Here is a 144,179-nt window from a genome sequence, read left to right on the forward strand (position 1 = left end):
CTCTCTGACACTCTTTATCACTCTCTGACACTCTCTGACACTCTCTATCACTCTCTGACACTCTCTGACACTCTCTTTCGCTCTCTGACACATTCTGACACTCTCAGACACTCTCTACCACTCTCTATCACTCTCTGAAACTCTCTGACACTCTCTGACACTCTCTATCACTCTCTGACACTCTCTATCACTCTCTATCACTCTCTGACACACTCTATCACTCTCTGACACTCTCTATCACTCTCTGACACTCACTGACACTCTCAGTGGCTCTCTGTCACTCTCAGACACTCTCTATCACTCTCTATCACTCTCTGACACTCTCTGACACTCTCAGACACTCTGTGACAGACTCTGACACTCTCTATCATTCTATGACCCTCTCTTACGCTCTCTATCACTCTCTATCTCTCTCTGACACTCTCTGACACACTGTGACACTCTCTATCACTCTCTATCACTCTCTGACACTCTCTGACAATCTCTGACACTCTCTATCACTCTATGACACTTTCTGACTCGCTCTTACACTCTCCATCACTCTCTATCACGCTCTGACACTCTCTGACACACTCTGACACTCTCAGAGGATCTCTATCACTCTCCATCACTCACTGACACTCTCAGACACTCTCTCACACTCTGACACTCACTGACACTCTCAGACACTCTCTTTCACTCTCTGTCACTCTCAGACACTCTCTATCACTCTCTGACACTCTCTATCACTCTCTGACACTCTCTATCGCTCTCTGACACTCTCTGACACACTCAATCACTCTCTATCACTCTCTGACACACTCTGACACTATCTATCACTCTATGACACTCTCTGACACTCTCTATCACGCTCTATCACTCTCTGACGCACTCGGACAATCTCTGACACTCTCTGACACTCTCTGACACTCTCTATCACACTCTGACACTTTCTGACACTCTCTGTCACTCATTGACGCACTCTGAAACCCTCTATCACTCTCCATCACTCTCTATCACTCTCTGACACTCACTGACACTCTCAGACACTCGCTGTCAATCTCTATCACTCTCTGACACTCTCTATCAATCTCTGACACTCTCTATCACTCTCTGACACTCTCTATCACTCTCTATCACTCTCTTACACTCTCTATCACTCTCTGACACTCTCTATCACACTCTGACACTTTCTGACACTCTCTGTCACTCAATGACACACTCTGAAACCCTCTATCACTCTCCATCACTCTCTATCACTCTCTGACACTCACTGACACTCTCAGACACTCGCTGTCAATCTCAGACACTCTCTGTCAGTCTCAGACACTCTCTGTCACTCTCAGACACTCTCAGACACTCTCTATCACTCTCTGACACTCTCTATCACTCTCTTACACTCTCTGACATTCTCTGACACACTATATCACATTCTGACACTGTCTGACACTCTCTATCACTCAATGACACACTCTGAAACCCTCTATCACTCTCTATCACTCTCTAACACTCTCTGACACTCATAGACACTCTCAGACACTCACTGACACTCTCAGACACTCGCTGTCAATCTCTATCACTCTCTGACACTCTCTATCAATCTCTGACACTCTCTATCACTCTCTGACACACTCTATCACTCTCTATCACTCTCTTACACTCTCTATCACTCTCTGACACTCTCTATCACACTCTGACACTTTCTGACACTCTCTGTCACTCAATGACACACTCTGAAACCCTCTATCACTCTCCATCACTCTCTATCACTCTCTGACACTCACTGACACTCTCAGACACTCGCTGTCAATCTCAGACACTCTCTGTCAGTCTCAGACACTCTCTGTCACTCTCAGACACTCTCAGACACTCTCTATCACTCTCTGACACTCTCTATCACTCTCTTACACTCTCTGACATTCTCTGACACACTATATCACATTCTGACACTGTCTGACACTCTCTATCACTCAATGACACACTCTGAAACCCTCTATCACTCTCTATCACTCTCTATCACTCTCTGACACTCATAGACACTCTCAGACACTCGCTGACACTCTCAGACACTCTCTGTCACTCTCTATCCCTCCCTGACACTCTCTATCACTCTCTGACACTCCCTATCACTCTCTATCAATCTCTGACACACTCTGACACTCTCTGACACACTCAGAAACTCTCTGTCACTCTCGATCACTCTCTGACACTCTATCACTCTCTGACACCCTCTATCACTCCCTATCACTCTCTTACACTCTCTATCACTCTCTGACACTCTCTATCACACTCTGACTCTGTCTGACACTCTCTATCACTCAATGACACACTCTGAAACTCTCTATCACTCTCTATCACTCTCTGTCACTCACTGACACTCTCAGACATTCGCTGTCACTCTCAGATACTCTCTGTCACTCTCAGACACTCTCAGACACTCTCTATCACTCTCTGACACTCTCCATCACTCTCTGAAACTCTCTTTCGCTCTCTGACACTCTCTGACACTCTCAGACAATCTCTACCACTCTCTGTCACTCTCTGACACTCTCTGACACTCTCAGAGTCTCTCTCTCCCTCTCTGAAACTCTCAGACACTCTCTATCACTCTCTGTCACTCTCTATCACCCTCTGACATTCTCAGACACTCTCTATCACTCTCTGACACTCTCTATCACTCTCTGACACTCTCTGTCACTCTTTGACACTCTCTGACACTCTCTGACACTCTCTGACACTCTCAGACACTCTCTATCACTCTCTGACACTCTCTGAAACTCTCTGAAACTCTCAGATCTCTCTCTCACTCTCTGTCACTCTCAGACACTCTCGATCACTCTCTGACACTCTCTATCACTCTCTGACATTCTCAGACACTCTCTATCACTCTCTGACACACTCTATCACTCTCTGACACTCTCTATCACTCTCTGACACTCACTGACACTCTCAGACGCTCTCTGTCACTCTCAGACACTCTCTATCACTCTCTGACACTCTCTGACACACTCAGACACTCTGTGACAGACTCTGACACTCTCTATCATTCTATGACCCTCTCTTACGCTCTCTATCACTCTCTATCTCTCTCTGACACTCTCTGACACACTGTGACACTCTCTATCACTCTCTATCCCTCTCTGACACTCTCTGACAATCTCTGACACTCTCTATCACTCTATGACACTTTCTGACTCGCTCTTACACTCTCCATCACTCTCTATCACGCTCTGACACTCTCTGACACACTCTGACACTCTCAGAGGCTCTCTATCACTCTCCATCACTCACTGACACTCTCAGACACTCTCTCACACTCTGACACTCACTGACACTCTCAGACACTCTCTTTCACTCTCTGTCACTCTCAGACACTCTCTATCACTCTCTGACACTCTCTATCACTCTCTGACACTCTCTATCGCTCTCTGACACTCTCTGACACACTCAATCACTCTCTATCACTCTCTGACGCACTCGGACAATCTCTGACACTCTCTGACACTCTCAGACACTCTCTATCACACTCTGACACTTTCTGACACTCTCTGTCACTCAATGACGCACTCTGAAACCCTCTATCACTCTCCATCACTCTCTATCACTCTCTGACACTCACTGACACTCTCAGACACTCGCTGTCAATCTCTATCACTCTCTGACACTCTCTATCAATCTCTGACACTCTCTATCACTCTCTGACACTCTCTATCACTCTCTATCACTCTCTTACACTCTCTATCACTCTCTGACACTCTCTATCACACTCTGACACTTTCTGACACTCTCTGTCACTCAATGACACACTCTGAAACCCTCTATCACTCTCCATCACTCTCTATCACTCTCTGACACTCACTGACACTCTCAGGCACTCGCTGTCAATCTCAGACACTCTCTGTCAGTCTCAGACACTCTCTGTCACTCTCAGACACTCTCAGACACTCTCTATCACTCTCTGACACTCTCTATCACTCTCTTACACTCTCTGACATTCTCTGACACACTATATCACATTCTGACACTGTCTGACACTCTCTATCACTCAATGACACACTCTGAAACCCTCTATCACTCTCTATCACTCTCTATCACTCTCTGACACTCATAGACACTCTCAGACACTCGCTGACACTCTCAGACACTCTCTGTCACTCTCTATCCCTCCCTGACACTCTCTATCACTCTCTGACACTCCCTATCACTCTCTATCACTCTCTGACACACTCTGACACTCTCTGACACACTCAGAAACTCTCTGTCACTCTCGATCACTCTCTGACACTCTATCACTCTCTGACACCCTCTATCAATCCATATCACTCTCTTACACTCTCTATCACTCTCTGACACTCTCTATCACACTCTGACTCTGTCTGACACTCTCTATCACTCAATGACACACTCTGAAACTCTCTATCACTCTCTATCACTCTCTGTCACTCACTGACACTCTCAGACATTCGCTGTCACTCTCAGATACTCTCTGTCACTCTCAGACACTCTCAGACACTCTCTATCACTCTCTGACACTCTCCATCACTCTCTGAAACTCTCTTTCGCTCTCTGACACTCTCTGACACTCTCAGACACTCTCTACCAGTCTCTGTCACTCTCTGACACTCTCTGACACTCTCAGAGTCTCTCTCTCCCTCTCTGAAACTCTCAGACACTCTCTATCACTCTCTGTCACTCTCTATCACCCTCTGACAATCTCAGACACTCTCTATCACTCTCTGACACTCTCTATCACTCTCTGACACTCTCTGTCACTCTTTGACACTCTCTGACACTCTCTGACACTCTCTGACACTCTCAGACACTCTCTATCACTCTCTGACACTCTCTGAAACTCTCTGAAACTCTCAGATCTCTCTCTCACTCTCTGTCACTCTCAGACACTCTCGATCACTCTCTGACACTCTCTATCACTCTCTGACATTCTCAGACACTCTCTATCACTCTCTGACACACTCTATCACTCTCTGACACTCTCTATCACTCTCTATCACTCTCTGACACACTCAGACACTCTGTGACAGACTCTGACACTCTCTATCATTCTATGACCCTCTCTTACGCTCTCTATCACTCTCTATCTCTCTCTGACACTCTCTGACACACTGTGACACTCTCTATCACTCTCTATCACTCTCTGACACTCTCTGACAATCTCTGACACTCTCTATCACTCTATGACACTTTCTGACTCGCTCTTACACTCTCCATCACTCTCTATCACGCTCTGACACTCTCTGACACACTCTGACACTCTCAGAGGCTCTCTATCACTCTCCATCACTCACTGACACTCTCAGACACTCTCTCACACTCTGACACTCACTGACACTCTCAGACACTCTCTTTCACTCTCTGTCACTCTCAGACACTCTCTATCACTCTCTGACACTCTCTATCACTCTCTGACACTCTCTATCGCTCTCTGACACTCTCTGACACACTCAATCACTCTCTATCACTCTATGACACTCTCTGACACTCTCTATCACGCTCTATCACTCTCTGACGCACTCGGACAATCTCTGACACTCTCTGACACTCTCTGACACTCTCTATCACACTCAGAAACTCTCTGTCACTCTCGATCACTCTCTGACACTCTATCACTCTCTGACACCCTCTATCACTCCCTATCACTCTCTTACACTCTCTATCACTCTCTGACACTCTCTATCACACTCTGACTCTGTCTGACACTCTCTATCACTCAATGACACACTCTGAAACTCTCTATCACTCTCTATCACTCTCTGTCACTCACTGACACTCTCAGACATTCGCTGTCACTCTCAGATACTCTCTGTCACTCTCAGACACTCTCAGACACTCTCTATCACTCTCTGACACTCTCCATCACTCTCTGAAACTCTCTTTCGCTCTCTGACACTCTCTGACACTCTCAGACACTCTCTACCACTCTCTGTCACTCTCTGACACTCTCTGACACTCTCAGAGTCTCTCTCTCCCTCTCTGAAACTCTCAGACACTCTCTATCACTCTCTGTCACTCTCTATCACCCTCTGACATTCTCAGACACTCTCTATCACTCTCTGACACACTCTATCACTCTCTGACACTCTCTGTCAGTCTTTGACACTCTCTGACACTCTCTGACACTCTCTGACACTCTCAGACACTCTCTATCACTCTCTGACACTCTCTGAAACTCTCTGAAACTCTCAGATCTCTCTCTCACTCTCTGTCACTCTCAGACACTCTCGATCACTCTCTGAAACTCTCTATCACTCTCTGACATTCTCAGACACTCTCTATCACTCTCTGACACACTCTATCACTCTCTGACACTCTCTATCACTCTCTGACACTCACTGACACTCTCAGACGCTCTCTGTCACTCTCAGACACTCTCTATCACTCTCTATCACTCTCTGACACTCTCTGACACACTCAGACACTCTGTGACAGACTCTGACACTCTCTATCATTCTATGACCCTCTCTTACGCTCTCTATCACTCTCTATCTCTCTCTGACACTCTCTGACACACTGTGACACTCTCTATCACTCTCTGACACTCTCTGACAATCTCTGACACTCTCTATCACTCTATGACACTTTCTGACTCGCTCTTACACTCTCCATCACTCTCTATCACGCTCTGACACTCTCTGACACACTCTGACACTCTCAGAGGCTCTCTATCACTCTCCATCACTCACTGACACTCTCAGACACTCTCTCACACTCTGACACTCACTGACACTCTCAGACACTCTCTTTCACTCTCTATCACTCTCTGACACTCTCTATCACTCTCTGACACTCTCTGTCACTCTTTGACACTCTCTGACACTCTCTGACACTCTCTGACACTCTCAGACACTCTCTATCACTCTCTGACACTCTCTGAAACTCTCTGAAACTCTCAGATCTCTCTCTCACTCTCTGTCACTCTCAGACACTCTCGATCACTCTCTGACACTCTCTATCACTCTCTGACATTCTCAGACACTCTCTATCACTCTCTGACACACTCTATCACTCTCTGACACTCTCTATCACTCTCTGACACTCACTGACACTCTCAGACGCTCTCTGTCACTCTCAGACACTCTCTATCACTCTCTGACACTCTCTGACACACTCAGACACTCTGTGACAGACTCTGACACTCTCTATCATTCTATGACCCTCTCTTACGCTCTCTATCACTCTCTATCTCTCTCTGACACTCTCTGACACACTGTGACACTCTCTATCACTCTCTATCCCTCTCTGACACTCTCTGACAATCTCTGACACTCTCTATCACTCTATGACACTTTCTGACTCGCTCTTACACTCTCCATCACTCTCTATCACGCTCTGACACTCTCTGACACACTCTGACACTCTCAGAGGCTCTCTATCACTCTCCATCACTCACTGACACTCTCAGACACTCTCTCACACTCTGACACTCACTGACACTCTCAGACACTCTCTTTCACTCTCTGTCACTCTCAGACACTCTCTATCACTCTCTGACACTCTCTATCACTCTCTGACACTCTCTATCGCTCTCTGACACTCTCTGACACACTCAATCACTCTCTATCACTCTCTGACGCACTCGGACAATCTCTGACACTCTCTGACACTCTCAGACACTCTCTATCACACTCTGACACTTTCTGACACTCTCTGTCACTCAATGACGCACTCTGAAACCCTCTATCACTCTCCATCACTCTCTATCACTCTCTGACACTCACTGACACTCTCAGACACTCGCTGTCAATCTCTATCACTCTCTGACACTCTCTATCAATCTCTGACACTCTCTATCACTCTCTGACACTCTCTATCACTCTCTATCACTCTCTTACACTCTCTATCACTCTCTGACACTCTCTATCACACTCTGACACTTTCTGACACTCTCTGTCACTCAATGACACACTCTGAAACCCTCTATCACTCTCCATCACTCTCTATCACTCTCTGACACTCACTGACACTCTCAGGCACTCGCTGTCAATCTCAGACACTCTCTGTCAGTCTCAGACACTCTCTGTCACTCTCAGACACTCTCAGACACTCTCTATCACTCTCTGACACTCTCTATCACTCTCTTACACTCTCTGACATTCTCTGACACACTATATCACATTCTGACACTGTCTGACACTCTCTATCACTCAATGACACACTCTGAAACCCTCTATCACTCTCTATCACTCTCTATCACTCTCTGACACTCATAGACACTCTCAGACACTCGCTGACACTCTCAGACACTCTCTGTCACTCTCTATCCCTCCCTGACACTCTCTATCACTCTCTGACACTCCCTATCACTCTCTATCACTCTCTGACACACTCTGACACTCTCTGACACACTCAGAAACTCTCTGTCACTCTCGATCACTCTCTGACACTCTATCACTCTCTGACACCCTCTATCAATCCATATCACTCTCTTACACTCTCTATCACTCTCTGACACTCTCTATCACACTCTGACTCTGTCTGACACTCTCTATCACTCAATGACACACTCTGAAACTCTCTATCACTCTCTATCACTCTCTGTCACTCACTGACACTCTCAGACATTCGCTGTCACTCTCAGATACTCTCTGTCACTCTCAGACACTCTCAGACACTCTCTATCACTCTCTGACACTCTCCATCACTCTCTGAAACTCTCTTTCGCTCTCTGACACTCTCTGACACTCTCAGACACTCTCTACCAGTCTCTGTCACTCTCTGACACTCTCTGACACTCTCAGAGTCTCTCTCTCCCTCTCTGAAACTCTCAGACACTCTCTATCACTCTCTGTCACTCTCTATCACCCTCTGACAATCTCAGACACTCTCTATCACTCTCTGACACTCTCTATCACTCTCTGACACTCTCTGTCACTCTTTGACACTCTCTGACACTCTCTGACACTCTCTGACACTCTCAGACACTCTCTATCACTCTCTGACACTCTCTGAAACTCTCTGAAACTCTCAGATCTCTCTCTCACTCTCTGTCACTCTCAGACACTCTCGATCACTCTCTGACACTCTCTATCACTCTCTGACATTCTCAGACACTCTCTATCACTCTCTGACACACTCTATCACTCTCTGACACTCTCTATCACTCTCTATCACTCTCTGACACACTCAGACACTCTGTGACAGACTCTGACACTCTCTATCATTCTATGACCCTCTCTTACGCTCTCTATCACTCTCTATCTCTCTCTGACACTCTCTGACACACTGTGACACTCTCTATCACTCTCTATCACTCTCTGACACTCTCTGACAATCTCTGACACTCTCTATCACTCTATGACACTTTCTGACTCGCTCTTACACTCTCCATCACTCTCTATCACGCTCTGACACTCTCTGACACACTCTGACACTCTCAGAGGCTCTCTATCACTCTCCATCACTCACTGACACTCTCAGACACTCTCTCACACTCTGACACTCACTGACACTCTCAGACACTCTCTTTCACTCTCTGTCACTCTCAGACACTCTCTATCACTCTCTGACACTCTCTATCACTCTCTGACACTCTCTATCGCTCTCTGACACTCTCTGACACACTCAATCACTCTCTATCACTCTATGACACTCTCTGACACTCTCTATCACGCTCTATCACTCTCTGACGCACTCGGACAATCTCTGACACTCTCTGACACTCTCTGACACTCTCTATCACACTCAGAAACTCTCTGTCACTCTCGATCACTCTCTGACACTCTATCACTCTCTGACACCCTCTATCACTCCCTATCACTCTCTTACACTCTCTATCACTCTCTGACACTCTCTATCACACTCTGACTCTGTCTGACACTCTCTATCACTCAATGACACACTCTGAAACTCTCTATCACTCTCTATCACTCTCTGTCACTCACTGACACTCTCAGACATTCGCTGTCACTCTCAGATACTCTCTGTCACTCTCAGACACTCTCAGACACTCTCTATCACTCTCTGACACTCTCCATCACTCTCTGAAACTCTCTTTCGCTCTCTGACACTCTCTGACACTCTCAGACACTCTCTACCACTCTCTGTCACTCTCTGACACTCTCTGACACTCTCAGAGTCTCTCTCTCCCTCTCTGAAACTCTCAGACACTCTCTATCACTCTCTGTCACTCTCTATCACCCTCTGACATTCTCAGACACTCTCTATCACTCTCTGACACACTCTATCACTCTCTGACACTCTCTGTCAGTCTTTGACACTCTCTGACACTCTCTGACACTCTCTGACACTCTCAGACACTCTCTATCACTCTCTGACACTCTCTGAAACTCTCTGAAACTCTCAGATCTCTCTCTCACTCTCTGTCACTCTCAGACACTCTCGATCACTCTCTGAAACTCTCTATCACTCTCTGACATTCTCAGACACTCTCTATCACTCTCTGACACACTCTATCACTCTCTGACACTCTCTATCACTCTCTGACACTCACTGACACTCTCAGACGCTCTCTGTCACTCTCAGACACTCTCTATCACTCTCTATCACTCTCTGACACTCTCTGACACACTCAGACACTCTGTGACAGACTCTGACACTCTCTATCATTCTATGACCCTCTCTTACGCTCTCTATCACTCTCTATCTCTCTCTGACACTCTCTGACACACTGTGACACTCTCTATCACTCTCTGACACTCTCTGACAATCTCTGACACTCTCTATCACTCTATGACACTTTCTGACTCGCTCTTACACTCTCCATCACTCTCTATCACGCTCTGACACTCTCTGACACACTCTGACACTCTCAGAGGCTCTCTATCACTCTCCATCACTCACTGACACTCTCAGACACTCTCTCACACTCTGACACTCACTGACACTCTCAGACACTCTCTTTCACTCTCTGTCACTCTCAGACACTCTCTATCACTCTCTGACACTCTCTATCACTCTCTGACACTCTCTATCGCTCTCTGACACTCTCTGACACACTCAATCACTCTCTATCACTCTCTGACGCACTCGGACAATCTCTGACACTCTCTGACACTCTCTGACACTCTCTATCACACTCTGACACTTTCTGACACTCTCTGTCACTCAATGACGCACTCTGAAACCCTCTATCACTCTCCATCACTCTCTATCACTCTCTGACACTCACTGACACTCTCAGACACTCGCTGTCAATCTCTATCACTCTCTGACACTCTCTATCAATCTCTGACACTCTCTATCACTCTCTGACACTCTCTATCACTCTCTATCACTCTCTTACACTCTCTATCACTCTCTGACACTCTCTATCACACTCTGACACTTTCTGACACTCTCTGTCACTCAATGACACACTCTGAAACCCTCTATCACTCTCCATCACTCTCTATCACTCTCTGACACTCACTGACACTCTCAGACACTCGCTGTCAATCTCAGACACTCTCTGTCAGTCTCAGACACTCTCTGTCACTCTCAGACACTCTCAGACACTCTCTATCACTCTCTTACACTCTCTGACATTCTCTGACACACTATATCACATTCTGACACTGTCTGACACTCTCTATCACTCAATGACACACTCTGAAACCCTCTATCACTCTCTATCACTCTCTATCACTCTCTGACACTCATAGACACTCTCAGACACTCGCTGACACTCTCAGACACTCTCTGTCACTCTCTATCCCTCCCTGACACTCTCTATCACTCTCTGACACTCCCTATCACTCTCTATCAGTCTCTGACACACTCTGACACTCTCTGACACACTCAGAAACTCTCTGTCACTCTCGATCACTCTCTGACACTCTATCACTCTCTGACACCCTCTATCACTCCCTATCACTCTCTTACACTCTCTATCACTCTCTGACACTCTCTATCACACTCTGACTCTGTCTGACACTCTCTATCACTCAATGACACACTCTGAAACTCTCTATCACTCTCTATCACTCTCTGTCACTCACTGACACTCTCAGACATTCGCTGTCACTCTCAGATACTCTCTGTCACTCTCAGACACTCTCAGACACTCTCTATCACTCTCTGACACTCTCCATCACTCTCTGAAACTCTCTTTCGCTCTCTGACACTCTCTGACACTCTCAGACACTCTCTACCAGTCTCTGTCACTCTCTGACACTCTCTGACACTCTCAGAGTCTCTCTCTCCCTCTCTGAAACTCTCAGACACTCTCTATCACTCTCTGTCACTCTCTATCACCCTCTGACATTCTCAGACACTCTCTATCACTCTCTGACACTCTCTATCACTCTCTGACACTCTCTGTCACTCTTTGACACTCTCTGACACTCTCTGACACTCTCAGACACTCTCTATCACTCTCTGACACTCTCTGAAACTCTCTGAAACTCTCAGATCTCTCTCTCACTCTCTGTCACTCTCAGACACTCTCGATCACTCTCTGACACTCTCTATCACTCTCTGACATTCTCAGACACTCTCTATCACTCTCTGACACACTCTATCACTCTCTGACACTCTCTATCACTCTCTATCACTCTCTGACACACTCAGACACTCTGTGACAGACTCTGACACTCTCTATCATTCTATGACCCTCTCTTACGCTCTCTATCACTCTCTATCTCTCTCTGACACTCTCTGACACACTGTGACACTCTCTATCACTCTCTATCACTCTCTGACACTCTCTGACAATCTCTGACACTCTCTATCACTCTATGACACTTTCTGACTCGCTCTTACACTCTCCATCACTCTCTATCACGCTCTGACACTCTCTGACACACTCTGACACTCTCAGAGGCTCTCTATCACTCTCCATCACTCACTGACACTCTCAGACACTCTCTCACACTCTGACACTCACTGACACTCTCAGACACTCTCTTTCACTCTCTGTCACTCTCAGACACTCTCTATCACTCTCTGACACTCTCTATCACTCTCTGACACTCTCTATCGCTCTCTGACACTCTCTGACACACTCAATCACTCTCTATCACTCTATGACACTCTCTGACACTCTCTATCACGCTCTATCACTCTCTGACGCACTCGGACAATCTCTGACACTCTCTGACACTCTCTGACACTCTCTATCACACTCAGAAACTCTCTGTCACTCTCGATCACTCTCTGACACTCTATCACTCTCTGACACCCTCTATCACTCCCTATCACTCTCTTACACTCTCTATCACTCTCTGACACTCTCTATCACACTCTGACTCTGTCTGACACTCTCTATCACTCAATGACACACTCTGAAACTCTCTATCACTCTCTATCACTCTCTGTCACTCACTGACACTCTCAGACATTCGCTGTCACTCTCAGATACTCTCTGTCACTCTCAGACACTCTCAGACACTCTCTATCACTCTCTGACACTCTCCATCACTCTCTGAAACTCTCTTTCGCTCTCTGACACTCTCTGACACTCTCAGACACTCTCTACCACTCTCTGTCACTCTCTGACACTCTCTGACACTCTCAGAGTCTCTCTCTCCCTCTCTGAAACTCTCAGACACTCTCTATCACTCTCTGTCACTCTCTATCACCCTCTGACATTCTCAGACACTCGCTATCACTCTCTGACACTCTCTATCACTCTCTGACACTCTCTGTCAGTCTTTGACACTCTCTGACACTCTCTGACACTCTCTGACACTCTCAGACACTCTCTATCACTCTCTGACACTCTCTGAAACTCTCTGAAACTCTCAGATCTCTCTCTCACTCTCTGTCACTCTCAGACACTCTCGATCACTCTCTGACACTCTCTATCACTCTCTGACATTCTCAGACACTCTCTATCACTCTCTGACACACTCTATCACTCTCTGACACTCTCTATCACTCTCTGACACTCACTGACACTCTCAGACGCTCTCTGTCACTCTCAGACACTCTCTATCACTCTCTATCACTCTCTGACACTCTCTGACACACTCAGACACTCTGTGACAGACTCTGACACTCTCTATCATTCTATGACCCTCTCTTACGCTCTCTATCACTCTCTATCTCTCTCTGACACTCTCTGACACACTGTGACACTCTCTATCACTCTCTGACACTCTCTGACAATCTCTGACACTCTCTATCACTCTATGACACTTTCTGACTCGCTCTTACACTCTCCATCACTCTCTATCACGCTCTGACACTCTCTGACACACTCTGACACTCTCAGAGGCTCTCTATCACTCTCCATCACTCACTGACACTCTCAGACACTCTCTCACACTCTGACACTCACTGACACTCTCAGACACTCTCTTTCACTCTCTGTCACTCTCAGACACTCTCTATCACTCTCTGACACTCTCTGAAACTCTCTGAAACTCTCAGATCTCTCTCTCACTCTCTGTCACTCTCAGACACTCTCGATCACTCTCTGACACTCTCTATCACTCTCTGACATTCTCAGACACTCTCTATCACTCTCTGACACACTCTATCACTCTCTGACACTCTCTATCACTCTCTGACACTCACTGACACTCTCAGACGCTCTCTGTCACTCTCAGACACTCTCTATCACTCTCTATCACTCTCTGACACTCTCTGACACACTCAGACACTCTGTGACAGACTCTGACACTCTCTATCATTCTATGACCCTCTCTTACGCTCTCTATCACTCTCTATCTCTCTCTGACACTCTCTGACACACTGTGACACTCTCTATCACTCTCTATCACTCTCTGACACTCTCTGACAATCTCTGACACTCTCTATCACTCTATGACACTTTCTGACTCGCTCTTACACTCTCCATCACTCTCTATCACGCTCTGACACTCTCTGACACACTCTGACACTCTCAGAGGCTCTCTATCACTCTCCATCACTCACTGACACTCTCAGACACTCTCTCACACTCTGACACTCACTGACACTCTCAGACACTCTCTTTCACTCTCTGTCACTCTCAGACACTCTCTATCACTCTCTGACACTCTCTATCACTCTCTGACACTCTCTATCGCTCTCTGACACTCTCTGACACACTCAATCACTCTCTATCACTCTCTGACGCACTCGGACAATCTCTGACACTCTCTGACACTCTCTGACACTCTCTATCACACTCTGACACTTTCTGACACTCTCTGTCACTCAATGACGCACTCTGAAACCCTCTATCACTCTCCATCACTCTCTATCACTCTCTGACACTCACTGACACTCTCAGACACTCGCTGTCAATCTCTATCACTCTCTGACACTCTCTATCAATCTCTGACACTCTCTATCACTCTCTGACACTCTCTATCACTCTCTATCACTCTCTTACACTCTCTATCACTCTCTGACACTCTCTATCACACTCTGACACTTTCTGACACTCTCTGTCACTCAATGACACACTCTGAAACCCTCTATCACTCTCCATCACTCTCTATCACTCTCTGACACTCACTGACACTCTCAGACACTCGCTGTCAATCTCAGACACTCTCTGTCAGTCTCAGACACTCTCTGTCACTCTCAGACACTCTCAGACACTCTCTATCACTCTCTTACACTCTCTGACATTCTCTGACACACTATATCACATTCTGACACTGTCTGACACTCTCTATCACTCAATGACACACTCTGAAACCCTCTATCACTCTCTATCACTCTCTATCACTCTCTGACACTCATAGACACTCTCAGACACTCGCTGACACTCTCAGACACTCTCTGTCACTCTCTATCCCTCCCTGACACTCTCTATCACTCTCTGACACTCCCTATCACTCTCTATCACTCTCTGACACACTCTGACACTCTCTGACACACTCAGAAACTCTCTGTCACTCTCGATCACTCTCTGACACTCTATCACTCTCTGACACCCTCTATCACTCCCTATCACTCTCTTACACTCTCTGACACTCTCTATCACACTCTGACTCTGTCTGACACTCTCTATCACTCAATGACACACTCTGAAACTCTCTATCACTCTCTATCACTCTCTGTCACTCACTGACACTCTCAGACATTCGCTGTCACTCTCAGATACTCTCTGTCACTCTCAGACACTCTCAGACACTCTCTATCACTCTCTGACACTCTCCATCACTCTCTGAAACTCTCTTTCGCTCTCTGACACTCTCTGACACTCTCAGACACTCTCTACCAGTCTCTGTCACTCTCTGACACTCTCTGACACTCTCAGAGTCTCTCTCTCCCTCTCTGAAACTCTCAGACACTCTCTATCACTCTCTGTCACTCTCTATCACCCTCTGACATTCTCAGACACTCTCTATCACTCTCTGACACTCTCTATCACTCTCTGACACTCTCTGTCACTCTTTGACACTCTCTGACACTCTCTGACACTCTCAGACACTCTCTATCACTCTCTGACACTCTCTGAAACTCTCTGAAACTCTCAGATCTCTCTCTCACTCTCTGTCACTCTCAGACACTCTCGATCACTCTCTGACAATCTCAGAGGCTCTCTATCACTCTCTATCACTCTCTGACACTCTCAGACCCTCTCTATCGCTCTCTGACACTCCCAGACACTCTCTATCACTCTCTATCACTCTCTGATACTCTCTGACACTCTCTGACACTCTCTGACACGCTCAGACACTCTCTATCACTCTCTGACACTCACTGACACTCTCAGACATTCTCTGTCACTCTCAGACACTCTCAGACACTCTCTATCACTCTCTGATACTCTCTGACACTCTCTGACACTCTCTGACACGCTCAGACACTCTCTATCACTCTCTGACACTCTCTGACACGCTCAGACACTCTCTCTCACTCTCTATCACTCTCTGACACTCTCTGACAATCTCAGAGGCTCTCTATCACTCTCTATCACTCTCTGACACTCTCAGACCCTCTCTATCGCTCTCTGACACTCTCTGACACACTCAATTACTCTCTATCACTCTCTGACACTCTATATCACTCTATGACACTCTCTGACACTCTTTATCACTCTCTATCACTCTCTGACACTCTCTGACACTCCCAGACACTCTCTATCACTCTCTATCACTCTCTGATACTCTCTGACACTCTCTGACACTCTCTGACACGCTCAGACACTCTCTATCACTCTCTGACACTCACTGACACTCTCAGACATTCTCTGTCACTCTCAGACACTCTCAGACACTCTCTATCACTCTCTGGCACTCTCTGACACTCTCTGACACTCTCTGACACGCTCAGACACTCTCTATCACTCTCTGACACTCTCTGACACGCTCAGACACTCTCTCTCACTCTCTATCACTCTCTGACACTCTCTGACAATCTCAGAGGCTCTCTATCACTCTCTATCACTCTCTGACACTCTCAGACCCTCTCTATCGCTCTCTGACACTCTCTGACACACTCAATTACTCTCTATCACTCTCTGACACTCTATATCACTCTATGACACTCTCTGACACTCTTTATCACTCTCTATCACTCTCTGACACTCTCTGACACTCCCAGACACTCTCTATCACTCTCTATCACTCTCTGATACTCTCTGACACTCTCTGACACTCTCTGACACGCTCAGACACTCTCTATCACTCTCTGACACTCACTGACACTCTCAGACATTCTCTGTCACTCTCAGACACTCTCAGACACTCTCTATCACTCTCTGGCACTCTCTGACACTCTCTGACACTCTCAGAAACACTCAATCACTCTCTATCACTCTCTGACACACTCTATCACTCTCTATCACTCTCTGACACAATCTGACACTCTCTGACATTCTCAGAGACTCTCTATCACTCTCTGTCACTCTCTATCACTCTCTGAAACTCTCTATCACTTTCTGACACTCTCAATCACTCTCTGACTCTCTCTGACACTGTCTGACACTCTCTGACACTCTCAAACACTCTCTATCATTCTCTGACACACTCTGACACTCTCAGACACTCTCTATCACTCTCGATCACTCTCTGACACTCTCTGGCACACACTGACACTCTCAGACACACTCTATCACACTCCGTATCACTCTCTGACACTCTCTGACACTCTCTTTCACTCTCTGACACTCTCTATCACTCTCTATCACTCTCTGACACTCTCTGAAACTCTCTATCACTCTCTATCACTCTCTGACACTCACTGACACTCTCTATCACTCTCTAACACTCTCTGACACGCTCTATCTCTCTCTGACACTCTCTATCACTCTGTATCACTCTCTGACACTCTCTGACACACTCTGACACACTCTGACACTCTCTGACACTCTCTGACACTCTCTATCACACTCTGACACTCTCTGACACTCTCAGAGGCTCTCTATCACTCTCTGTTACTCTCTGACACTCTCAGACACTCTCTATCACTCTCTGACACTCACTAACACTGTCAGACATTCTCTGACACTCTCTGACACTCTCTGACACTCTCTATCACTCTCTATCGCTCTCTGACACTCTCTGACACACTCAATCACTCTCTATCTCTCTCTGACACTCTCTGACACTCACTATCACTCTATAACACTCTATGACACTCTCTGACACTATCTATCACTCTCTATCACGCTCTGACACAATCTGACACCCTCTGACACACTCTGGCAAACTCTGACACTCTCTATCACTTTATGACACTCTCTGACGCTCTCTCTCACTCTCTATCACTGTCTGACACTCTCTGACACCCTCTGACACACTCTGGCACACTCTGACACTCTCTGACACACTGTGACACTCTCTATCACTCTCGATCACTCTCTGACACTCTCTGACACTCTCAGACACTCTCTATCACTCTCTGACACTCACTGACACTCTCAGACACTCTCTGTCACTCTCTGTCACTCTCTGTCACTCTCAGACGCTCTCAGACACTCGCTATCACTCTCTATCACTCTCTGACACTCTCAGAGGCTCTCTATCACTCTCTATCACTCACTGACACTCTCAGACACTCTCTTTCACTCCCTGTCTCTCTCAGACACTCTCAGACACTCTCTATCACTCTATGACACTCTATCACTCTCTGACACTCTGTATCACTCTCTGACACTCTCTTTCGCTCTCTGATACACTCTGACACTCTGTATCACTCTCTATCACTCTCTGACACTCTTTATCACTCTATGACACTCTATGGCACTCTCTGACACTCTCTATCACTCTCTACCACGCTCTGACACTCTCTGACACCCTCTGACACACTCTGGCACACTCTGACACTCTCTGACACTCTCTGACACTCTCTCTCAATCTCTATCACTCTCTGACATCTCTGACAATCTCAGAGGCTCTCTATCACTCTCTATCACTCTCTGACACTCTCAGACACTCTCTATCGCTCTCTGACACTCTCTGACACACTCAATCACTCTCTATCACTCTCTGACACTCTCTATCATTCTATGACACTCTCTGACATTCTTTATCACTCTCTATCACACTCTGACACACTCTGACAGTCTCAGACACTCTCTATCACTCTCTATCACTCTCTATCACTCTCTGACACTCTCTGACACACTCTGACACTCTCTGACACGCTCAGACACTCTCTATCAATCTCTGACACTCACTGACACTCTCAGACATTCTCTATCACTCTCAGACACTCTCAGACACTCGCTATCACTCTCTGGCACTCTCTGACACTCTCTGACACTCTCAGACGCACTCAATCACTCTCAATCACTCTCTGACACTCTCTATCACTCTTTGACACTCTCTGACACACTCTATCACTCTCTATCACTCTCTGACACAATCTGACACTCTCTGACATTCTCAGAAACTCTCTGTCACTCTCTATCACTCTCTATCACTCTCTGACACTCTCTATCACTCTCTGACACTCTCAATCACTCTCTGACTCTCTCTGACACTGTCTGACACTCTCTGACACTCTCAGACACTCTCTATCATTCTCTGACACTCTCTGACACTCTCTGACACTCTCTGACACTCTCAGACACACTCTGACACTCTCAGACACACTCTATCACACTCCGTATCACTCTCTGACACTCTCTGACACTCTCTATCACTCTCTGACACTCTCTATCACTCTCTAAATCTCTCTGACACTCTCTATCACTCTCTGACACTCTCTATCACTCTGTATCACTCTCTGACACTCTCTGACAATCTCAGAGGCTCTCTGTCACTCTCTATCACTCTCTGACACTCTCAGACACTCTCTATCACTCTCTGACACTCACTGACACTCTCAGACACTCTCTGTCACTCTCTGTCACTCTCAGACGCTCTCAGACACTCGCTATCACTCTCTATCACTCTCTGACACTCTCAGAGGCTCTCTATCACTCTCTATCACTCACTGACACTCTCAGACACTCTATTTCACTCCCTGTCTCTCTCAGACACTCTCAGACACTCTCTATCACTCTCTGACACTCTATCACTCTCTGACACTCTGTATCACTCTCTGACACTCTCTTTCACTCTCTGACACACTCTGACACTCTGTATCACTCTCTATCACTCTCTGACACTCTTTAACACTCTCTGACACTCTTTATCACTCTATGACACTCTATGGCACTCTCTGACACTCTCTATCACTCTCTATCACGCTCTGACACTCTCTGACACCCTCTGACACACTCTGGCACACTCTGACACTCTCTGACACTCTCTGACACTCTCTCTCAATCTCTATCACTCTCTGACATCTCTGACAATCTCAGAGGCTCTCTATCACTCTCTATCACTCTCTGACACTCTCTGACACTCTCAGACACTCTCAGACACTCTCTATCGCTCTCTGACACTCTCTGACACACTCAATCACTCTCTATCACTCTCTGACACTCTCTATCATTCTATGACACTCTCTGACATTCTTTATCGCTCTCTATCACACTCTGACACACTCTGACAGTCTCAGACACTCTCTATCACTCTCTATCACTCTCTATCACTCTCTGACACACTCTGACACTTTCTGACACGCTCAGACACTCTCTATCAATCTCTGACACTCACTGACACTCTCAGACATTCTCTATCACTCTCAGACACTCTCAGACACTCGCTATCACTCTCTGGCACTCTCTGACACTCTCTGACACTCTCAGACACACTCTGGCACTCTCTGACACTCTCTGACACTCTCTATCACTCTTTGACACTCTCTGACACACTCTATCACTCTCTATCACTCTCTGACACAATCTGACACTCTCTGACATTCTCAGACACTCTCTGTCAATCTCTATCACTCTCTATCACTCTCTATCACTCTCTGAAACTCTCTATCAATTTCTGACACTCTCAATCACTCTCTGACTCTCTCTGACACTGTCTGACACTCTCTGACACTCTCAGACACTCTCTATCATTCTCTGACACTCTCTGACACTCTCTGACACTCTCTGACACTCTCAGACACACTCTGACACTCTCAGACACACTCTATCACACTCCGTATCACTCTCTGACACTCTCTGACACTCTCTATCACTCTCTGACACTCTCTATCACTCTCTAACTCTCTCTGACACGCTCTATCACTCTCTGACACTCTCTATCACTCTGTATCACTCTCTGACACTCTCTGACACACTCTGACACACTCTGACACTCTCTGACACTCTCTATCACTCTCTGACACTCTCAGAGGCTCTCTATCACTCTCTATCACTCACTGATACTCTCAGACACTCTCTTTCAATCTCTGTCTCTCTCAGACACTCTCAGACACTCTCTATCACTCTCTGACACTCTATCAGTCTCTGACACTCTGTATCACTCTCTGACACTCGCTATCGCTCTCTGACACTCTCTGACACTCTCTATCACTCTCTATCACTCTCTGACACTCTTTAGCACTCTCTGACACTCTCTATCACTCTATGACACTCTCTGACACCCTCTGACACACTCTGGCACCCTCTGACACTCTCTGACACTCTCTGACAATCTCTCTCACTCTCTATCACTCTCTGACACTCTCTGACAATCTCAGAGGCTCTCTATCACTCTCTATCACTCTCTGACACTCTCAGACCCTCTCTTTCGCTCTCTGACACTCTCTGACACACTCAATTACTCTCTATCACTCTCTGACACTCTATATCACTCTATGACACTATCTGACACTCTTTATCACTCTCTATCACTCTCTGACACTCTCTGACACTCCCAGACGCTCTCTATCACTCTCTATCACTCTCTGATACTCTCTGACACTCTCTGACACTCTCTGACACGCTCAGACACTCTCTATCACTCTCTGACACTCACTGACACTCTCAGACATTCTCTGTCACTCTCAGACACTCTCAGACACTCTCTATCACTCTCTGGCACTCTCTGACACTCTCTGACACTCTCAGAAACACTCAATCACTCTCTACCACTCTCTGACACTCTCTGACACTCTCTATCACTCTTTGACACTCTCTGACACACTCTATCACTCTCTATCACTCTCTGACACAATCTGACACTCTCTGACATTCTCAGAGACTCTCTATCACTCTCTGTCACTCTCTATCACTCTCTGAAACTCTCTATCACTTTCTGACACTCTCAATCACTCTCTGACTCTCTCTGACACTGTCTGACACTCTCTGACACTCTCAAACACTCTCTATCATTGTCTGACACTCTCTGACACACTCAATCACTCTCTATCTCTCTCTGACACTCTCTGACACTCTCTGACACTCTCTATCACTCTCTATCGCTCTCTGACACTCTCTGACACACTCAATCATTCTCTATCACTCTCTGACACTCTCTGACACTCTCTGACACTCACTATCACTCTATAACACTCTATGACACTCTCTGACACTATCTATCACTCTCTATCACGCTCTGACACAATCTGACACCCTCTGACACACTCTGGCAAACTCTGACACTCTCTGACACTCTCTATCACTCTCTATCACTCTCTATCACTCTCTGACACTCTCTGACAATCTCAGAGGCTCTCTATCACTCTCTATCACTCTCTGACACACTCAGACACTCTCTATCACTCTCTGACACTCACTGACACTCTCAGACACTCTCTGTCACTCTCTGTCACTCTCTGACGCTCTCTGGCGCTCTCAGACACTCTCTATCACTCTCTGTCACTCTCTGACACTCTCCGACACTCTCTGGCACTCTCTGACACTCTCTGACACTCACTGACACTCTCGGACACTCTCTATCACTCTCTGACTCTCTCTATAACTCTCTGACATTCTCAGACTCTCTCTATCACTCTCTGACACTCTCTATCACGCTCTGGCACTCTCTGACTATCTCTGTCACTCTTTGACACTCTCTGACACTCTCCATCACTCTCTGACACTCTCTGATACCCTCCGACGCTCTCAGACACTCTCTATCAATCTGTATCACTCTCTGACGCTCTCTGACACTCTCGGACACTCTCAGACACACTCTATAACTCTCCATCACACTCTGACGCTCTCTGACGCTCTCAGACACTCTCTAACACTCTCTAACACTCTCAATCACTCTCTGACACGCTCTGGCACACTCAGACACTCTCTATCACTCTCTTACACTCACTGACACTCTCAGACACTCTCTTTCACTCTCTATCACTCTCTGGTACTCTCTATCACTCTCTGACACTCTCCAGCGATCTCTGACACTCTCTGACACACTCAATCACTCTCTATCACTCTTTGAAACTCTCTGACACTCTCTATCACTCTCTGTCACTCTCTGACACACTCTGACACTCTCTATCACTCTCTGACACTCTCTGTCACTCTCTATCACTCTCTGACACTCACTGACACTCTCAGACACTCTCTATCACTCTCTGACACTCACTGACACTCCCAGACTCTCTCTGTCACTTTCAGACACTCACTGACACTCTCAGACGCTCTCTGTCACTCTCAGACACACTCTATCACTCTCTGACACTCTCTATCAATCTCTGACACTCTCTGACACACTCAGACACTCTGTGACACACTCTGACACTCTCCATCACTCTCTGACACTCTCTGATACCCTCCGACGCTCTCAGACACTCTCTATCAATCTGTATCACTCTCTGACGCTCTCTGACACTCTCGGACACTCTCAGACACACTCTATAACTCTCCATCACACTCTGACGCTCTCTGACGCTCTCAGACACTCTCTAACACTCTCTAACACTCTCAATCACTCTCTGACACGCTCTGGCACACTCAGACACTCTCTATCACTCTCTTACACTCACTGACACTCTCAGACACTCTCTTTCACTCTCTATCACTCTCTGGTACTCTCTATCACTCTCTGACACTCTCCAGCGATCTCTGACACTCTCTGACACACTCAATCACTCTCTATCACTCTTTGAAACTCTCTGACACTCTCTATCACTCTCTGTCACTCTCTGACACACTCTGACACTCTCTATCACTCTCTGACACTCTCTGTCACTCTCTATCACTCTCTGACACTCACTGACACTCTCAGACACTCTCTATCACTCTCTGACACTCACTGACACTCCCAGACTCTCTCTGTCACTTTCAGACACTCACTGACACTCTCAGACGCTCTCTGTCACTCTCAGACACACTCTATCACTCTCTGACACTCTCTATCAATCTCTGACACTCTCTGACACACTCTGACACTCTCTATCACTCTATGACACTCTCTGACGCTCTCCATCACTCTCTATCAAAATCTGACACTCTCTATCACTCTCTTACACTCTCTGACACTCTCTATCACTCTCTGAATCTCTCTGACACTCTCAGAGGCTCTCTATCACACTCTATCACTCACTGACACTCTCAGACACTACCACTCTCTGACACTCACTGACACTCTCAGACACTCTATTTCACTCTCTGTCACTCTCAGACACTCACATACAGTCTCGAACACTCTCTGACACTCTCTATCACTCTCTGACACTCTCTGACACACTCAATCACTCTCTATCACTCTCTGACACACTCTGACTGTCTCTATCACTCTATGACACTCTCTGACACTCTCTATTACTCTCTGTCACTCTCTGACACACTCTGACACTCTCTGACACTCTCTGACACTCTCAGACACTCTCAGACACTCTCTGTCACTCTCTATCACTCTCTGACACTCTCTGTCACTCTCTATCACTCTCTGACACTCTCTATCACTCTCTGACACTCTCTGACACTCTCACAGGCTCTCTATCACTCTCGATCACTCTCTGACACTCTCTGTCACTCTCTATCACTCTCTGACACACACTGACACTCTCAGACACTCCCTTTCACTCTCTGTCACTCTCAGACACTCTCAGACACTCTCTATCACTCTCTGACACTCTCTATCACTCTATGTCACTCTCTGACACACTCTGACACTCTCTGACACTCTCTGACACTCTCTGACACTCTCAGACACTCACTGTCACTCTCTATCACTCTCTGACACTCTCTGTCAATCTCTATCACTCTCTGACACTCTCTATCACTCTCTGACACTCTCTGACACTCTCAGAGGCTCTCTATCACTCTCGATCACTCACTGACACTCTCAGACACTCTCTATCACTCTCTGACACACACTGACACTCTCAGACACTCTCTTTCACTCTCTGTCACTCTCAGACACTCTCAGACACTCTCTATCACTCTCTGACACTCTCTATCTCTCTCTGACTCTCTCTATCGCTCTCTGACACTCTCTGACACACTCAATCACTCTCTATTACTCCCTGACACACTCTGACACTCTCTATCACTCTATGACATTCTCTGACACTCTCGATCACTCTCTATCACTCTCTGACAGACTCTGACACTCTCTGACACACTCAATCACTCTCTGTCACTCTCTGACACACTCTGACACTCTCTATCACTCCATGACATTCTCTGACACTCTCTATCACTCTCTATCACGCTCTGACACAATCTGACACCCTCTGACACACTCTGGCAATCTCTGACACTCTCTGACACTCACTGACACTCTCTATCACTCTCTCTCACTCACTGACACTCTCTGAAAATCTCAGAGGCTCTCTATCACTCTCTATCACTCTCTGACACACTCAGACACTCTCTATCACTCTCTGACACTCACTGACAATCTCAGACACTCTCTGTCACTCTCAGGCTCTCTCAGACATACTCTATCACTCTCTATCACACTCTGACGCTCTCTGACGCTCTCAGACACTCTCTATCACTCTCTATCACTCTCTGACACTCTCTGACACTCTCTGACACTCTCTGGCACTCTCTGACACTCTCTGACACTCACTGACACTCTCAGACACACTCAATCACTCTCTATCACTCATTGACACTCTCTGACACTCTCTGTCACTCTCTGTCACTCTCTGACACACTCTGACACTCTCTATCACACTCTGACACTCTCTGTCACTCTCTATCACTCTCTGACACTCTCTATCACTCTCTGACACTCTCTGACACTCTCAGAGGCTCTCTATCACTCTCTATCACTCACTGACACTCTCAGACACTCTCTATCACTCTCTGACACTCACTGACACTCTCAGACTCTCTCTGTCACTTTCAGACACTCAGTGACACTCTCAGACGCTCTCTGTCACTCTCAGACACACTCTGACACTCTCGATCACTCTATGACACTCTCTGACGCTATCCATCACTCTCTATCACTCTCTGACACTCTCTATCACTCTCTGAATCTCTCTGATACTCTCATAGGCTCTCTATCACACTCTATTACTCACTGACACTCTCAGACACTATCACTCTCTGACACTCACTGACACACTCAGACACTCTATTTCACTCTCTGTCACTCTCAGACACTCTCATACAGTCTCTATCACTCTCTGACACTCTCTGACACTCTCTATCACTCTCTGACACTCACTGACACTCTCAGACATTCTCTGTCACTCTCAGACACTGTCTATCACTCTCATACAGTCTCTATCACTCTCTGACACTCTCTGACACTCTCTATCACTCTCTGACACTCACTGACACTCTCAGACATTCTCTGTCACTCTCAGACACTCTCTATCACTCTCTGGCACTCTCTGACACTCTCTGACACTCTCAGAAACACTCAATCACTCTCTATCACTCTCTGACACTCTCTGACACTCTCTATCACTCTTTGACACTCTCTGACACACTCTATCACTCTCTATCACTCTCTGACTCAATCTGACACTCTCTGACATTCTCAGAGACTCTCTATCACTCTCTATCACTCTCTGAAACTCTCTATCACTTTCTGACCCTCTCAATCACTCTCTGACTCTCTCTGACACTGTCTGACACTCTCTGACACTCTCAAACACTCTCTATCATTCTCTGACACACTCTGACACCCTCAGACACTCTCTATCACTCTCTATCACTCTCTGACACTCTCTGGCACACACTGACACTCTCAGACACACTCTATCACTCTCCGTATCACTCTCTGACACTCTCTGACACTCTCTTTCACTCTCTGACACTCTCTATCACTCTCTATCACTCTCTGACACTCTCTGAAACGCTCTATCACGCTCTATCACTCACTGACACTCTCAGACACTCTCTATCACTCTCTGACACTCACTGACACTCTCAGACTCTCTCTGTCACTTTCAGACACTCACTGACACTCTCAGACGCTCTCTGTCACTCTCAGACACACTCTATCACTCTCTGACACTCTCTATCACTCTCTGACACTCTCAGAGGCTCTCTATCACTCTCTATCACTCACTGACACTCTCAGACACTCTCTATCACTCTCTGACACTCACTGACACTCTCAGACGCTCTCTGTCACTCTCAGACACACTCTGACACTCTCTATCACTCTATGACACTCTCTGACGCTATCCATCACTCTCTATCACTCTCTGACACTCTCTATCACTCTCTGAATCTCTCTGACACTCTCATAGGCTCTCTATCACACTCTATCACTCACTGACACTCTCAGACACTATCACTCTCTGACACTCACTGACACTCTCAGACACTCTATTTCACTCTCTGTCACTATCAGACACTCTCATACAGTCTCTATCACTCTCTGACACTCTCTGACACTCTCTATCACTCTCTGACACTCACTGACACTCTCAGACATTCTCTGTCACTCTCAGACACTCTCTATCACTCTCTGGCACTCTCTGACACTCTCTGACACTCTCAGAAACACTCAATCACTCTCTATCACTCTCTGACACTCTCTGACACTCTCTATCACTCTTTGACACTCTCTGACACACTCTATTACTCTCTATCACTCTCTGACTCAATCTGACACTCTCTGACATTCTCAGAGACTCTCTATCACTCTCTATCACTCTCTGAAACTCTCTATCACTTTCTGACCCTCTCAATCACTCTCTGACTCTCTCTGACACTGTCTGACACTCTCTGACACTCTCAAACACTCTCTATCATTCTCTGACACACTCTGGCACTCTCAGACACTCTCTATCACTCTCTATCACTCTCTGACACTCTCTGGCACACACTGACACTCTCAGACACACTCTATCACTCTCCGTATCACTCTCTGACACTCTCTGACACTCTCTTTCACTCTCTGACACTCTCTGACACTCTCTTTCACTCTCTGACACTCTCTATCACTCTCTATCACTCTCTGACACTCTCTGAAACTCTCTATCACTCTCTATCACTCTCTGACACTCACTGACACTCTCTATCACTCTCTAACACTCTCTGACACGCTCTATCACTCTCTGACACTCTCTATCACTCTGTATCACTCTCTGACACTCTCTGACACACTCTGACACACTCTGACACTGTCTGACACTCTCTGACACTCTCTATCACACTCTGACACTCTCTGACACTCTCAGAGGCTCTCTATCACTCTCTATCACTCTCTGACACTCTCAGACACTCTCTATCACTCTCTGACACTCACCAAAACTGTCAGACATTCTCTGTCTCTCTCTGTCACTCTCAGACACTCTCTATCACTCTCTATCGCTCTCTGACACTCTCTGACACACTCAATCACTCTCTATCTCTCTCTGACACTCACTATCACTCTATCACACTCTATGACACTCTTTGACACTCTCTATCACTCTCTATCACGCTCTGACACAATCTGACACCCTCTGACACACTCTGGCAAACTCTGACACTCTCTGACACTCTCTATCACTCTCTATTACTCTCTGACACTCTGACAATCTCGGAGGCTCTCTATCACTCTCTATCACTCTCTGACACACTCAGACACTCTCTATCACTCTCTATCACACTCTGACGATCTCTGGCGCTCTCAGACACTCTCTATCACTCTCCATCACTCTCTGACACTCTCTGACACTCTCCGACACTCTCTGGCACTCTCAGACACTCTCTGTCACTCTCAGGCTCTCTCAGACATTCTCTATCACTCTCTATCACACTCTGACGCTCTCTGGCGCACTCAGACACTCTCTATCACTCTCTATCACTCTCTGACACTCTCTGACACTCTCCGACACTCTCTGGCACTCTCTGACACTCTCTGACACTCACTGACACTCTCAGACACACTCAATCACTCTCCATCACTCCCTGACACTCTCTGACACTCTCGGACACTCTCTATCACTCTCTGACTCTCTCTATAAATCTCTGACATTCTCAGACTCTCTCTATCACTCTCTGACACTCTCTATCACGCTCTGGCACTCTCTGACTATCTCTGTCACTCTTTGACACTCTCTGACACTCTCCATCACTCTCTGACACTCTCTGATACTCTCCGACTCTCTCAGACACTCTCTATCAATCTGTATCACTCTCTGACACTCTCTGACACTCTCGGACACTCTCGGACACTCTCAGACACTCTCTATCACTCTCTATCACACTCTGACGCTCTCTGACGCTCTCAGACACTCTCTAACACTCTCTAACACTCTCTATCACTCTCTGACACGCTCTGGCACACTCAGACACTCTCTATCACTCTCTGACACTCACTGACACTCTCAGACACGCTCTGTCACTCTCTGTCACTCTCAGGCTCTCTCAGACATTCTCTATCACTCTCTATCACACTCTGACACTCTCTGGCGCTCTCAGACACACTCTATCACTCTCTATCACTCTCTGACACTCTCCGACACTCTCCGACACTCTCTGGCACTCTCTGACACTCTCTGACACTCACTGACACTCTCAGACACACTCAATCACTCTCCATCACTCCCTGACACTCTCTGACACTCTCGGACACTCTCTATCACTCTCTGACACTCTCTGACAATCTCAGAGGCTCTCTAAAACTCTCTATCACTCTCTGACACACTCAGACACTCTCTATCACTCTCTGACACTCACTGACAATCTCAGACACTCTCTGTCACTCTCAAAATCTCTCAGACATACTCTATCACTCTCTATCACACTCTGACGCACTCTGACGCTCTCTGACGCTCTCAGACACTCTCTATCACTCTCTATCACTCTCTGACACTCTCTGACACTCTCCGACACTCTCTGGCACCCTCTGACACTCTCTAACACTCACTGACACTCTCAGACACACTCAATCACTCTCTGTCACTCTTTGACACTCTCTGACACTCTCTATCACTCTCTGTCACTCTCTGACACACTCTGACACTCTCTATCACTCTCTGACACTCTCTGTCACTCTCTATCACTCTCTGACATTCTCTATCACTCTCTGACACTCTCTGACACTCTCAGAGGCTCTCTATCACTCTCTATCACTCACTGACACTCTCAGACACTCTCTATCACTCTCTGACACTCACTGACACTCTCAGACTCTCTCTGTCACTTTCAGACACTCACTGACACTCTCAGACGCTCTCTGTCACTCTCAGACACACTCTATCACTCTCTGACACTCTCTATCACTCTCTGACACTCTCTGACACTCTCAGAGGCTCTCTATCACTCTCTATCACTCACTGACACTCTCAGACACTCTCTATCACTCTCTGACACTCACTGACACTCTCAGACGCTCTCTGTCACTCTCAGACACACTCTGACACTCTCTATCACTCTATGACACTCTCTGACGCTCTCCATCACTCTCTATCACTCTCTGACACTCTCTATCACTCTCTTGCACTCTCTGACACTCTCTATCACTCTCTGAATCTCTCTGACACTCTCATAGGCTCTCTATCACACTTTATCACTCACTGACACTCTCAGACACTATCACTCTCTGACACTCACTGACACTCTCAGACACTCTATTTCACTCTCTGTCACTCTCAGACACTCTCATACAGTCTCTATCACTCTCTGACACTCTCTATCACTCTCTGACACTCTCTGACACACTCAATCACTCTCTATCACTCTCTATCACTCTCTGACACACTCTGACTGTCTCTATCACTCTATGACACTCTCTGACACTCTCTATCACTCTCTGACACTCACTGACACTCTCAGACATTCTCTGTCACTCTCAGACACTATCAGACACTCTCTATCACTCTCTGGCACTCTCTGACACTCTCTGACACTCTCAGAAACACTCAATCAATCTCTATCACTCTCTGACACTCTCTGACACTCTCTATCACTCTTTGACACTCTCTGACACACTCTATCACTCTCTATCACTCCACGACTCAATCTGACACTCTCTGACATTCTCAGAGACTCTCTATCACTCTCTGTCACTCTCTATCACTCTCTGAAACTCTCTATCACTTTCTGACACTCTCAATCACTCTCTGACTCTCTCTGACACTGTCTGACACTCTCTGACACTCTCAGACACTCCCTATCACTCTCTATCACTCTCTGACACTCTCTGGGCCACACTGACACTCTCAGACACACTCTATCACACTCCGTATCACTCTCTGACACTCTCTGACACTCTCTTTCACTCTCTGACACTCTCTATCACTCTCTATCACTCTCTGATACTCTCTGAAACTCTCTATCACTCTCTATCACTCTCTGACACTCACTGACACTCTCTATCACTCTCTAACACTCTCTGACACGCTCTATCACTCTCTGACACTCTCTATCACTCTGTATCACTCTCTGACACTCTCTGACACACTCTGACACACTCTGACACACTCTGACACTCTCTGACACTCTCTATCACACTCTGACACTCTCTGACACTCTCAGAGGCTCTCTATCACTCTCTATCACTCTCTATCACTCTCTGACACTCTCAGACACTCTCTATCACTCTCTGACACTCACCAACACTGTCAGACATTCTCTGTCTCTCTCTGTCACTCTCAGACACTCTCTATCACTCTCTATCGCTCTCTGACACTCTCTGACACACTCAATCACTCTCTATCTCTCTCTGACACTCTCTGACACTCTCTAACACTCACTATCACTCTATAACACTCTATGACACTCTCTGACACTCTCTATCACTTTCTATCACGCTCTGACACAATCTGACACCCTCTGACACTCTCTGGCAAACTCTGACACTCTCTGACACACAACATCACTCTCTATTACTCTCTGACACTCTCTGACAATCTCAGAGGCTCTCTATCACTCTCTATCACTCTCTGACACACTCAGACACTCTCTATCACTCTCTGACACTCACTGACACTCTCAGACACTCTCTGTCACTCTCTGTCACTCTCAGGCTCTCTCAGACATTCTCTATCACTCTCTATCACACTCTGACGCTCTCTGGCGCTCTCAGACACTCTCTATCACTCTCTATCACTCTCTGACACTCTCTGACACTCTCCGACACTCTCTGGCACTCTCTGACACTCTCTGACACTCACTGACACTCTCAGACACACTCAATCACTCTCCATCACTCCCTGACACTCTCTGACACTCTCGGACACTCTCTATCACTCTCTGACTCTCTCTATAACTCTCTGACATTCTCAGTCTCTCTCTATCACTCTCTGACACTCTCTATCACGCTCTGGCACTCTCTGACTATCTCTGTCACTCTTTGACACTCTCTGACACTCTCCATCACTCTCTGACACTCTCTGATACTCTCTGACTCTCTCAGACACTCTCTATCAATCTGTATCACTCTCTGACACTCTCTGACACTCTCTGACACTCTCGGACACTCTCGGACACTCTCTGACGCTCTCAGACACTCTCTAACACTCTCTAACACTCTCTATCACTCTCTGACACGCTCTGGCACACTCAGACACTCTCTATCACTCTCTGACACTCACTGACACTCTCAGACACTCTCTGTCACTCTCTGTCACTCTCAGGCTCTCTCAGACATTCTCTATCATTCTCTATCACACTCTGACGCTCTCTGGCGCTCTCAGACACTCTCTATCACTCTCTATCACTCTCTGGCACTCTCTGACACTCTCTGACACTCACTGACACTCTCAGACACACTCAATCACTCTCCATCACTCCCTGACACTCTCTGACACCCTCGGACACTCTCTATCACTCTCTGACTCTCTCTATAACTCTCTGAAATTCTCAGACTCTCTCTATCACTCTCTGACACTCTCTATCACGCTCTGGCACTCTCTGACTATCTCTGTCACTCTTTGACACTCTCTGACACTCTCCATCACTCTCTGACACTCTCTGATACTCTCCGACGCTCTCAGACACTCTCTATCAATCTGTATCACTCTCTGACACTCTCGGACACTCTCGGACACTCTCAGACACTCTCTATCACTCTCTATCACACTCTGACGCTCTCTGACGCTCTCAGACACTCTCTAACACTCTCTAACACTCTCTATCACTCTCTGACACGCTCTGGCACACTCAGACACACTCTATCACTCTCTTACACTCACTGACACTCTCAGACACTCTCTTTCACTCTCTATCACTCTCTGATACTCTCTATCACTCTCTGACACTCTCTATCGCTCTCTGACACTCTCTGACACACTCAATCACTCTCTATCACTCTTTGAAACTCTCTGACACTCTCTATCACTCTCTGACACTCTCTGATACTCTCTATCACTCTCTGACATTCTCTGTCACTCTCTATCACTCTCTGACACTCTCTATCACTCTCTGACACTCTCTGACACTCTCAGAGGCACTCTATCACTCTATCACTCACTGACACTCTCAGACACTCTCTATCACTCTCTGACACTCACTGACACTCTCAGACTCGCTCTGTCACTTTCAGACACTCACTGGCACTCTCATCCTCTCTCTGTCACTCTCAGACACACTCTATCACTCTCTGACACTCCATATCAATCTCTGACACTCTCTGACACACTCAGACACTCTGTGACACACTCTGACACTCTCTATCACTCCATGACACTCTCTGACGCTCTTCCTCACTCTCTATCACTTTCTGACACTCTCTATCACTCTCTTACACTCTCTGACACTCTCTATCACTCTCTGAATCTCTCTGACACTCTCAGAGGCTCTCTATCACTCTCTATCACTCTCTGACACTCTCAGACACTCTATTTCACTCTCTGTCACTCTCAGACACTCTCATACAGTCTCTATCACTCTCTGACACTCTCTATCACTCTCTGACACTCTCTGACACACTCAATCACTCTCTATCACTCTCTGACACACTCTGACTGTCTCTATCACTCTATGACACTCTCTGACACTCTCTGACACTCTCAGACACTCTCTGTCACTCTCTATCACTCTCTGACACTCTGTCACTCTCTATCACTCTCTGACACTCTCTATCACTCTCTGACACTCTCTGACACTCTCACAGGCTCTCTATCACTCTGTATCACTCACTGACACTCTCAGACACTCTCTAGCACTCTCTGACACACACTGACACTCTCAGACACTCTCTTTCACTCTCTGTCACTCTCAGACACTCTCAGACACTCTCTATCACTCTCTGACACTCTCTATCTCTCTCTGACTCTCTCTATCGCTCTCTGACACTCTCTGACACACTCAATCACTCTCTATCACTCCCTGACACACTCTGACACTCTCTGTCACTCTATGACATTCTCTGACACTCTCGATCACTCTCTATCACTCTCTGACAGACTCTGACACTCTCTGACACACTCAATCACTCTCTATCACACTCTGACACACTCTGACACTCTCTATCACTCCATGACATTCTCTGACACTCTCAATCACTCTCTATCACGCTCTGACACAATCTGACACCCTCTGACACACTCTGGCAATCTCTGACACTCTCTGACACTCTCTATCACTCTCTATCACTCTCTGACACTCTCTGACACTCTCTGACAATCTCAGAGGCTCTCTATCACTCTCTATCACTCTCTGACACACTCAGACACTCTCTATCAGTCTCTGACACTCACTGACACTCTCAGACTCTCTCTGTCACTCTCTATCACTCTCTGACACTCTCTGTCACTCTCTATCACTCTCTGACACTCTCTATCACTCTCTGACACTCTCTGACACTCTCACAGGCTCTCTATCACTCTGTATCACTCACTGACACTCTCAGACACTCTCTATCACTCTCTGACACACACTGACACTCTCAGACACTCTCTTTCACTCTCTGTCACTCTCAGACACACTCAGACACTCTCTATCACTCTCTATCACCCTCTGACACTCTCTGACACTCTCCGACACTCTCTGGCACCCTCTGACACTCTCTAACACTCACTGACACTCTCAGACACACTCAATCACTCTCTGTCACTCTTTGACACTCTCTGACACTCTCTATCACTCTCTGTCACTCTCTGACACACTCTGACACTCTCTATCACTCTCTGACACTCTCTGTCACTCTCTATCATTCTCTGACACTCTCTATCACTCTCTGACACTCTCTGACACTCTCAGAGGCTCTCTATCACTCTCGATCACTCACTGACACTCTCAGACACTCTCTATCACTCTCTGACACTCACTGACACTCTCAGACTCTCTCTGTCACTTTCAGACACTCACTGACACTCTCAGACGCTCTCTGTCACTCTCAGACACACTCTATCACTCTCTGACACTCTCTGACACTCTCTATCACTCTCTGACACTCTCTGACACTCTCAGAGGCTCTCTATCACTCTCTATCACTCACTGACACTCTCAGACACTCTCTATCACTCTCTGACACTCACTGACACTCTCAGACGCTCTCTGTCACTCTCAGACACACTCTGACACTCTCTATCACTCTATGACACTCTCTGACGCTCTCCATCACTCTCTATCACTCTCTGACACTCTCTATCACTCTCTTGCACTCTCTGACACTCTCTATCACTCTCTGAATCTCTCTGACACTCTCATAGGCTCTCTATCACACTCTATCACTCACTGACACTCTCAGACACTCTATTTCACTCTCTGTCACTCTCAGACACTCTCATACAGTCTCTATCACTCTCTGACACTCTCTATCACTCTCTGACACTCTCTGACACACTCAATCACTCTCTATCACTCTCTATCACTCTCTGACACACTCTGACAGTCTCTACCACTCTATGACACTCTCTGACACTCTCTATCACTCTCTGACACTCACTGACACTCTCAGACATTCTCTGTCACTCTCAGGCACTCTCAGACACTCTCTATCACTCTCTGGCACTCTCTGACACTCTCTGACACTCTCAGAAACACTCAATCACTCTTTGACACTCTCTGACACACTCTATCACTCTCTATCACTCCACGACTCAATCTGACACTCTCTGACATTCTCAGAGACTCTCTATCACTCTCTGTCACTCTCTATCACTCTCTGAAACTCTCTATCACTTTCTGGCACTCTCAATCACTCGCTGACTCTCTCTGACACTGTCTGACACTCTCTGACACTCTCAAACACTCTCTATCATTCTCTGACACACTCTGACACTCTCAGACACTCTCTATCACTCTCTATCACTCTCTGACACTCTCTGGCACACACTGACACTCTCAGACACACTCTATCACACTCCGTATCACTCTCTGACACTCTCTGACACTCTCTTTCACTCTCTGACACTCTCTATCACTCTCTATCACTCTCTGACACTCTCTGAAACTCTCTATCACTCTCTATCACTCTCTGACACTCACTGACACTCTCTATCACTCTCTAACACTCTCTGACACGCTCTATCACTCTCTGACACTCTCTATCACTCTGTATCACTCTCTGACACTCTCTGACACACTCTGACACACTCTGACACTCTCTGACACTCTCTGACACTCTCTATCACACTCTGACACTCTCTGACACTCTCAGAGGCTCTCTATCACTCTCTATCACTCTCTATCACTCTCTGACACTCTCTGACACTCTCTGACACTCACTGACACTCTCAGACACACTCAATCACTCTCCATCACTCCCTGACACTCTCTGACACTCTCGGACACTCTCTATCACTCTCTGACTCTCTCTATAACTCTCTGACATTCTCAGACTCTCTCTATCACTCTCTGACACTCTCTATCACGCTCTGGCACTCTCTGACTATCTCTGTCACTCTTTGACACTCTCTGACACTCTCCATCACTCTCTGACACTCTCTGATACTCTCTGACTCTCTCAGACACTCTCTATCAATCTGTATCACACTCTGACGCTCTCTGACGCTCTCAGACACTCTCTAACACTCTCTAACACTCTCTATCACTCTCTGACACGCTCTGGCACACTCAGGCACTCTCTATCACTCTCTGACACTCACTGACACTCTCAGACACGCTCTGTCACTCTCTGTCACTCTCAGGCTCTCTCAGACATTCTCTATCATTCTCTATCACAGTCTGACGCTCTCTGGCGCTCTCAGACACTCTCTATCACTCTCTATCACTCTCTGGCACTCTCTGACACTCTCTGACACTCACTGACACTCTCAGACACACTCAATCACTCTCCATCACTCCCTGACACTCTCTGACACTCTCGGACACTCTCTATCACACTCTGACTCTCTCTATAACTCTCTGAAATTCTCAGACTCTCTCTATCACTCTCTGACACTCTCTATCACGCTCTGGCACTCTCTGACTATCTCTGTCACTCTTTGACACTCTCTGACACTCTCCATCACTCTCTGACACTCTCTGATACTCTCCGACGCTCTCAGACACTCTCTATCAATCTGTATCACTCTCTGACACTCTCGGACACTCTCGGACACTCTCAGACACTCTCTATCACTCTCTATCACACTCTGGCGCTCTCTGACGCTCTCAGACACTCTCTAACACTCTCTAACACTCTCTATCACTCTCTGACACTCTCTGATACTCTCTATCACTCTCTGACACTCTCTGTCACTCTCTATCACTCTCTGACACTCTCTATCACTCTCTGACACTCTCTGACACTCTCAGAGGCTCTCTATCACTCTATCACTCACTGACACTCTCAGACACTCTCTATCACTCTCTGACACTCACTGACACTCTCAGACTCGCTCTGTCACTTTCAGACACTCACTGACACTCTCATCCGCTCTCTGTCACTCTCAGACACACTCTATCACTCTCTGACACTCTCTATCAATCTCTGACACTCTCTGACACACTCAGACACTCTGTGACACACTCTGACACTCTCTATCACTCTATGACACTCTCTGACGCTCTCCATCACTCTCTATCACTCTCTGACACTCTCTATCACTCTCTTACACTCTCTGACACTCTCTATCACTCTCTGAATCTCTCTGACACTCTCAGAGGCTCTCTATCACTCTCTATCACTCTCTGACACTCACTGACACTCTCAGACACTCTATTTCACTCTCTGTCACTCTCAGACACTCTCATACAGTCTCTATCACTCTCTGACACTCTCTATCACTCTCTGACACTCTCTGACACACTCAATCACTCTCTATCACTCTCTGACACACTCTGACTGTCTCTATCACTCTATGACACTCTCTGACACTCTCTATCACTCTCTGTCACTCTCTGACACACTCTGACACTCTCTGACACTCTCTGACACTCTCAGACACTCTCTGTCACTCTCTGTCACTCTCTATCACTCTCTGACACTCTGTCACTCTCTATCACTCTCTGACACTCTCTATCACTCTCTGACACTCTCTGACACTCTCACAGGCTCTCTATCACTCTGTATCACTCACTGACACTCTCAGACACTCTCTATCGCTCTCTGACACACACTGTCACTCTCAGACACTCTCTTTCACTCTCTGTCACTCTCAGACACTCTCAGACACTCTCTATCACTCTCTGACACTCTCTATCTCTCTCTGACTCTCTCTATCGCTCTCTGACACTCTCTGACACACTCAATCACTCTCTATCACTCCCTGACACACTCTGACACTCTCTGTCACTCTATGACATTCTCTGACACTCTCGATCACTCTCTATCACTCTCTGACAGACTCTGACACTCTCTGACACACTCAATCACTCTCTATCACACTCTGACACACTCTGACACTCTCTATCACTCCATGACATTCTCTGACACTCTCTATCACTCTCTATCACGCTCTGACACAATCTGACACCCTCTGACACACTCTGGCAATCTCTGACACTCTCTGACACTCTCTATCACTCTCTATCACTCTCTGACACTCTCTGACACTCTCTGACAATCTCAGAGGCTCTCTATCACTCTCTATCACTCTCTGACACACTCAGACACTCTCTATCACTCTCTGACACTCACTGACACTCTCAGACACTCTCTGTCACTCTCTATCACTCTCTGACACTCTCTGTCACTCTCTATCACTCTCTGACACTCTCTATCACTCTCTGACACTCTCTGACACTCTCACAGGCTCTCTATCACTCTGTATCACTCACTGACACTCTCAGACACTCTCTATCACTCTCTGACACACACTGACACTCTCAGACACTCTCTTTCACTCTCTGTCACTCTCAGACACACTCAGACACTCTCTATCGCTCTCTGGCACTCTCTATCTCTCTCTGACTCTCTCTATCGCTCTCTGACACTCTCTGACACTCTCTGACAATCTCAGAGGCTCTCTATCACTCTCTATCACTCTCTGACACACTCAGACACTCTCTATCACTCTCTGACACTCACTGACACTCTCAGACACTCTCTGTCACTCTCTGTCACTCTCAGGCTCTCTCAGACATACTCTTTCACTCTCTATCACACTCTGACGCTCTCTGACGCTCTCAGACACTCTCTATCACTCTCTGTCACTCTCTGACACTCTCTGACTCTCTCTGACTCTCTCCGACACTCTCTGGCACTCTCTGACACTCACTGACACTCTCAGACACACTCAATCACTCTCTATCACTCTTTGACACTCTCTGACACTCTCTATCACTCTCTGTCACTCTCTGACACACTCTGACACTCTCTATCACTCTCTGACACTCTCTGTCACTCTCTATCACTCTCTGACACTCTCTATCACTCTCTGACACTCTCTGACACTCTCAGAGGCTCTCTATCACTCTCTATCACTCACTGACACTATCAGACACTCTCTATCACTCGCTGACACTCACTGACACTCTCAGACTCTCTCTGTCACTTTCAGACACTCAGTGACACTCTCAGACGCTCTCTGTCACTCTCAGACACACTCTATCAGTCTCTGACACTCTCTATCAATCTCTGACACTCTCTGACACACTCAGACACTCTGTGACACACTCTGACACTCTCTATCACTCTATGACACTCTCTGACGCTCTCCATCACTCTCTATCACTCTATGACACTCTCTATCACTCTCTTACACTCTCTGACACTCTCTATCACTCTCTGAATCTCTCTGACACTCTCAGAGGCTCTCTATCACACTCTATCACTCACTGACACTCTCAGACACTATCACTCTCTGACACTCACTGACACTCTCAGACACTCTATTTCACTCTCTGTCACTCTCAGACACTCTCATACAGTCTCTATCACTCTCTGACACTCTCTATCACTCTCTGACACTCTCTGACACACTCAATCACTCTCTATCACTCTCTGACACACTCTGACTGTCTCTATCACTCTATGACACTCTCTGACACACTCTATCACTCTCTGTCACTCTCTGACACTCTCTGACACTCTCTGACACTCTCTGACACTCTCAGACACACTCAGACACTCTCTATCACTCACTGACACTCTCAGACACTCTATTTCACTCTCTGTCACTCTCAGACACTCTCATACAGTCTCTATCACTCTCTGACACTCTCTATCACTCTCTGACACTCTCTGACACACTCAATCACTCTCTATCACTCTCTGACACACTCTGACTGTCTCTATCACTCTATGACACTCTCTGACACTCTCTATCACTCTCTGTCACTCTCTGACACACTCTGACACTCTCTGACACTCTCTGACACTCTCAGACACTCTCTGTCACTCTCTATCACTCTCTGACACTCTGTCACTCTCTATCACTCTCTGACACTCTCTATCACTCTCTGACACTCTCTGACACTCTCACAGGCTCTCTATCACTCTGTTTCACTCACTGACACTCTCAGACACTCTCTATCGCTCTCTGACACACACTGACACTCTCAGACACTCTCTTTCACTCTCTGTCACTCTCAGACACTCTCAGACACTCTCTATCACTCTCTGACACTCTCTATCTCTCTCTGACTCTCTCTATCGCTCTCTGACACTCTCTGACACACTCAATCACTCTCTATCACTCCCTGACACACTCTGACACTCTCTGTCACTCTATGACATTCTCTGACACTCTCGATCACTCTCTATCACTCTCTGACAGACTCTGACACTCTCTGACACACTCAATCACTCTCTATCACACTCTGACACACTCTGACACTCTCTATCACTCCATGACATTCTCTGACACTCTCTATCACTCTCTATCACGCTCTGACACAATCTGACACCCTCTGACACACTCTGGCAATCTCTGACACTCTCTGACACTCTCTATCACTCTCTATCACTCTCTGACACTCTCTGACACTCTCTGACAATCTCAGAGGCTCTCTATCACTCTCTATCACTCTCTGACACACTCAGACACTCTCTATCACTCTCTGACACTCACTGACACTCTCAGACACTCTCTGTCACTCTCTATCACTCTCTGACACTCTCTGTCACTCTCTATCACTCTCTGACACTCTCTATCACTCTCTGACACTCTCTGACACTCTCACAGGCTCTCTATCACTCTGTATCACTCACTGACACTCTCAGACACTCTCTATCACTCTCTGACACACACTGACACTCTCAGACACTCTCTTTCACTCTCTGTCACTCTCAGACACACTCAGACACTCTCTATCACTCTCTGGCACTCTCTATCTCTCTCTGACTCTCTCTATCGCTCTCTAACACTCTCTGACACTCTCTGACAATCTCAGAGGCTCTCTATCACTCTCTATCACTCTCTGACACACTCAGACACTCTCTATCACTCTCTGACACTCACTGACACTCTCAGACACTCTCTGTCACTCTCTGTCACTCTCAGGCTCTCTCAGACATACTCTTTCACTCTCTATCACACTCTGACGCTCTCTGACGCTCTCAGACACTCTCTATCACTCTCTGTCACTCTCTGACACTCTCTGACTCTCTCCGACACTCTCTGGCACTCTCTGACACTCACTGACACTCTCAGACATACTCAATCACTCTCTATCACTCTTTGACACTCTCTGACACTCTCTATCACTCTCTGTCACTCTCTGACACACTCTGACACTCTCTATCACTCTCTGACACTCTCTGTCACTCTCTATCACTCTCTGACACTCTCTATCACTCTCTGACACTCTCTGACACTCTCAGAGGCTCTCTATCACTCTCTATCACTCACTGACACTATCAGACACTCTCTATCACTCTCTGACACTCACTGACACTCTCAGACTCTCTCTGTCACTTTCAGACACTCAGTGACACTCTCAGACGCTCTCTGTCACTCTCAGACACACTCTATCACTCTCTGACACTCTCTATCAATCTCTGACACTCTCTGACACACTCAGACACTCTGTGACACACTCTGACACTCTCTATCACTCTATGACACTCTCTGACGCTCTCCATCACTCTCTATCACTCTATGACACTCTCTATCACTCTCTTACACTCTCTGACACTCTCTATCACTCTCTGAATCTCTCTGACACTCTCAGAGGCTCTCTATCACACTCAATCACTCACTGACACTCTCAGACACTATCACTCTCTGACACTCACCGACACTCTCAGACACTCTATTTCACTCTCTGTCACTCTCAGACACTCTCATACAGTCTCTATCACTCTCTGACACTCTCTATCACTCTCTGACACTCTCTGACACACTCAATCACTCTCTATCACTCTCTGACACACTCTGACTGTCTCTATCACTCTATGACACTCTCTGACACACTCTATCACTCTCTGTCACTCTCTGACACACTCTGACACTCTCTGACACTCTCTGACACTCTCAGACACTCCCTGTCACTCTCTATCTCTCTCTGACACTCTCTGTCACTCTCTATCATTCTCTGACACTCTCTATCACTCTCTGACACTCTCTGACACTCTCACAGGCTCTCTATCACTCTCTATCACTCACTGACACTCTCAGACACTCTCTATCACTCTCTGACACACACTGACACTCTCAGACACTCTCTTTCACTCTCTGTCACTCTCAGACACTCTCTATCACTCTCTGACACTCTCTATCTCTCTCTGACTCTCTCTAACGCTCTCTGACACTCTCTGACACACTCAATCACTCTCTATCACTCCCTGACACACTCTGACACTTTCTATCACTCTATGACATTCTCTGACACTCTCGATCACTCTCTATCACTCTCTGACAGACTCTGACACTCTCTGACACACGCAATCACTCTCTATCACTCTCTGACACACTCTGGCAATCTCTGACACTCTCTGACACTCTCTGACACTGTCTATCACTCTCTATCACTCTCTGACACTCTCTGACAATCTCAGAGGCTCTCTATCACTCTCTATCACTCTCTGACACACTCAGACACTCTCTAGCACTCTCTGACACTCACTGACACTCTCAGACACTCTCTGTCACTCTCTGTCACTCTCAGGCTCTCTCAGACATACTCTATAACTCTCTATCACACTCTGAAGCTCTCTGACGCTCTCAGACACTCTCTATCACTCTCTATCACTCTCTGACACTCTCTGACACTCTCCGACACTCTCTGGCACTCTCTGACACTCTCTGACACTCACTGAAACTCTCAGACACACTCAATCACTCTCCATCACTCCCTGACACTCTCTGACACTCTCGGACACTCTCTATCACTCTCTGACACTCTCTATCACTCTCTGACATTCTCAGACTCTCTCTATCACTCTCTGACACTCTCTATCACGCTCTGGCACTCTCTGACAATCTCTGTCACTCTATGACACTCTCTGACACTCTCCATCACTCTCTGACACTCTCTGATACTCTCCGACGCTCTCAGACACTCTCTATCAATCTGTATCACTCTCTGACACTCTCTGACACTCTCGGACACTCTCTATCACACTCTGACGCTCTCTGACGCTCTCTGACGCTCTCAGACACTCTCTAACACTCTCTAACACTCTCTATCACTCTCTGACACGCTCTGGCACACTCAGACACTCTCTATCACTCTCTTACACTCACTGACACTCTCAGACACTCTCTTTCACTCTCTGTCACTCTCAGATACTCTCAGACACTCTCTATCACTCTCTGACACTCTCTATCACTCTCTGACACTCTCTATCGCTCTCTGACACTCTCTGACACACTCAATCACTCTCTATCACTCTTTGACACTCTCTGACACTCTCTATCACTCTCTGTCACTCTCTGACACTCTCAGACACACTATTTCACTCTCTGTCACTCTCAGACACTCTCATACAGTCTCTATCACTCTCTGACACTCTCTATCACTCTCTGACACTCTCAGACACTCTGTTTCACTCTCTGTCACTCTCAGACACTCTCTATCACTCTCTGACACTCTCTATCACTCTCTGACACTCTCTGTCACTCTCTACCACTCTCTGACACTCTCTATCACTCTCTGACACTCTCTGACATTCTCAGAGGCTCTCTATCACTCTCTATCACTCTCTGACACTCTCAGACACTCTCTATCACTCTCTGACACTCACTGACACTTTCAGACTCTCTCTGTCACTTTCAGACACTCACTGACACTCTCAGACGCTCTCTGTCACTCTCAGACACACTCTATCACTCTCTGACACTCTCTGACACCCTCTATCAATCTCTGACACTCTCTGACACACTCAGACACACTGTGACACACTCTGACACTCTCTATCACTCTATGAAACTCTCTGAAGCTCTCTATCACTCTCTATCACTCTCTGACACTCTCTATCACTCTCTTACACTCTCTGACACTCTCTATCACTCTCTGACACTCTCTGAGACTCTCAGAGGCTCTCCATCACTCTCTATCACTCACTGACACTCTCAGACACTCCCTTTCACTCTCTGTCACTCTCAGACACTCTCTATCACTCTCTGACACTCTATATCTCTCTCTGACACTCTCTATCGCTCTCTGATACTCTCTGACACACTCAATCACTCTCTATCACTCTCTGACACACTCTGACACTCTCTATCACTCTATGACATTCTCTGACACTCTCGATCACTCTCTATCACTCTCTGACAGACTCTGACACTCTCTATCACTCTCAGACACTCTCTGTCACTCTCTATCACTCTCTGACACTCTATCACTCTCTGACACTCTCTATCACTCTCTATCACTCTCTGACACTCTCTATCACTCGCTGACACTCTCTGACACTCTCTATCACACTCTGACACTGTCTGACACTCTCCATCACTCAATGACACACTCTGAAACTCTCTATCACTCTCTATCACTCTCCATCACTTTCTGACACTCTCAATCACTCTCTGACTCTCTTTGACACTCTCTGACAATCTCTGACACTCTCATGCACTCTCTATCACTCTCTGACACTCTCCGACACTCTCAGACACTCTCTATCACTCTCTATCACTCTCTGACACACTCTGACACTCACAGACACACTCTATCACACTCCGTATCACTCTCTGACACTCTCTGACACTCTCTATCACTCTCTGACAGTCTCTATCTCTCTCTGACACTCTCTATCGCTCTCTGACACCCCTCTGACACTCTCTGACACGCTCAATCACTCTCTATCACTCTTTGACACTCTCTGACACTCTCTATCACTCTCTGTCACTCTCTGACACACTCTGACACTCTCTGACAATCTCTATCACTCTCTGACACTCTCTATCACTCTATGACACTCTCTGTCACTCTCTATCACTCTCGGACACTCTCTATCACTCTCTGACACTCTCTGACAATCTCAGAGGCTCTCTATCACTCTCTATCACTCACTGACACTCTCAGACACTCTCTATCACTCTCTGACACTCACTGACACTCTCAGACTCTCTCTGTCACTTTCAGACACTCACTGACACTCTCAGACGCTCTCTGTCACTCTCAGACACACTCCATCACTCTCTGACACTCTCTGACACTCTCTATCAATCTCTGACACTCTCGATCAATCTCTGACACTCTCTGACACACTCAGACACTCTGTGACACACTCTGACACTCTCTATCACTCTATGACACTCTCTGAAGCTCTCTATCACTCTCTATCACTCTCTGACACTCTCTATCACTCTCTTACACTCTCTGACACTCTCAGACACTCTCTATCACTCTCTGACACTCACTGACACTCTCAGACTCTCTCTGTCACTTTCAGACACTCACTGACACTCTCAGACGCTCTCTGTCACTCTCAGACACACTCTATCACTCTCTGACACTCTCTGACACTCTCTATCAATCTCTGACACTCTCTGACACACTCAGACACTCTGTGACACACTCTGACACTCTCTATCACTCTCTGAAACTCTCTGAAGCTCTCTATCACTCTCTATCACTCTCTGACACTCTCTATCACTCTCTTACACTCTCTGACACTCTCTATTACTCTCTGAATCTCTCTGACACTCTCAGAGGCTCTCTATCACACTCTATCACTCACTGACACTCTCAGACACTCTCTATCACTCTCTGACACTCACTGACACTCTCAGACACTCTATTTCACTCTCTGTCACACTCAGACACTCTCAAACAGTCTCTATCACTCTCTGACACGCTCTATCACTCTCTGACACTCTCTGACACACTCAATCACTCTCTATCACTCTCAGACACTCTCTGTCACTCTCTATCACTCTCTGACACTCTCTGTCACTCTCTGTCACTCTCTATCACTCTCTGACAATCTCTGTCACTCTCTATCACTCTCTGACACTCTCTATCACTCTCTGACACTCTCTGACACTCTCAGAGGCTCTCCATCACTCTCTATCACTCACTGACACTCTCAGACACTCTCTATCACTCTCTGACACACACTGACACTCTCAGACACTCCCTTTCACTGTCTGTCACTCTCAGACACTCTCAGACACTCTCTATCACTCTCTGACACTCTCTATCTCTCTCTGACACTCTCTATCGCTCTCTGATACTCTCTGACACACTCAATCACTCTCTATCACTCTCTGACACACTCTGACACTCTCTATCACTCTATGACATTCTCTGACACTCTCGATCACTCTCTATCACTCTCTGACAGACTCTGACACTCTCTATCACTCTCAGACACTCTCTGTCACTCTCTATCACTCTCTGACACTCTATCACTCTCTGACACTCTCTATCACTCTCTATCACTCTCTGACACTCTCTATCACTCGCTGACACTCTCTGACACTCTCTATCACACTCTGACACTGTCTGACACTCTCCATCACTCAATGACACACTCTGAAACTCTCTATCACTCTCTATCACTCTCCATCACTTTCTGACACTCTCAATCACTCTCTGACTCTCTTTGACACTCTCTGACACTCTCTGACACTCTCTGACACTCTCATGCACTCTCTATCACTCTCTGACAATCTCTGACACTCTCAGACACTCTCTATCACTCTCTATCACTCTCTGACACACTCTGACACTCACAGACACACTCTATCACACTCCGTATCACTCTCTGACACTCTCTGACACTCTCTATCACTCTCTGACACTCTCTATCTCTCTCTGACACTCTCTATCGCTCTCTGACACTCTCTGACACTCTCTGACACGCTCAATCACTCTCTATCACTCTTTGACACTCTCTGACACTCTCTATCAATCTCTGTCACTCTCTGACACACTCTGACACTCTCTGACAATCTCTATCACTCTCTGACACTCTCTATCACTCTCTGACACTCTCTGTCACTCTCTATCACTCTCTGACACTCTCTATCACTCTCTGACACTCTCTGACAATCTCAGAGGCTCTCTGTCACTTTCAGACACTCACTGACACTCTCAGACGCTCTCTGTCACTCTCAGACACACTCCATCACTCTCTGACACTCTCTGACACTCTCTATCAATCTCTGACACTCTCTATCAATCTCTGACACTCTCTGACACACTCAGACACTCTGTGACAAACTCTGACACTCTCTATCACTCTTTGACACTCTCTGAAGCTCTCTATCACTCTCTATCACTCTCTGACACTCTCTATCACTCTCTTACACTCTCTGACACTCTCTATCACTCTCTGAATCTCTCTGACACTCTCAGACACTCTCTATCACTCTCTGACACTCACTGACACTCTCAGACACTCTATTTCACTCTCTGTCACTCTCAGACACTCCCATACAGTCTCTATCACTCTCTGACACTCTCATTCACTCTCTGACACTCTCTGACAAACTCAATCACTCTCTACCACTCTCTGACACACTCTGAATGTCTCTATCACTCTTTGACACTCTCTGACACCCTATATCACTCTCTGTCACTCTCTGACACACTCTGTCACTCTCAGACACTCTCTGTCACTCTCTATCACTCTCTGACACTCTCTGTCACTCTCTATCACTCTCTGACACTCTCTATCACTCTCTGACACTCTCTGACACTCTCAGAGGCTCTCTATCACTCTCTATCACTCACTGACACTCTCAGACACTCTCTATCACTCTCTGACACACACTGACACTCTCAGACACTCTCTTTCACTCTCTGTCACTCTCAGACACTCTCTATCACTCTCTGACACTCTCTATCTCTCTCTGACACTCTCTATCGCTCTCTGATACTCTCGGACACACTCAATCACTCTCTATCACTCTCTGACACACTCTGACACTCTCTATCTCTCTATGACATTCTCTGACACTCTCGATCACTCTCTATCACTCTCTGACAGACTCTGACACTCTCTGACACTCTCAGACACTCTCTGTCACTCTCTATCACTCTCTGACACTCTATCACTCTCTGACACTCTCTATCACTCTCTGACACTCTTTATCACTCGCTGACACTCTCTGACACTCTATATCACACTCTGACACTGTCTGACACTCTCTATCACTCAATGACACACTCTGAAACTCTCTATCACTCTCTATCACTCTCCATCACTTTCTGACACTCTCAATCACTCTCTGACTCTCTTTGACACTCTCTGACACTCTCATGCACTCTCTATCACTCTCTGACACTCTCTGACACTCTCAGACACTCTGTATCACTCTCTATCACTCTCTGACATACTCTGACACTCACAGACACACTCTATCAAACTCCGTATCACTCTCTGACACTCTCTGACACTCTCTATCACTCTCTGACACTCTCTATCTCTCTCTGACACTCTCTATCGCTCTCTGACACACTCTGACACTCACAGACACACTCTATCACACTCCGTATCACTCTCTGACACTCTCTGACACTCTCTATCGCTCTCTGACACTCTCTGACACGCTCTATCACTCTCTATCACTCTCTGACACTCTTTAACACTCTCTGACACTCTCTATCACTCAATGGCACTCTATGGCACTCTCTGACACTCTGTATCACTCTCTATCACGCTCTGACACTCTCTGACACCCTCTGACACACACTGGCACACTCTGACACTCTCTCTGACACTCTCTATCACTCTCTGACAATCTCTGACAATCTCAGAGGCGCTCAATCACTCTCTATAACTCTCTGACACTCTCAGGCACTCTCTGACACTCTCTGACACACTCAATCACTCTCCACCACTCTCGGACACACTCTATCACTCTATGACACTCTCTGACATTCTCTATCACTCTCTATCACTCTCTGACACACTCTGACACTCTCAGACACTCTCTATCACTCTCTATCTATCTCTGATACTCTCTGACACTCTCTGACACGCTCAGACACTCTGTATCACTCTCTGACACTCACTGACACTCTCTATCACTCTATATCACTCTCTTAAACTCTCTATCAGTTTCTGACACTCTCAATCACTCTCTGACTTTCTCTGACACTTTCTGACACTCTCAGACACTCTCTATCACTCTCTGACACTCTCTGACACACTGTGACAAACTCAGACACACTCTATCACACTACGTTTCACTCGCTGACACTCTCTGACACTCTCTATCACTCTCTGACGCTCTCTATCACTCTCTATCACTCTCTGACACTCTCTGACACTCTCCATCACTATCTATCACACTCTGACACTCTCTGACACTCTCTGACACTCTCTATCACTCTCTATCACTCTCTGACACTCTCCATCACTATCTATCACACTCTGACACTCTCTGACACTCTCTGACACTCTCTAACTCTCTCCATCACTCTCTGACACGCTCTATCACTCTCTGACACGCTCTATCACTCTGTATCACTCTCTGACACTCTCTGACACACTCTGACACTCTCTGACACTCTCTGACACTCTCTATCACTCTCGGACACTCTCTGACACTCTCAGATGCTCTGTATCACTCTCTGACACTCTCAGACACTCTCTATCACTCTCTGACAATCACTGACAGTCTCAGAAATTCTCTGTCACTCTCTATCACTCTCAGACACTGTCAGACACTCTCTATCGCTCTCTGACACTCTCTGACACACTCAATCATTCTCTATCACTCTCTGACACTCTCTGACACTCTCTATCACTCTATGACACTCTCTGACACTCTCTATCACTCTCTGTCACTCTCTGACACACTCTGACATTCTCTGACACTCTCAGACACTCTCTGTCACTCTCTATCACTCTCTGACACTCTCTATCAATCTCTGACACTCTATGACACTCTCTAGCACTCACTGAAACACTCAGACACTCTCTGTCACTCTCAGACACTCTCTGTCCCTCTCAAACACTCTCAGACACTCTCAGACTCTCCCCATCACTCTCTGACACTCTCTATCACTCTCTGACACTCTCCTTCGTTCTCTGACACTCTCTGTCACTCTCAAACACTCTCAGACACTCTCAGACAGTCTCTATCACTCTCTATCACTCTCTGACACACTCTGACACTGTCAGAAATTCTCTCTCAATCTCTGACACTCTCAGACACTCTCTCTCACTCTCTGACACTCTCTATCACTCTCCGACATTCTCAGACACTCTCTGTCACTCTCTGACACTCTCTATCACTCTCTGGCACTCTCTATCACTCTCTGACACTCACTGACACTCTCTATCACTCTCTGTCACTCTCAGACACTCTCAGACATTCTCTATCACTCTCCATCACACTCTGATGCTCTCTGACGCTCTCAGACACTTTCTATCTCTATCTCTCACTCTCTGACACTCTCTGACACTCTCCGACACTCTCTGGCACTCTCTGAAACCACCTGACACTCACTGACACTCTCTGACACACTCAATCACTCTCTATCACTCTCTGATACACTTTGACTGTCTCTATCACTTCTATGACACTCTCTGACACTCTCTATCACTCTCTGTCACTCTCTGACACACTCTGACACTCTCTGACACTCTCAGACACTCTCTGTCACTCTCTATCACTCTCTGACACTCTCTGTCACTCTCTATCACTCTCTGACACTCTCTATCACTCTCTGACACTCTCAGAGGCTCTCTATCACTCTCTATCACTCACTGACACTCTCAGACACTCCCTATCACTCTCTGACACACACTGACACTCTCAGACACTCTCTTTCACTCTCTGTCACTCTCAGACCCTCTCAGACACTCTCTATCACTCTTTGACACTCTCTATCTCTTTCTGACACTCTCTATCGCTCTCTGACACTCTCTGACACACTCAATCACTCTCTATCACTCTCTGACACACTCTGACATTCTCTATCACTCTATGACATTCTCTGACACTCTCGATCACTCTCTATCACTCTCTGACAGACTCTGACACTCTCTGACACTCTCTGTCACTCTCTATCACTCTCTGACACTCTCTATCACTCTCTGACACTCTCTGACACTCTCAGAGGCTCTCTATCACTCTCTATCACTCACTGACACTCTCAGACACTCTCTGACACACACTGACGCTCTCAGACACTCTCTTTCACTCTCTATCACTCTCTGACACTCTCTATCTCTCTCTGACACTCTCTATCGCTCTCTGATACTCTCTGACACACTCAATCACTCTATGACATTCTCTGATACTCTCGATCACTCTCTATCACTCTCTGACAGACTCTGACACTCTCTGACACTCTCATGCACTCTCTATCACTCTCTGACACTCTCTGACACTCTCAGACACTCTGTATCACTCTCTATCACTCTCTGACATACTCTGACACTCACAGACACACTCTATCAAACTCCGTATCACTCTCTGACACTCTCTGACACTCTCTATCACTCTCTGACACTCTCTATCTCTCTCTGACACTCTCTATCGCTCTCTGACACACTCTGACACTCACAGACACACTCTATCACACTCCGTATCACTCTCTGACACTCTCTGACACTCTCTATCGCTCTCTGACACTCTCTGACACGCTCTATCACTCTCTATCACTCTCTGACACTCTTTAACACTCTCTGACACTCTCTATCACTCAATGGCACTCTATGGCACTCTCTGACACTCTGTATCACTCTCTATCACGCTCTGACACTCTCTGACACCCTCTGACACACACTGGCACACTCTGACACTCTCTCTGACACTCTCTATCACTCTCTGACAATCTCTGACAATCTCAGAGGCGCTCAATCACTCTCTATAACTCTCTGACACTCTCAGGCACTCTCTGACACTCTCTGACACACTCAATCACTCTCCACCACTCTCGGACACACTCTATCACTCTATGACACTCTCTGACATTCTCTATCACTCTCTGACACACTCTGACACTCTCAGACACTCTCTATCACTCTCTATCTATCTCTGATACTCTCTGACACTCTCTGACACGCTCAGACACTCTGTATCACTCTCTGACACTCACTGACACTCTCTATCACTCTATATCACTCTCTTAAACTCTCTATCAGTTTCTGACACTCTCAATCACTCTCTGACTTTCTCTGACACTTACTGACACTCTCAGACACTCTCTATCACTCTCTGACACTCTCTGACACACTGTGACAAACTCAGACACACTCTATCACACTACGTTTCACTCGCTGACACTCTCTGACACTCTCTATCACTCTCTGACACTCTCTATCACTCTCTATCACTCTCTGACACTCTCTGACACTCTCCATCACTATCTATCACACTCTGACACTCTCTGACACTCTCTGACACTCTCTATCACTCTCTATCACTCTCTATCACTCTCTGACACTCTCCATCACTATCTATCACACTCTGACACTCTCTGACACTCTCTGACACTCTCTAACTCTCTCCATCACTCTCTGACACGCTCTATCACTCTCTGACACGCTCTATCACTCTGTATCACTCTCTGACACACTCTGACACACTCTGACACTCTCTGACACTCTCTGACACTCTCTATCACTCTCGGACACTCTCTGACACTCTCAGATGCTCTGTATCACTCTCTATCACTCTCTGACACTCTCAGACACTCTCTATCACTCTCTGACAATCACTGACAGTCTCAGAAATTCTCTGTCACTCTCTATCACTCTCAGACACTGTCAGACACTCTCTATCGCTCTCTGACACTCTCTGACACACTCAATCATTCTCTATCACTCTCTGACACTCTCTGACACTCTCTATCACTCTATGACACTCTCTGACACTCTCTATCACTCTCTGTCACTCTCTGACACACTCTGACATTCTCTGACACTCTCAGACACTCTCTGTCACTCTCTATCACTCTCTGACACTCTCTATCAATCTCTGACACTCTATGACACTCTCTAGCACTCACTGAAACACTCAGACACTCTCTGTCACTCTCAGACACTCTCTGTCCCTCTCAAACACTCTCAGACACTCTCAGACTCTCCCCATCACTCTCTGACACTCTCTATCACTCTCTGACACTCTCCTTCGTTCTCTGACACTCTCTGTCACTCTCAAACACTCTCAGACACTCTCAGACAGTCTCTATCACTCTCTATCACTCTCTGACACACTCTGACACTGTCAGAAATTCTCTCTCAATCTCTGACACTCTCAGACACTCTCTCTCACTCTCTGACACTCTCTATCACTCTCCGACATTCTCAGACACTCTCTGTCACTCTCTGACACTCTCTATCACTCTCTGGCACTCTCTATCACTCTCTGACACTCACTGACACTCTCTATCACTCTCTGTCACTCTCAGACACTCTCAGACATTCTCTATCACTCTCCATCACACTCTGATGCTCTCTGACGCTCTCAGACACTTTCTATCTCTATCTCTCACTCTCTGACACTCTCCGACACTCTCTGGCACTCTCTGAAACCACCTGACACTCACTGACACTCTCTGACACACTCAATCACTCTCTATCACTCTCTGATACACTTTGACTGTCTCTATCACTTCTATGACACTCTCTGACACTCTCTATCACTCTCTGTCACTCTCTGACACACTCTGACACTCTCTGACACTCTCAGACACTCTCTGTCACTCTCTATCACTCTCTGACACTCTCTGTCACTCTCTATCACTCTCTGACACTCTCTATCACTCTCTGACACTCTCAGAGGCTCTCTATCACTCTCTATCACTCACTGACACTCTCAGACACTCCCTATCACTCTCTGACACACACTGACACTCTCAGACACTCTCTTTCACTCTCTGTCACTCTCAGACCCTCTCAGACACTCTCTATCACTCTTTGACACTCTCTATCTCTTTCTGACACTCTCTATCGCTCTCTGACACTCTCTGACACACTCAATCACTCTCTATCACTCTCTGACACACTCTGACATTCTCTATCACTCTATGACATTCTCTGACACTCTCGATCACTCTCTATCACTCTCTGACAGACTCTGACACTCTCTGACACTCTCTGTCACTCTCTATCACTCTCTGACACTCTCTATCACTCTCTGACACTCTCTGACACTCTCAGAGGCTCTCTATCACTCTCTATCACTCACTGACACTCTCAGACACTCTCTGACACACACTGACGCTCTCAGACACTCTCTTTCACTCTCTGTCACTCTCAGACACTCTCAGACACTCTCTATCACTCTCTGACACTCTCTATCTCTCTCTGACACTCTCTATCGCTCTCTGATACTCTCTGACACACTCAATCACTCTATGACATTCTCTGATACTCTCGATCACTCTCTATCACTCTCTGACAGACTCTGACACTCTCTGACACTCTCAGAGACTCTCTGTCACTCTCTATCACTCTCTGACACTCTCTATCACTCTCTATCACTCTCTATCACTCTCTGACACTCTCTATCACTCTCTGACACTCTCTGACACTCTCTGTCACACTCTGACACTGTCTGACACTCTCTATCACTCAATGACACACTCTGAAACTCTCTATCACTCTCTATCACTCTCCATCACTTTCTGACACTCTCAATCACTCTCTGACTCTCTTTTACACTCTGTGACATCTGTGACACTCTCAGGCACTCTCTATCACTCTCTGACACTCTCTGACACTCTCTGACACTCTCTATCACTGTCTATCACTCTCTGACACACTCTGACACTCACAGACACACTCTATCACACTCCGTATCACTCTCTGACATTCTCTGACACTCTCTCTGACACTCTCTGACACTCTCTATCACTCTCTGACAATCTCTAACGATCTCAGAGGCGCTCTATCACTCTCTATCACTCTCTGACACTCTCAGGCACTCTCTGACACTCTCTGACACACTGAATCACTCTCTACCATTCTCTGACACACTCTATCACTCTATGACACTCTCTGACATTCTCTATCACTCTCTATCAGTCTCTGACACACTCTGACACTCTCAGACACTCTCTATCACTCTCTATCAATCTCTGATACTCTCTGACACTCTCTGACATGCTCAGACACTCTCTATCACTCTCTGACACTCACTGACACTCTCAGACATTCACTGTCACTCTCAGACACTCTCAGACACTCTCTATCACTCTCTGGCACTCTCTGACACTCTCTGACACTCTCAGAAACACTCAATCACTCTCTATCTCTCTTTGACACTCTCTGAAACACTCTATCACTCTCGATCACTCTTTGATACAATCTGACACTCTCTGAGACTCTCAGACACTCTCCACCACTCTCTATCACTCTATATCACTCTCTGAAACTCTCTATCAATTTCTGACACTCTCAATCACTCTCGGACTTTCTCTGACACTCTCTGACACTCTCAGACACTCTCTATCACTCTCTGACACACTGTGACAATCTCAGACACACTCTATCACACTCTGTATCACTCTCTGATACTCTCTGACACTCTCTATCACTCTCTGACACTCTCTATCACTCTCTATCACTCTCTGACACTCTCTGACACTCTCCATCACTATCTATCACACTATGACACTCTTTGACACTCTCTATCACTCTCCATCACTCTCTGACACGCTCTATTACTCTCTGACACGCTCTATCACTCTGGATCACTCTCTGACACTCTCTGACACACTCTGACACACTCTGACACTCTCTGACACTCTCTGACACTCTCTATCACTCTTTGACACTCTCTGACACTCTCAGATGCTCTCTATCACTCTCTATCACTCTCTGACACTCTCAGACACTCTCTATCACTCTCAGACACTGTCAGACACTCTCTATCGCTCTCTGACACTATCTGACACACTCAATCATTCTCTATCACTCTCTGACACTCTCTGACACTCTCTATCACTCTATGACACTCTCTGACACTCTCTATCACTCTCTGTCACTCTCTGACACCCTCTGACACTCTCTGACACTCTCAGACACTCTCTGTCACTCTCTATCACTCTCTGACACTCTCTATCAATCTCTGACACTCTCTGACACTCTCTATCACTCTCTGACACTCTCCTTCGCTCTCTGACACTCTCTGTCACTCTCAAACACTCTCAGACACTCTCAGACAGTCTCTATCACTCTCTATCACTCTCTGACACTCTTGACACTGTCAGAATTTCTCTCTCACTCTCTGACACTCTCTATCACTCTCCGACATTCTCAGACACTCTCTGTCACTCTCTGACACTCTCTATCACTCTCTGGCACTCTCTATCACTCTCTGACACTCACTGACACTCTCTATCACTCTCTGTCACTCTCAGACACTCTCAGACATTCTCTATCACTCTCCATCACACTCTGATGCTCTCTGACGCTCTCAGACACTCTCTGTCACTCTCTCTCACTCTCTGACACTCTCTGACACTCTCCGACACTCTCTGGCACTCTCTGAAACTCTCTGACACTCACTGACACTCTCTGACACACTCAATCACTCTCTATCACTCTCTGACACTCTCTGACACTCTGCATCACTATCTATCACACTCTGACACTGTCTGACACTCTCTGACACTCTCTATCACTCTCTATCACTCTCTGACACGCTCTATCACTTTTTGACACGCTCTATCACTCTGTATCACTCTCTGACACACTTTGACACACTCTGACACTCTCTGACACTCTCTATCACTCTCTGACACTCTCTGACGCTCTCAGAGGCTCTCTATCACTCTCTATCACTCTCTGACACACTCAGACACTCTCTATCACTCTCTGACAATCACTGACAGTCTCAGAAATTCTCTGTCACTCTCTATCACTCTCAGACACTCTCTGTCACTCTCAAACACTCTCAGACACTCTCAGACAGTCTCTATCACTCTCTATCACTCTCTGACACTCTCTGACACTGTCAGAATTTCTCTCTCACTCTCTGACATTCTCAGACACTCTCTCTCACTCTCTGACACTCTCTATCACTCTCTGACATTCTCAGACACTCTCTGTCACTCTCTGACACTCTCTATCACTCTCTGGCACTCTCTGACACTCACTGACACCCTCTATCACTCTCTGTCACTCTCAGACACTCTCAGACATTCTCTATCACTCTCCATCACACTCTGACGCTCTCTTACGCTCTCAGACACTCTCTATCACTCTCTATCACTCTCTGACACTCTCTGACACTCTCTGAAACTCTCTGACACTCACTGACACTCTCTGACACTCTCAGACACTCTCTATCACTCTCTGACACTCTCTATCACTCTCTGACATTCTCAGACTCTCTCTAACACTCTCTGACACTCTCTATCACTCTCTGGCACTCTCTGATACTCTCCGACGCTCTCAGACACTCTCTATCAATCTGCATCACTCTCTGACACTCTCGGGCACTCTCAGACACTCTCTATCTCTCTCTATCACACTCTGACGCTCTCTGACGCTCTCAGACACACTCTATCACTCTCTGACACTCTCTAACACTCTCTGACACTCTCTGGCACACTCAGACACTCTCTATCACTCTCTGATACTCACTGACATTCTCAGACACTCTCTATCACTCTCTGACACTCTCTGACACTCACAGACACACTCAATCACTCTCTGACACACTCAATCACTCTCTGGCACTCTCTATCACTCTCTGGCACTCTCTGACACTCTCAGACACACTCAATCACTCTCCATCACTCTCTATCACTCTCTGACACACTCTGACACTCTCTGACAATCTCAGACACTCTCTATCACTCTCTATCACTTTCTATCACTCTATGACACTCTCTATCACTTTCTGACACTCTCAATCACTCTCTGACTCTCTCTGACACACTCTGACACTCTCTGACACTCTCAGACACTCTCAGACACTCTCTATCACTCACTGACACTCTCTGACATTCTCAGACACTCTCTGACACTCTCTGACACTCTCTATCAAAATCTTTCACTCTCTGACACACTCTGACAAACTCTGACACTCTCTGACAGTCTCTATCAATTTCTGACACTCTCAATCACTCTCAGACACTCTCTATCACTCACTGACACTCTCTGACATTCTCAGACACTCTCTGACACTCTCTGACACTCTCTATCAAAATCTTTCACTCTCTGACACACTCTGACACTCTCTGACACTCTCAGACACTCTCAGACACTCTCTATCACTCACTGACACTCTCTGACACTCTCAGACACTCTCAGACACTCTCTATCAATCTCCATCACTCTCTGACACACTCTGACAAACTCCATCACTCTCTGACACTCTCTGACACTCTCAGACACTCTCTGACACTCTCAGACACTCTGTGACACTCTCAGACACTCTCTATCACACTCTGACAATCTCTGACACTCTCAGACACTCTCAGACTCTCTTAGACACTCTCAGACACTCTCTATCACTCTCTGACACTCACTAACACTCTCAGACACTCTCTGTCACTCTCAGACACACTCTGACAATCTCTGACACTGTCAGACACTCACAGACTCTCTTAGACACTCTCAGACTCTCTCTATCACTCTCTGACACTCACTGACACTCTCAGACATTCTCTGACACTCTCAGAAACTCTCAGACACTCTCAGACACTCTCTATCACTCACTGACACTCTCCGACATTCTCAGACACTCTCTGACACTCTCTGACACACTCTATCAAAATCTTTAACTCTCTGACACACTCTGACAAACTCTGACACTCTCTGACAGTCTCTATCAATTTCTAACACTCTCAATCACTCTCTGACTCTCTCTGACACACTCAGACACTCTCTGACACTCTCAGACACTCTCTATCAATCTCTATCACTCTCTGACACACTCTGACAAACTCCATCACTCTCTGACACTCTCTGACAGTCTCAGACACTCTCTGACACTCTCAGACAAACTCCATCACTCTCGGACAATCTCTGACACTCTCTATCAATCTCTATCACTCTCTGACACACTCTGACACGCTCTATCACTCTCTATCACTCTCTGACACTCTTTAACACTCTCTGACACTCTCTATCACTCTCTATCACGCTCTGACACTCTCTGACACCCTCTGACACACACTGGCACACTCTGACACTCTCTCTGACACTCTCTATCACTCTCTGACAATCTCTGACAATCTCAGAGGCGCTCAATCACTCTCTATCACTCTCTGACACTCTCAGGCACTCTCTGACACTCTCTGACATTCTCTATCACTCTCTATCACTCTCTGACACACTCTGACACTCTCAGACACTCTCTATCACTCTCTATCTATCTCTGATACTCTCTGACACTCTCTGACACGCTCAGACACTCTGTATCACTCTCTGACACTCACTGACACTCTCAGACATTCACTGTCACTCTCAGACACTCTCAGACACTCTCTATCACTCTATATCACTCTCTTAAACTCTCTATCAGTTTCTGACACTCTCAATCACTCTCTGACTTTCTCTGACACTCTCTGACACTCTCAGACACTCTCTATCACTCTCTGACACTCTCTGACACACTGTGACACTCTCTGACACTCTCCATCACTATCTATCACACTCTGACACTCTCTGACACTCTCTGACACTCTCCATCACTATCTATCACACTCTGACACTCTCTGACACTCTCTGACACTCTCTAACTCTCTCCATCACTCTCTGACACGCTCTATCACTCTCTGACACGCTCTATCACTCTGTATCACTCTCTGACACACTCTGACACACTCTGACACTCTCTGACACTCTCTGACACTCTCTATCACTCTCGGACACTCTCTGACACTCTCAGATGCTCTGTATCACTCTCTATCACTCTCTGACACTCTCAGACACTCTCTATCACTCTCTGACAATCACTGACAGTCTCAGAAATTCTCTGTCACTCTCTATCACTCTCAGACACTGTCAGACACTCTCTATCGCTCTCTGACACTCTCTGACACACTCAATCATTCTCTATCACTCTCTGACACTCTCTGACACTCTCTATCACTCTATGACACTCTCTGACACTCTCTATCACTCTCTGTCACTCTCTGACACACTCTGACACTCTCTGACACTCTCAGACACTCTCTGTCACTCTCTATCACTCTCTGACACTCTCTATCAATCTCTGACACTCTATGACACTCTCTAGCACTCACTGAAACTCTCAGACACTCTCTGTCACTCTCAGACACTCTCTGTCCCTCTCAAACACTCAGACACTCTCAGACTCTCTCCATCACTCTCTGACACTCTCTATCACTCTCTGACACTCTCCTTTGTTCTCTGACACTCTCTGTCACTCTCAAACACTCTCAGACACTCTCAGACAGTCTCTATCACTCTCTATCACTCTCTGACACTCTCTGACACTGTCAGAAATTCTCTCTCAATCTCTGACACACTCAGACACTCTCTCTCTCACTCTCTGACACTCTCTATCACTCTCCGACATTCTCAGACACTCTCTATCACTCTCTGGCACTCTCTATCACTCTCTGACACTCACTGACACTCTCTATCACTCTCTGTCACTCTCAGACACTCTCAGACATTCTCTATCACTCTCCATCACACTCTGATGCTCTCTGACGCTCTCAGACACTTTCTATCTCTATCTCTCACTCTCTGACACTCTCTGACACTCTCCGACACTCTCTGGCACTCTCTGAAACCACCTGACACTCACTGACACTCTCTGACACACTCAATCACTCTCTATCACTCTCTGACACACTTTGACTGTCTCTATCACATCTATGACACTCTCTGACACTCTCTATCACTCTCTGTCACTCTCTGACACACTCTGACACTCTCTGACACTCTCAGACACTCTCTGTCACTCTCTATCACTCTCTGACACTCTCTGTCACTCTCTATCACTCTCTGACACTCTATATCACTCTCTGACACTCTCAGAGGCTCTCTATCACTCTCTATCACTCACTGACACTCTCAGACACTCTCTATCACTCTCTGACACACACTGACACTCTCAGACACTCTCTTTCACTCTCTGTCACTCTCAGACCCTCTCAGACACTCTCTATCACTCTTTGACACTCTCTATCTCTTTCTGACACTCTCTATCGCTCTCTGACACTCTCTGACACACTCAATCACTCTCTATCACTCTCTGACACACTCTGACACTCTCTATCACTCTATGACATTCTCTGACACTCTCGATCACTCTCTATCACTCTCTGACAGACTCTGACACTCTCTGACACTCTCTGTCACTCTCTATCACTCTCTGACACTCTCTATCACTCTCTGACACTCTCTGACACTCTCAGAGGCTCTCTATCACTCTCTATCACTCACTGACACTCTCAGACACTCTCTGACACACACTGACGCTCTCAGACACTCTCTTTCACTCTCTGTCACTCTCAGACACTCTCAGACACTCTCTATCACTCTCTGACACTCTCTATCTCTCTCTGACACTCTCTATCGCTCTCTGATACTCTCTGACACACTCAATCACTCTATGACATTCTCTGATACTCTCGATCACTCTCTATCACTCTCTGACAGACTCTGACACTCTCTGACACTCTCAGAGACTCTCTGTCACTCTCTATCACTCTCTGACACTCTCTATCACTCTCTATCACTCTCTATCACTCTCTGACACTCTCTATCACTCTCTGACACTCTCTGACACTCTCTATCACACTCTGACACTGTCTGACACTCTCTATCACTCAATGACACACTCTGAAACTCTCTATCACTCTCTATCACTCTCCATCACTTTCTGACACTCTCAATCACTCTCTGACTCTCTTTTACACCCTGTGACACTCTGTGACACTCTCTGACACTCTCAGGCACTCTCTATCACTCTCTGACACTCTCTGACACTCTCTGACACTCTCTATCACTCTCTATCACTCTCTGACACACTCTGACACTCACAGACACACTCTATCACACTCCGTATCACTCTCTGACATTCTCTGACACTCTCTCTCACTCTCTGACACTCTCTATCTCTCTCTCTCTGACACTCTCTATCGCTCTCTGACACTCTCTGACACTCTCTGACTTGCTCTATCACTCTCTATCATTCTCTGACACTCTTTAACACTCTCTGACACTCTCGATCACTCAATGACACTCTATGGCACTCTCTGACACTCTGTATCACTCTCTATCACGCTCTGACACTCTCTGACACCCTCTGACACACTCTGGCACACTCTGACACTCTCTCGGACACTCTCTGACACTCTCTATCACTCTCTGACAATCTCTAACGATCTCAGAGGCGCTCTATCACTCTCTATCACTCTCTGACACTCTCAGGCACTCTCTGACACTATCTGACACACTCAATCACTCTCTACCATTCTCTGACACACTCTATCACTCTATGACACTCTCTGACATTCTCTATCACTCTCTATCAGTCTCTGACACACTCTGACACTCTCAGACACTCTCTATCACTCTCTGATACTCTCTGACACTCTCTGACATGCTCAGACACTCTCTATCACTCTCTGACACTCACTGACACTCTCAGACATTCACTGTCACTCTCAGACACTCTCAGACACTCTCTATCACTCTCTGGCACTCTCTGACACTCTCTGACACTCTCAGAAACACTCAATCACTCTCTATCTCTCTTTGACGCTCTCTGAAACACTCTATCACTCTCGATCACTCTCTGACACAATCTGACACTCTCTGAGACTCTCAGACACTCTCCACCACTCTCTATCACTCTATATCACTCTCTGAAACTCTCTATCAATTTCTGACACTCTCAATCACTCTCGGACTTTCTCTGACACTCTCTGACACTCTCAGACACTCTCTATCACTCTCTGACACACTGTGACAATCTCAGACACACTCTATCACACTCTGTATCACTCTCTGATACTCTCTGACACTCTCTATCTCTTTCTGACACTCTCTATCGCTCTCTGACACTCTCTGACACACTCAATCACTCTCTATCACTCTCTGACACACTCTGACACTCTCTATCACTCTATGACATTCTCTGACACTCCCGATCACTCTCTATCACTCTCTGACAGACTCTGACACTCTCTGACACTCTCTGTCACTCTCTATCACTCTCTGACACTCTCTATCACTCTCTGACACTCTCAGAGGCTCTCTATCACTCTCTATCACTCACTGACACTCTCAGACACTCTCTGACACACACTGACGCTCTCAGACACTCTCTTTCACTCTCTGTCACTCTCAGACACTCTCAGACACTCTCTATCACTCTCTGACACTCTCTATCTCTCTCTGACACTCTCTATCGCTCTCTGATACTCTCTGACACACTCAATCACTCTATGACATTCTCTGATACTCTCGATCACTCTCTATCACTCTCTGACAGACTCTGACACTCTCTGACACTCTCAGAGACTCTCTGTCACTCTCTATCACTCTCTGACACTCTCTATCACTCTCTATCACTCTCTATCACTCTCTGACACTCTCTATCACTCTCTGACACTCTCTGACACTCTCTATCACACTCTGACACTGTCTGACACTCTCTATCACTCAATGACACACTCTGAAACTCTCTATCACTCTCTATCACTCTCCATCACTTTCTGACACTCTCAATCACTCTCTGACTCTCTTTTACACTCTGTGACACTCTGTGACACTCTCTGACACTCTCAGGCACTCTCTATCACTCTCTGACACTCTCTGACACTCTCTGACACTCTCTATCACTCTCTATCACTCTCTGACACACTCTGACACTCACAGACACACTCTATCACACTCCGTATCACTCTCTGACATTCTCTGACACTCTCTCTCACTCTCTGACACTCTCTATCTCTCTCTCTCTGACACTCTCTATCGCTCTCTGACACTCTCTGACACTCTCTGACTTGCTCTATCACTCTCTATCATTCTCTGACACTCTTTAACACTCTCTGACACTCTCGATCACTCAATGACACTCTATGGCACTCTCTGACACTCTGTATCACTCTCTATCACGCTCTGACACTCTCTGACACCCTCTGACACACTCTGGCACACTCTGACACTCTCTCTGACACTCTCTGACACTCTCTATCACTCTCTGACAATCTCTAACGATCTCAGAGGCGCTCTATCACTCTCTATCACTCTCTGACACTCTCAGGCACTCTCTGACACTATCTGACACACTCAATCACTCTCTACCATTCTCTGACACACTCTATTACTCTATGACACTCTCTGACATTCTCTATCACTCTCTATCAGTCTCTGACACACTCTGACACTCTCAGACACTCTCTATCACTCTCTGATACTCTCTGACACTCTCTGACATGCTCAGACACTCTCTATCACTCTCTGACACTCACTGACACTCTCAGACATTCACTGTCACTCTCAGACACTCTCAGACACTCTCTATCACTCTCTGGCACTCTCTGACACTCTCTGACACTCTCAGAAACACTCAATCACTCTCTATCTCTCTTTGACGCTCTCTGAAACACTCTATCACTCTCGATCACTCTCTGACACAATCTGACACTCTCTGAGACTCTCAGACACTCTCCACCACTCTCTATCACTCTATATCACTCTCTGAAACTCTCTATCAATTTCTGACACTCTCAATCACTCTCGGACTTTCTCTGACACTCTCTGACACTCTCAGACACTCTCTATCACTCTCTGACACACTGTGACAATCTCAGACACACTCTATCACACTCTGTATCACTCTCTGATACTCTCTGACACTCTCTATCACTCTCTGACACTCTCTATCACTCTCTATCACTCTCTATCACTCTCTGACACTCTCTGACACTCTCCATCACTATCTATCACACTATGACACTCTTTGACACTCTCTATCACTCTCCATCACTCTCTGACACGCTCTATTACTCTCTGACACGCTCTATCACTCTGGATCACTCTCTGACACTCTCTGACACACTCTGACACACTCTGACACTCTCTGACACTCTCTGACACTCTCTATCACTCTTTGACACTCTCTGACACTCTCAGATGCTCTCTATCACTCTCTATCACTCTCTGACACTCTCAGACACTCTCTATCGCTCTCTGACAATCACTGACAGTCTCAGAAATTCTCTGTCACTCTCTATCACTCTCAGACACTGTCAGACACTCTCTATCGCTCTCTGACACTATCTGACACACTCAATCATTCTCTATCACTCTCTGACACTCTCTGACACTCTCTATCACTCCATGACACTCTCTGACACTCTCTATCACTCTCTGTCACTCTCTGACACCCTCTGACACTCTCTGACACTCTCAGACACTCTCTGTCACTCTCTATCACTCTCTGACACTCTCTATCAATCTCTGACACTCTCTGACACTCTCTATCACTCTCTGACACTCTCCTTCGCTCTCTGACACTCTCTGTCTCTCTCAAACACTCTCAGACACTCTCAGACAGTCTCTATCACTCTCTATCACTCTCTGACACTCTTGACACTGTCAGAATTTCTCTCTCACTCTCTGACACTCTCAGACACTCTCTCTCACTCTCTGACACTCTCTATCACTCTCCGACATTCTCAGACACTCTCTGTCACTCTCTGACACTCTCTATCACTCTCTGGCACTCTCTATCACTCTCTGACACTCACTGACACTCTCTATCACTCTCTGTCACTCTCAGACACTCTCAGACATTCTCTATCACTCTCCATCACACTCTGATGCTCTCTGACGCTCTCAGACACTCTCTGTCACTCTCTCTCACTCTCTGACACTCTCTGACACTCTCCGACACTCTCTGGCACTCTCTGAAACTCTCTGACACTCACTGACACTCTCTGACACACTCAATCACTCTCTATCACTCTCTGACACACTCTGACTGTCTCTATCACTCTATGACACTCTCTGACACTCTCTATCACTCTCTGTCACTCTCTGACACACTCTGACACTCTCTGACACTCTCTGACACTCTCTGTCACTCTCTATCACTCTCTGACACTCTCTGTCACTCTCTATCACTCTCTGACACTCTCTGACACTCTCAGAGCCTCTCTATCTCTCTCTATCACTCACTGACACTCTCAGACACTCTCTATCACTCTCTGACACACACTGACACTCTCAGACACTCTCTTTCACTCTCTGTCACTCTCAGACCCTCTCAGACACTCTCTATCACTCTTTGACACTCTCTATCTCTCTCTGACAATCTCTATCGCTCTCTGACACTCCCTGACACACTCAATCACTCTCTATCACTCTCTGACACACTCTGACACTCTCTATCACTCTATGACATTCTCTGACACTCTCGATCACTCTCTATCACTCTCTGACAGACTCTGACACTCTCTGACACTCTCAGACACTCTCTGTCACTCTCTATCACTCTCTGTCACTCGATCACTCTCTGACACTCTCTATCACACTCTGACGCTGTCTGACACTCTCTATCACTCAATGACACACTCTGAAACTCTCCATCACTCTCTATCACTCTTAATCACTTTCTGACACTCTCAATCACTCTCTGACTCTCTTTGACACTCTCTGACACTCTCTGACATTCTCTGACACTCTCTGACACTCTCAGGCACTCTCTATCTCTCTCTGACACTCTCTAACACTCTCTGACACTCTCTGACACTCTCTGACACTCTCAGACACTCTCTATCACTCTCTATCACTCTCTGACACTCTCTGACACTCTCCATCACTATCTATCACACTCTGACACTGTCTGACACTCTCTGACACATTCTATCACTCTCTATCACTCTCTGACACGCTCTATCACTTTTTGACACGCTCTATCACTCTGTATCACTCTCTGACACACTCTGACACACTCTGACACTCTCTGACACTCTCTATCACTCTCTGACACTCTCTGACACTCTCAGAGGCTCTCTATCACTCTCTATCACTCTCTGACACACTCAGACACTCTCTATCACTCTCTGACAATCACTGACAGTCTCAGAAATTCTCTGTCACTCTCTATCACTCTCAGACACTCTCTGTCACTCTCAAACACTCTCAGACACTCTCAGACAGTCTCTATCACTCTCTATCACTCTCTGACACTCTCTGACACTGTCAGAATTTCTCTCTCACTCTCTGACATTCTCAGACACTCTCTCTCACTCTCTGACACTCTCTATCACTCTCTGACATTCTCAGACACTCTCTGTCACTCTCTGACACTCTCTATCACTCTCTGGCACTCTCTATCACTCTCTGACACTCACTGACACCCTCTATCACTCTCTGTCACTCTCTGACACTCTCAGAGCCTCTCTATCACTCTATCACTCACTGACACTCTCAGACACTCTCTATCACTCTCTGACACTCTCTATCACTCTCTGACATTCTCAGACTCTCTCTAACACTCTCTGACACTCTCTATCACTCTCTGGCACTCTCTGATACTCTCCGACGCTCTCAGACACTCTCTATCAATCTGCATCACTCTCTGACACTCTCTGACACTCTCGGGCACTCTCAGACACTCTCTATCTCTCTCTATCACACTCTGACGCTCTCTGACGCTCTCAGACACTCTCTATCAATCTGCATCACTCTCTGACACTCTCTGACACTCTCGGGCACTCTCAGACACTCTCTATCTCTCTCTATCACACTCTGACGCTCTCTGACGCTCTCAGGCACACTCTATCACTCTCTGACACTCTCTAACACTCTCTGACACTCTCTGGAACACTCAGACACTCTCTATCACTCTCTGATACTCACTGACATTCTCAGACACTCTCTATCACTCTCTGACACTCTCTGACACTCACAGACACACTCAATCACTCTCTGACACACTCAATCACCCTCTGGCACTCTCTATCACTCTCTGGCACTCTCTGACACTCTCAGACACACTCAATCACTCTCCATCACTCTCTATCACTCTCTGACACACTCTGACACTCTCTGACAATATCAGACACTCTCTATCACTCTCTATCACTTTCTATCACTCTATGACACTCTCTATCACTTTCTGACACTCTCAATCACTCTCTGACTCTCTCTGACACACTCTGACACTCTCTGACACTCTCTATCACTCTCTGACACTCTCTGACACTCTCAGAGGCTCTCTATCACTCTCTATCACTCTCTGACACACTCAGACACTCTCTATCACTCTCTGACAATCACTGACAGTCTCAGAAATTCTCTGTCACTCTCTATCACTCTCAGACACTCTCTGTCACTCTCAAACACTCTCAGACACTCTCAGACAGTCTCTATCACTCTCTATCACTCTCTGACACTCTCTGACACTGTCAGAATTTCTCTCTCACTCTCTGACATTCTCAGACACTCTCTCTCACTCTCTGACACTCTCTATCACTCTCTGACATTCTCAGACACTCTCTGTCACTCTCTGACACTCTCTATCACTCTCTGGCACTCTCTATCACTCTCTGACACTCACTGACACCCTCTATCACTCTCTGTCACTCTCTGACACTCTCAGAGCCTCTCTATCACTCTCTATCACTCACTGACACTCTCAGACACTCTCTATCACTCTCTGACACTCTCTATCACTCTCTGACATTCTCAGACTCTCTCTAACACTCTCTGACACTCTCTATCACTCTCTGGCACTCTCTGATACTCTCCGACGCTCTCAGACACTCTCTATCAATCTGCATCACTCTCTGACACTCTCTGACACTCTCGGGCACTCTCAGACACTCTCTATCTCTCTCTATCACACTCTGACGCTCTCTGACGCTCTCAGACACACTCTATCACTCTCTGACACTCTCTAACACTCTCTGACACTCTCTGGAACACTCAGACACTCTCTATCACTCTCTGATACTCACTGACATTCTCAGACACTCTCTATCACTCTCTGACACTCTCTGACACTCACAGACACACTCAATCACTCTCTGACACACTCAATCACTCTCTGGCACTCTCTATCACTCTCTGGCACTCTCTGACACTCTCAGACACACTCAATCACTCTCCATCACTCTCTATCACTCTCTGACACACTCTGACACTCTCTGACAATCTCAGACACTCTCTATCACTCTCTATCACTTTCTATCACTCTATGACACTCTCTATCACTTTCTGACACTCTCAATCACTCTCTGACTCTCTCTGACACACTCTGACACTCTCTGACACTCTCAGACACTCTCAGACACTCTCTATCACTCACTGACACTCTCTGACATTCTCAGACACTCTCTGACACTCTCTGACACTCTCTATCAAAATCTTTCACTCTCTGACACACTCTGACAAACTCTGACACTCTCTGACAGTCTCTATCAATTTCTGACACTCTCAATCACTCTCAGACACTCTCTATCACTCACTGACACTCTCTGACATTCTCAGACACTCTCTGACACTCTCTGACACTCTCTATCAAAATCTTTCACTCTCTGACACACTCTGACACTCTCTGACACTCTCAGACACTCTCAGACACTCTCTATCACTCACTGACACTCTCTGACACTCTCAGACACTCTCTATCAATCTCCATCACTCTCTGACACACTCTGACAAACTCCATCACTCTCTGACACTCTCTGACACTCTCAGACACTCTCTGACACTCTCAGACACTCTCTGACACTCTCAGACACTCTCTATCACTGTCTGACACACTCTGACAATCTCTGACACTCTCAGACACTCTCAGACTCTCTTAGACACTCTCAGACACTCTCTATCACTCTCTGACACTCACTAACACTCTCAGACACTCTCTGTCACTCTCAGACACACTCTGACAATCTCTGACACTGTCAGACACTCACAGACTCTCTTAGACACTCTCAGACTCTCTCTATCACTCTCTGACACTCACTGACACTCTCAGACATTCTCTGACACTCTCAGAAACTCTCAGACACTCTCAGACACTCTCTATCACTCACTGACACTCTCCGACATTCTCAGACACTCTCTGACACTCTCTGACACTCTCTATCAAAATCTTTAACTCTCTGACACACTCTGACAAACTCTGACACTCTCTGACAGTCTCTATCAATTTCTGACACTCTCAATCACTCTCTGACTCTCTCTGACACACTCAGACACTCTCTGACACTCTCAGACACTCTCTATCAATCTCTATCACTCTCTGACACACTCTGACAAACTCCATCACTCTCTGACACTCTCTGACAGTCTCAGACACTCTCTGACACTCTCAGACAAACTCCATCACTCTCTGACAATCTCTGACACTCTCAGACACTCTCAGACTCTCTTAGACACTCTCAGACACTCTCTATCACTCTCTGACACTCACTGACACTCTCAGACACTCTCTGCCAGTCTCAGACACCTCAGACACTCTCTATCACACTCTTTCACGCTCTGACACTCTCTATCACTCTCTGACACACTCTGACAATCTCTGACACTCTCAGACACTCTCAGACTCTCTTAGACACTCTCAGACACTCTCTATCACTCTCTGACACTCACTGACACTCTCAGACACTTTCTGACACTCTCAGACACTCTCAGACACTCTCTATCACTCACTGACACTCTCTGACATTCTCAGACACTCTCTGACACTCTCTATCAAAATCTTTCACTCTCTGACACACTCTGACAAACTCTGACACTCTCTGACAGTCCCTATCAATTTCTGACACTCTCAATCACTTTCTGACTCTCTCTGACACACTCAGACACTCTCTGACACTCTCAGACACTCTCTATCAATCTCTATCACTCTCTGACACACTCTGACAAACTCCATCACTCTCTGACACTCTCTGACACACTCAGACACTCTCTGACACTCTCAGACACTCTCTATCACTCTCTGACACACTCTGACAATCTCTGACACTCTCAGACACTCTCAGACTCTCTTAGACACTCTCAGACACTCTCTATCACTCTCTGACACTCACTGACACTCTCAGACACTCTCTGTCACTCTCAGACACCTCAGACACTCTCTATCACACTCTTTCACGCTCTGACACTCTCTATCACTCTCTATCACTCTCTGACACACTCTGACACTCTCTTACAACCTCAGACACTCTCTATCACTCTCTATCACTTTCTATCACTCTATGACACTCTCTATCACTTTCTGACACTCTCAGTCACTCTCTGTCTCTCTCTGACACACTCTGACACTCTCTGACACTCTCAAACACTCTCAGACACTCTCAGACACTCTCTATCACTCACTGACACTCTCTGACATTCTCAGACACTCTCTGACACTCTCTGACACTCTCTATCAAAATCTTTAACTCTCTGACACACTCTGACAAACTCTGACACTCTCTGACAGTCTCTATCAATTTCTGACACTCTCAATCACTCTCTGACTCTCTCTGACACACTCAGACACTCTCTGACACTCTCAGACACTCTCTATCAATCTCTATCACTCTCTGACACACTCTGACAAACTCCATCACTCTCTGACACTCTCTGACAGTCTCAGACACTCTCTGACACTCTCAGACACTCTCTATCACTCTCTGACACACTCTGACAATCTCTGACACTCTCAGACACTCTCAGACTCTCTTAGACACTCTCAGACACTCTCTATCACTCTCTGACACTCACTGACACTCTCAGACATTCTCTGACACTCTCAGACACTCTCAGACACTCTCTGACACTCTCTATCATTCACTGACACTCTCCGACATTCTCAGACACTCTCTGACACTCTCTATCAAAATCTTTAACTCTCTGACACACTCTGACAAACTCTGACACTCTCTGACAGTCTCTATCAATTTCTGACACTCTCAATCACACTCTGACTCTCTCTGACACACTCAGACACTCTCTGACACTCTCAGACACTCTCTATCAATCTCTATCACTCTCTGACACACTCTGACAAACTCCATCACTCTCTGACACTCTCTGATATTCTCAGACACTCTCTGACACTCTCAGACACTCTCTATCACTCTCTGACACACTCTGACAATCTCTGACACTCTCAGACACTCTCAGACTCTCTTAGACACTCTCAGACACTCTCTATCACTCTCTGACACACACTGACACTCTCAGACACTCTCTGTCACTCTCAGACACCTCAGACACTCTCTATCACACTCTTTCACGGTCTGACACTCTCTATCACTCTCTGACACACTCTGACAATCTCTGACACTCTCATACACTCTCAGACTCTCTTAGACACTCTCAGACACTCTCTATCACTCTCTGACACTCACTGACACTCTCAGACACTCTCTGACACTCTCAGACACTCTCAGACACTCTCTATCACTCACTGACACTCTCTGACATTCTCAGACACTCTCTGACACTCTCTATCAAAATCTTTCACTCTCTGACACACTCTGACAAACTCTGACACTCTCTGACAGTCTCTATCAATTTCTGACACTCTCAATCACTCTCTGACTCTCTCTGACACACTCAGACACTCTCTGACACTCTCAGACACTCTCTATCAATCTCTATCACTCTCTGACACACTCTGACAAACTCCATCACTCTCTGACACTCTCTGACACACTCAGACACTCTCTGACACTCTCAGACACTCTCTATCACTCTCTGACACACTCTGACAATCTCTGACACTCTCAGACACTCTCAGACTCTCTTAGACACTCTCAGACACTCTCTATCACTCTCTGACACTCACTGACACTCTCAGACACTCTCTGTCACTCTCAGACACCTCAGACACTCTCTATCACACTCTTTCACGCTCTGACACTCTCTATCACTCTCTATCACTCTCTGACACACTCTGACACTCTCTGACAATCTCAGACACTCTCTATCACTCTCTATCACTCTATGACACTCTCTATCACTTTCTGACACTCTCAATCACTCTCTGACTCTCTCTGACACTCTCTGACACTCTCAGACCCTCTCAGACACTCTCTATCACTCACTGACAATCTCTGACATTCTCAGACACTCTCTGACACTCTCTGACACTCTCTATCAAAATCTTTAACTCTCTGACACACTCTGACAAACTCTGACACTCTCTGACAGTCTCTATCAATTTCTGACACTCTCAATCACTCTCTGACTCTCTCTGACACACTCAGACACTCTCTGACACTCTCAGACACTCTCTATCAATCTCTATCACTCTCTGACACACTCTGACAAACTCCATCACTCTCTGACACTCTCTGACAGTCTCAGACACTCTCTGACACTCTCAGACACTCTCTATCACTCTCTGACACACTCTGACAATCTCTGACACTCTCAGACACTCTCAGACTCTCTTAGACACTCTCAGACACTCTCTATCACTCTCTGACACTCACTGACACTCTCAGACACTCTCTGTCACTCTCAGACACCTCAGACACTCTCTATCACACTCTTTCACGCTCTGACACTCTCTATCACTCTCTGACACACTCTGACAATCTCTGACACTCTCAGACACTCTCAGACTCTCTTAGACACTCTCAGACACTCTCTATCACTCTCTGACACTCACTGACATTCTCAGACACTCTCTGTCACTCTCAGACACCTCAGACACTCTCTATCACACTCTTTCACGCTCTGACACTCTCTATCACTCTCTGACACACTCTGACAATCTCTGACACTCTCAGACACTCTCAGACTCTCTTAGACACTCTCAGACACTCTCTATCACTCTCTGACACTCACTGACATTCTCAGACACTCTCTGACACTCTCTATCAAAATCATTCACTCTCTGACACACTCTGACAAACTCTGACACTCTCTGACAGTCTCTATCAATTTCGGACACTCTCAATCACTCGCTGACTCTCTCTGACACACTCAAGACACTCTCTGACACTCTCAGACACTCTCTATCAATCTCTATCACTCTCTGACACACTCTGACAAACTCCATCACTCTCTGACACTCTCTGACACACTCAGACACTCTCTGACACTCTCAGACACTCTCTATCACTCTCTGACACACTCTGACAATCTCTGACACTCTCAGACACTCTCAGACACTCTTAGACACTCTCAGACACTCTCGATCACTCTCTGACACTCACTGACACTCTCAGACACTCTCTGTCACTCTCAGACACCTCAGACACTCTCTATCACACTCTTTCACGCTCTGACACTCTCTCTCACTCTCTATCACTCTCTGACACACTCTGACACTCTCTGACAATCTCAGACACTCTCTATCACTCTCTATCACTTTTTATCACTCTATGACACTCTCTATCACTTTCTGACACTCTCAATCACTCTCTGACTCTCTCTGACACACTCTGACACTCTCTGACACTCTCAGACACTCTCAGACACTCTCAGACACTCTCTATCACTCACTGACACTCTCTGACATTCTCAGACACTCTCTGACACTCTCTGACACTCTCTATCAAAATCTTTAACTCTCTGACACACTCTGACAAACTCTGACACTCTCTGACAGTCTCTATCAATTTCTGACACTCTCAATCACTCTCTGACTCTCTCTGACACTCTCAGACACTCTCTATCAATCTCTATCACTCTCTGACACACTCTGACAAACTCCGTCACTCTCTGACACTCTCTGACAGTCTCAGACACTCTCTGACACTCTCAGACACTCTCTATCACTCTCTGACACACTCTGACAATCTCTGACACTCTCAGACACTCTCAGACTCTCTTAGACACTCTCAGACACTCTCTATCACTCTCTGACACTCACTGACACTCTCAGACATTCTCTGACACTCTCAGACACTCTCAGACACTCTCTGACACTCTCCGACATTCTCAGACACTCTCTGACACTCTCTATCAAAATCTTTAACTCTCTGACACACTCTGACAAACTCTGACACTCTCTGACAGTCTCTATCAATTTCTGACACTCTCAATCACTTTCTGACTCTCTCTGACACACACAGACACTCTCTGACACTCTCAGACACTCTCTATCAATCTATATCACTCTCTGACACACTCTGACAAACTCCATCACTCTCTGACACTCTCTATCACTCTCTGACACACTCTGACAATCTCTGACACTCTCAGACACTCTCAGACTCTCTTAGACACTCTCAGACACTCTCTATCACTCTCTGACACTTACTGACACTCTCAGACACTCTCTGTCACTCTCAGACACCTCAGACACTCTCTATCACACTCTTTCACGCTCTGACACTCTCTATCACTCTCTGACACACTCTGACAATCTCTGACACTCTCAGACACTCTCAGACTCTCTTAGACACTCTCAGACACTCTCTATCACTCCCTGACACTCACTGACACTCTCAGACACTCTCAGACACTCTCAGACACTCTCTATCACTCACTGACACTCTCTGACATTCTCAGACACTCTCTGACACTCTCTATCAAAATCTTTCACTCTCTGACACACTCTGACAAACTCTGACACTCTCTGACAGTCTCTATCAATTTCTGACACTCTCAATCACTCTCTGACTCTCTCTGACACACTCAGACACTCTCTGACACTCTCAGACACTCTCTATCAATCTCTATCACTCTCTGACACACTCTGACAAACTCCATCACTCTCTGACACTCTCTGACACACTCAGACACTCTCTGACACTCTCAGACACTCTCTATCACTCTCTGACACACTCTGACAATCTCTGACACTCTCAGACACTCTCAGACTCTCTTAGACACTCTCAGACACTCTCTATCACTCTCTGACACTCACTGACAATCTCAGACACTCTCTGTCACTCTCAGACACCTCAGACACTCTCTATCACACTCTTTCACGCTCTGACACTCTCTATCACTCTCTATCACTCTCTGACACACTCTGACACTCTCTGACAATCTCAGACACTCTCTATCACTCTCTATCACTTTCTATCACTCTATGACACTCTCTATCACTTTCTGACACTCTCAATCACTCTCTGACTCTCTCTGACACACTCTGACACTCTCTGACACTCTCAGACACTCTCAGACACTCTCAGACACTCTCAGACACTCTCTATCACTCACTGACACTCTCTGACATTCTCAGACACTCTCTGACACTCTCTGACACTCTCTATCAAAATCTTTAACTCTCTGACACACTCTGACAAACTCTGACACTCTCTGACATTCTCTATCAATTTCTGACACTCTCAATCACTCTCTGACTCTCTCTGACACACTCAGACACTCTCTGACACTCTCAGACACTCTCTATCAATCTCTATCACTCTCTGACACACTCTGACAAACTCCATCACTCTCTGACACTCTCTGACAGTCTCAGACACTCTCTGACACTCTCAGACACTCTCTATCACTCTCTGACACACTCTGACAATCTCTGACACTCTCAGACACTCTCAGACTCTCTTAGACACTCTCAGACACTCTCTATCACTCTCTGACACTCACTGACACTCTCAGACACTCTCTGTCACTCTCAGACACCTCAGACACCTCAGACACTCTCTATCACACTCTTTCACGCTCTGACACTCTCTATCACTCTCTGACACACTCTGACAATCTCTGACACTCTCAGACACTCTCAGACTCTCTTAGACACTCTCAGACACTCTCTATCACTCTCTGTCACTCACTGACACTCTCAGACACTCTCTGACACTCTCTGACATTCTCAGACACTCTCTGACACTCTCTATCAAAATCTTTCACTCCCTGACACACTCTGACAAACTCTGACACTCTCTGACAGTCTCTATCAATTTCTGACACTCTCAATCACTCTCTGACTCTCTCTGACACACTCAAGACACTCTCTGACACTCTCAGACACTCTCTATCAATCTCTATCACTCTCTGACACACTCTGACAAACTCCATCACTCTCTGACACTCTCTGACACACTCAGACACTCTCTGACACTCTCAGATACTCTCTATCACTCTCTGACACTCTCTATCAATCTCTATCACTCTCTGACACACTCTGACAAACTCTGATACTCTCTGACAGTCTCTATCACTTTCTGACACTCTCAATCACTCTCTGACTCTCTCTGACACACTCTGACACTCTCTGACACTCTCAGACACTCTCAGACACTCTCTATCACTCTCTGACACTCTCTGACACTCTCTGACACTCTCAGACACTCTCTGACACTCTCAGACCCTCTCTATCAATCTCTATCACTCTCTGACACAGTCTGACAAACTCTGACACTCTCTGACAGTCTCAGACAGTCTATATCACTCTCTGACACACTCTGACAATCTCTGACACTCTCAGACACTCTCAGACATTCTCTGTCACTCTCAGACAGCTCAGACACTCTCTATCAATCTCTATCACTCTCTGACACACTCTGACAAACCCTGACACTCTCTGACAGTCTCAGATAGTCTCTATCACTCTCTGACACACTCTGACAATCCCTGACACTCTCAGACACTCTCATACTCTCTTATACACTCTCAGACACTCTCTATCACTCTCTGACACTCACTGACACTCTCAGACACTCTCTGTCACTCTCAGAAAGCTCAGACACTCTCTATCACACTCTTTCACGCTCTGACGCTCTCTATCACTCTCTATCACTTTCTGATACTCTCTATCAAGCTCTGACACTCTCTGACACTCTCTGACGCTCTCTGACACTCTCTGACACTCTCAGACACACTCAATCACTCTCTGACACTCTCTGACACTCTCTATCACTCCTTGACACTCTCTGACACTCTCTATCATTCTCTATCACTCTGTGACACACTCTGACACTCTCTGACACACTCAGACAATCTCTATCACTCTCTATCACTCTCTGACACACTCTGAAAGTCTCTGGCACTCTCAGACTCTCTCAGACACTCTCAGACACTCTCTGACACTCTCTGACACTCTCTATCAGTCTCTGACACTCTCTGACACTCTCAGACACTCTCTATCACTCCCTATCACTCTCTGACACACTCTGACACACTCTGAGACTCTCAGACAATTTCAGACGCTCTCTATCAATCTCAATCACTCTCTGACTCTCTCAGACACTCTCAGACACTCTCTATCACTCTCTGACACTCTCTGACACTCTCTGACACTCTCAGACACTCTCTGACACTCTCAGACACTCTCTATCAATCTCTATCACTCTCTGACACAGTCTGACAAACTCTGACACCCTCTGACAGTCTCAGACAGTCTATATCACTCTCTGGCACACTCTGACAATCTCTGACACTCTCCGACACTCTCAGACTCTCTTAGACACTCTCAGACACTCTCAGACACTCTCTATCACTCTCTGACACTCACTGACACTCTCAGACATTCTCTGTCACTCTCAGACAGCTCAGACACTCTCTATCAATCTCTATCACTCTCTGACACACTCTGACAAACTCTGACACTCTCTGACAGTCTCAGATAGTCTCTATCACTCTCTGACACACTCTGACAATCCCTGACACTCTCAGACACTCTCTGACACTCTCAGACACACTCAATCACTCTCTGACACTCTCTGACACTCTCTATCACTCTATGACACTCTCTGACACTCTCTATCATTCTCTATCACTCTGTGACACACTCTGACACTCTCTGACACACTCAGACAATCTCTATCACTCTCTATCACTCACTGACACACTCTGAAAGTCTCTGGCACTCTCAGACTCTCTCAGACACTCTCAGACTCTCTCTGACACTCTCTGACACTCTCTATCAGTCTCTGACACTCTCTGACACTCTCAGACACTCTCTATCACTCCCTATCACTCTCTGACACACTCTGACACACTCTGAGACTCTCAGACACTCTCTATCACTCTCTGACACTCACCGAATCTCTCTGACACTCTCAGACACTCTCTATCAACATCTATCACTCTCTATCATTCTCTGATACTCACTGACTTTTTCAGACACTCTCTATCACTCTCTGGCACTCTCTGCAACTCTATGACACTCTCAGACACACTCAATCACTCTCTGACACTCTCTATCACTCTCTGGCACTCTCTAACACTCTCTGGCACTCTCTGACACTCTCAGACACACTCAATCACTCTCTATCACTATCTGACACACTGACACTCTCTGTCACTCTCTGTCACTCTCTATCACTCTCTGACACTCTCTGACACTCTCAGACACACTCAATCACTCTCTATCACACTCTATCACTCTCTGACACACTCTGACACTCTCTGACACTCTCTGACCCTTTCAGACACTCTCTATCAATCTCTATCACTCTCTGACACTCTCTGACACTCTCAGACACTCTCAGACACTCTCAGACACTCTCTATCACTCTCTGACACTCTCTGATACTCTCAGACACTCTCTGACACTCTCAGACACTCTCTATCAATCTCTATCACTCTCTGACACAGTCTGACAAACTCTGACACTCTCTGACAGTCTCAGACAGTCTATATCACCCTCTGGCACACTCTGACAATCTCTGACACTCTCAGACTCTCTTAGACACTCTCAGACACTCTCTATCACTCTCTGACACTCACTGACACTCTCAGACATTCTCTGTCACTCTCAGACAGCTCAGGCACTCTCTATCAATCTCTATCACTCTCTGACACACTCTGACAAACTCTGACACTCTCTGACAGTCTCAGATAGTCTCTATCACACTCTGACACACTCTGACACACTCTGACACTCTCAGACACTCTCTATCACTCTCTGACACTCACCGAAACTCTCTGACACTCTCAGACACTCTCTGACACTCTTAGACACTCTCTATCACTCTCTATCACTCTCTGACACTCTCTGAAAATCTCAGACACTCTCAAACACTCTCTGACACTCTCAGACACTCTCTATCACTCTCTGACACTCTCTTTCACTCTCTATCACTCTCTGAAACTCACTGACAATCTCTGACACTCTCAGACACTCTCTATCACTCTCTGACACTCTCTGATACTCTCTGGCACACTCAGACACTCTCTATCAGTCTCTGATACTCACTGACATTCTCAGACACTCTCTATCACTCTCTGGCACTCTCTGACACTCTCTGACACTCTCAGACACACTCAATCACTCTCTGACACTCTCTATCACTCTCTGGCACTCTCTATCACTCTCTGTCACTCTCTGGCACTCTCAGACACACTCAATCACTCTCTATCAGTCTCTATCACTCTCTGACACACTCTGACACTCTCTGACACTCTCAGACACTCTCTATAACTCTCTGTCACTCTCTGTCACTCTCTATCACACTCTGACACTCTCTGACACTCTCAGACACACTCAGTCACTCTCTATCACACTCTATCACTCTCTGACACACTCTGACAAACTCTGATACTCTCTGACAGTCTCTATCACTTTCTGACCCTCTCAATCACTCTCTGACTCTCTCTGACACTCTCAGACACTCTCTGACACTCTCTGACACTCTCAGACACTCTCGATCACTCTCTGACACTCTCTATCACTCTCTGACACTCTCTGATACTCTCAGACACTCTCTGACACTCTCAGACACTCTCTATCAATCTCTATCACTCTCTGACACAGTCTGACAAACTCTGACACTCTCTGACAGTCTCAGACAGTCTATATCACCCTCTGGCACACTCTGACAATCTCTGACACTCTCAGACTCTCTTAGACACTCTCAGACACTCTCTATCACTCTCTGACACTCACTGACACTCTCAGACATTCTCTGTCACTCTCAGACAGCTCAGGCACTCTCTATCAATCTCTATCACTCTCTGACACACTCTGACAAACTCTGACACTCTCTGACAGTCTCAGATAGTCTCTATCACACTCTGACACACTCTGACACACTCTGACACTCTCAGACACTCTCTATCACTCTCTGACACTCACCGAAACTCTCTGACACTCTCAGACACTCTCTGACACTCTTAGACACTCTCTATCACTCTCTATCACTCTCTGACACTCTCTGAAAATCTCAGACACTCTCAAACACTCTCTGACACTCTCAGACACTCTCTATCACTCTCTGACACTCTCTTTCACTCTCTATCACTCTCTGAAACTCACTGACAATCTCTGACACTCTCAGACACTCTCTATCACTCTCTGACACTCTCTGATACTCTCTGGCACACTCAGACACTCTCTATCAGTCTCTGATACTCACTGACATTCTCAGACACTCTCTATCACTCTCTGGCACACTCTGACACTCTCTGACACTCTCAGACACACTCAATCACTCTCTGACACTCTCTATCACTCTCTGGCACTCTCTATCACTCTCTGTCACTCTCTGGCACTCTCAGACACACTCAATCACTCTCTATCAGTCTCTATCACTCTCTGACACACTCTGACACTCTCAGACACTCTCTATAACTCTCTGTCACTCTCTGTCACTCTCTATCACACTCTGACACTCTCTGACACTCTCAGACACACTCAATCACTCTCTATCACACTCTATCACTCTCTGACACACTCTGACACTCTCAGACACTCTCTATAACTCTCTGTCACTCTCTGTCACTCTCTATCACACTCTGACACTCTCTGACACTCTCAGACACACTCAATCACTCTCTATCACACTCTATCACTCTCTGACACACTCTGACACTCTCTGACACTCTCTGACACTTTCAGACACTCTCTATCAATCTCTATCACTCTCTGACACTCTCTGACACTCTCAGACACTCTCAGACACTCTCAGACACTCTCTATCACTCTCTGACACTCTCTGATACTCTCAGACACTCTCTGACACTCTCAGACACTCTCTATCAATCTCTATCACTCTCTGACACAGTCTGACAAACTCTGACACTCTCTGACAGTCTCAGACAGTCTATATCACCCTCTGGCACACTCTGACAATCTCTGACACTCTCAGACTCTCTTAGACACTCTCAGACACTCTCTATCACTCTCTGACACTCACTGACACTCTCAGACATTCTCTGTCACTCTCAGACAGCTCAGGCACTCTCTATCAATCTCTATCACTCTCTGACACACTCTGACAAACTCTGACACTCTCTGACAGTCTCAGATAGTCTCTATCACACTCTGACACACTCTGACACACTCTGACACTCTCAGACACTCTCTATCACTCTCTGACACTCACCGAAACTCTCTGACACTCTCAGACACTCTCTGACACTCTTAGACACTCTCTATCACTCTCTATCACTCTCTGACACTCTCTGAAAATCTCAGACACTCTCAAACACTCTCTGACACTCTCAGACACTCTCTATCACTCTCTGACACTCTCTTTCACTCTCTATCACTCTCTGAAACTCACTGACAATCTCTGACACTCTCAGACACTCTCTATCACTCTCTGACACTCTCTGATACTCTCTGGCACACTCAGACACTCTCTATCAGTCTCTGATACTCACTGACATTCTCAGACACTCTCTATCACTCTCTGGCACTCTCTGACACTCTCTGACACTCTCAGACACACTCAATCACTCTCTGACACTCTCTATCACTCTCTGGCACTCTCTATCACTCTCTGTCACTCTCTGGCACTCTCAGACACACTCAATCACTCTCTATCAGTCTCTATCACTCTCTGACACACTCTGACACTCTCTGACACTCTCAGACACTCTCTATAACTCTCTGTCACTCTCTGTCACTCTCTATCACACTCTGACACTCTCTGACACTCTCAGACACACTCAGTCACTCTCTATCACACTCTATCACTCTCTGACACACTCTGACAAACTCTGATACTCTCTGACAGTCTCTATCACTTTCTGACCCTCTCAATCACTCTCTGTCTCTCTCTGACACTCTCAGACACTCTCTGACACTCTCTGACACTCTCAGACACTCTCGATCACTCTCTGACACTCTCTATCACTCTCTGACACTCTCTGATACTCTCAGACACTCTCTGACACTCTCAGACACTCTCTATCAATCTCTATCACTCTCTGACACAGTCTGACAAACTCTGACACTCTCTGACAGTCTCAGACAGTCTATATCACCCTCTGGCACACTCTGACAATCTCTGACACTCTCAGACTCTCTTAGACACTCTCAGACACTCTCTATCACTCTCTGACACTCACTGACACTCTCAGACATTCTCTGTCACTCTCAGACAGCTCAGGCACTCTCTATCAATCTCTATCACTCTCTGACACACTCTGACAAACTCTGACACTCTCTGACAGTCTCAGATAGTCTCTATCACACTCTGACACACTCTGACACACTCTGACACTCTCAGACACTCTCTATCACTCTCTGACACTCACCGAAACTCTCTGACACTCTCAGACACTCTCTGACACTCTTAGACACTCTCTATCACTCTCTATCACTCTCTGACACTCTCTGAAAATCTCAGACACTCTCAAACACTCTCTGACACTCTCAGACACTCTCTATCACTCTCTGACACTCTCTTTCACTCTCTATCACTCTCTGAAACTCACTGACAATCTCTGACACTCTCAGACACTCTCTATCACTCTCTGACACTCTCTGATACTCTCTGGCACACTCAGACACTCTCTATCAGTCTCTGATACTCACTGACATTCTCAGACACTCTCTATCACTCTCTGGCACACTCTGACACTCTATGACACTCTCAGACACACTCAATCACTCTCTGACACTCTCTATCACTCTCTGGCACTCTCTATCACTCTCTGTCACTCTCTGGCACTCTCAGACACACTCAATCACTCTCTATCAGTCTCTATCACTCTCTGACACACTCTGACACTCTCAGACACTCTCTATAACTCTCTGTCACTCTCTGTCACTCTCTATCACACTCTGACACTCTCAGACACACTCAATCACTCTCTATCACACTCTATCACTCTCTGACACACTCTGACAAACTCTGATACTCTCTGACAGTCTCTATCACTTTCTGACCCTCTCAATCACTCTCTGACTCTCTCTGACACTCTCAGACACTCTCTGACACTCTCTGACACTCTCAGACACTCTCGATCACTCTCTGACACTCTCTTTCACTCTCTATCACTCTCTGACACTCACTGACACTCTCTGACACTCTCAGACTCTCTCTATCACTCTCTGACACTCTCTGACTCTCTCTGACACTCTCTGACACTCTCAGACACTCTCTATCACTCTCTGTCACTCTCTATCACTCTCTGACACTCTCTATCTCTTTCTGACACTCTCAATCACTCTCTGACTCTCTCTGACACACTCTGACACACTCTGACACTCTCTGACACTCTCAGACACTCTCTATCACTCACTGACACTCTCTGACATTCTCAGACACTCTCTGACACTCTCTGACACTCTCAGACACTCTCTATCAATATCTATCAATCTCTGACACACTCTGACAAACTCTGATACTCTCTGACAGTCTCTATCACTTTCTGACCCTCTCAATCACTCTCTGACACTCACTGACACTCCCTGACACTCTCAGACTCTCTCTATCACTCTCTGACACTCTCTGACACTCTCTGACACTCTCTGGCACTCTCTGACACTCTAAGACACACTCAATCACTCTCTGCCACACTCTATCACTCTCTGGCACTCTCTATCACTCTCTGGCACTCTCTGACACTCTCAGACAGACTCTGACACTCTCTGACACTCTCAGACACTCTCTATCACTCTCTGTCACTCTCTATCACTCTCTGACACTCTCTATCTCTTTCTGTCACTCTCAATCACTCTCTGACACTCTCTGACACTCTCAGACACTCTCTATCACTCACTGACACTCTCTGACATTCTCAGACACTCTCTGACACTCTCTGACACTCTCTGACACTCTCTATCAATCTCGATCACTCTCTGACACTCTCTGACAAACTCTGATACTCTCTGACAGTCTCTATCAATTTCTGACCCTCTCAATCACTCTCTGACTCTCTCTGACACACTCTGACACTCTCTGACACTCTCAGACACTCTCAGACACTCTCTATCACTCTCTGACACTCTCTGACACTCTCAGACACTCTCTGACACTCTCTATCAATCTCTATCACTCTCTGACACAGTCTGACAAACTCTGACACTCTCTGACAGTCTCAGACAGTCTATATCACTCTCTGACACTCACTGACACCCTCAGACATTCTCTGTCACTCTCAGACAGCTCAGACACTCTCTATCAATCTCTATCACTCTCTGACACACTCTGACAAACTCTGACACTCTCTGACAGTCTCAGACAGTCTCTATCACTCTCTGACACACTCTGACAATCCCTGACACTCTCAGACACTCTCAGACTCTCTTAGACACTCTCAGACACTCTCTATCACTCTCTGAGACTCACTGACACTCTCAGACACTCTCTGTCACTCTCAGACACCTCAGACACTCTCTATCACACTCTTTCACGCTCTGACACTCTCTATCACTCTCTGTCACTTTCTGATACTCTCTATCAAGCTCTGACACTCTCTGACACTCTCTGACGCTCTCTTACACTCTCTTACACTTTCAGACACACTCAATCACTCTCTGACACTCTCTGACACTCTCTGTCACTTTATGACACTCTCTGACACTCTCTATCATTCTCTATCACTCTGTGACACACTCTGACACTCTGTGACACACTCAGACAATCTCTATCACTCTCTATCACTCTCTAACACACTCTGAAAGTCTCTGGCACTCTCAGACTCTCTCAGACACTCTCAGACACTCTCTGACACTCTCTGACACTCTCTGACACTCTCTGTCAGTCTCTGACACTCTCAGACACTCTCTATCACTCCCTGTCACTCTCTGACACTCTCTGACACACTCTGACACTCTCAGACACTCTCTATCACTCTCTGACACTCACAGACACTCTCTGACACTCTCTGACACTCTCAGACACTCTCAGACACTCTCTGACACTCTCTATCACTCTCTATCACTCTCTATCACTCTCTGACACTCTCTGACACTCTCTGACACTCTCAGACACTCTCTGACACTCTCAGACACTCTCTATCACTCTCTATCACTCTCTGACACTCTCTGACACTCTCTTTCACTCTCTATCACTCTCTGACACACTCTGACACACTCTGACACTCTCAGACACTCTCTATCACTCTCTGACACTCACAGACACTCTCTGACACTCTCTTTCACTCTCTATCACTCCCTATCACTCTCTATCACTCTCTGACACTCTCTGACACTCTCTGACACTCGCAGACACTCTCTGACACACTCAGACACTCTCTATCACTCTCTATCACTCTCTGACACTCTCTGACACTCTCTTTCACTCTCTATCACTCCCTATCACTCTCTGAAACTCACTGACACTCTCTGACACTCTCAGACACTCTCAGACACTCTCTGACACTCTCTATCACTCTCTATCACTCTCTATCACTCTCTGACACTCTCTGACACTCTCTGACACTCGCAGACACTCTCTGACACTCTCAGACACTCTCTATCACTCTCTGACACTCTCTGACACTCTCTTTCACTCTCTATCACTCCCTATCACTCTCTGAAACTCACTGACACTCTCTGACACTCTCAGACACTCTCTATCCCTCTCTGACACTCACAGACACTCTCTGACACTCTCTGACACTCTCAGACACTCTCTGACACTCTCTATCACTCTCTATCACTCTCTATCACTCTCTGACACTCTCTGACACTCTCTGACACTCTCTATCACTCTCTGACACTCTCAGACACTCTCTATCAATCTCTATCACTCTCTGACACTCTCTTTCACTCTCTATCACTCTCTGACACACTCTGACACACTCTGACACTCTCAGACACTCTCTATCACTCTCTGACACTCACAGACACTCTCTGACACTCTCATTCTCTCTCTATCACTCCCTATCACTCTCTATCACTCTCTGACACTCTCTGACACTCTCTGACACTCGCAGACACTCTCTGACACTCTCAGACACTCTCTATCACTCTCTATCACTCTCTGACACTCTCTGACACTCTCTTTCACTCTCTATCACTCCCTATCACTCTCTGAAACTCACTGACACTCTCTGACACTCTCAGACACTCTCAGACACTCTCTGACACTCTCTATCACTCTCTATCACTCTCTATCACTCTCTGACACTGACAGACACTCTCTGACACTCTCTGACACTCTCTGACACTCTCAGACACTCGCAGACACTCTCTGACACTCTCAGACACTCTCTATCACTCTCTGACACTCTCTGACACTCTCTTTCACTCTCTATCACTCCCTATCACTCTCTGAAACTCACTGACACTCTCTGACACTCTCAGACACTCTCTATCCCTCTCTGACACTCACAGACACTCTCTGACACTCTCAGACACTCTCAGACACTCTCTGACACTCTCTATCACTCTCTATCACTCTCTATCACTCTCTATCACTCTCTATCACTCTCTGACACTCTCTGACACTCTCAGACACTCTCAGACACTCTCTGACACTCTCTATCACTCTCTATCACTCTCTATCACTCTCTGACACTCTCTGACACTCTCTGACACTCTCTGACACTCTCAGACACTCTCTGACACTCTCAGACACTCTCTATCACTCTCTATCACTCTCTGACACTCTCAGACACTCTCTATCACTCCCTGTCACTCTCTGACACACTCTGACACACTCTGACACTCTCAGACACTCTCAGACACTCTCAGACACTCTCTATCACTCTCTGACACTCTCTGACACTCTCAGACACTCTCTATCACTCCCTGTCACTCTCTGACACACTCTGACACACTCTGACACTCTCAGACACTCTCTATCACTCTCTGACACTCACAGACACTCTCTGACACTCTCAGACACTCTCAGACACTCTCTGACACTCTCTATCACTCTCTATCACTCTCTATCACTCTCTGACACTCTCTGACACTCTCTGACACTCTCAGACACTCTCTGACACTCTCAGACACTCTCTATCACTCTCTATCACTCTCTGACACTCTCTGACACTCTCTTTCACTCTCTATCACTCCCTATCACTCTCTGAAACTCACTGACACTCTCTGACACTCTCTATCCCTCTCTGACACTGACAGACACTATCTGACACTCTCAGACACTCTCAGACACTCTCAGACACTCTCTATCACGCTCTATCACTCTCTATCACTCTCTGACACTCTCTGACACTCTCTGACACTCTCAGACACTCTCTATCACTCTCTATCACTCTCTGACACTCTCTGACACTCTCTTTCACTCTCTATCACTCCCTATCACTCTCTGAAACTCACTGACACTCTCTGACACTCTCAGACACTCTCTATCACTCTCTGACACTCTCTGATACTCTCTAGTACACTCAGACACTCTCTATCAGTCTCTGATACTCACTGACATTAACAGACACTCTCTATCACTCTCTGGCACTCTCTGACACTCTCAGACACACTCAATCACGCTCTGACACTCTCTATCACTCTCTGGCACTCTCTATCAATCTCTGACACTCTCTGACACTCTCAGACACGCTCAATCACTCTCTATCACTCTCTATCACTCTCTGACACACTCTGACACTCTCTGACACTCTCAGACACTCTCTGACACTCTCAGACACTCTCTGACACTCTCAGACACTCTCAGACACTCTCTATCAATCTCTATCACTCTCTGACACACTCTGACAAACTCTGACACTCTCTGACAGTCTCTATCACTTTCTGACTCTCTCAATCACTCTCTGACTCTCTCAGACACTCTCTGACACTCTCAGACACTCTCTATCACTCTCTATCACTCTCTGACACTCTCTGACACTCTCTTTCACTCTCTATCACTCCCTATCACTCTCTGAAACTCACTGACACTCTCTGACACTCTCAGACACTCTCAGACACTCTCTGACACTCTCTATCACTCTCTGACACTGACAGACACTCTCTGACACTCTCTGACACTCTCTGACACTCTCTTTCACTCTCTATCACTCTCTGACACTCTCTGACACTCTCTTTCACTCTCTATCACTCCCTATCACTCTCTGAAACTCACTGACACTCTCTGACACTCTCAGACACTCTCAGACACTCTCTGACACTCTCTATCACTCTCTATCACTCTCTATCACTCTCTGACACTGACAGACACTCTCTGACACTCTCTGACACTCTCTGACACTCTCAGACACTCGCAGACACTCTCTGACACTCTCAGACACTCTCTATCACTCTCTGACACTCTCTGACACTCTCTTTCACTCTCTATCACTCCCTATCACTCTCTGAAACTCACTGACACTCTCTGACACTCTCAGACACTCTCTATCCCTCTCTGACACTCACAGACACTCTCTGACACTCTCAGACACTCTCAGACACTCTCTGACACTCTCTATCACTCTCTATCACTCTCTATCACTCTCTATCACTCTCTATCACTCTCTGACACTCTCTGACACTCTCAGACACTCTCAGACACTCTCTGACACTCTCTATCACTCTCTATCACTCTCTATCACTCTCTGACACTCTCTGACACTCTCTGACACTCTCTGACACTCTCAGACACTCTCTGACACTCTCAGACACTCTCTATCACTCTCTATCACTCTCTGACACTCTCAGACACTCTCTATCACTCCCTGTCACTCTCTGACACACTCTGACACACTCTGACACTCTCAGACACTCTCAGACACTCTCAGACACTCTCTATCACTCTCTGACACTCTCTGACACTCTCAGACACTCTCTATCACTCCCTGTCACTCTCTGACACACTCTGACACACTCTGACACTCTCAGACACTCTCTATCACTCTCTGACACTCACAGACACTCTCTGACACTCTCAGACACTCTCAGACACTCTCTGACACTCTCTATCACTCTCTATCACTCTCTATCACTCTCTGACACTCTCTGACACTCTCTGACACTCTCAGACACTCTCTGACACTCTCAGACACTCTCTATCACTCTCTATCACTCTCTGACACTCTCTGACACTCTCTTTCACTCTCTATCACTCCCTATCACTCTCTGAAACTCACTGACACTCTCTGACACTCTCTATCCCTCTCTGACACTGACAGACACTATCTGACACTCTCAGACACTCTCAGACACTCTCAGACACTCTCTATCACGCTCTATCACTCTCTATCACTCTCTGACACTCTCTGACACTCTCTGACACTCTCAGACACTCTCTATCACTCTCTATCACTCTCTGACACTCTCTGACACTCTCTTTCACTCTCTATCACTCCCTATCACTCTCTGAAACTCACTGACACTCTCTGACACTCTCAGACACTCTCTATCACTCTCTGACACTCTCTGATACTCTCTAGTACACTCAGACACTCTCTATCAGTCTCTGATACTCACTGACATTAACAGACACTCTCTATCACTCTCTGGCACTCTCTGACACTCTCAGACACACTCAATCACGCTCTGACACTCTCTATCACTCTCTGGCACTCTCTATCAATCTCTGACACTCTCTGACACTCTCAGACACGCTCAATCACTCTCTATCACTCTCTATCACTCTCTGACACACTCTGACACTCTCTGACACTCTCAGACACTCTCTGACACTCTCAGACACTCTCTGACACTCTCAGACACTCTCAGACACTCTCTATCAATCTCTATCACTCTCTGACACACTCTGACAAACTCTGACACTCTCTGACAGTCTCTATCACTTTCTGACTCTCTCAATCACTCTCTGACTCTCTCAGACACTCTCTGACACTCTCAGACACTCTCTATCACTCTCTATCACTCTCTGACACTCTCTGACACTCTCTTTCACTCTCTATCACTCCCTATCACTCTCTGAAACTCACTGACACTCTCTGACACTCTCAGACACTCTCAGACACTCTCTGACACTCTCTATCACTCTCTGACACTGACAGACACTCTCTGACACTCTCTGACACTCTCTGACACTCTCTGACACTCTCAGACACTCGCAGACACTCTCTGACACTCTCAGACACTCTCTATCACTCTCTGACACTCTCTGACACTCTCTTTCACTCTCTATCACTCCCTATCACTCTCTGAAACTCACTGACACTCTCTGACACTCTCAGACACTCTCTATCCCTCTCTGACACTCACAGACACTCTCTGACACTCTCAGACACTCTCAGACACTCTCTGACACTCTCTATCACTCTCTATCACTCTCTATCACTCTCTATCACTCTCTATCACTCTCTGACACTCTCTGACACTCTCAGACACTCTCTGACACTCTCTATCACTCTCTATCACTCTCTGACACTCTCTGACACTCTCTGACACTCTCTGACACTCTCAGACACTCTCTGACACTCTCAGACACTCTCTATCACTCTCTATCACTCTCTGACACTCTCAGACACTCTCTATCACTCCCTGTCACTCTCTGACACACTCTGACACACTCTGACACTCTCAGACACTCTCAGACACTCTCAGACACTCTCTATCACTCTCTGACACTCTCTGACACTCTCAGACACTCTCTATCACTCCCTGTCACTCTCTGACACACTCTGACACACTCTGACACTCTCAGACACTCTCTATCACTCTCTGACACTCACAGACACTCTCTGACACTCTCAGACACTCTCAGACACTCTCTGACACTCTCTATCACTCTCTATCACTCTCTATCACTCTCTGACACTCTCTGACACTCTCTGACACTCTCAGACACTCTCTGACACTCTCAGACACTCTCTATCACTCTCTATCACTCTCTGACACTCTCTGACACTCTCTTTCACTCTCTATCACTCCCTATCACTCTCTGAAACTCACTGACACTCTCTGACACTCTCTATCCCTCTCTGACACTGACAGACACTATCTGACACTCTCAGACACTCTCAGACACTCTCAGACACTCTCTATCACGCTCTATCACTCTCTATCACTCTCTGACACTCTCTGACACTCTCTGACACTCTCAGACACTCTCTATCACTCTCTATCACTCTCTGACACTCTCTGACACTCTCTTTCACTCTCTATCACTCCCTATCACTCTCTGAAACTCACTGACACTCTCTGACACTCTCAGACACTCTCTATCACTCTCTGACACTCTCTGATACTCTCTAGTACACTCAGACACTCTCTATCAGTCTCTGATACTCACTGACATTAACAGACACTCTCTATCACTCTCTGGCACTCTCTGACACTCTCAGACACACTCAATCACGCTCTGACACTCTCTATCACTCTCTGGCACTCTCTATCAATCTCTGACACTCTCTGACACTCTCAGACACGCTCAATCACTCTCTATCACTCTCTATCACTCTCTGACACACTCTGACACTCTCTGACACTCTCAGACACTCTCTGACACTCTCAGACACTCTCTGACACTCTCAGACACTCTCAGACACTCTCTATCAATCTCTATCACTCTCTGACACACTCTGACAAACTCTGACACTCTCTGACAGTCTCTATCACTTTCTGACTCTCTCAATCACTCTCTGACTCTCTCTGAAACACTCTGATACTCTCTGACACTCTCAGACACTCTCTATCACTCTCTGACACTCTCTGACACTCTCAGACACTCTCTGACACTCTCAGACACTGTCTGTCAATCTCTATCACTCTCTGACACACTCTGACAAACTCTGACACTCTCTGACAGTCTCAGACTGTCTCTATCACTCTCTGACACACTCTGACAATCTCTGACACTCTCAGACACTCTCAGACTCTCTTAGACACTCTCAGACACTCTCTATTACTCTCTGCCACTCACTGACACTCTCTGACACACTCTGACAAACTCTGACACTCTCTGACAGTCTCTATCACTTTCTGACACTCTCAATCACTCTCTGACTCTCTCTGAAACACTCTGACACTCTCTGACACTCTCAGACACTCTCAGACACTCTCTATCACTCTCTGACACTCTCTGACACTCTCAGATACTCTCAGACACTCTCAGACACTCTCTATCAATCTCTATCACTCTCTGACACACTCTGACAATCTCTGACACTCTCAGACACTCTCAGACTCTCTTCGACACTCTCAGACACTCTCTCTCACTCTCTGACACTCGCTGACACACTCAGACACTCTCTGTCACTCTCAGACACTCACTATCAATCTCTATCACTCTCTGACACACTCTAACAAACTCTATCACTCTCTGACACTCTGTGACACTCTCATGCACTCTCTGAAACTCTCAGACACTCCCTCAAACAGTCTCAGACACTCTCTGGCACTTTCTATCACTCTCTGGCACTCTCTGAGACTCTCTGGCACTCTCTGACACTCTCTGGCACTCTCTGACACTCTCTGAAACTCTCTGAAACTCTCTGGCACTCTCTATCACTCTTACACATTCTCTGACACTCTCTGGCAATCTTTATCGCTCTCTGACACCCTCTCACACACTCGGACACTCTCGGACACTCTCTGACACTATCTGGCACTCTCAGACACTCTCTGGCACACTCTATCACTCTCTGACACTCTCTATCACTGTCAATCATTCTCAATCACTCTCAATCACTCTCTGAAACTCTCTGACACTTTCAGACACTCTCAGACACACTGAGACACTCTCTACCACTCTCTATCACTCTCTATCACTCCCTGATACACTCTCTGATACTCTCTGGCTCTCTCTGACACACTCTGACACTCTCAATCATTCTCAATCAATCTCAATCACTGTTTGACACTCTCAGACAGTCTCAGACACTCTCGACCACTCTCTGAAAACCTCAGACACTCTCAGACTCTCTCTGAAACTCTCTATCACTATCTGGCATTTTCTATCACTCTCTAGCACTCTCTGACCCTCTCTGGTACTCTCTGACACTCCCTGACATTCTCAGACACTTTCTAACACTGTCTACCACACGCTATCACTCTCGATCGATCTCTGACACTCTCTGACACACTCTGACACTCTCAGACACTGTCAGACACTCTCTGGCACACTCTATCACTCTCTGACACTCTCCATCTCTCTCTATCACTCTCAGACACTCTCTATCACTCTCTGACACTCTCTATCTCTCTCCATCACTCTCTGACACTCTCTGATACACTCTGACACTCTCAGACAATCTCAGACACTATTGATCACTCTCTGAAAACCTCAGACTCTCTCAGACTCTCTCTGAAACTGTCTATCATTCTCTGGCACTTTCTATCACTCTCTGGCATTCTCTGACCCTCTCTGGTACTCTCTGACACTCACTGACATTCTCAGACACTTTCTGACACTCTCTACCACACGCTATCACTCTCTACCACTCTCTGACACTCTCTGACACTCTCAGACACTCTCAGACACTCTCAGACACTCTCTGGCACACTCTATCACTCTCTGGCACTCGATCAGTCTCAATCATTCTCAATCACTCTCAATCACTGTTTGACACTCTTGGACACTCCCAGACACTCTCCATCACTCTCTAACACTCTCCATCTCTCTCTATCACTCTCAGACCCTCTCTATCACTCTCTGACACTCTCTATCTCTCTCCATCACTCTCTGGCACTCTCTGACACTCTCAGACATACTCAGACACTCTCTACCACTCAATGACACTCTCTGATGCACTCTGACACTCTCAGACAATCTCTGACACTCTCTATCACTCTCTGACAACCTCTGACACTCTCTGACACTCTCTGACACTCTCTATCACTGTCTGAAATTCTCTATCACGCTTTGACAATCTCTATCTCTCTCTATCACTCTCTTATACACTCTGACACTCTCATACACGCTCTGACGCACTCAGACACTCTCTATCACTCTCTGACACTCTCTGACACTCTCTGACACTCTCTGACACTCTCTGACACTCTCTATCACTGTCTGAAAATCTCTATCACGCTTTGACAATCTCTATCTCTCTCTATCACTCTCTTATACACTCTGACACTCTCAGACACACTCTGACACACTCAGACCCTCCCTACCACTCTCTGTCACGCTCTATCACTCTCCATCACTCTCTGGCACTCTCTGACACTCTCAGACATACTCAGACACTCTCTACCACTCAATGACACTCTCTGATGCACTCTGACACTCTCAGACAATCTCTGACACTCTCTATCACTCTCTGACAACCTCTGACACTCTCTGACACTCTCTGACACTCTCTATCACTGTCTGAAATTCTCTATCACGCTTTGACAATCTCTATCTCTCTCTATCACTCTCTTATACACTCTGACACTCTCAGACACGCTCTGACGCACTCAGACACTCTCTATCACTCTCTGACACTCTCTGACACTCTCTGACACTCTCTGACACTCTCTATCACTGTCTGAAAATCTCTATCACGCTTTGACAATCTCTATCTCTCTCTATCACTCTATTATACACTCTGACACTCTCAGACACACTCTGACACACTCAGACCCTCCCTACCACTCTCTGTCACGCTCTATCACTCTCTGACATCCTCGTCAACTCTCTGACACTCCCAGACACGCTCTGACTCTCTCTGACTCTCTCTTTCACTCTCTAACACTCTCTTTTACTCTCTGACGCTCTCTGACACTCTGACACTCTATCACTCTCTGACACTCTCTATCACTCTCTGAAAACCTCAGACACTCTCAGACTCTCTCTGACACTCTCTATCAGTCTCTGGCACTTTCTATCACTCTCTGGCACTCTCTGACCCACTCTGGTACTCTCTGACACTCCCTGACATTCTCAGACACTTTCTGACACTCTCTACCACACGCTATCACTCTCTATCACTCTCTGACACACTCTGACACACCCTGACACTCTCAGACACTCTCTAGCACACTCTATCACTCTCTGACACTCGATCACTCTCAATCATTCTCAATCACTCTCAATCACTGTTTGACACTCTCGGACACTCTCAGACACTCTCAGACACTCTCGATCACTCTCTGACACTCTCCATCTCTCTCTATCACTGTCAGACATTCTCTATCACTCTCTGACACTCTCTATCTCTCTCCATCACTCACTGGCACTCTCTGACACTCTCTTATACACTCTGACACTCTCAGACAATCTCTGACACTCTCTGATACAATCTGACACTCTCAGACAATCTCTGACACTCTCTATCACGCTCTGACACTCTCTGACACTCTCTGATACACTCTGACACTCTGAGACACGCTCTGACACACTCAGACACTCTCTATCACTCTCTATCACTCTCTGACACTCTCTGACATTCTCAGACAGTCTCAGACACTCTCTATCACTCTCTGAAGCTCTCTATCACGCTTTGACAATCTCTATATCTCTCTATCACTCTCTGGCAATCTCTGACACTCTCAGACACAATCAGACATTCTCTACCACTCTCTATCACTCTCTGACACTCTCTGACACACTCTGACACTCTCTGACACACTCTGATCCTCTCAGACACTCTCTGACACTCTCAGACACTCTCTGACACTCTCGATCACTCATGACACTCTCTATTTCTCTCTATCACTCTCTGATACTCTCTGACACCCTCAGATGCACTCTGACACTCTCAGGCAATCTCTGACACTCTCTATCACTCCCTGACACTCTCTGACACTCTCTGATACTCACTGACACTCTCAGACACGCTCTGACACACTCAGACACTCTCTATCATTCTCTATCACTCTCTGACACTCTCTGACACTCTCTGACATTCTCAGACAGTCTCAGACACTCTCTATCACACTCTGAAACTCTCTATCACGCTTTGACAATCTCTATCTCTCTCTATCACTCCCTGGCAATCTCTGACACTCTCAGACACCATCAGAGACTCTCTACAACTCTCTATCACTCTCTGACACTCTCTAACACACTCTGATACACTCTGACACTCTCAGACACAATCAGACACTCTCTACCACTCTCTATCACTCTCTGACACTCTCTGACACACTCTGATACACTCTGACACTCTCAGACACTCTCTGACACTCTCAGACACTCTCTGACACTCTCTGACACTCTCGACCTCTCATGAAACTCTCTATTTCTATCTATTACTCTCTAGCACTCTCTGACACTTTCAGACACTCTCAGACACACTCAGACACTATCTATCACTCTCTGATACTCTCTGACACTCTCTGATACACTCTGACTCTCTCAGACAGTCTCAGACACTCTCGATCACTCTCTGAAAATCTCTATCACGCTTTGACACTCTCTATCTCTCTCGATTACTCTCTGGCAATCTCTGACACTCTCTGATACACTCTGACACTCTCAGATACACTCAGACGCTCTCTGACACTCTCTGACTCTCTCTGACTCTCTCTATCACTCTCTGACGCTCTCTGACTCTCTCTGATGCTCTCTGACTCTCTCTGACGCCCTCAAATACTCTCAGACACTCTCTGGCACGTTCTATCACTCTCTGGCATACTCTGACACTCTCTGGCACTCTCTGACACTCTCTGGCACTCTCTGACACTCTCTGAAACTCTCTATCACTCTCTGGCACTCTCTATCACTCTTCCACACTCTCTGACACTCTCTGTCACTCTCTGGCAATCTTTATCACTCTCTGACACTCTCTCACACACTCGGACACTCTCGGACACTCTCTGACACTATCTGGCACTCTCAAACACTCTCTGGCACACTCTATCACTCTCTGACACTCTCTATCACTGTCAATCATTCTCAATCACTCTCAATCACTCTCTGAAACTCTCTGACACTTTCAGACACTCTCAGACACACTCAGACACACTCAGACACTCTCTACCACTCTCTATCACTCTCTATCACTCTCTATCACTCTCTATCACTCTCTGATACACTCTCTGATACACTCTGGCACTCTCAGACACTCTCTTACACTCTCCATCACTCTCTGACACACTCTGATACACTCTGACACTCTCAGACACACTCTGACACACTCAGACACTCTCTACCACACTCTACCACTCTCTCACAATTTCTGACACTCTCTGATACACTCTAACACTCTCAGACACTCTCTGACACTCTCTATCACTATCTGACACTCTCTGACACTTTCAGACACTCTCTGCCACTCTCTATCACTCACAGACAGTCTCAGACACTCTCTGACACTCTCTGATACTCTCTGACACTCTCTGACACTCTCAGACAATCTCAGACACACTCAGACACACTCATACACTCTCTGACACTCTCTGACACTCTCTGACACTCTCTGATACACTCTGACACTCTCAGACACGCTCTGACACACTCAGACACTCTCTATCACTTTCGATCACTCTCTGAAAACCTCAGACACTCTCAGACACTCTCTGACACTCTCTATCACTCTCTGGCACTTTCTATCACTCTATGGCACTCTCTGACCCTCTCTGGTACTCTCTGACACTCCCTGACATTCTCAGACACTTTCTGACACTCTCTACCACACGCTATCACTCTCTATCACTCTCTGACACACTCAGACACTATCAGACACTCTCTTGCACACTCTATCAATCTCTGACACTCGATCACTCTCAATCATTCTCAGTCACTCTCAATCACTGTTTGACACTCTTGGACATTCTCAGACACTCTCTATCACTCTCTGACACTCTCTATCTCTCTCTATCACTCTCAGACATTCTATATCACTCTCTGACACTCTCTATCTCTCTCCATCACTCTCTGGCACTCTCTGACACTTTCATACACTCTCAGGCACACTCAGACACTCTCTACCACTCTCTGACACTCTCTGACACTCTCTGATACACTCTGACACTCTCAGACAATCTCTGACACTCTCTATCACTCTCTGACCCTCTCTGATACACTCTGACACTCTCAGTCACGCTCTGACACACTCAGACACTCTCTATCACTCTCTATCACTCTCTGACACTCTCTGACACTCTCTGACACTCTCAGACACTCTCAGACACTCTCTTGCACACTCTATCACTCTCTGACACTCGATCACTCTCAATCATTCTCAATCACTCTCAATCACTGTTTGACACTCTCGGACTCTCTCAGACACTCTCTATCACTCTCTGACACTCTCCATCTCTCTCTATCACTCTCAGACACTCTCTATCACTCTCTGACACTCTCTGACACTCTCTGATACACTCTGACACTCTCAGACACGCTCTGACACACTCAGACACTCTCTATGAATCTCTATCACTCTCTGACACTCTCTGACACTCTCTGACACTCTCTGACACTCTCTGATACACTCTGACACTCTCAGACAATCTCTGACACTCTCTATCACTCTCTGACACTCTCTGACACTCTCTGACACTCTCTGATACACTCTGACACTATCAGACACGCTCTGACACACTCAGACACTCTCTATGACTCTCTATCACTCTCTGGCACTCTCTGACACTCTCTGACACTCTCTGATACACTCTGACACGCTCAGACAATCTCTGAAACACTCTATCACTCTCTGACACTCTCAGACAGTCTCAGACACTCTCTGTCACTCTCTGACACTCTCTGACACTCTCTGATACACTCTGACACTCTCAGGCACGCTCTGACACACTCAGACACTCGCTATCACTCTCTATCTCTCTCTGACACACTCTGACACTCTCTGACACTCTCAGAAAGTCACAGACACTCTCCATCACTCTATGAAACTCTCCATCTCGATTTGACAATCTCTATCTCTCTCTATCACTCTCTGGCAATCTGTGACACTCTCAGACACAATCAGACACTCTCTACCACTCTCTATCACTCTCTGACACTCTCTGACATACTCTGACACTCTCTGACACACTCTGATACACTCTGACACTCTCAGACACTCTCTGACACTCTCTGACACTCTTATCACTCTCTGACACTCTCACACACTCTCTTACACTCTCCGATACACTGTGACACTCTCAGACACACTCTGACACACTCAGACACTCTCTACCACACTCTATCACTCTCTCACACTGTCTGACACTCTCTGATACACTCTAACACTCTCAGACAATCTCTGACAGTATCTGACACTCGCTGATACTCTCTGCTACTCTCCAATACTCTCTGGCACTCTCTATTTCTCTCTGACACTCTCTATTTCTCTCAGTCACTCTCTGACACACTCAGACACTCTCTACCACTCTCTATCACTCTCTGACACTCTCTGATACACTCTAACACTCTCAGACACGCTCTGACACTCTCTATCACTCTCTGACTCAATCTGACACTCTCAGACAGTCTCAGACACTCTCTATCACTATCTGACAATCTCTGACAGTATCTGACACTCGCTGATACTCTCTGCTACTCTCCAATACTCTCTGGCACTCTCTATTTCTCTCTGACACTCTCTATTTCTCTCAATCACTCTCTGACACACTCAGACACTCTCTACCACTCTCTATCACTCTCTGACACTCTCTGATACACTCTAACACTCTCAGACACACTCTGACACTCTCTATCACTCTCTGACTCAATCTGACACTCTCAGACAGTCTCAGACACTCTCTATCACTCTCTGACACTCTCTGACACTCTCTGATACTCTCTGACCCTCTCTATCACTCTCTGACAATCTCAGACACACTCAGACACTCTCTGACACTCTCTATCACTCTCTGACACTCTCTGAAACTCTCTGACACTCTCTATCACTCTCTGACACTCTCTGAAACTCTCTGACATTTTCAGACACTCTCTGCCACTCTCTATCACTCTCTGACCCTCTCTGACACTCTCAGACCCACTCAGACACTCGCTGACACTCACTTTCACTCTCTGACACTCTCTGACACTTTCAGACATTCTCTGCCACTCTCTATTACTCTCTATCGCTCGCTGACACTTGCAGACATTCTCTGCCGCTCTCTATCACTCTCTGTCACTCTCTGACACTCTCTGACACTCTCTGACACTCTGACACTCTGACACTCTTTGATACTCTCACACTCTCGGACCCTCTCTGACACTCTCACACACTCTCTGACAATCTCAGACACACTCAAACGCTCTCTGGCACTCTCTGACACTCTCTGACACCTTCAGACACTCTCTGCCACTCTCTATCACTCTCTGACACTCTCTGACACTCTCGGACACTCTCACACTCTCGGACAATCTCTGACACTCTCACACACTCTCTGACACTCTCTGACCCACTCTGACACTCTCTGTCACTCTCTGACACTCTCTGACACTCTCACACTCTCTGACACTCTCACTCTCTCTGACACTCTCTGACACTCTCTGACACTCTCTCACACTCTCTGACACTCTGTCACACTCTCTGACACTCTCTGACCCTCTCTGACACTCTCTGACACTCTCTGACACTCTTATCACTCTCTGACGCTCTCAGACGCTCTCTTACACTCTCCATCACTCTCTGACACTCTCTGATACACTGTGACACTCTCAGACACACTCTGACACACTCAGACACTCTCTACCACACTCTATCACTCTCTCACAGTGTCTGACACTCTCTGATACACTCTAACACTCTCAGACAGTCTCAGACACTCTCTATCACTAACTGACACTCTCTGACACTCTCTGAGACTCTCTGATACTCTCTGACACTCTCTAATACACTCTGACACTCTCTATTTCTCTCTGACACTCTCTGACAATATCATATACACTCAGACACTCTCTGAAACTCTCTATCACTCTCTGAAACTCACTGATACTTTCAGACACTCTCTGCCACTCTCTATCACTCTCTATCACTCTCAGACTGTCGCAGACACTCTCTGACACTCTCCGATACTCTCTGATACTCTCTGACACTCTCTGACAATCTCAGACAAACTCAGACACTCTCTGACAGTTTCAGACACTCTCTGCCACTCTCTGCCACTCTCTATCACTCTCTATCACTCTCTGAAACTCTCTGCTACTCTCTGACACTCTCTATCACTGTCTGACACTCTCTGACACTCTCTCTGACACTCTCTGACAATCTCTCACACTCTCTGACATTCTCTCACACTCTCTGACACTCTCTGACCCACTCTGACAATCTTTGACACTCTCTGACAAACTCTATCACTCTCTGACACTCTCTCACACTCTCTGACACTCTCTGACACTCTCTGACACTCTCTGACACACTCTGACCCTCTCTGACACTCTCTGACACTATCTGACACTCTCTGACACTCTCACACTCTCTGACACTCTCACACTCTCTGACACTCTCTGACACTCTCTCACACTCTCTCAAACTCTCTGACATTCTCTCACACTCTCTGACACTCTCTGACCCTCTCTGACAATCTTTGACATTCTCTGACAAACTCTATCACTCTCTGACACTCTCTGACACACTCAGACACTCTCTATCACTCTCTGACACTTTCAGACACACTCTGCCACTCTCTATCACTATGTATCACTCTCTGACACTTTCAGACACTCTCTATCACTCTCTATCACTCTCTGACACTCTCAGTCACTCTCTACCACACTCTATCACCCTCTGACACTCTCTGATACACTCTAACATTCTCAGACACTCTCTGACACTCTCTATCACTGTCTGATACTCTCTGACACTCTCTATCTCTCGCTGACACTTTCAGACATTCTCTGCCACTCTCTATCACTCTCTGACACTCTCTGACACTCTGACACTCGATCACTCTCTGACACTCTCTATCACTCTCTGAAAACCTCAGACACTCTCAGACACGCTCTGACACTCTCTATCACTCTCTGGCACTTACTATCACTCTATGGCACTCTCTGACCCTCTCTGGTACTCTCTGACACTCCCTGACATTCTCAGACACTTTCTGACACTCTCTACCACACGCTATCACTCTCTATCACTCTCTGACACTCTCTGACACACTCAGACACTCTCAGACACTCTCTTGCACACTCTATCAATCTCTGACACTCGATCACTCTCAATCATTCTCAGTCACTCTCAATCACTGTTTGACACTCTTGGACATTCTCAGACACTCTCTATCACTCTCTGACACTCTCTATCTCTCTCTATCACTCTCAGACATTCTATATCACTCTCTGACACTCTCTATCTCTCTCCATCACTCTCTGGCACTCTCTGACACTTTCATACACTCTCAGGCACACTCAGACACTCTCTACCACTCTCTGACACTCTCTGACACTCTCTGATACACTCTGACACTCTCAGACAATCTCTGACACTCTCTATCACTCTCTGACCCTCTCTGATACACTCTGACACTCTCAGTCACGCTCTACCACACGCTTTCACTCTCTATCACTCTCTGACACTCTCTGACACTCTCTGACACTCTCAGACACTCTCAGACACTCTCTTGCACACTCTATCACTCTCTGACACTCGATCACTCTCAATCATTCTCAATCACTCTCAATCACTGTTTGACACTCTCGGACACTCTCAGACACTCTCTATCACTCTCTGACACTCTCCATCTCTCTCTATCACTCTCAGACACTCTCTATCACTCTCTGACACTCTCTGACACTCTCTGACACTCTCTGATACACTCTGACACTCTCAGACAATCTCTGAAACACTCTATCACTCTCTGACACTCTCAGACAGTCTCAGACACTCTCTGCCACTCTCTGACACTCTCTGACACTCTCTGACACTCTCTTATACACTCTGACACTCTCAGACAATCTCGGACACTCGCTGTCACTCTCTGACACTCTCTGACACTCTCTGATACTCTCTGACACTCTCAGGCACGCTCTGACACACTCAGACACTCGCTATCACTCTCTATCTCTCTCTGACACACTCTGACACTCTCAGAAAGTCACAGACACTCTTCATCACTCTATGAAACTCTCCATCTCGATTTGACAATCTCTATCTCTCTCTATCACTCTCTGGCAATCTGTGACACTCTCAGACACAATCAGACACTCTCTACCACTCTCTATCACTCTCTGACACTCTCTGACATACTCTGACACTCTCTGACACACTCTGATACACTCTGACACTCTCAGACACTCTCTGACACTCTCTGACACTCTTATCACTCTCTGACACTCTCACACACTCTCTTACACTCTCCGATACACTGTGACACTCTCAGACACACTCTGACACACTCAGACACTCTCTACCACACTCTATCACTCTCTCACACTGTCTGACACTCTCTGATACACTCTAACACTCTCAGACAATCTCTGACAGTATCTGACACTCGCTGATACTCTCTGCTACTCTCCAATACTCTCTGGCACTCTCTGTTTCTCTCTGACACTCTCTATTTCTCTCAGTCACTCTCTGACACACTCAGACACTCTCTACCACTCTCTATCACTCTCTGACACCCTCTGATACACTCTAACACTCTCAGACACAATCTGACACTCTCTATCACTCTCTGACTCAATCTGACACTCTCAGACAGTCTCAGACACTCTCTATCACTATCTGACAATCTCTGACAGTATCAGACACTCGCTGATACTCTCTGCTACTCTCCAATACTCTCTGGCACTCTCTATTTCTCTCTGACACTCTCTATTTCTCTCAGTCACTCTCTGACACACTCAGACACTCTCTACCACTCTCTGACACTCTCTGACACTCTCTGATACTCTCTGATACACTCTGACACTCTCTGACCCTCTCTATCACTCTCTGACAATCTCAGACACACTCAGACACTCTCTGACACTCTCTATCACTCTCTGACACTCTCTGAAACTCTCTGACATTTTCAGACACTCTCTGCCACTCTCTATCACTCTCTGACCCTCTCTGACACTCTCAGACCCACTCAGACACTCGCTGACACTCACTTTCACTCTCTGACACTCTCTGACACTTTCAGACATTCTCTGCCACTCTCTATTACTCTCTATCGCTCGCTGACACTTGCAGACATTCTCTGCCGCTCTCTATCACTCTCTGTCACTCTCTGACACTCTCTGACACTCTGACACTCTCTGACACTCTGACACTCTGACACTCTCTGACACTCTCACACTCTCGGACCCTCTCTGACGCTCTCTATTACTCTCTGACACTCTCTATCACTCTCTGACACTCTCTGACAATCTCAGACACACTCAAACGCTCTCTGGCACTCTCTGACACCTTCAGACACTCTCTGCCACTCTCTATCACTCTCTGACACTCTGACACTCTCGGACACTCTCACACTCTCGGACAATCTCTGACACTCTCACACACTCTCTGACACTCTCTGACCCACTCTGACACTCTCTGTCACTCTCTGACACTCTCTGACACTCTCACACTCTCTGACACTCTCACTCTCTCTGACACTCTCTGACACTCTCTGACACTCTCTCACACTCTCTGACACTCTGTCACACTCTCTGACACTCTCTGACCCTCTCTGACACTCTCTGACACTCTCTGACACTCTTATCACTCTCTGACGCTCTCAGACGCTCTCTTACACTCTCCATCACTCTCTGACACTCTCTGATACACTGTGACACTCTCAGACACACTCTGACACACTCAGACACGCTCTACCACACTCTATCACTCTCTCACAGTGTCTGACACTCTCTGATACACTCTAACACTCTCAGACAGTCTCAGACACTCTCTATCACTAACTGACACTCTCTGACACTCTCTAATACACTCTGACACTCTCTATTTCTCTCTGACACTCTCTGACAATATCATATACACTCAGACACTCTCTGAAACTCTCTATCATTCTCTGAAACTCTCTGATACTTTCAGACACTCTCTGCCACTCTCTATCACTCTCAGACTGTCGCAGACACTCTCTGACACTCTCCGATACTCTCTGATACTCTCTGACACTCTCTGACAATCTCAGACAAACTCAGACACTCTCTGACAGTTTCAGACACTCTCTGCCACTCTCTATCACTCTCTATCACTCTCTGAAACTCTCTGCTACTCTCTGACACTCTCTATCACTGTCTGACACTCTCTGACACTCTCTCTGACACTCTCTGACAATCTCTCACACTCTCTGACATTCTCTCACACTCTCTGACACTCTCTGGCCCACTCTGACAATCTTTGACACTCTCTGACAAACTCTATCACTCTCTGACACTCTCTGACACACTGAGACACTCTCTATCACTCTCTGACACTTTCAGACACACTCTGCCACTCTCTATCACTCTCTATCACTCTCTGACACTTTCAGACACTCTCTATCACTCTCTATCACTATCTGACACTCTCAGACACTCTCCACCACACTCTATCACTCGCAGACACTCTCTGACACTTTCAGACACTCTCTGACACTCTCTGACACTCTTTCACACTCTTTGATACTCTCTGACCCTCTCTGACCCTCTCAGACACTCTCTGGCACACTCTATCACTCTCTGACACTCTCTATCACCGTCAATCATTCTCAATAACTCTCAATCACTCTCTGACCCTCTCTGACACTCTCTGGCACTTTCAGATACTCTCAGACAGACTCAGAAACTCTCTCTCACTCTCTATCCCTCTCTATCACTCTCTGACACTCTCTGATGCACTCTGGCACTCTCAGACACTCTCTGACACTCTCTATCTTTTTCTGACACTCTCTGATACACTCTGACACTCTCAAATGCTCTCTGACACTCTCTACCACTCTCTGACTCAATCTGACACTCTCAGACAGTCTCAGACACTCTCTATCACTCTCTGACACTCTCTGACACTCTCTGACACTCTCTGATACTCTCTGATACACTCTGACACTCTCTGACCCTCTCTATCACTCTCTGACAATCTCAGACACACTCAGACACTCTCTGACACTCTCTATCACTCTCTGACACTCTCTGAAACTCTCTGACATTTTCAGACACTCTCTGCCACTCTCTAGCACTCTCTGACCCTCTCTGACACTCTCAGACCCACTCAGACACTCGCTGACACTCACTTTCACTCTCTGACACTCTCTGACACTTTCAGACATTCTCTGCCACTCTCTATTACTCTCTATCGCTCGCTGACACTTGCAGACATTCTCTGCCGCTCTCTATCACTCTCTGTCACTCTCTGACACTCTCTGACACTCTGACACTCTCTGACACTCTGACACTCTGACACTCTCTGACACTCTCACACTCTCGGACCCTCTCTGACACTCTCTATCACTCTCTGACACTCTCTATCACTCTCTGACACTCTCTGACAATCTCAGACACACTCAAACGCTCTCTGGCACTCTCTGACACTCTCTGACACCTTCAGACACTCTCTGCCACTCTCTATCACTCTCTGACACTCTCTGACACTCTCGGACACTCTCACACTCTCGGACAATCTCTGACACTCTCACACACTCTCTGACACTCTCTGACCCACTCTGACACTCTCTGACACTCTCACACTCTCTGACACTCTCACTCTCTCTGACACTCTCTGACACTCTCTGACACTCTCTGACACTCTCTCACACTCTCTGACACTCTGTCACACTCTCTGACACTCTCTGACCCTCTCTGACACTCTCTGACACTCTCTGACACTCTTATCACTCTCTGACGCTCTCAGACGCTCTCTTACACTCTCCATCACTCTCTGACACTCTCTGATACACTGTGACACTCTCAGACACACTCTGACACACTCAGACACTCTCTACCACACTCTATCACTCTCTCACAGTGTCTGACACTCTCTGATACACTCTAACACTCTCAGACAGTCTCAGACACTCTCTATCACTAACTGACACTCTCTGACACTCTCTAATACACCCTGACACTCTCTATTTCTCTCTGACACTCTCTGACAATATCATATACACTCAGACACTCTCTGAAACTCTCTATCACTCTCTGAAACTCTCTGATACTTTCAGACACTCTCTGCCACTCTCTATCACTCTCTATCACTCTCAGACTGTCGCAGACACTCTCTGACACTCTCCGATACTCTCTGATACTCTCTGACACTCTCTGACAATCTCAGACAAACTCAGACACTCTCTGACAGTTTCAGACATTCTCTGCCACTCTCTATCACTCTCTATCACTCTCTGAAACTCTCTGCTACTCTCTGACACTCTCTATCACTGTCTGACACTCTCTGACACTCTCTCTGACACTCTCTGACAATCTCTCACACTCTCTGACATTCTCTCACACTCTCTGACACTCTCTGACCCACTCTGACAATCTTTGACACTCTCTGACAAACTCTATCACTCTCTGACACTCTCTGACACACTCAGACACTCTCTGCCACTCTCTATCACTCTCTGACACTCTCTGACACTCTCTGACACTCTCTGACACACTCTGACCCTCTCTGACACTCTCTGACACTATCTGACACTCTCTGACACTCTCACACTCTCTGACACTCTCACACTCTCTGACACTCTCTGACACTCTCTCACACTCTCTCAAACTCTCTGACATTCTCTCACACTCTCTGACACTCTCTGACCCTCTCTGACAATCTTTGACATTCTCTGACAAACTCTATCACTCTCTGACACTCTCTGACACACTCAGACACTCTCTATCACTCTCTGACACTTTCAGACACACTCTGCCACTCTCTATCACTCTGTATCACTCTCTGACACTTTCAGACACTCTCTATCACTCTCTATCACTCTCTGACACTCTCAGTCACTCTCTACCACACTCTATCACCCTCTGACACTCTCTGATACACTCTAACATTCTCAGACACTCTCTGACACTCTCTACCACTCTCTGACTCAATCTGACACTCTCAGACAGTCTCAGACACTCTCTATCACTCTCTGACACTCTCTGACACTCTCTGATACTCTCTGATACACTCTGACACTCTCTGACACTCTCTATCACACTCTGCCACTCTCTGACACTCTCTATCACTGTCTGACACTCTCTGACACTCTCTATATCTCGCTGACACTTTCAGACATTCTCTGCCACTCTCTATCACTCTCTGACACTCTCTGACACTCTCTAACACTCTCTGACACTCTCTGACACTCTCACACTCTCTGACACTCTCACACTCTCTGACACTCTCTGACACTCTCTGACACACTCTGACACTCTCTCACACTCTCTCACACTCTCTGACATTCTCTCACACTCTCTGACACTCTCTGACCCTCTCTGACAATCTTTGACATTCTCTGACAAACTCTATCACTCTCTGACACTCTCTGACACACTGAGAAACTCTCTATCACTCTCTGACATTTTCAGACACACTCTGCCACTCTCTATCACTCTCTATCACTCTCTGACACTTTCAGACACCTTCTATCACTCTCTATCATTCTCTATCACTCTCTGACACTCTCAGACACTCTCTACCACACTCTATCACTCTCTGACACTCTCTGATACACTCTAACACCCTCAGACACTCTCTGACACTCTCTACCACTCTCTGACTCAATCTGACACTCTCAGACAGTCTCAGACACTTTCAATCACTCTCTGACACTCTCTGACACTCTCTGACACTCTCTGATACACTCTGACACTCTCTGACACTCTCTGACACTCTCTATCACTCTCTGACACTCTCTGACAATCTCAAACACACTCAGACACTCTCTGACACTCTCTGACACTCTCTGACATTTTCAGACACTCTCTGCCACTCTCTATCACTCTCTGACTCTCTCTGACCCTCTCTTGCACTCTCTGAAACTCTCTGACACTCTCAGACCAACTCAGACACTCGCTGACGCTCACTATCACTCTCTGACCCTCTCTGACACTTTCAGACATTCTATTCCACTCTCTATTACTCTCTATCACTCACTTACATTTTCAGACACTCTCTGCCACTCTCTATCACTCTCTGTCACTCTCTGACACTCTCTGACACTCTCACACTCTCTGACACTCTGACACTCTCTGACACTCTCACACTCTGGGACCCTCTCTGACACTCTCCATCACTCTCTGACATTCTCTATCACTCTCTATCACTCTGTGACACTCTCTGACACTCTCTGATACACTCTGGCACTCTCAGACACTCTCTTACACTCTCCATCACTCTCTGACACTCTCTGATACACTGTGACACTCTCAGACACACTCTGACACACTCAGACACTCTCTACCACACTCTATCACTCTCTCACAGTGTCTGACACTCTCTGATACACTCTAACACTCTCAGACATTCTCTGACACTCTCTATCACTATCTGACATTCGCTGACACTCTCAGACAGTCTCAGACACTCTCTATCACTATCTGACAATCTCTGACACTCTCTGGCACGCTCTGATACTCTCTGATACACTCTAATACACTCTGACACTCTCTAGCCCTCTCTGACACTCTCTGACATTCTCATGCACACTCAGACACTCTCTGACGCTCTCTATCACTCTCTGACACTTTCAGACACTCTCTGCCACTCTCTATCACTCTCTATCACTCTCAAACCGTCTCAGACACTCTCTGACACTCTCTGATACTCTCTGATACTCTCTGACACTCTCTGACAATCTCAGACACACTCAGACACTCTCTGACACTCTCTATCTCTCTCTGACGCTCTCTGACACTCTCTATCACTCTCTATCACTCTCTGACACTCTCTGACACTTTCAGACACTCTCTGCCACTCTCTGACACTCTCTATCACACTCTGACTATCTCTATCACTCTCTATCACTCTCTGACGCGCTCTGACACTCTCTATCACTCTCTGATACTCTCTGACACTCTCTCTGACACTCTCTCACACTCTCTGACACTCTCTGACCTCCCTGACACTCTCTGAGACTCTCTGACACTCTCTATCATTCTCTGACACTCTCTGACAATCTCAGACACACTCAGACACTCTCTGACACTCTCGACCACTCTCTGACACACTCTGACACTTTCAGACACTCTCTGCCACTCTCTATCACTCTCTATCACTCGCTGACACTTTCAGACACTCTCTGCCACTCTCTATCACTCTCTGACACTCTCTGACACACTCTGACACACTCACACTCTCTGACTCTCTCACAATCTCGGACCCTCTCTGACACTCTCTGACACTCTCTATCACTCTCTGACACTCTCTGACACTCTCTCTGACACTCTCTCGCACTCTCTGTCTCTCTCTGACACTCTCAGACACACTCAGACACTCTCTGACACTCTCGATCACTATCTGAAACTCTCTGACTCTTTCAGACACTCTCTGCCACTGTCTATCACTCTCTATCTCTCGCTGACACTTTCAGACATTCTCTGCCACTCTCTATCACTCTCTGACACTCTCTGACACTCTCTAACACTCACTGACAATCTCTGACACTCTCACACTCTCTGACACTCTCACACTCTCTGACACTCTCTGACACTCTCTGACACTCTCTGACACTCTCTCACACTCTCTCACACTCTCTGACATTCTCTCACACTCTCTGACATTCTCTCACACTCTCTGACACTCTCTGACCCTCTCTGACAATCTTTGACATTCTCTGACAAACTCTATCACTCTCTGACACTCTCTGACACACTGAGACACTCTCTATCACTCTCTGACACTTTCAGACACACTCTGCCACTCTCTATCACTCTCTATCACTCTCTGACACTTTCAGACACTCTCTATCACTCTCTATCACTCTCTGACACTCTCAGACACTCTCTACCACACTCTATCACTCTCTGACACTCTCTGATACACTCTAACACTCTCAGACACTCTCTGACACTCTATCCCACTCTCTGACTCAATCTGACACTCTCAGACAGTCTCAGACACTTTCAATCACAATCTGACACTCTCTGACACTCTCTGACACTCTCTGACACTCTCTGATACACTCTGACACTCTCTGACACTCTCTGACACTCTCTGACAATCTCAAACACACTCAGACACTCTCTGACACTCTCTATCATTCTCTGACACTCTCTGACACTCTCTGACATTTTCAGACACTCTCTGCCACTCTCTATCACTCTCTGACACTCTCTATCACTCTCTGACACTCTCTGACAATCTCAAACACACTCAGACACTCTCTGACACTCTCTATCATTCTCTGACACTCTCTGACATTTTCAGACACTCTCTGCCACTCTCGATCACTCTCTGACACTCTCTGACCCTCTCTTGCACTCTCTGAAACTCTCTGACACTCTCAGACCAACTCAGACACTCGCTGATGCTCACTATCACTCTCTGACACTCTCTGACACTTTCAGACACTCTCTATCACTCTCTATCACTCTCTGACACTCTCAGTCACTCTCTACCACACTCTATCACTCTCTGACACTCTCTGATACACTCTAACACTCTCAGACACTCTCTGACACTCTCTACCACTCTCTGACTCAATCTGACACTCTCAGACAGTCTCAGACACTCTCTATCACTCTCTGACACTCTCTGACACTCTCTGATACTCTCTGATACACTCTGACACTCTCTGACACTCTCTATCACTCTCTGCCACTCTCTGACACTCTCTATCACTGCCTGACACTCTCTGACACTCTCTATCTCTCGCTGACACTTTCAGACATTCTCTGCCACTCTCTATCACTCTCTGACACTCTCTGACACTCTCTAACACTCTCTGACACTCTCTGACACTCTCACACTCTCTGACACTCTTACACTCTCTGACACTCTCTCACACTCTCTCACACTCTCTGACATTCTCTCACACTCTCTGACACTCTCTGACACTCTCTGACAATCTTTGACATTCTCTGACAAACTCTATCACTCTCTGACACTCTCTGACACACTGAGACACTCTCTATCACTCTCTGACACTTTCAGACACACTCTGCCACTCTCTATCACTCTCTATCACTATCTGACACTCTCAGACACTCTCCACCACACTCTATCACTCGCAGACACTCTCTGACACTTTCAGACACTCTCTGACACTCTCTGACACTCTTTCACACTCTTTGATACTCTCTGACCCTCTCTGACACTCTCAGACACTCTCTGGCACACTCTATCACTCTCTGACACTCTCTATCACCGTCAATCATTCTCAATAACTCTCAATCACTCTCTGACCCTCTCTGACACTCTCTGGCACTTTCAGATACTCTCAGACAGACTCAGAAACTCTCTCTCACTCTCTATCCCTCTCTATCACTCTCTGACACTCTCAGATGCTCTCTGACACTCTCTATCACTCTCTGACTCAATCTGACACTCTCAGACAGTCTCAGACACTCTCTATCACTCTCTGACACTCTCTGACACTCTCTGATACTCTCTGATACACTCTGACACTCTCTGACACTCTCTATCACTCTCTGACACTCTCTGACAGTCACTATCATTCTCTGACACTCTCAGACACTTTCAGACATTCTCTGCCACTCTCTATCACTCTCTGTCACTCTCTGACACTCTCTGACACTCTCACACTCTCTGTCACTCTCACACTCTCTGACACTCTCACACTCTCGGACCCTCTCTGACACTCTCTATCGCTCTCTGACACTCTCTATCACTCTCTGACACTCTCTGACACTCTCTGACAATCTCAGACACACTCGGACACTCTCTGACACTCTCTGACACTCTCTGACAGTCTCTGACACTCTCACACTCTCTGACACTCTCTGACACTCTCTATCACTCTCTGACGCTCTCTGACAATCTCTATCACTCTCTATCACTCTCTGACACTCTCTGACACTTTCAGACACTCTCTGCCACTCTCTGACACTCTCTATCACACTCTGACAATCTCTATCACTCTCTATCACTCTCTGACGCTCTCTGACACTCTCTATCACTCTCTGATACTCTCTGACACTCTCTCTGACACTCTCTCACACTCTCTGACACTCTCTGACCTCCCTGACACTCTCTGAGACTCTCTGACACTCTCTATCATTCTCTGACGCTCTCTGACATTCTCTGACAAACTCTATCACTCTCTGACACTCTCTGACACACTGAGACACTCTCTATCACTCTCTGACACTTTCAGACACACTCTGCCACTCTCTATCACTCTCTATCACTCTCTGACACTTTCAGACACTCTCTATCACTCGCTATCACTCTCTGACACTCTCAGACACTCTCTACCACACTCTATCACTCTCTGACACTCTCTGACACTCTCTGATACACTCTAACACTCTCAGACACTCTCTGACACTCTCTCCCACTCTCTGACTCAATCTGACACTCTCAGACAGTCTCAGACACTTTCAATCACAATCTGAAACTCTCTGACACTCTCTGACACTCTCTGATACACTCTGACACTCTCTGACACTCTCTGACACTCTCTGACAATCTCAAACACACTCAGGCACTCTCTGACACTCTCTATCATTCTCTGACACTCTCTGACACTCTCTGACATTTTCAGACACTCTCTGCCACTCTCTATCACTCTATGACACTCTCTATCACTCTCTGACACTCTCTGACAATCTCAAACACACTCAGACACTCTCTGACACTCTCTATCATTCTCTGACACTCTCTGACACTCTCTGACATTTTCAGACACTCTCTGCCACTCTCTATCACTCTCTGACACTCTCTGACCCTCTCTTGCACTCTCTGAAACTCTCTGACACTCTCAGACCAACTCAGACACTCGCTGATGCTCACTATCACTCTCTGACACTCTCTGACACTTTCAGACACTCTCTATCACTCTCTATCACTCTCTGACACTCTCAGTCACTCTCTACCACACTCTATCGCTCTCTGACACTCTCTGATACACTCTAACACTCTCAGACACTCTCTGACACTCTCTACCACTCTCTGACTCAATCTGACACTCTCAGACAGTCTCAGACACTCTCTATCACTCTCTGACACTCTCTGACACTCTCTGATACTCTCTGATACACTCTGACACTCTCTGACACTCTCTATCACTCTCTGCCACTCTCTGACACTCTCTATCACTGCCTGACACTCTCTGACACTCTCTATCTCTTGCTGACACTTTCAGACATTCTCTGCCACTCTCTATCACTCTCTGACACTCTCTGACACTCTCTGAAACTCTCTGACACTCTCTGCCACTTTCAGACACTCTCTGCCACTCTCTATCAATCTCTGACACCCTCTGACACTCTCACACTCTCTGACACTCTCTGACACTCTCTATCACTCTCTGACGCTCTCTGACACTCTCTATCACTCTCTATCACTCTCTGACACTCTCTGACACTTTCAGACACTCTCTGCACTCTCTGACACTCTCTATCACACTCTGACAATCTCTATCACTCTCTATCACTCTCTGACACTCTCTGACACTCTCTATCACTCTCTGATACTCTCTGACACTCTCTCTGACACTCTCTCACACTCTCTGACACTCTCTGACCTCCCTGACACTCTCTGAGACTCTCTGACACTCTCTATCATTCTCTGACACTCTCTGACAATCTCAGACACACTCAGACACTCTCTGACACTCTCGACCACTCTCTGACACACTCTGACACTTTCAGACACTCTTTGCCACTCTCTATCACTCTCTATCACTCGCTGACACTTTCAGACACTCTCTGCCACTCTCTATCACTCTCTATCACTCTCTGACACTCTCTGACACACACTGACACACTCACACTCTCTGACTCTCTCACAATCTCGGACCCTCTCTGACACTCTCTGACACTCTCTATCACTCTCTGACACTCTCTGACACTCTCTCACAATCTCTCAAACTCTCTGACATTCTCTGACACACTCAGACACTCTCTATCACTCTCTGACACTTTCAGACACACTCTGCCACTCTCTATCACTCTCTGACACTTTCAGACACTCTCTATCACTCTCTATCACTCTCAGTCACTCTCTACCACACTCTATCACTCTCTACCACTCTCTGACTCAATCTGACACTCTCAGACAGTCTCAGACACTCTCTATCACTCTCTGACACTCTCTGATACTCTCTGATACACTCTGACACTCTCTGACCATCTCTATCACTCTCTGCCACTCTCTGACACTCTCTATCACTGTCTGACACTCTCTGACACTCTCTCTGACACTCTCTCGCACTCTCTGTCTCTCTCTGACACTCTCAGACACACTCAGACACTCTCTGACACTCTCAATCACTCTCTGAAACTCTCTGACTCTTTCAGACACTCTCTGCCACTGTCTATCACTCTCTATCACTCGCTGACACTTTCAGACATTCTCTGCCACTCTCTATCACTCTCTGACACTCTCTGACACTCTCTAACACTCACTGACAATCTCTGACACTCTCACACTCTCTGACACTCTCACACTCTCTGACACTCTCTGACACTCTCTCACACTCTCTCACACTCTCTGACATTCTCTCACACTCTCTGACATTCTCTCACACTCTCTGACACTCTCTGACCCTCTCTGACAATCTTTGACATTCTCTGACAAACTCTATCACTCTCTGACACTCTCTGACACACTGAGGCACTCTCTATCACTCTCTGACACTTTCAGACACACTCTGCCACTCTCTATCACTCTCTATCACTCTCTGACACTTTCAGACACTCTCTATCACTCTCTATCACTCTCTGACACTCTCAGACACTCTCTACCACACTCTATCACTCTCTGACACTCTCTGACACTCTCTGATACACTCTAACACTCTCAGACACTCTCTGACACTCTCTCCCACTCTCTGACTCAATCTGACACTCTCAGACAGTCTCAGACACTTTCAATCATAATCTGACACTCTCTGACACTCTCTGACACTCTCTGACACTCTCTGATACACTCTGACACTCTCTGACACTCTCTGACACTCTCTGACAATCTCAAACACACTCAGACACTCTCTGACACTCTCTATCATTCTCTGACACTCTCTGACACTCTCTGACATTTTCAGACACTCTCTGCCACTCTCTATCACTCTATGACACTCTCTATCACTCTCTGACACTCTCTGACAATCTCAAACACACTCAGACACTCTCTGACACTCTCTATCATTCTCTGACACTCTCTGACACTCTCTGACATTTTCAGACACTCTCTGCCACTCTCTATCACTCTCTGACACTCTCTGACCCTCTCTTGCACTCTCTGAAACTCTCTGACACTCTCAGACCAACTCAGACACTCGTTGATGCTCACTATCACTCTCTGACACTCTCTGACACTTTCAGACACTCTCTATCACTCTCTATCACTCTGTGACACTCTCAGTCACTCTCTACCACACTCTATCACTCTCTGACACTCTCTGATACACTCTAACACTCTCAGACACTCTCTGACACTCTCTACCACTCTCTGACTCAATCTGACACTCTCAGACAGTCTCAGACACTCTCTATCAGTCTCTGACACTCTCTGACACTCTCTGATACTCTCTGATACACTCTGACACTCTCTGACACTCTCTATCACTCTCTGCCACTCTCTGACACTCTCTATCACTGCCTGACACTCTCTGACACTCTCTATCTCTCGCTGACACTTTCAGACATTCTCTGCCACTCTCTATCACTCTCTGACACTCTCTGACACTCTCTAACACTCTCTGACACTCTCTGACACTCTCACACTCTCTGACACTCTTACACTCTCTGACACACTCTGACACTCTCTGACACTCTCTCACACTCTCTCACACTATCTGACATTCTCTCACACTCTCTGACACTCTCTGACACTCTCTGACAATCTTTGACATTCTCTGACAAACTCTATCACTCTCTGACACTCTCTGACACACTGAGACACTCTCTATCACTTTCTGACACTTTCAGACACACTCTGCCACTCTCTATCACTCTCTATCACTCTCTGACACTTTCAGACACTCTCTATCACTCTCTACCACTATCTGACACTCTCAGACACTCTCCACCACACTCTATCACTCGCAGACACTCTCTGACACTTTCAGACACTCTCTGACACTCTCTGACACTCTTTCACACTCTTTGATACTCTCTGACCCTCTCTGACCCTCTCTGACACTCTCTGGCACTTTCAGATACTCTCAGACAGACTCAGAAACTCTCTCTCACTCTCTTTCCCTCTCTATCACTCTCTGACACTCTCTGATGCACTCTGGCACTCTCAGACACTCTCTGACACTCTCTATCTTTTTCTGACACTCTCCGATACACTCTGACACTCTCAGATGCTCTCTGACACTCTCTATCACTCTCTGACTCAATCTGACACTCTCAGACAGTCTCAGACACTCTCTATCACTCTCTGACACTCTCTGACAGTCACTATCATTCTCTGACACTCTCTGACACTTTCAGACATTCTCTGCCACTCTCTATCACTCTCTGTCACTCTCTGACACTCTCTGACACTCTCACACTCTCTGTCACTCTCACACTCTCTGACACTCTCACACTCTCGGACCCTCTCTGACACTCTCTATCACTCTCTGACACTCTCTATCACTCTCTGACACTCTCTGACACTCTCTGACAATCTCAGACACACTCAGACACTCTCTGACACTCTCTGACACTCTCTGACACTCTCTGCCACTTTCAGACACTCTCTGCCACTCTCTATCAATCTCTGACACCCTCTGACACTCTCTGACACTCTCACACTCTCTGACACTCTCTGACACTCTCAAACACTCTCTGACATACTCTGACACTCTCTGTCACTGTCTGACAAACTCTGACACTCTCACACTCTCTGACACTCTCACTCTCTCTGACACTCTCACTCTCTCTGACACTCTTTCACACTCTCTGACCCTCTCTGACCCTCTCTGACGCTCTCTGACACTCTCTATCTCTCCCTGACACTCTCTGACAATCTCATAAACACTCAGACACTCTCTGACACTCTCTATCACTCTCTGACACTCTCTGACACTTTCAGACACTCTCTGCCACTCTCTATCACTCTCTATCACTCGCTGACACTTTCAGACACTCTCTGCCCCTCTCTAACACTCTCTATCACTCTCTGACACTCTCTGACACTCTCTATCACTCTCTGACACTTTCAGACACTCACTGCCACTCTCTATCACTCTCTGACACTCTCTGACACTCTCACACTCTCTGACACTCTCTCACACTCTCTGAAACACTCTGACACACGCTGTCCCTCTCTGACACTCTCTGACACTATCTGACACTCTCACACGCTCTGACACTCTCACTCTCTCTGACACTCTCTGACACTCTCTCACAATCTCTGACATTCTCTCACACTCTCTGACACTCTCTGACACTCTCTGACCCTCTCTGTCACTTTCAGACACTCTCAGACACTCTCTGACACTCTCTGATACTCTCTGATACTCTCTGACACTCTCTGGCGCTCTCTGACAATCTGAGACACACTCAGACACTCTCTGACACTTTCAGACACTCTCTGCCACTCTCTATCACTCTCTGTCACTCTCTGAAACTCTCTGCCACTCTCTTTCACTCTCTATCACTCTCTGACACTCTCTGACACTCTCTGACACTCTCTGACACTCTCTGACCCTCCCTGACACTCTCTGACACTCTCTGACACTCTCAATCACTCTCTGACACTCTCTGACAATCTCAGACACACTCGGACACTCTCTGACACTCTCTGCCACTTTCAGACACTCTCTGCCACTCTCTATCACTGTCTATTACTCTCTGACACTCTCTGACACTCTCTGACACTCTCACACTCTCTAATACTCTCTGACACTCTCTGACACTCTCACACACTCTCTGACACACTCTGACACTCTCTGTCACTGTCTGACACTCTCACACTCTCTGACACTCTCACTCTCTCTGACACTCTCTGACACTCTCTCACACTCTCTGACCCTCTCTGACCCTCTCTGCCACTCTCTGACACTCTCGATCACTCTCTGACACTCTCTGACACTTTCAGACACTCTCTGCCACTCTCTATCACTCTCTATCACACGCTGACTCTTTCAGACACTCTCTGCCACTCTCTAACACTTTATATCACTCTCTGACACTCTCTGACACTCTATATCACTCTCTGACACTCTCTGACACTTTCAGGCACTCTCTGCCACTCTCTATCACTCTCAGACACTCTCTGACACTCTCTGATACTGTCTGATACTCTCTGACACTCTCTGACACTCTCTGACGCTCCCTGACACTCTCTGACACTCTCTGACACTCTCAATCACTCTCTGACACTCTCTGACAATCTCAGACACTCTCCGACACTCTCTGACACTCTCTGCCACTTTCAGACACTCTCTGCCACTCTCTATCACTCTCTATTACTCTCTGACACTCTCTGACACTCTCTGACACTCTCACACTCTCTGATACTCTCTGACACTTTCAGACACTCTCTGCCACTCTCTATCACTCTCAGACACTCTCTGACACTCTCTGACACTCTCAGACACTCTCAGACTCTCTTCGACACTCCCAGACACTCTCTCTCACTCTCTGACACTCTCTGACACTTTCAGGCACTCTCTGACACTCTCCATCACTCTCTGACACACTCTGACACTCTCTGACAATCTCATACACACTCAGACACTCTCTGACACTCTCTGACCCTCTCTGACACTCTCGATCACTCTCTGACACTCTCTGACACTTTCAGACACTCTCTGCCACTCTCTATCACTCTCTATCACTCGCTGAATCTTTCAGACACTCTCTGCCACTCTCTAACACTCTCTATCACTCTCCGACACTCTCTGACACTCTCTATCACTCTCTGACACTCTCTGACACTTTCAGGCACTCTCTGCCACTCTCCATCACTCTCTGACACTCTCTGACACTCTCTAACAATCTCATACACACTCAGACACTCTCTGACACTCTCTGTCACTCTCTGACACTCTCTGACACTTTCAGACACTCTCTGCCACTCTCTATCACTCTCTATCACTCTCTGAAACTCTCTGCCACTCTCTGACACTCTCGATCACTCTCTGACACTCTCTGACACTCTCTGACACTCTCTGCCACTCTCTATCACTCTCTATCACTCGCTGACTCTTTCAGACACTCTCTGCCACTCTCTAACACTCTCTATCACTCTCTGACACTCTCTGACACTCTCTATCACTCTCTGACACTCTCTGACACTTTCAGGCACTCTCTGCCACTCTCCATCACTCTCTGACACTCTCTGACACTCTCTGTCACTCTCACACTCTCTGACACTCTCTCACACTCTCTGAAACACTGACAAACGCTGTCCCTCTCTGACACTCTCTGACACTATCTGACACTCTCTGACACTCTCACACTCTCTGACACTTTCACACTCTCTGACACTCTCACTCTCTCTGACACTCTCTGACACTCTCTCACAATCTCTGACATTCTCTCACACTCTCTGACACTCTCTGACACTCTCTGACCCTCTCTCTCACTCTCAGACGCTCTCAGACACTCTCTGACACTCTCTGACACTCTCTGACACTCTCAATCACTCTCTGACACTCTCTGACAATCTCATACACACTCAGACACTCTCTGACACTCTCGATCGCTCTCTGACACTCTCTGACACTTTCAGACACTCTCTGCCACTCTCCGTCACTCTCTGACACTCTCTGACACTCTCTGACACTCTCTGACACTCTCTGACACTCTCTGACACTCTCGATCACTCTCTGACACTCTCTGACAATTTCAGACACTCTCTGCCACTCTCTATCACTCTCTATCACTCGCTGACACTTTCAGACACTCTCTGCCACTCTCTATCACTCTCTATCACTTTCTGACACTCTCTGACACTCTCTAACACACTCTGACTCTCTCTGACACTTTCAGACACGCTCTGCCACTCGCTATCACTCTCTGACACTCTCTGACACTCTCTCACACTCTCTCAAACTCTCTGACATTCTCTCATACACTCTGACCCTCTCTGACAATCTTTGACATTCTCTGACAAACTCTATCACTCTCTGACACTCTCTGACACACTCAGACACTCTCTATCACTCTCTGACACTTTCAGACACACTCTGCCACTCTCTATCACTCTCTGACACTTTCAGACACTCTCTATCACTCTCTATCACTCTCTGACACTCTCAGTCACTCTCTACCTCACTCTATCACTCTCTGACACTCTCTGATACACTCTAACACTCTCAGACACTCTCTGACACTCTCTACCACTCTCTGACTCAATCTGACACTCTCAGACAGTCTCAGACACTCTCTATCACTCTCTGACACTCTCTGATACTCTCTGATACACTCTGACACTCTCTGACACTCTCTGACACTCTCTATCACTCTCTGCCAATCTCTGACACTCTCTATCATTGTCTGACACTCTCTCTGACACTCTCTCACACTCTCTGTCTCTCTCTGACACTCTCAGACACACTCAGACACTCTCTGACACTCTCGATCACTCTCTGACACTCTCTGACTCTTTCAGACACTCTCTGCCACTGTCTATCACTCTCTATCTCTCGCTGACACTTTCAGACATTCTCTGCCACTCTCGATCACTCTCTGACACTCTCTGACACTCTCTAACACTCTCTGACAATCTCTGACACTCTCACACTCTCTGACACTCTCACACTCTCTGACACTCTCTGACACTCTCTGACACTCTCTCACACTCTCTGACATTCTCTCACACTCTCTGACACTCTCTGACCCTCTCTGACACTCTCTATCACTCTCTGACACTTTCAGACACACTCTGCCACTCTCTATCACTCTCTATCACTCTCAGACACTTTCAGACACTCTCTATCACTCTCTGACACTCTCAGACACTCTCTACCACACTCTATCACTCTCTGACACTCTCTGATACACTCTAACACTCTCAGACACTCTCTGACACTCTCTCCCACTCTCAGACTCAGTCTGACACTCTCAGACAGTCTCAGACACTTTCAATTACAATCTGACACTCTCTGACACTCTTTGACACTCTCTGACACTCTCTGATACAGTCTGACACTCTCTGACACTCTCTGACACTCTCTATCACTCTCTGACACTCTCTGACAATCTCAAACACACTCAGACACTCTCTGACACTCTCTATCATTCTCTGACACTCTCTGACATTTTTAGACACTCTCTGCCACTCTCTATCACTCTCTGACACTCTCTATCACTCTCTGACACTCTCTGACAATCTCCAACACACTCAGACACTCTCTGACACTCTCTATCATTCTCTGACACTCTCTGACACTCTCTGACATTTTCAGACACTCTCTGCCACTCTCTGCACTCTCTGACACTCTCTGACCCTCTCTTGCACTCTCTGACACTCTCTGACACTTTCAGACACTCTCTATCACTCTCTATCACTCTCTGACACTCTCAGTCACTCTCTACCACACTCTATCACTCTCTGACACTCTCTGATACACTCTAACGCTCTCAGACACTCTCTGACACTCTCTACCACCCTCTGACTCAATCTGACACTCTCAGACAGTCTCAGACACTCTCTGACACTCTCTGACACTCTCTGATACTCTCTGATACACTCTGACACTCTCTGACACTCTCTATCACTCTCTGCCACTCTCTGACACTCTCTATCACTGCCTGACACTCTCTGACACTCTCTATCTCTCGCTGACACTTTCAGACATTCTCTGCCACTCTCTATCACTCTCTGACACTCTCTGACACTCTCTAACACTCTCTGACACTCTCTGACACTCTCACACTCTCTGACACTCTCACACTCTCTGACACTCTCTGACACTCTCTGACACTCTCTGACCCTCTCTGACAATCTTTGACATTCTCTGACAAATTCTATCACTCTCTGACACTCTCTGACACACTGAGACACTCTCGATCACTCTCTGACACTTTCAGACACACTCTGCCACTCTCTATCACTCTCTGACACTTTCAGACACTCTCTATCACTCTCTATCACTCTCTGACACTCTCAGACACTCTCTACCACACTCTATCACTCGCAGACACTCTCTGACACTTTCAGACACTCACTGACACTCTCTGACACTCTTTCACACTCTTTGATACTCTCTGACCCTCTCTGACACTCTCAGACACTCTCTGGCACACTCTATCACTCTCTGACACTCTCTATCACCGTCAATCATTCTCAATAACTCTCAATCACTCTCTGACACTCTCTGGCACTTTCAGATACTCTCAGACAGACTCAGAAACTCTCTCTCACTCTCTATCCCTCTCTATCACTCTCTGACACTCTCTGATACACTCTGGCACTCTCAGACACTCTCTGACACTCTCTATCTTTTTCTGACACTCTCTGATACACTCTGACACTCTCAGACGCTCTCTGACACTCTCTATCACTCTCTGACTCAATCTGACACTCTCAGACAGTCTCAGACACTCTCTATCACTCTCTGACACTCTCTGACACTCTCTGATACTCTCTGATACACTCTGACACTCTCTGACACTCTCTATCACTCTCTGACACTCTCTGACTGTCACTATCATTCTCTGACACTCTCTGACACTTTCAGACATTCTCTGCCACTCTCTATCACTCTCTGTCACTCTCTGACACTCTCTGACACTCTCACACTCTCTGTCACTCTCACACTCTCTGACACTCTCACACTCTCGGACCCTCTCTGACACTCTCTATCACTCTCTGACACTCTCTATCACTCTCTGACACTCTCTGACACTCTCTGACAATCTCAGACACACTAGGACACTCTCTGACACTCTCTGACACTCTCTGACACTCTCTGACACTTTCAGACACTCTCTGCCACTCTCTATCAATCTCTGACACCCTCTGACACTCTCTGACACTCTCACACTCTCTGACACTCTCTGACACTCTCACACACTCTCTGACATACTCTGACACTCTCTGTCACTGTCTGACAAACTCTGACACTCTCACACTCTCTGACACTCTCACTCTCTCTGACACTCTTTCACACTCTCTGACCCTCTCTGACCCTCTCTGACGCTCTCTGACACTCTCTATCTCTCCCTGACACTCTCTGACAATCTCATACACACTCGGACACTCTCTGACACTCTCTATCACTCTCTGACACTCTCTGACACTTTCAGACACTCTCTACCACTCTCTATCACTCTCTATCACTCGCTGACACTTTCAGACACTCTCTGCCACTCTCTAACACTCTCTATCACTCTCTGACACTCTCTGACACTCTCTATCACTCTCTGACACTTTCAGACACTCACTGCCACTCTCTATCACTCTCTGACACTCTCTGACACTCTCACACTCTCTGACACTCTCTCACACTCTCTGAAACACTCTGACACACGCTGTCCCTCTCTGACACTCTCTGACACTATCTGACACTCTCTGACACTATCACACGCTCTGACACTCTCACTCTCTCTGACACTCTCTCACAATCTCTGACATTCTCTCACACTCTCTGACACTCTCTGACACTCTCTGACCCTCTCTGTCACTTTCAGACACTCTCAGACACTCTCTGATACTCTCTGATACTCTCTGACACTCTCTGGCGCTCTCTGACAATCTCAGACACACTCAGACACTCTCTGACACTTTCAGAAACTCTCTGCCACTCTCTATCACTCTCTATCACTCTCTGAAACTCTCTGCCACTCTCTTTCACTCTCTATCACTCTCTGACACTCTCTGACACTCTCTCTGGCACTCTCTGACACTCGATGACATTCTCTGACCCTCCCTGGCACTCTCTGACACTCTCTGACACTCTCTGACACTCTCTGACACTCTCTGACAATCTCAGACACACTCGGACACTCTCTGATACTCTCTGACACTCTCTGACACTCTCACACACTCTCTGACACACTCTGACACTCTCTGTCACTGTCTGACACTCTCTGACACTCTCACACTCTCTGACACTCTCACTCTCTCTGACACTCTCTGACACTCTCTCACACTCTCTGACCCTCTCTGACCCTCTCTGACACTCTCGATCACTCTCTGACACTCTCTGACACTTTCAGACACTCTCTGCCACTCTCTATCACTCTCTATCACTCGCTGACTCTTTCAGACACTCTCTGCCACTCTCTAACACTCTCTATCACTCTCCGACACTCTCTGACACTCTCTATCACTCTCTGACACTCTCTGACACTTTCAGGCACTCTCTGCCACTCTCCATCACTCTCTGACACTCTCTGACACTCTCTAACAATCTCATACACACTCAGACACACTCAGACACTCTCTGACACTCTCTGTCACTCTCTGACACTCTCTGACACTTTCAGACACTCTCTGCCACTCTCTATCACTCTCAGACACTCTCTGACACTCTCTGATACTGTCTGATACTCTCTGACACTTTCTGGTGCTCTCTGACAATCTCAGACACACTCAGACACTTTCAGACACTCTCTGCCACTCTCTATCACTCTCTATCACTCGCTGACTCTTTCAGACACTCTCTGCCACTCTCTAACACTCTCTATCACTCTCTGACACTCTCTGACACTCTCTATCACTCTCTGACACTCTCTGACACTTTCAGGCACACTCTGCCACTCTCCATCACTCTCTGACACTCTCTGACACTCTCTGTCACTCTCACACTCTCTGACACTCTCTCACACTCTCTGAAACACTCTGACACACGCTGTCCCTCTCTGACACTCTCTGACACTATCTGACACTCTCACACTCTCTGACACTCTCACTCTCTCTGACACTCTCTGACACTGGCTCACAATCTCTGACATTCTGTCACACTCTCTGACACTCTCTGACACTCTCTGACCCTCTATCTCACTCTCTGACACTCTCTGACACTCTCTGACACTCTCTGGCGCTCTCTGACAATCTCAGACACACTCAGACACTCTCTGACACTTTCAGACACTCTCTGCCTCTCTCTATCACTCTCTATCACTCGCTGACACTTTCAGACACTCTCTGCCACTCTCTATCACTCTCTGACACTCTCTGACACTTTCACACTCTCTGACACTCTCTCACACTCTCTGAAACACTCTGACACACGCTGTCCCTCTCTGACACTCTCTGACACTATCTGACACTCTCTGACACTCTCACACTCTCTGACACTCTCACTCTCTCTGACACTCATTGACACTCTCTCACAATCTCTGACATTCTCTCACACTCTCTGACACTCTCTGACACTCTCTGACCCTCTCTCTCACTCTCAGACGCTCTCAGACACTCTCTGACACTCTCTGACACTCTCTGACACTCTCTGACACTCTCAATCACTCTCTGACACTCTCTGACAATCTCATACACACTCAGACACTCTCTGACACTCTTGATCACTCTCTGACACTCTCTGACACTTTCAGACACTCTCTGCCACTCTCTATCACTCTCTGACACTCTCTGACAATCTCAGACACAGTCAGATACTCTCTGACACTCTCGATCTCTCTCTGACACTCTCTGACAATTTCAGACACTCTCTGCCACTCTCTATCACTCTCTATCACTCGCTGACACTTTCAGACACTCTCTGCCACTCTCTATCACTCTCTATCACTTTCTGACACTCTCTGACAATCTCTAACACTCTCTGACACTCTCTGATACACTCTGTCCCTCTCTGACACTATCTGACACTCTCTGACACTCTCACACTCTCTGACACTCTCACTCTCTCTGACACTCTCTGACACTCTCTGACATTCTCTCACACTCTCTGACACTCTCTGACCCTCTCTGACAATTTCTGACACTCTCTGACAAACTCTATCACTCTCTGACACTCTCTGACACACTCAGACACTCTCTATCACTCTCTGACTCCTTCAGACACTCTCTGCCACTCTCTATCACTCTATATCACTCTCTGACACTTTCAGACACTCTCTATCACTGTCTATCACTCTCTATCACTCTCTATCACTCTCTGACACTCTCTGACACTCTCTGACACTCGTTCACACTCTCTGACACTCTCTGACCCTCTCTGACACTCTCTGACCCTCTCTGACCCTCTCTGACACTCTCAGGCATTCTCTGGCACACTCAGACACTTTCTGACACTTTCAGACACTCTCTGCCACTCTCTATCACTCTCTGACACTCGCACACTCTCTGACACTCTCTGACACTCTTTCACACTCTCTGACACTCTCTATCACTCAATATCACTCTCTGACACTCTCTGACACTCTCTGACACTCTCAATCACTCTCTGACACTCTCTGACAATCTCATACACACTCAGACACTCTCTGACGCTCTCTGACACTCTCTGACACTCTCTGACACTCTCTGACACTCTCAGACTCTCTCTGACACTTTCAGACACTCTCTGCCAAGCTCTCACACTCTCTGAAACACTCTGACACACGCTGTCCCTCTCTGACACTCTCTGACACTATCTGACACTCTCTGACACTCTCACACGCTCTGACACTCTCACTCTCTCTGACACTCTCTGACACTCTCTCACAATATCTGACATTCTCTCACACTCTCTGACACTCTCTGACACTCTCTGAACCTCTCTGTCACTTTCAGACACTCTCAGACACTCTCTGACACTCTCTGATACTCTCTGATACTCTCTGACACTCTCTGGCGCTCTCTGACAATCTCAGACACACTCAGACACTCTCTGACACTTTCAGACACTCTCTGCCACTCTCTATCACTCTCTGTCACTCTCTGAAACTCTCTGCCACTCTCTTTCACTCTCTATCACTCTCTCACACTCTCTGACACTCTCTCTGACACTCTCTCACACTCTCTGACACTCTCTGACACTCTCTGACCCTCCCTGACACTCTCTGACACTCTCTGACACTCTCAATCACTCTCTGACACTCTCTGACAATCTCAGACACACTCGGACACTCTCTGACACTCTCTGCCACTTTCAGACCCTCTCTGCCACTCTCTATCACTCTCTATTACTCTCTGACACTCTCTGACACTCTCACACTCTCTGACACTCTCTGACACTCTCTGACACTCTCACACACTCTCTGACACACTCTGACACTCTCTGTCACTGTCTGACACTCTCTGACACTCTCACACTCTCTGACACTCTCACTCTCTCTGACACTCTCTGACACTCTCTCACACTCTCTGACCCTCTCTGACCCTCTCAGACGCTCTTTGACACTCTCTATCTCTCTCTGACACTCTCTGACAATCTCATACACACTCAGACACTCTCTGACACTCTCTATCACTCTCTGACACTCTCTGACACTTTCAGACACTCTCTGCCACTCTCTATCACTTTCAGACACTCTCTGCCACTCTCTATCACTCTCAGACACTCTCTGACACTCTCTGACACTCTCTGATACTCTCTGACACTCTCTGGCGCTCTCTGACAATCTCAGACACACTCAGACACACTCAGACACTTTCAGACACTCTCTGCACTCTCTATCACTCTCTATCACTCTCTGAAACTCTCTGCCACTCTCTGACACTCTCGATCACTCTCTGACACTCTCTGACACTTTCAGACACTCTCTGCCACTCTCTAACACTCTCTATCACTCTCTGACACTCTCTATCACTCTCTGACACTCTCTGACACTTTCAGGCACTCTCTGCCACTCTCCATCACTCTCTGACACTCTCTGACACTCTCTGTCACTCTCACACTCTCTGACAATCTCTCACACTCTCTGAAACACTCTGACACACGCTGTCCCTCTCTGACACTCTCTGACACTATCTGACACTCTCTGACACTCTCACACTCTCTGACACTCTCACTCTCTCTGACACTCTCTGACACTCTCTCACAATCTCTGACATTCTGTCACACTCTCTGACACTCTCTGACACTCTCTGACCCTCTCTGTCACTCTCAGACACTCTCAGACACTCTCTGACACTCTCTGATACTCTCTGATACTCTCTGACACTCTCTGGCGCTCTCTGACAATCTCAGACACACTCAGACACTCTCTGACACTTTCAGACACTCTCTGCCTCTCTCTATCACTCTCTATCACTCGCTGACACTTTCAGACACTCTCTGACACTCTCTAACACTCTCTATCACTCTCTGACACTCTCTGACACTCTCTATCACTCTCTGACACTCTCTGACACTTTCAGACACTCTCTGCCACTCTCTATCACTCTCTATCACTCGCTGACTCTTTCAGACACTCTCTGCCACTCTCTAACACTCTCTATCACTCTCTGACACTCTCTGACACTCTCTATCACTCTCTGACACTTTGAGGCACTCTCTGCCACTCTCCATCACTCTCTGACACTCTCTGACACTCTCTGTCACTCTCACACTCTCTGACACTCTCTCACACTCTCTGAAACACTCTGACACACGCTGTCCCTCTCTGACACTCTCTGGCACTATCTGACACTCTCTGACACTCTCACACTCTCTGACACTGTCACTCTCTCGGACACTCTCTGACACACTCTCACAATCTCTGACATTCTGTCACACTCTCTGACACTCTCTGACACTCTCTGACCCTCTCTCTCACTCTCAGACACTCTCAGACACTCTCTGACACTCTCTGACACTCTCTGATACTCTCTGATACTCTCTGACACTCTCTGACACTCTCTGACACTCTCTGGCGCTCTCTGACAATCTCAGACACACTCAGACACTCTCTGACACTTTCAGACACTCTCTGCCTCTCTCTATCAGTCTCTATCACTCGCTGACACTTTCAGACACTCTCTGCCACTCTCCATCACTCTCTGACACTCTCTGACACTTTCACACTCTCTGACACTCTCTCACACTCTCTGAAACACTCTGACACACGCTGTCCCTCTCTGACACTCTCTGACACTATCTGACACTCTCTGACACTCTCACACTCTCTGACACTCTCACTCTCTCTGACACTCATTGACACTCTCTCACAATCTCTGACATTCTCTCACACTCTCTGACACTCTCTGACACTCTCTGACCCTCTCTCTCACTCTCAGACGCTCTCAGACACTCTCTGACACTCTCTGACACTCTCTGACACTCTCTGACACTCTCAATCACTCTCTTACACTCTCTGACACTCTCTGACAATCTCTGACAATCTCATACACACTCAGACACTCTCTGACACTCTCGATCACTCTCTGACACTCTCTGACACTTTCAGACACTCTCTGCCACTCTCTATCACTCTCTGACACTCTCTGACAATCTCAGACACAGTCAGACACTCTCTGACACTCTCGATCACTCTCTGACACTCTCTGACAATTTCAGACACTCTCTGCCACTCTCTATCACTCTATATCACTCGCTGACACTTTCAGACACTCTCTGCCACTCTCTATCACTCTCTATCACTTTCTGACACTCTCTGACACTCTCTAACACTCTCTGACTCTCACACACTCTCACACTCTCTGACACTCTCTCACACTCTCTGAAACTCTCTGATACACTCTGTCCCTCTCTGACACTATCTGACACTCTCTGACACTCTCACACTCTCTGACACTCTCACTCTCTCTGACACTCTCTGACACTCTGTGACATTCTCTCACACTCTCTGACACTCTCTGACCCTCTCTGACAATTTCTGACACTCTCTGACAAACTCTATCACTCTCTGACACTCTCTGACACTCTCTGACACACTCAGACACTCTGTATCACTCTCTGACTCTTTCAGACACTCTCTGCCACTCTCTATCACACTATATCACTCTCTGACACTTTCAGACACTCTCTATCACTCTCTATCACTCTCTATCACTCTCTATCACTCTCTGACACTCTCTGACACTCTCTGACACTCTTTCACACTCTCTGACACTCTCTGACCCTCTCTGACACTCTCTGACCCTCTCTGACCCTCTCTGACACTCTCAGGCATTCTCTGGCACACTCAGACACTCTCTGACACTTTCAGACACTCTCTGCCACTCTCTATCACTCTCTGACACTCGCACACTCTCTGACACTCTCTGACACTCTTTCACACTCTCTGACACTCTCTATCACTCAATATCACTCTCTGACACTTTCAGACACTCTCTATCACTCTCTATCACTCTCTATCACTCTCTGACACTCTCTGACGCTCTCTGACACTCTCTGACACTCTCTGACACTCTCAGACTCTCTCAGACTCTCTCTGACACTTTCAGACACTCTCTGCCAAGCTCTCACACTCTCTGAAACACTCTGACACACGCTGTCCCTCTCTGACACTCTCTGACACTATCTGACACTCTCTGACACTCTCACACGCTCTGACACTCTCACTCTCTCTGACACTCTCTGACACTCTCTCACAATCTCTGACATTCTCTCACACTCCCTGACACTCTCTGACACTCTCTGACCCTCTCTGTCACTTTCAGACACTCTCAGACACTCTCTGACACTCTCTGATACTCTCTGATACTCTCTGACACTCTCTGGCGCTCTCTGACAATCTCAGACACACTCAGACACTCTCTGACACTTTCAGACACTCTCTGAAACTCTCTGCCACTCTCTTTCACTCTCTATCACTCTCTGACACTCTCTGACACTCTCTCTGACACTCTCTCACACTCTCTGATACTCTCTGACACTCTCTGACCCTCCCTGACACTCTCTGACACTCTCTGACACTCTCAATCACTCTCTGACACTCTCTGACAATCTCAGACACACTCGGACACTCTCTGACACTCTCTGCCACTTTCAGACCCTCTCTGCCACTCTCTATCACTCTCTATTACTCTCTGACACTCTCTGACACTCTCACACTCTCTGACACTCTCTGACACTCTCACACACTCTCTGACACACTCTGACACGCTCTGTCACTGTCTGACACTCTCTTGACACTCTCACACTCTCTGACACTCTCACTCTCTCTGACACTCTCTGACACTCTCTGACACTCTCTGACCCTCTCTGACCCTCTCAGACGCTCTCTGACACTCTCTATCTCTCTCTGACACTCTCTGACAATCTCATACACACTCAGACACTCTCTGACACTCTCTATCACTCTCTGACACTCTCTGACACTTTCAGACACTCTCTGCCACTCTCTATCACTCTCAGACACTCTCTGACACTCTCTGATACTCTCTGACACTCTCTGGCGCTCTCTGACAATCTCAGACACACTCAGACACTTTCAGACACTCTCTGCCACTCTCTATCACTCTCTATCACTCTCTGAAACTCTCTGCCACTCTCTGACACTCTCGATCACTCTCTGACACTCTCTGACACTTTCAGACACTCTCTGCCACTCTCTATCACTCTCTATCACTCGCTGACTCTTTCAGACACTCCCTGCCACTCTCTAACACTCTCTATCACTCTCTGACACTCTCTATCACTCTCTGACACTCTCTGACACTTTCAGGCACTCTCTGCCACTCTCCATCACTCTCTGACACTCTCTGACACTCTCTGTCACTCTCACACTCTCTGACACTCTCTCACACTCTCTGAAACACTCTGACACACGCTGTCCCTCTCTGACACTCTCTGACACTATCTGACACTCTCTGACACTCTCACACTCTCTGACACTCTCACTCTCTCTGACACTCTCTGACACTCTCTCACAATCTCTGACATTCTCTCACACTCTCTGACACTCTCTGACACTCTCTGACCCTCTCTCTCACTCTCAGACACTCTCAGACACTCTCAGACACTCTCTGACACTCTCTGATACTCTCTGATACTCTCTGATACTCTCTGACACTCTCTGGCGCTCTCTGACAATCTCAGACACACTCAGACACTCTCTGACACTTTCAGACACTCTCTGCCTCTCTCTATCACTCTCTATCACTCGCTGACAATTTCAGACACTCTCTGCCACTCTCTAACACTCTCTATCACTCTCTGACACTCTCTATCACTCTCTGACACTCTCTGACACTTTCAGACACTCTCTGCCACTCTCTATCACTCTCTGACACTCTCTGACACTTTCACACTCTCTGACACTCTCTCACACTCTCTGAAACTCTCTGACACACGCTGTCCCTCTCTGACACTCTCTGACACTATCTGACACACTCTGACACTATCACACTCTCTGACACTCTCACTCTCTCTGACACTCTCTGACAATCTCTCACAATCTCTGACATTCTCTCACACTCTCTGACACTCTCTGACACTCTCTGACCCTCTCTCTCACTCTCAGACGCTCTCAGACACTCTCTGACACTCTCTGACACTCTCTGACACTCTCAATCACTCTCTGACACTCTCTGACAATCTCAGACACACGCAGACACTCTCTGACAGTCTCGATCACTCTCTGACACTCTCTGACACTTTCAGACACTCTCTGCCACTCTCTATCACTCTCTGACACTCTCTGACAATCTCAGACACAGTCAGACACTCTCTGACACTCTCGATCACTCTCTGACACTCTCTGACACTTTCAGACACTCTCTGCCACTCTCTATCACTCGCTGACACTTTCAGACACTCTCTGCCACTCTCTATCACTCTCTATCACTCGCTGACTCTTTCAGACACTCTCTGCCACTCTCTAACACTCTCTATCACTCTCTGACACTCTCTGACACTTTCTATCACTCTCTGACACTCTCTGACACTTTCAGGCACTCTCTGCCACTCTCCATCACTCTCTGACACTCTCTGACAATCTCATACACACTGAGACACTCACTGACACTCTCCATCACTCTCTGACACTCTCTGACACTTTCAGACACTCTCTGCCACTCTCTATCACTCTCAGACACTCTCTGACACTCTCTGATACTGTCTGATACTCTCTGACACTCTCTGGTGCTCTCTGACAATCTCAGACACACTCAAACACTTTCAGACACTCTCTGCCACTCTCTATCACTCTCTATCACACTCTGAAACTCTCTGCCACTCTCTGACACTCTCGATCACTTTCTGACACTCTCTGACACTTTCAGACACTCTCTGCCACTCTCTATCAATCTCTATCACTCGCTGACTCTTTCAGACACTCTCTGCCACTCTCTAACACTCTCTATCACTCTCTGACACTCTCTGACACTCTCTATCACTCTCTGACACTCTCTGACACTTTCAGGCACTCTCTGCCACTCTCCATCACTCTCTGACACTCTCTGACACTCTCTGTCACTCTCACACTCTCTGACACTCTCTCACAATCTCTGAAACACTCTGACACACGCTGTCCCTCTCTGACACTCTCTGACACTATCTGACACTCTCTGACACTCTCACACTCTCTGACACTCTCACTCTCTCTGACACTCTCTGACACTCTCTCACAATCTCTGACATTCTGTCACACTCTCTGACACTCTCTGACACTCTCTGACCCTCTCTCTCACTCTCAGACACTCTCAGACACTCTCTGCCACTCTCTGACACTCTCGATCACTCTCTGCCACTCTCTATCACTCTCTATCACTCGCTGACTCTTTCAGACACTCCCTGCCACTCTCTAACACTCTCTATCACTCTCTGACACTCTCTATCACTCACTGACACTCTCTGACACTTTCAGGCACTCTCTGCCACTCTCCATCACTCTCTGACACTCTCTGACACTCTCTGTCACTCTCACACTCTCTGACACTCTCTCACACTCTCTGAAACACTCTGACACACGCTGTCCCTCTCTGACACTCTCTGACACTATCTGACACTCTCTGACACTCTCACACTCTCTGACACTCTCACTCTCTCTGACACTCTCTGACACTCTCTCACAATCTCTGACATTCTCTCACACTCTCTGACACTCTCTGACACTCTCTGACCCTCTCTCTCACTCTCAGACACTCTCAGACACTCTCAGACACTCTCTGACACTCTCTGATACTCTCTGATACTCTCTGACACTCTCTGGCGCTCTCTGACAATCTCAGACACACTCAGACACTCTCTGACACTTTCAGACACTCTCTGCCTCTCTCTATCACTCTCTATCACTCGCTGACAATTTCAGACACTCTCTGCCACTCTCTAACACTCTCTATCACTCTCTGACACTCTCTATCACTCTCTGACACTCTCTGACACTTTCAGACACTCTCTGCCACTCTCTATCACTCTCTGACACTCTCTGACACTTTCACACTCTCTGACACTCTCTCACACTCTCTGAAACTCTCTGACACACGCTGTCCCTCTCTGACACTCTCTGACACTATCTGACACACTCTGACACTATCACACTCTCTGACACTCTCACTCTCTCTGACACTCTCTGACACTCTCTCACAATCTCTGACATTCTCTCACACTCTCTGACACTCTCTGACACTCTCTGACCCTCTCTCTCACTCTCAGACGCTCTCAGACACTCTCTGACACTCTCTGACACTCTCTGACACTCTCAATCACTCTCTGACACTCTCTGACAATCTCAGACACACGCAGACACTCTCTGACAGTCTCGATCACTCTCTGACACTCTCTGACACTTTCAGACACTCTCTGCCACTCTCTATCACTCTCTGACACTCTCTGACAATCTCAGACACAGTCAGACACTCTCTGACACTCTCGATCACTCTCTGACACTCTCTGACACTCTCTGACACTCTCTATCACTCTCTGACACTCTCTGACACTTTCAGGCACACTCTGCCAATCTCCATCACTCTCTGACACTCTCTGACACTCTCTGTCACTCTCACACTCTCTGACACTCTCTCACACTCTCTGAAACACTCTGACACACGCTGTCCCTCTCTGACACTCTCTGACACTATCTGACACTCTCACACTCTCTGACACTCTCACTCTCTCTGACACTCTCTGACACTGGCTCACAATCTCTGACATTCTGTCACACTCTCTGACACTCTCTGACACTCTCTGACCCTCTATCTCACTCTCTGACACTCTCTGACACTCTCTGACACTCTCTGGCGCTCTCTGACAATCTCAGACACACTCAGACACTCTCTGACACTTTCAGACACTCTCTGCCTCTCTCTATCACTCTCTATCACTCGCTGACACTTTCAGACACTCTCTGCCACTCTCTATCACTCTCTGACACTCTCTGACACTTTCACACTCTCTGACACTCTCTCACACTCTCTGAAACACTCTGACACACGCTGTCCCTCTCTGACACTCTCTGACACTATCTGACACTCTCTGACACTCTCACACTCTCTGACACTCTCACTCTCTCTGACACTCATTGACACTCTCTCACAATCTCTGACATTCTCTCACACTCTCTGACACTCTCTGACACTCTCTGACCCTCTCTCTCACTCTCAGACGCTCTCAGACACTCTCTGACACTCTCTGACACTCTCTGACACTCTCTGACACTCTCAATCACTCTCTGACACTCTCTGACAATCTCATACACACTCAGACACTCTCTGACACTCTTGATCACTCTCTGACACTCTCTGACACTTTCAGACACTCTCTGCCACTCTCTATCACTCTCTGACACTCTCTGACAATCTCAGACACAGTCAGATACTCTCTGACACTCTCGATCTCTCTCTGACACTCTCTGACAATTTCAGACACTCTCTGCCACTCTCTATCACTCTCTATCACTCGCTGACACTTTCAGACACTCTCTGCCACTCTCTATCACTCTCTATCACTTTCTGACACTCTCTGACAATCTCTAACACTCTCTGACACTCTCTGATACACTCTGTCCCTCTCTGACACTATCTGACACTCTCTGACACTCTCACACTCTCTGACACTCTCACTCTCTCTGACACTCTCTGACACTCTCTGACATTCTCTCACACTCTCTGACACTCTCTGACCCTCTCTGACAATTTCTGACACTCTCTGACAAACTCTATCACTCTCTGACACTCTCTGACACACTCAGACACTCTCTATCACTCTCTGACTCCTTCAGACACTCTCTGCCACTCTCTATCACTCTATATCACTCTCTGACACTTTCAGACACTCTCTATCACTGTCTATCACTCTCTATCACTCTCTATCACTCTCTGACACTCTCTGACACTCTCTGACACTCGTTCACACTCTCTGACACTCTCTGACCCTCTCTGACACTCTCTGACCCTCTCTGACCCTCTCTGACACTCTCAGGCATTCTCTGGCACACTCAGACACTTTCTGACACTTTCAGACACTCTCTGCCACTCTCTATCACTCTCTGACACTCGCACACTCTCTGACACTCTCTGACACTCTTTCACACTCTCTGACACTCTCTATCACTCAATATCACTCTCTGACACTCTCTGACACTCTCTGACACTCTCAATCACTCTCTGACACTCTCTGACAATCTCATACACACTCAGACACTCTCTGACGCTCTCTGACACTCTCTGACACTCTCTGACACTCTCTGACACTCTCAGACTCTCTCTGACACTTTCAGACACTCTCTGCCAAGCTCTCACACTCTCTGAAACACTCTGACACACGCTGTCCCTCTCTGACACTCTCTGACACTATCTGACACTCTCTGACACTCTCACACGCTCTGACACTCTCACTCTCTCTGACACTCTCTGACACTCTCTCACAATATCTGACATTCTCTCACACTCTCTGACACTCTCTGACACTCTCTGAACCTCTCTGTCACTTTCAGACACTCTCAGACACTCTCTGACACTCTCTGATACTCTCTGATACTCTCTGACACTCTCTGGCGCTCTCTGACAATCTCAGACACACTCAGACACTCTCTGACACTTTCAGACACTCTCTGCCACTCTCTATCACTCTCTGTCACTCTCTGAAACTCTCTGAAACTCTCTGCCACTCTCTTTCACTCTCTATCACTCTCTCACACTCTCTGACACTCTCTCTGACACTCTCTCACACTCTCTGACACTCTCTGACACTCTCTGACCCTCCCTGACACTCTCTGACACTCTCTGACACTCTCAATCACTCTCTGACACTCTCTGACAATCTCAGACACACTCGGACACTCTCTGACACTCTCTGCCACTTTCAGACCCTCTCTGCCACTCTCTATCACTCTCTATTACTCTCTGACACTCTCTGACACTCTCACACTCTCTGACACTCTCTGACACTCTCTGACACTCTCACACACTCTCTGACACACTCTGACACTCTCTGTCACTGTCTGACACTCTCTGACACTCTCACACTCTCTGACACTCTCACTCTCTCTGACACTCTCTGACACTCTCTCACACTCTCTGACCCTCTCTGACCCTCTCAGACGCTCTTTGACACTCTCTATCTCTCTCTGACACTCTCTGACAATCTCATACACACTCAGACACTCTCTGACACTCTCTATCACTCTCTGACACTCTCTGACACTTTCAGACACTCTCTGCCACTCTCTATCACTTTCAGACACTCTCTGCCACTCTCTATCACTCTCAGACACTCTCTGACACTCTCTGACACTCTCTGATACTCTCTGACACTCTCTGGCGCTCTCTGACAATCTCAGACACACTCAGACACACTCAGACACTTTCAGACACTCTCTGCACTCTCTATCACTCTCTATCACTCTCTGAAACTCTCTGCCACTCTCTGACACTCTCGATCACTCTCTGACACTCTCTGACACTTTCAGACACTCTCTGCCACTCTCTAACACTCTCTATCACTCTCTGACACTCTCTATCACTCTCTGACACTCTCTGACACTTTCAGGCACTCTCTGCCACTCTCCATCACTCTCTGACACTCTCTGACACTCTCTGTCACTCTCACACTCTCTGACAATCTCTCACACTCTCTGAAACACTCTGACACACGCTGTCCCTCTCTGACACTCTCTGACACTATCTGACACTCTCTGACACTCTCACACTCTCTGACACTCTCACTCTCTCTGACACTCTCTGACACTCTCTCACAATCTCTGACATTCTGTCACACTCTCTGACACTCTCTGACACTCTCTGACCCTCTCTGTCACTCTCAGACACTCTCAGACACTCTCTGACACTCTCTGATACTCTCTGATACTCTCTGACACTCTCTGGCGCTCTCTGACAATCTCAGACACACTCAGACACTCTCTGACACTTTCAGACACTCTCTGCCTCTCTCTATCACTCTCTATCACTCGCTGACACTTTCAGACACTCTCTGACACTCTCTAACACTCTCTATCACTCTCTGACACTCTCTGACACTCTCTATCACTCTCTGACACTCTCTGACACTTTCAGACACTCTCTGCCACTCTCTATCACTCTCTATCACTCGCTGACTCTTTCAGACACTCTCTGCCACTCTCTAACACTCTCTATCACTCTCTGACACTCTCTGACACTCTCTATCACTCTCTGACACTTTGAGGCACTCTCTGCCACTCTCCATCACTCTCTGACACTCTCTGACACTCTCTGTCACTCTCACACTCTCTGACACTCTCTCACACTCTCTGAAACACTCTGACACACGCTGTCCCTCTCTGACACTCTCTGGCACTATCTGACACTCTCTGACACTCTCACACTCTCTGACACTGTCACTCTCTCGGACACTCTCTGACACACTCTCACAATCTCTGACATTCTGTCACACTCTCTGACACTCTCTGACACTCTCTGACCCTCTCTCTCACTCTCAGACACTCTCAGACACTCTCTGACACTCTCTGACACTCTCTGATACTCTCTGATACTCTCTGACACTCTCTGACACTCTCTGACACTCTCTGGCGCTCTCTGACAATCTCAGACACACTCAGACACTCTCTGACACTTTCAGACACTCTCTGCCTCTCTCTATCAGTCTCTATCACTCGCTGACACTTTCAGACACTCTCTGCCACTCTCCATCACTCTCTGACACTCTCTGACACTTTCACACTCTCTGACACTCTCTCACACTCTCTGAAACACTCTGACACACGCTGTCCCTCTCTGACACTCTCTGACACTATCTGACACTCTCTGACACTCTCACACTCTCTGACACTCTCACTCTCTCTGACACTCATTGACACTCTCTCACAATCTCTGACATTCTCTCACACTCTCTGACACTCTCTGACACTCTCTGACCCTCTCTCTCACTCTCAGACGCTCTCAGACACTCTCTGACACTCTCTGACACTCTCTGACACTCTCTGACACTCTCAATCACTCTCTTACACTCTCTGACACTCTCTGACAATCTCTGACAATCTCATACACACTCAGACACTCTCTGACACTCTCGATCACTCTCTGACACTCTCTGACACTTTCAGACACTCTCTGCCACTCTCTATCACTCTCTGACACTCTCTGACAATCTCAGACACAGTCAGACACTCTCTGACACTCTCGATCACTCTCTGACACTCTCTGACAATTTCAGACACTCTCTGCCACTCTCTATCACTCTATATCACTCGCTGACACTTTCAGACACTCTCTGCCACTCTCTATCACTCTCTATCACTTTCTGACACTCTCTGACACTCTCTAACACTCTCTGACTCTCACACACTCTCACACTCTCTGACACTCTCTCACACTCTCTGAAACTCTCTGATACACTCTGTCCCTCTCTGACACTATCTGACACTCTCTGACACTCTCACACTCTCTGACACTCTCACTCTCTCTGACACTCTCTGACACTCTGTGACATTCTCTCACACTCTCTGACACTCTCTGACCCTCTCTGACAATTTCTGACACTCTCTGACAAACTCTATCACTCTCTGACACTCTCTGACACTCTCTGACACACTCAGACACTCTGTATCACTCTCTGACTCTTTCAGACACTCTCTGCCACTCTCTATCACACTATATCACTCTCTGACACTTTCAGACACTCTCTATCACTCTCTATCACTCTCTATCACTCTCTATCACTCTCTGACACTCTCTGACACTCTCTGACACTCTTTCACACTCTCTGACACTCTCTGACCCTCTCTGACACTCTCTGACCCTCTCTGACCCTCTCTGACACTCTCAGGCATTCTCTGGCACACTCAGACACTCTCTGACACTTTCAGACACTCTCTGCCACTCTCTATCACTCTCTGACACTCGCACACTCTCTGACACTCTCTGACACTCTTTCACACTCTCTGACACTCTCTATCACTCAATATCACTCTCTGACACTTTCAGACACTCTCTATCACTCTCTATCACTCTCTATCACTCTCTGACACTCTCTGACGCTCTCTGACACTCTCTGACACTCTCTGACACTCTCAGACTCTCTCAGACTCTCTCTGACACTTTCAGACACTCTCTGCCAAGCTCTCACACTCTCTGAAACACTCTGACACACGCTGTCCCTCTCTGACACTCTCTGACACTATCTGACACTCTCTGACACTCTCACACGCTCTGACACTCTCACTCTCTCTGACACTCTCTGACACTCTCTCACAATCTCTGACATTCTCTCACACTCCCTGACACTCTCTGACACTCTCTGACCCTCTCTGTCACTTTCAGACACTCTCAGACACTCTCTGACACTCTCTGATACTCTCTGATACTCTCTGACACTCTCTGGCGCTCTCTGACAATCTCAGACACACTCAGACACTCTCTGACACTTTCAGACACTCTCTGAAACTCTCTGCCACTCTCTTTCACTCTCTATCACTCTCTGACACTCTCTGACACTCTCTCTGACACTCTCTCACACTCTCTGATACTCTCTGACACTCTCTGACCCTCCCTGACACTCTCTGACACTCTCTGACACTCTCAATCACTCTCTGACACTCTCTGACAATCTCAGACACACTCGGACACTCTCTGACACTCTCTGCCACTTTCAGACCCTCTCTGCCACTCTCTATCACTCTCTATTACTCTCTGACACTCTCTGACACTCTCACACTCTCTGACACTCTCTGACACTCTCACACACTCTCTGACACACTCTGACACGCTCTGTCACTGTCTGACACTCTCTTGACACTCTCACACTCTCTGACACTCTCACTCTCTCTGACACTCTCTGACACTCTCTGACACTCTCTGACCCTCTCTGACCCTCTCAGACGCTCTCTGACACTCTCTATCTCTCTCTGACACTCTCTGACAATCTCATACACACTCAGACACTCTCTGACACTCTCTATCACTCTCTGACACTCTCTGACACTTTCAGACACTCTCTGCCACTCTCTATCACTCTCAGACACTCTCTGACACTCTCTGATACTCTCTGACACTCTCTGG

Source organism: Heterodontus francisci, chromosome 35 (genome assembly GCF_036365525.1).
Source record: "Heterodontus francisci isolate sHetFra1 chromosome 35, sHetFra1.hap1, whole genome shotgun sequence".
Classification (NCBI taxonomy): domain Eukaryota; kingdom Metazoa; phylum Chordata; class Chondrichthyes; order Heterodontiformes; family Heterodontidae; genus Heterodontus; species Heterodontus francisci.